Below are 103963 nucleotides of genomic sequence, written 5' to 3'. Positions count from 1 at the left end.
TAAAAAATAAACAAGGGATGGGCTTAGCAGCAGAGTATTTACCTAGCACACATGAAGCCCTGGGTTTGATTTCTCAGCACCATATAAACACTGAAGAAGCTGGAAGTACCATTGTGGCTCAAGTGGTAGAGTGTTAGCCTTGAGAAAAAGAAGCTCAAGGACAGTGCCCAGGCTGAGTTCAAGCCCCAGGACTGGGAATAACTAACTGAATAAATAAATAAATAAATAAAATGAAAGCTGGGTATGGTGGTATAAGCCTATAATTCCAGCACATAGAGAATAAGATCTGGGGCTGGGAAGGTGGCTCAGCAGTAGAGTGCTCACCTTGAATGCATGAGGCCCTGGGTTCAATTCTTCAACACCACATAAAAAAAGCCAGAGGTGGTGCTGTGGCTCAAGTGGTAGAGTGCTAGCCTTGAGCTGAAGAGCTGAAGGACAGCCAGCACCCAGGCCCAGAGTTCAGGCCCCACAATTGACAAAAAAAACAGCAACAAAAAAGGAAAGCCAAGTGTCAATGACTTATGCCTGTTATACCAGATGTTTAAGATGATCAACTTCCAGGCCAGCCCAGGCAAAAAGCAAGACTTCATTTCAAAACTTCATTTCAAAAATAACTAGAGCAAAAAGGGCTGGTGGTATGACGAAAGAGATAAAGCGCCTTCCTATTGAGTACAAAGCTCTGAGCTCAACCCCTAGTACCACCAAAAAATTAACTAAAAAAATTAAATGAACCCGGAAGTGGGCAAAAGGGGTAGACATAGTGGTGAATCCTCCAGATCCTAGCTGCAGTTGGAGGACTGCAGTTGGAGACCGCCCTGGCAAAGATTATCAATGATGGGAATCCTCTTTGTTCTCATAACTCCATGTTACTCCCCTCAGCCCAATTCATTTTACGTATCTTTTTATGTATATGAAGGACTTGCCTCTCCCCTCTTGGCGCAATCATTTTATGTCTCTAAAGATGGAATATGAAGGATTGACCCTCACCCTATTGTCCCAGGCCCATACAGATGCCAGGCACAATCCCAGGTGTGTGTGAACGCGTTTGAAGTGCAGGCAGGGCAATCCACCTGAGCCCAGCTGTAAACATCCCATTGTGGGCCCAACTGAAAAGCCCCCCACCTTCCTCGACTTAGTGGCTTTTTCATGAACCTCTGCCTCCTTGCTTGGACCTCCTATAAACCCCAGCAGTCCCAACTCTCGGGCACAACCTCCAAACCCGCGGGAAGGTCTGTGCCCTCGCTGTTCCTCAATAAACAGTCCTCCCCTGCTGACGATCGAGTCCAGCCTATTCCTTTTCCGTTCTCCTCCATTTTCCTAACAATCAAGACCCCCACTTCAACCAAAAACATGATTGGTACTTATCTGTAATCCCAGCTAGTAGGAGGAATGGGCAGGAGGATCATGGACTGAGGCTGGGCCAAAATGTGAGACTCTATTACAAAACAAAGCAAAAACTTGCAGTATAAAAAAGGTAGAGGCATGTAGGAAACGCTGAAGCTGAGCTATGAAGCCCGGAACAGGTTTGAGATGTTGGAATGCGACCTCAGGAGTACTCAGAACACTGAGAACTGGCCATGGAAGTTTAAAACAGCTCTGGAGAAGAGTGAGAGGCTGGAATGCCACCCCCTTCCTTAGTGCTGAAGGGTTCAGAGCTGGACCTTGAAAGCTAGAGAAAGTGGAATATATGTTTGATTTTTGCCTGGGTTGCAGTCTTCATCTCAAAACAATACGGGAGCCAGTTATTTACACAAGCTCTGTGCTATCTGATTGTAATAACAGTACAGATGCTTTGGTTTTTGCATGTACCCATGGTAACCTTCCCTGGGGCTCAAGGGCTGGTGAGCCTCAGGCCCCCTGAGCCCTACTGCTCTTTGTATGCTTTTCTTACTGCCTCAGGTTGCGGTTAGCTTAGCATGGCTCTAGTCGTAGAATGCCTGCCTAGCAAGCCATTGGGCCCTCAGTTGAAGAACCAGTACCACCAACCCCTTCCCACCCACCCCCAAAAAAGCCAGTAGTCCTAGGAAATTTTCTGAAAATACCCAGCAAAGATATATACAAATCAAACCCAAAAGTGATATATTACCTTACCTCAATTACAGTAGTTCTTATAAAACCGAAAAACAAAAAAATCAGAATCCAGGTGTAGATGTGAAGAAAACGCCAATACATCAGGAATATAAATGGGCACAGCCACAATGAAAACAGCAGGGATATTCCTCACAAAATTAGGAATACATAGGTGTGGTGGTACCTACCTGAAACCAAACCCTTGGGAGGCAGCAGCATAGGGATCTTCAGTTTGAAGCCAGCCTGAGCTAAATGGGAAGATCCTGTCTCAAAGAACCAAGGGCTAGAGATGGAGGTCATTGGTAGAAAGCTTTAACAGCCATGTGCAAGGCCTTGAGTTTGATCCCTAATACTGCAAAACAAAACACGTTAAAATAAACATTAAAAATTCTCACCAATCATAGAAAATAACTGGAAATGAGCTAAATACATAAAGGCAAGACTTGAAGCTACTAAAAGAAATAGAAAATGCTTAAAGACATTAGAATATACAAGTACTTCTTGGACAAGACCCACAAAACACAGGAAACAAAAGTACCAGTAAGATTATATGGAATTAAAAATATCCCACAGAATGGAAACTGTGTGCAAATAATTCCGAAGATATGAGAAATTTGTAAAACGTATTAACAAAACCCCAAATAACACTATTAAAAAGTGAGCAACAGAAGCTGGGTGCAGCGGCTCAAGCCTGTCGTACTAGCTACTTGAACGCAGAGATCTCATAATTGAGGTTCAAAGCCAGTCCACGCATAAAAATTCTCAAGATTCATTCTCACTCAATAGTTGGACATGGTTGTGTGCCCCTAACCCAGCTGCGGGGGAAGACTGCAGCCCAGGCCAGCCTGACATAAAAGCAAGACCCTACCTTGAAAATAACCAAAGCAAAAAAGCTGGAGGTGTGCCTCAAGTGGTAGGGTACCTGTGTAACAAATGTGAGGCACTGATTTCAATCCCCAGTACCACTCCAGCCAAAAGCATGACCCAGCTGTTTTTCACAAGTATACAAATGGCCAGCAAGCATATGAAAAAGATATAAGAGAAGCACAATGCAAAACCACATCAAGACTGGCCCAAATAAATGAGATAAATAATAAATCATTTATGACAACAGGTATGGGAATAAAGATCACCGTTATTTTGTATCAGGCAAGAAAGAGTACTGCATAGTCTCACTCCTATGTGGAATCTACAAAAGTTGGCCTAATAGAATTTAGATCTAGGGCTGGGAAGGTGGCTCAGTGGTAGAGCGCTTGCCTTGCATGCATGAGGCCCTGGGTTTGATTCCTCAGCACCACATAAGCAGAAAGAGCCTGAAGTGGCACTGTAGCTCAAATAGTAGAGTGCTAGCCTTGAGCTGAAGAGCTGAGGGGCAGCACCCAGGCCCAGAGTTCAAGCCCCAGGACCAAAAATAAATAAAAAACAATTTAGATCTAATAGCAATTGAGTCTACTATGGTAATTACCAGTGAGAACCTCTAGTGTGCTACGGCACAGTAAGATGACTATAGACAATAATGTAGTTTGTATTTACACATGCTAGAAGACAGGATTTTGAATGTTTCCATCATAAAGCAATAAACAATGGGGAGACTGATGATTTACTAAAACACTTAAAGGAACAACACTGTAACAAAACCTACCTTGTGAACACCAGCATGGATTCCAGTCAAAGTCTTGTGTAAAAAAGAAAAATATAATCCATCAGTGCTCCTACCTCCATACTTGAAAGAATGTGATTTTTTAAAGTCATCATCTTAAAGTTATCTATTTTATATAGATTGTTTAGATACCCTTGTGTAAAGACATGGAAGAAAACATTCCAATTTCAAACCTACTTTGCCAATGAAATATTGGAAACTTTATTTGATAAACAAAACACAACTTGCAAACCTTGTGAGACAACAAGAGCAGTCCTTTTAAGGGCATAATTTATTTACATCAAGCTTAACACTGTTAGCAGTTCACAGTCAGACAACAGAGAATTAAATTAGAAAAACAAAACAACTGAAAATATAATACAATAACAATTAAGAACAAACACCTGACAACACTGATAGTGTGACCCATGATTGACGTGTTTTCAGTTAAATCCCATGTTGTCTCACTGTGTTCTGTGTCCCCTTAGCAATGCACACAATGCCTGCTCCAGACTTCGCCTTCTGTGCCCCACATACACCTGCAGACTGGAACCTTTGGTATACACTTTAGATTTTTTTAAGTCTCAATTAGCGTATTTGAGGACAAAGTTCTTTCAACCACCATGAAATGATCAAAATTATAATTTTTTTTAAACCAAGCAAGCATTAAATTGGGGTTTCTGCAATGACAGTCAGTAGAGAAGGAGGATTAGAAAGAAGGGTAAGTACAGGGTCTGCAGGGGGATGAGTTTTTGTGTATGAAGAACTTATCAGCCTGTCATGCAGAACAGTAAACAAGCCACTGTTTCTGTCCACAAGCAAATAGGTAACTCCTCTTTTAACAACTCCCCCTCTTTAATAGGCATGAGTATGCATGCCCATCAACTTGTAGCCTCTACACAGATCTGAGAAATGGGGGCTTTCCAACACACACCCTAATGATTTTATGCAATGAGGCTTCTCACTGTTCTTTCCAGATTTCTGAATACTAATTTTCCTGAAGGACAATCTTCCTAATCAAGGAGATTGTCTAATTAGACAATTAGCCTACACAGGAGAATTCTCAAGGTCTCAGAAAATTCTTTCTATATAGTGGAGTGCATAGTGAAAACTAGATGTCAAAATGGAAGCAAGCTGGCTCATTTGGCCTCCATCTCTCAGAAGCAGCTGATGCTTGGCCTTCTTGCCACTTCCAATACACAGTATGATACTTAAGATACTAATTCAAATATACTAATGATGATCCTAAAATACTGCAAAATTCTGCAAAATATTCTATTTTGTTGTAAATGCTGAAAATCAGGTACCCATGTTAAGTTTTATTAGTCAAAAGTTCCATTCCTCAAGCAAGTAGTGCCTAAATATATGAAAAGCAAATCCAACGAACTCCAACTACCCAATTCTCTGCATTGCCTTTCATAAAGCTTGTTAGCATTTGACAGTTTGCCTCCACCATGATCTTAGGATTAAGTAGCATGCTCAAAGATACTAGGTGCTGTATACAACTGAATAGCTTGAAGTGACATGAAGGACCCAAGAACTTCCAACAAAGAATTTCACAAAACAGAGGACACGCATCACAGTTCCGCCCCAAAGGTGGTGTGTATGGTCTGATTGTGCCTAGCCTTTCAACTTATACTTTCCTATTAGTTGATCAGCAGGTTTCGAGAGGGCACATACCTCTGGCTGAGCTAAAATGGCCAATTAAAAGGTACAATTCTTCTAGAAGTTAATAATACATAGGTGCATGGAAGTACGTTCATGAGGAAGGAAGGGAGAACAATAAGGAGTAAGAAAGGGGAGGAGAAGAGGGAGGGGCAGGAGGGAGAGAAGGAAGGAAAGGAAGGAAGGACTGACCAATCAAAAGAGAGCCTCCTTCCCTCAGCTAAGTGGAATGGAGAACAATGTAGCCACTGGCCAGCTGGTATTCTATGGGGAACACCACAAGTGAGGGAGCCTCTTTGACTGGACTTTTAACTTCTAATGAAGCTCATGTTTCCCTGAAAAATCAATACAGCATTCTTTTCCTCTGCAAGGCTCATGAACCTGTATTTGATGGCCCCAATGTCTACTGCTGACCTCAGCACTCCAAATCTGCTTAGAATCATGACAACTTGGTACAGACCTCCTTCCTCAGAAGGAACACGGTATTTATCCTGTCCTAATTTCCTAACTTGTAGATCTAGGCTTAGAAGTCAGAAGGAAGGAATTATTTTCTCATATCCAAGAGAGACCATGCCATTCAGGAGGGAGGCATGGAAAACAACAGGCCCAAGTAGAAACTCGCCTGGACAGATATCATAATGAACCTTACAAAGGACAAAGTAGAGCTGATGATGTCACCTACAGGCTGCTCTAGAACAGGGAACAGCCCAATCCCCGGCACTGAAGCCTACCCACGCTTTCTCAGTAACAGTAGCTGCTATAAGCAGTCCTGACTTGTGGCCAGAAAGCCAGCTTTGAATTCATTTTTCAAAGTCTAGCAGTTGGAAAATGGAACTACTCATAAAGTAGAGATACCCTGACTGTTAGGAGTGGGCCAAGTTTTAAAAGCAGCCCAAGACCCAGCTCTCTGACTGGTGGGCCTATGGCTAGCAGCAGTTTCCTAGCTTGTCACATGAAGGTACTGGCACCTTTGGTCAACCTGTATCAGCAATGTATGACGAGCTCCTTTAAAGCTACTTTTTTCTAGCTCTCTTAATTAAATGTTCACCATTCCCCAGTGGAAGTTAAAATTTTCAAAGAATCCAGGCTACTGGAGTGAAGGAAGAAAAGGTTAAAGCTATCAGCCGCTGGTGTCTATCAATACATAAGAATAAACTCAAGGGCAGGAGACTTTTTACATATAAAGAACTGGCCATGAACAGTGCATAGTGCACAGAAACTGACACCAAATAGAGACAGCAAATCTATGCAAGATAATGAAACCTTAAAATCATCAAGGACAAAACAGCCCGATCTGAACTCCTGGAAGTGGGAGGTAAGAAGAGCCTAATAAAAACAATATCAACAGCAGAAGTGGAAAGGAGGGAGAGGTCAGGGAGAAGTGAAGCTAAAACTCAAAAATAGCCATTACTGGAATTTTCGGTGACACTTTTACCAATGGAATAAGTAAATTAAGTTCAGCTATTCCTCATAGAAAAAAAGATGACAAATGTGTCACTTATAACTAGTGGGAAACTAAGTAATTCCTCAAGGGCATCCCGCTCCCCACCACCACAAAAGAAAAGCAAACCCACAAGACCATGCAGGACATAGGTTAAAAATGACTGTCAACATGATAGGTAATGAATGTGCTCCTACCACACGGAAGATGCTAATAGCGGAACATGAAGTGTGAAAATATGCAGGATTAAGAAAAACTCCTTCTAAGGACCTCATTTCTTAGAACCCTGGACCCTCTGTATTTTACCAGTATACTTTATTTCCTTTTTTTTTTTTTTTTGTAATACATGGTCTATGTAGTACATGCTGGCCTCAAATTTATGATCCACTTGCCTCAACCTCCCAAGTGCCGTGATTACAGGTGTGTGACATCATTTATACTACTTTTAAAGAATTAAACCAACATATTCATTCCAAATTTTTCCAAGTTATTCAGCTTGGAGCTGTAACTTCAGTAAAACATTTGCTATACTTGCACATATTCATAGCACTTTCCTATTTACAAATAAATTATAGAGGTGATTCTTTATATATTCTGTATGTCCCCAACACATGAAAGCCTTTAAGTCAATCAGCATCTAATCAAATGTTTTATCTTCTACCAAGATATTCATAATACAATTTTATAGTTATATTACATTTGATACTTTCTCAAAGTGCTTTCATATATATTAATAGTCATTAAGATACCGAACTTTTTCATTTATGAAAAAGGAATGTAGAACTATAATTTTAAAACTAGGCAGTTGATCATCTTTACCACCACCATGCAGATTGCTGTTGCTGAGGACGGCTAAGAGAAAAAGCTCAGATGATCTTTAAATGACTGGGTTTGCTGGATGTTTGCATTGTTAATGTTACCATTACTCAATCAACATTTAAGCCCCTAGGGTCAGAGCATGCCAGGGAGCATATGTGCTTTAGATAGTGTGCACCACTGAGGGCTGATTGTCTATTTAACAAGAGTCACTTCTTAGCAGTGTCTCACAAGGTAGAAGATATGGTAGAAAGATCTTGTAACCCAAAATCAGGAGACTTAATACAAACCTTGTCTGCTACTATTTTGAGACCATGGACAAGTAACTTAACTATCCTCTTCTCTAGTTCCTTAGACTATATATAAAGCAAAGGGCATTGACGATTCTCAGTGATGGAGTCTGAAACTTATCAAGAGATTCTTGGACAACACAATGACTGAGACCTCACTCCACTGGGAATTCTGATGTGGAATGGGGCTAATTTATCTGTTTTTCTTCTAAACAAAACAAAAACAAAACCCTAAGGAATGATGCTGTTGCAGTCGTGGATTATGTGTTAATAACAGTAGTTAACATTTATGGAGTGCTCAGTGTTTGCCAGGCACTTGAGCTAAGCGTATTAAACACACTACACCATTTATCCCTTACAACAACCCTGAGGTAGTTACGATTATTATCCCTGTTTTGCACTGAGGAAATTGAGGCTTAGGAAGGTTATTACGATGTGCCTTCTAGACTGGCTTCAAAGCTCATATTCTAAACCATTGTCTATACTGCATCTTCAGACACAAAATCTCTGTGATTTTAGTTAAATAATTATGAACTGGGCCTTACCAAAAGCAGCATGTTGTATTAACTATGAACTGTTTTACTAACCAAATTTTTTAAAGTGTAAGAAAATTTCTATTTTAAACCTAGAAATGAGTAGGAAAGGGCCTGTACAAACTAGAATAACCTCTCTGCAGAAGTCATTAGAAAAGACAGAATGCATTTCTTGCATAATAGAGCTCACAACTTGGTACCATGTTCAATTCACTATAAGAACATGTGCAAAATAAACTGTTTATGAGACAGCAAATGTGTGCGTGCGTGTACGTGTGTGTGTGTGTGTGTGTGTGTGTACACTAAACTCAGGGCTTGTGCTCTCATTCAGCTTTTCCTACCTCTCTCCTATACTGGCATTCTACCACTTGAGCCTTACCATCACTTCCAACTTTTTCTAGTTAATCTCACACTTTCAACCTGGGCTGTCTGATCCACAGATCTCTCTCAACCTCTTTAATAACTAGGATTTCAGGCATGTGCCACCCGCTCCTGGCTGAGAGCAAAAAAATTTATGACTATCTCTAGAAATAATGATGGGAGGCTTCACTTAATATGAAATTGTAATTTTACACAAAGCCTTCAAGAGAGTAATTTGTGTAAAGCACAAACAAGAAGTACTCAAGATAAAACACTGGATTTTAAGGCAGGAGATCTAAACTGAAATCCTATTAAGAGTAGATGAAAGGAATCAAGCTGTAGCATCCAAAATGCGGGTATGCATATAACCAATTAGAAATTAGCTGATATGTTGTACAAGAACCTTTTCTCTTATTCTCTGTATTGCTTTTAGATAGATAAAATTAACTGAAAGTTCAGTTTCTAAAAGCAGTTTTCTCTGGCTTGAATTCAAACCTTTTAATTTACACGAGGCTTTTTTCTTTGAGCTGAGGCTCTGAACGTAGAAAAATGAACCACCTAAATGATACTTTTTTTTTTTTTTTTTTTTTTTGTCGGTCGTGGGGCTTGAACTCTGGGCCTGAGCGCTGTCCCTCAGCTCTTCAGCTCAAGGTGAGCGCTCTACCACTTGAGCTACAGCGCCACTTCCGGTTTTCTGGTGGTTTATTGGAGATAGGAGTCTCACGGTCTCTCCTTCCCCGGGCTGGCTTTGAACCGCGATCCTCAGATCTCAGCCTCCTGAGTAGCTAGGATTACAGGCGTGAGCCACCAGCGCCCGGCCCTAAATGATACTTTTATAACAAGTTGACAGCGTCTCTTTAACCTGAATCCCAAACCCTCAACCCCTGAAGTTAAAAAGTTCAAGCATTTCATGAATGGGGGGTGCTAGAATAGTTGATGGCAATCATGGCAGACTTATAGTTAAACTAAAAATTAAATTTATGAATTTACTGAGCACCGACTAGAAGCAAGAAACAATTAGGTGCTGCCCTGAGTAAGAAACAGCCCTGGCTGTTTCTCAGCTGTGGTGAGAAAACAAAGCGGCTCAAATATAGTAAGCAGTATTTCTCCAAGGCTTATTTCAGAACTCTTAAGGAAAAAACAGAGCCCTTGTTAAAAAAAAAAAAAAAAAAAATCCCCTGAAAATAATTATAATCCTGTAACTCACATCCCATAATGACAGGGATAAATGTAAAAAGCAGCATAATAATATTGTAAAATTTGAAATTCCTCCTGCCCACTATTAGAAGGTTGAAAACTGCTAAAATAAGTTCAAGTTTAAGGACACCGATGGGGATGAGGATGCCAAGGAAAAAGGTTAAGAGTTGGATTTTTAAATCCTAGGTCTTTCCGAACTACTATAAGAAAACTAAGCTACACACTAGCTGCTGTAGGTAATAAACCCACAGAGATCATCTGAAATCTATCGAGATGACCAGTCCTGCCTCTTTCTCCCCAGTTCTTCTGTTAATTGAAGCCTCTTCTGGAGCAGCAAAAAGAATCTTTCTAATGAAAATGAAAATTTCTTCCCTGGACAAAGTTGCCCAACTCTATCCAAGATAATTTTACCCTTAGCATTCTATTCTCAATATAAGCTCAACAGATCTAAATTCCATTAGTACCTGCTGCTCGGCCAAGAAAATAAAAAACAATCCACTATAACAGCACTGAACTATAGAGATTTTCAGAGATGCTCTCCATGGGGTAGCTAAATAATTATTTGCAAAACACCCTCGAGAATATGTATTATTACCTTCATTTAATAGATTAAAAGATGGGACTGTGGTTTGGCAGCAGAACAATAAAAAAGCCAGGAAGAAAACATGCTGTTCAATGTTGAATTCCTAACTTACATCTGAAATTATTTGGAAGAAAAAATAAAAATATTTTGCATTGGGTTCTCCTTGGGGAATACAGTGTTCATTAAAAAAAAAAAAAAAAAGCAGAAACTGGAGCAAAACCTGGTAAAAGAGCATTATTAATGTCTAACCCATTAAATTCAGTTCTACGCCATCCTACTTAGTGTCCATAATTTTAACTGTAGGGAAGAGAAATGACTATTTTTTTTAGGGCAAACACATTTGATGATTATGTTATTGGCTTCCCAGGGTCTAACTGATACTCCAAAACCCACAAATTCCTCCAAATCTGTACTCTGTAATTAAATTGAGGTGAATTACAAAATAATATTCCCATTATGAATGACACAAACAAGTATAATCATGGGGGTGGGACAAGTAGGTGGTCAGAGAAGAGCATGTGAAAATATGTAACTGAGAGAATACCTTTCCCTAGGTCCACTCAGATGGGTTTAAGGTGAGAAAGGAAAATAAAGGTACAGAGGAAAAAGCCATATTGATCAACCTAGTTTCTCCATTCAGTCGCAAGCTTCTTGGCTTAGCTGGATCTTAGCTAAATACTCAACGGCTCATGTCGTTGGCCAATTTATCAGTGTGCAAGGGTACTATGTAAGAAAAGGCTTCCCTGTGAAAACCTGTAGTGGCCACTATTTTCAAAATTAATGCTGGTTAATGCCCTGAATGCTACTAGAAATAAAGGAAGACAGCTTGCCTGGCAAGGGACAGAGAAGAACCATTAATAGACAGTTATATGTAAGGTTTACCGATAGTCACCAACAAAGCAGAAAGTCAATCCTGGTCCATAGTAAACAATATACTACAGACTGGGGGAAATGACTGCTTTTAATGTAAGATTTTTGGAGGAGATTTTAACCTCCCTCAGTAAATTTTTCAGCATTCTTTGTTCCTGTACCAACTAATGCAACAATGGAAATCAGGACAGGAACAGAAAGACAGGGCCATATTTCCTTGTTTTATACTCTTGTAATCTGATTTGCAGTTCTTACTACAGCAGCATTGACCTGTGGAAGCAAGGCCAAAAGCCACCTCCAACAATCTTGAATAGAACTTTTCATGTTACTTTTCTTCTGTTCTCCTAAACTGTTAAAGAGATTTGGAGCACAATTATACTACCAGAGCCCAGACCAATACCCAAGTGAGTGCAGCCAGACTAGCATGTTCACTCTTCCAGGCAGGAAAGGGCTACGTTTCTTATTTCTATGACAGACACAAGTTCCCTGATTTTCCAGTGCATTTTCCAACGCTTTCCACCACTGTCTTGCCTTCACTGACTTTACCACTCTCATACATATGTGGCTTGCCTTTTGTGATTTTTTTGAGATGAACCTGTAAACGTGAGAACCCAGGGATCTGAGGTACTTCACATAAACACACTCAAGTATCAGTCTCATTTTTTTTGAAAATAAGATCAAAGGGAAATAAAGTCCTTCTCCCTCAGAAATGTGTGCATCTCCTGTTAGGCTAACAGTGGCTACCTTTGCACCACATCACTAATTTCCTGTACACATGACAATAAGTTATTAAGGACAGGGTTTGCCCCAGGTACACCAGCAACTGCTGAAGAAACCTGCAGCTCCTGCAGACTGAGTTCCAGTTTGCTCACAGCCTCTCGGAAGGCAAATTTATTGCGAGTCTGGGGAATGCAGTCCACGTAGCCTGAGCAGTAGTCAAGCAGCTGGTGTCCAGTGTCTACCAGTTGGCTATTGGGTACAGGTTCCGTAATCGCACTGGACAGTAGGTCAGCACATTCTAGCAGGGCCTCTTTGCTGATTTTGTCTGCTGAGATTTTCTCAGAAGTCTGTTTGGTTTTTCTCAGAGCCACTTTAGTACCTGCTGTGCCATTGGCTATTTTGGCTGGCGAGATGGAAGGTGTGGGCAGAGGCACTTGAGGTGGAGGCATCGCTGGCCTCACAGGTTTCCCACTGCTAGGCACAGCTCCAGTAGCTGCCTTTTTCCCTCCTTCCTGGGTTTCTGAAGTGGGCTGTCCTACAGTCGGGGCAGTTGGCTCTTCTGCAGGGTCTGAGCATGCGGATGGATGCTGCAGTAGTCTCATCACCGGTGGTGGAGGTGGGGCACACTTTGGTTTTACCCGTCGGGGTCGGTCCTTGTCTCCAGAGGATGCGACCTGATGCTCAGACAAGAGCTTGAATTTATTCCCCTGAGAGTCTGTGCCAATGAGCTGCACGTCAGCTGGAGTGTGTTTCAGAGTGGGTGAAATCAGGACTGGCACTTTGTGGTTGTGAGTGGTTGGGAGGATAGTTGCAGCCTTAGCTGGAGAAGACCAACCCGGCTGCTCTGCATCCTCTGCGACTCCAGCCGCCCCAAGTCGTGTACCACCATTCTTCTCCTTACTCTTGGGGGCAGCTGCTATTCCAGGCACCCCCACCCCTGAAGAGTCCTTCTCTGTAATGGCTGGATCCCCAGAGGGAGCTCTCAGAGGAAGGGCTGTGGCTCCTCTGGGCAATAGTTTGGCTTTTGGTCTCTCCCTGGTTGGAGCAGCACTGTCCTCTGATTTTTTTGGAAGCATGTCACTGGCCCTGTCCACATTCTCTTCTGGCTGAGAAGAGGTGGACACTGTCCTTTCAAGCTGGAGTTTGGACCTCTGGCAGTTCCTGGGAAGGGTCATTGCCATCCTGTCCTGCTCTGGAAGCCCTGAGGACATGGAAGATGTAGAGTTTGACCTTGGAAAAGGCTTGGAAGTGTCATCACTGGCTGAGGGTTTACCTGCTCGTAAGCCAAGTGTCTTTTTGATTAAGCGAGGTGTAAAGAAGCCTGTGATGCCAGACCACCCACCCCCTCCACTGTCATCATTACTGAGGTTCCTCTGTGCAAAGCTCCCCCCATAGCATTTGGATGGCACTAGATTCGCCTCTTGCTGGGCAGGAGTGAAAGAGAACCCATCAGCATGCTGTAGAGAAGCAACAGATGAGAAGTTACCCGTGAGTTCGTATTTCTTGTGGGGCTGATTCTCCATTTCTCGAAAGGAACTGCTGCGTTTAGGGGGTGTGGGAGCATTTCTCTTCTTCATGAAGGAGCTGAAGAAACCCCCCTTCCTATCTCTGGTGAAGCAAGTCTCTTTGGCATCTTCCAAGAGGCTACTGGGTGATTTGTCTCTTTGCTTTCGAGGCAGTGCTGGGGACCCAGAGGAGGCCTGTGCACTTCTAATGAACCCTGATGAGAAACAGACAATCAACAATGTGAAAGACAAGAAGTGAAACTATTACCATGACTAAGGCTCCCTTATAAAAGATTTGTCAGTATTTATTGTCAGGTGCTGTCATTACTCAGAAGAAATTAAGTAACAGACTATCATTTCACAGTGATTAATGTTCCAAATGTGATGTAAATATAGATGGGGAGAAATAACCTGTTGGTTATCACCTCAATATTCATCCTTTTAAAGTGGCATTATCTATAAGGCTCAGTAAAAGACTCCTTCCTCCCCCCACCATCTCCCTTGCAAATTGGAAGCATGGGATCTATGTGGGAGCCAGGAGCTTAATGGAGTGGATGACAAAATTATAATCAGGCCTTAGAAAGGACTGCCAGCACTAGCAATAAAGGGCCAAAGACCAGAGTGTCTTGCTGTCCTTAGACAAAAAGTGCATGAAAACCGGTACAACAGCATCAAGCCATGAGGCTCTTTAAGGAAGTTTCTGTTTTGATTCTACCTGGTGCTGAACTGGAAGCAGGATCTTCTGTAGCATCTTGGGATCCTTCAATGTTCTCCTTGTCCTCCAGCTGTTTCTTCAGTGTTCTTGTCTTAGAAGGAAGTATAGGTAATCTGGGCAGGTATGGAACAACAGATGACGAGGAGGCAGCTCTCCCCAGCTCCTCGGCTACCTCTGTGAAAACCAGAGAAGAGAATTTTTCGCAGAGAAAGAGAATTTTTTTCTACATAAAAGATATACAACGGAAGAACAATGGAGAGTAGAATAGAGAAGTATATAAAAGCAGCCAGGTACAGTGGTACACGCATACAGTCCCAGCTAGCCAGGAGACAGGCTACAGAATTCTTTGAGTTGAGTAAATTTGAGACCAACTTGAAAAGCACAGTGAGACACCATCTCAAAAGTAAACAAAAATAAATAAAATGAAATGTATAAATGGAATCCTAGAGTATAGATTCTGGCTTATTTTGCTCAAGATATGCCTATAAATTCACATATTGTCACATAAGGTGAGGTTTCTTTCTCATGAATGGATAGTATTCCTATGTGTAAACATAGCTAAATTCATCTGAATTCCCTCTTGGTAAGATATTCAGATTATTTCCAACTTTTAGCAAGTAAGAACATGCTGCTAGGAAGAAGCTGCCATTTGACTTATGGTTCAGAGCTTTCTGCATATTATCTGTGAAACATAAGCACGGGAAACTCAGGAGGTCTCATAGGGTACATGTAATACAACTTTATGTAGTCCTGCCAAATTGTCCAAAAATAGCTATTATAACCTGGACTCATACAAGCAATATACAAAAAAATGTTGGTTACTCTGCGTTGTTTGCCAAATTAGATGCTGCTAGTGTTTTTTTGTGTGATCTTAATTTCTTATAGGCACACTGTGGTAGATGGTGGTTCACTTTATACTTCCTGTGGGGAATAATGTTAAACATGGTTTCAAATGCATATTGGTCATTTGGATATCTTTTTGTTTTTTGTACTGGCAACTAAACCCAAGGCTTCACGCATACTGGGCAAGCAAGCATTCTTCCTTTTGGGGCAAGTTCCCCAGCCTTTATTTTTCTTCCTTTTTAAAATTGTTATTATAGCTGGGTACTGGTGGTTCACGCCTATAATCCTAGCTACTCAGGAAGCTGAGATATGAGGATCACGGTCTCAAGCCAGCCCAGGCAGGAAAGTCTGTGAGACTCTTATCTCTAATTAACCAATAGAAAATGAAGTGATGCTCAAGAGGTAGAGCACTAGGTTTGAGCAAAAAGAGCTAAGAGAGCTAAGACCCAGGCCTCGAGGTCAAGCCTGACATCCAACAAAAAAAAATAATAATAATAGTTGTTATTATAAAAGTGATGTGCAGAGTGGTTAGAGTTCAATAAATCAGGTAAAGAGCACATTTCTTTTTGGACAATGTCACCCCTTCCCTCACTTTCTCCCAGTTGTTACCTCCCATCCCCACCCACAAGTTGAATATTTCATTTTCTACATAGTGTCTACTGATGCATTGTTCACCCTTGGTACCTCCATTTCTGTGCCCTCATCCTCCCAAAGACAGATAACAAGAAAAGAAGAAAAAACAAAGGAAAAGAAAACAAACCAACAACAAAGGAAAAAGCTCTTATATCCATTTCCTGAAGTTCACATTATGTTACATAATCAGTAAGCATTATGTTATATAATCAGATGCACACAGGTGTTGCACTTCTGTGTTTGTCTTTGAGACAAGAGTGTACCAGCAGTCCTCTGGCTCTCCAATAAAGTCTCATAATTTGGCCTTTTAAGCTTCTCTGTTTCTTATAACATAGGCATCACATATTTTGGATCCACTCATCTATTGTAGACATCTGGGATGTTCTTTTGTTTTGTATTTTGTTTCTAAGGTATGGTCTCAAAAATTTGCCCCAGCCGGGCGCTGGTGGCTCACGCCTGTAATCCTAGCTACTCAGGAGGCTGAGATCTGAGGATCACGGTTCAAAGCCAGCCTGGGCAGGAGAGACCGTGAGACTCCTATCTCCAATAAACCACCAGAAAACTGGAAGTGGCGCTGTAGCTCAAGTGGTAGAGCGCTTGCCTTGAGCTGAAGAGCTGAGGGACAGCGCCCAGGCCCGGAGTTCAAGCCCCATGACCGACAAAAAAAAAAAAAAAAAAAAAAAAATTTGCCCCAACTGGCCTTGAACTCAAGATCTGGGCACTGTTGGCTCTTGTCTGTAATGCTAGCTACTCAGTAGGTTCAGATCTGAGGGTTATGGTTCAAGGCCAGCCTTGAGACTGTGAGACTCTTATCTTCAATTGACCAGAAAAAAGGCAGAAGTGCAGCTTAGGCTGAAATAGTAGAACATTACCCTTGAGCAAAAAAGCTCAGGGACAGTAGTCATTCATTCCCTGAGTTCAACCATAGGACAATAACAATAACAACAACAACAATAACAACAACGAAACTTCCTGTCTCTACCTCCAAGCTAGGATTTCAGTCATATATCACCAAATCAAACCCTTTTCTTCCTTTTTCTCTTTCTTTCTTTCTTTCTTTCTTTCTTTCTTTCTTTCTTTCTTTCTTTCTTTCTTTCTTTCTTTCTTTCCTCTCTCTCTCTTTCTCTCTCTCTCTCTCTCCCTTCCTTTCTCCCTCTCTCTCTTTTTCTTTTGGTCAGTCCTGGGGCTTGAATTCAGGGCCTAGGGCACTGTCCCTGAGCTTCAAAGACTAGCACTCTTCCACTTGAGCTACAGCTTATTCCCAGCTCCAAACCCTTATTTTTCAATATAAGAAATTATGTTCTTGTTGCTAAATCTTATTTTTAATCTGACTTTCTTCAGATATATTTCTAGAAATGGGAATTCCCAGATACTGCTTTTATGACTATGTTCTGCTTTGGTATCTGTAGTTTAGAAAGCTGACTTTTATGTCTGGGAATGTGGTTTAGTGGTAGAGTACTTGAAGGCCTGGGTTCAATTCCTCAGTACCACATAAATAGAAAAGGCCAAAAGTGGCGCTGTGGCTCAAGTGGTAAAGTGCTAGCCTTGAGAAAAAGAAGCTCAGGGACAATGCCCAAGCTCTGAGTTCAAGCCCGAGGACTAGAAAAAGAAAAAAAAAAGGAAGAAGGAAAGAAAAAGAAAAACAGAAAGCTATTTTGGGGGAGTACTTAAGTATAGGTTTAGGATCTCACTCTTGATATGCAGGTAGTCTGCAACTTGAGCCATGCCGCCAACAATTTTTTTGTTTTTAAGTTATTTTTCAGATAGGATCTCGTTTTTGCCAATGATTGGCCTTGTATTGAGATATTTCTACTATAACTACCCAAGTATATGGAATTACAAACACCCAGCCAAAAGTTGGAGTATTTGAGAGGTGACTCAGTTGCAAAATGGAGAGTTTCCTCTGTACTGTAGTGTTAAAAGGTAGTGACCTAGTAAATGTATTCATTTTCCTTAGGGAGAGAGTGAACTAATTTCAAGTTAAAATATACTTTCAAGGGGCTGGGAAGGTGGTTCAGTGGTAGAACGCTTGCCTTGCATGCTCGACAAGGCCCTGGGTTTGATTCCTCAGCACCACATAGCAAAAAGAAAAAAGCCGGAAATGGCGCTGTGGCTCAAGTGGTAGAGTGCTAGCCTTGAGCTGAAGAGCTGAGGGACAGTGCCCAGGCCCAGAGTTCAGGCCCCACGACCAGACCCCCCCCCAAAAAAAAACTTTCAATAAGATATAATTGAAAAATTGAGATATAATTGAAAAATGCAAAAGAAGCAACAACACAATAAAGGGCAATAAATTCATTGCAAAAATAGTTAACTCATGATCTTCAAACAGAAAGTATAAGAACTATTTTTGCAAAAAAGTATTTGACATCATCTAGTACCATCCACCTAGCAGTCAATGGTAAATCTATTAGATTCTCACCTTCAGAAATGCTGGAGTCATGGAACATGGTTTCAAAAGCATGGTGAGTTTCAGCAAAAGAAGGTCTGTCAGCAGGGCTCCACTTCCAGCCTGTATGTCACAATACCACAATATCAATACTGTATCAGTCTACATATCCATGGCAGCCAAGAAAATGAAGTCAGCTCATCATGGAGTTAATGCATACTTGCTATGGTATTAATGAAGTTGCTTCTCAGTCCAGACATATAGGTTTAAGAGCCCACTCCCCAATGCTACACAGAGACCAATGGAAATTAGTGAGAAAAAAAATGACATTTTCTTAAGAAGTAGAAAGATGAAGCAAATGAATCCTGTCTTCAAATTTAATGTAACATAGAATCAAGTACAAATTTAATAGGAAATGAGAAAAGTACATATTTGTCAATACTTAATGAAAAATTATATATACAGGTTTATGTTCAAATAGCTGCAATTTACTATTTGCTGTCTTATTTATAATCTTCAGGCACATCTTTCTTTTTCCTTTTTTTTTTTTTGGTTGATCATGGGGCTTGAACTCTGGGCCTGGGCGCTGTCCTTCAGCTCTTCAGCAAGTTCTCTACCTACCACTTGAGCTCCAGTCAGGCACATATTTTTATTTACTCATTACTGAGGTTACTTTTATACATTATCTATACTCTTTAGCAAATATTTCATGTAGCTGAAAGCATTCCTTCCCTAACTTAATTTGTACACCCAATTTCTTACTAAAGATACAATTTTAAAAATAACTGGGCAATTATTTTGGACCACAGACAATTATTCTTAGGATTCCAATTAGACTCAACGGTGTATCAAATGTTGTGCAAGCTCTTTAAATATGAGTCTAGATTCAAACCTAGCAAAATGTTTCTGATTTTGGTAACCATACTGAATCACTGTTTCAAAATTAAACCATGCAAAAATACTCACATGCTCTCATAAGCTCATAAACCTTAGGAGGGCATCCCTCAGGTTGTTCCATTCGATATCCTTTTTCTAGCAGATCATAAACCTGAGATAGGTCAATTCCTGGATATGGTGACATCCCATAGGTAGCTATTTCCCACAACAATACACCAAAAGCTATAAGAAGGAATGAAAAAAAAAAGTTTATTTTTTCATCTGATGTATTATCTATTAAGCAACCACTCTTTAAAATTCTGAGTCATAGTCATAAATTGTTACAACAGTAGTGCATACTGTATCAGTTCTTACAATATGGACTGGTAAGGAATACTGAAGAAAAAATTATAAACTTCCCACTTTTATTTAGGTTTTCCTTACTACAATGTAGAATACTAAATTATGACCAATATAAAAAGTACGTGGCATAATCCAACTATTCATAGAACAGTCTTTTTTATCAAAGCCTTATACAATTCATTTGAAAGCAATTAAAAAATACAGTAGAGGAAAGCAATCACAGCTATTACCAATGGCTCATGCCTATAATCCTACTTGAGTCTGAAAGCTAAAGGATCTAAGTTGAAGGGCAGCCTAAGCAGAGAAGTCCATTAGACTTTCATCTCCAAAATACTCAGCAAAAACTCAGTTGTAGCTCAAGTGGTAGAGCTCCAGCTGAACAAGCAAGCTAAGAGTTCCAACTCTTAAGAGTTCCAACTCTAGTAGCATCCAAAAGAAAAAAGAAGAAAAGAGAGAGGAGAGAGAAAAGGAAAGAGGAGAGGAGAGGAGAGGGGAGGGGAGGGGAGGGGAGGAAAGGGGAAGGGAAGAGGAAGGGGAAGGGGAATGAGATGGGAGAGAAGGGGGAAGGACCTTATTTTCTTACAGCTTGATTGTGACAAAATTTCTTACAAGATTTTTAAATAAAAAATGACAGGCTGGGGGCTGGGAAGGTGGCTCAGTGGTAGAGCGCTTGCCTTGCATGCATGAGGCCCTGGGTTCGATTCCTCAGCACCACATAAGCAAAAAAGAAAAAAGCCGGAAGTGGTGCTGTGGCTCAAGTGGTAGAGCGCTAGCCTTGAGCTGAAGAGCTGAGGGACAGCACCCAGGCCCAGAGTTCAGGCCCCATGACTGGACCCCCCCCCCCCAAAAAAAAATGACAGGCTAGGTGGTGGCTCCTACTTATAATCATAGCTATTCAGGAGGCTGATATCTTAGAATCATGGCTTCAAGCTAGCTCAGCAAGGAAAGCCCTTGAGACTATTATCTCCAATTAACCTTAACCACCAAAAACAAGTTGGAGGTGCATCTATGGCTCAAGTGATAGAGCCTTGAGCAAAAAAGCTCAGGGACAGTGCCCAGGCCTGAGTTCTACCCAAAGGACCAACATACACATAAAACACATAAAACACATAAACACACACACACACACACACACACACACACACACACACACACTCTCTCTCTCACTCACTCACTCACTCACGTAAGTTGACTTAGAATCCTTTAACTATTTCTATGGCTCATAATCCAAATATCAGCTTGTTCAAACTATTAGGCCCTTACCAACTCATTCTATTCCTCATGGAGTAGAAACAAGGCAAAATTCTAGAAAAAAAAACAGCTTTATCATGACTTTTAACAAAGCACTATTAAAACTGCAAAGCAAGGTGAGAAATACATTATAATGCCTTTGAAGGCATTATTTTTCTTTTTCTTTTTTTGATAGGGAGAAAGGGAGGGGAGGCTCTCACAATGTTGCCCTAGTGGGTTTCAAACTCCAGGTTTAAGCAATCTTCCCAGTTCAGCTTATAAAATAGAAGTATAGACATGTAATACTGCATCTAGTTCTAGTACTTTCTCCTTTTTCTGGATTTAATCTAGGTCATTTTGTATGCTAGGCAAGTATGCTATTGCTGAACTGCACAGCTTAATTTTTTTGAGATAGTGTTTTGCTATGTAGCGTAGGCTGCCTTCAAACTTGAGATTCTCCTTCCTCAGCCTGCAAAATGCTAGAGTTATAGGAATGCAGTCATGCCCAGCATTATTTTTTTGAGGGGGGGGAAGAGGGAAAGAACTTCTGTTTTCAGTATCATATAAAAGAGAAGCTCTAATCCACATACTAATGGCTCATGTGAGTAAGCCTAGCAACACCGGAGGCTGAAATCAAAGGATTAAGGTTCAAAGCCAGCCTGGGCAGAAAAGTCCAAGACATTTTGTGTACAATTAACTAGCAAAATGTCAGACTGAAGACATGGCTCAAGTGGTAGAACATCAGCTGTGAGCAAGCAAGTCCACGAGGGCCTGACCCTGCAATCAAGACATGGTACAGGTAACACAAGAGGAGAGGAGAGGAGAGAAGTAACAGGGAGGGAGACAGAGGGAGGAAGGGAAAGAGAGGGAAGGAAGAAAGGAGAAAGGGAAAAAGGGAGAAAGGGAGACAGGCAGGCTCTCTAAAGAACTGAGATTAGTTGTGAGCAAAATAAAATAACATATCAAGAAAAACATGCCAACCTTACCCCAGACATCTGATTTAATTGAGAAGGTATTATAGGCAAGACTTTCTGGTGCTGTCCACTTAATTGGAAATTTGGCTCCGGCATGAGCAGTATAGGTATCTCCAGTCATCAGTCTACTTAAGCCAAAGTCAGCTACTTTAACCACATGGTTTTCTCCCACTAGGCAGTTTCGTGCTGCAAGATCTCTGTGAGAAACAGGACCCATTCAGATATGAGAAAAATGACCATGAATGCTTGCTTTGTTATTGGTTCTTTGTGCTATAATCAGAGTTGGTAAGAAAGGACTAAGTATTTTATGATGTTCACTAACATGATAGAAAGCCTAATTTATATCACTTGTATGGTATTTAGCAAAAAGGAGTTCGAAGACCAAATGAATTTGTCTTTATAAGCATATCAAGATAGGTTATAGTAGACTACAGATTTTTTTTCCCTATAAACTTTACTCTTCTAAGACAGTTGATGTTTTTAAAAACCAGCCACTAGATGGAGCAATTGGATCATGGATATAGTGCTGAACAAAGCCTGTTTTGACAATTTAAGGTTTACAAGTTGGAAATGACATAACAGGTTCTGTGAAAGAAAGAACAAATCAAACCATCTGCAACTTTTACTTTTATCATCGTACCAAGCAAAAATGCTGTCCTGATTAATCTCAGGCAATAGCCAGGTTTTACCTACCTATGGATGAAATTCTTCTTCTCTAAATACTCCATTGCAGAAGAAATCTGAGTGGCCATGTAAAGAAGTACAACTGCAGTCACTTCTTCTCGGTTGCATTCTCGAAGATAATCAAGCAGATTTCCATATGGCATGTATTCAGTCACTATGTAAAATGGTGGCTCCAAAGTGCACACACCTGACAGATGAAGGATAGAACTCATTTATGAGAAATATACTCAGGGCTGGGAATATGGCTTAGTGGTAGAGTGCTTGCCTAGCATACATGAGGGCTTAGGTTCAATTCCTTAGTCTCACATAAACAAAAATAAACTGACTTGTAGAATTTTTTTTTTTTTGGGGGGGGAGGGTGGAGTCAATCATGAGGCTTGAACTCTGGGCCTGAGCATTGTCCCTCAGCTCTTCAGCTCAAGGCTAGCGCTCTACCACTTGAGCCACAGAGCCACTTCCAGTTTTCTGGTGGTTTATTCGAGTTTCACAGCTTTTCCTGCCCAGCCTGGCTTTTAACTGGATCCTCAGATCGAAGCCTCCTGAGTAGCTAGGATTACAGGCATTAACCACCAGCACCGGCTGACTTTTCTTAAAAAAGGAAAGGAAGAAATATATTCAGCCACTCAGACCAACAGTCATTCAAAAATATTTTGGTCCACTTTGGCAGTAATCTTTCCTATTATTATCACCACATTTTCTGTAATTAACATAGCAAAATAAAAAAAGAAGTCTGTTAAGAAATTCATAATTCAAATGGGCTAAGAGGGCCAAATTTCAAGAGTTCTGTACAAGCACTGTGTTCTAATCTTTTGTAAAAATATTGTAATCAGTGAAATGATCTGATAAAGGCAGACTCCTTATTAAGAAAAACAAGAACTCATTTCCTTTGGGTAAATAGCTCAGTTTGAACCAAGATAATTCCCCAACTTGAAAAATGAAAAAGATTTATTCAAAAGTTTCTTTAGGTAAGCTGAAATATGTGATCCCAATGTTTAATCTGCTTCTTTTCAATAGCTTTTTATTTAATGCTTCTATTTTGTTAAAGTACTTGACAGTTATTACTACAATACCTTGTTAAATTGTTCTGAATTCAGAATCTGTGATACCCGTAAGGTGCACAGCTTTATACATATTGAAATCAATTCAAGCCATTATTATTTTGTTTTTTGTTTTGTTTTGTTTTGTTTTGGGGGGTCCAGTCGTGGGGCTTGAACTCTGGGCCTGGACGATGTACCTCACCTCTTCAGCTCAAGGCTAGCACTCTACCACTTGAGCCACAGCGCCACTTCTGGCTTTTTTCTTTTTGCTTATGTGGTGCTGAGGAATCGAACCCAGGGCCTCAGGCATTCAAGGCAAGCGCTCTACCACTGAGCCACCTTCAGCCCCTATTATTTTGTTTTAAACACAGAACCTACTGATGAAAACAATAGCTTTGATTGTATGGGGTTTTTTATGTGTGGTGCTAAGAGATGAACATAAGGACTCATACATGGTAACAAATACGTTACCACGGATCTATAGATCTGTATCTCCAGCTTATTATAATAATTTATAAAAGTAAATTCACACTTGGAGCTTTCAACATAGTGATTTAAAAAAATATTTGAAGGACTGGGATCATGGTTCAAGTGTTAGAGCATATCCCTAGATCTCAAATCCTAGTAATACCCAAAATAATTAAAGTTTGTTTTCTTTATTGCTTGCGTTCTCTCTCTCTCTCTCTCTCTCTCTCTCTCTCTCTCTCTCTCTCTCTCTCTCTCTCTCTCTGTCTCTCTCTCTGTCTCTCTCTGTCTCTCTCTCTCTCTCTCTCTCTCTCTCTCTCTCTCTCTCTCTCTCTCTCTCTCTCTCTCTCTCTCTCTCAATAGAAAAAGCAACTGAAGGGGATGGGGGACATAGCAAATATCTGAGGAAGGAAAGTTATGGTTTAGGCTTTCTCACCTAATAGTTGTACCAGATTAGGATGCTTGATTTCCTTCATCACTGCAGCTTCTTTTAGGAACTCTTCTACTTCCATGGTGTCTTCCTAAAAAGGGGGGAATGGGGAAAAAAAGGAGACAAATTTCCATCTAAATTGAGTCAACTCACACATCTTCAGTTTTAAAGATAAAAGGAATAGCTTTTGAAGATATTAATTTAAGAAAGCTTATTACAATCTAGTATGTTTTATAGAAACTCAAGTAAGAATAATGTACTTAAACTTATATAAGTAAAAATTAGTAGGGCTAGAAAACTTAACGATTCTGTCCTGCAATCAACTGAAGCATGGGAATCTTTAATTGGATAATTCAGTTTTCTGACAGTTGACTTCTGTAGATACTTCAATATTTGAATAAAGAGACAATGTAATTAGCTGTTTATAGTTTTTTTTGTTTTGTTTTTTTGGGGGGAGGGTCCGGTCGTGGGGCCTGAACTCTGGGCCTGGGCTCTGTCCCTCAGCTCTTCAGCTCAAGGCTAAGGCTAGTACTCTACCTTTTGAGCCACAGTGCCACTTCTGGCTTTTTTTGTTTTGCTTATATGGTGCTGAGGAATCAAACCCAGGGCCTCAGGCATGTAAGGCAAGTACTCTACCACTGAGCCACCTTCCCAGCCCAGCTGTTTCTTATGGAGCAATGAATGTTTGCAAGCATCACACATTGCTTGAAATGTAGGATATATTTAATAAACAGAACTGACCACTACTCAAAACTGAAGAATAGCCCGTGTGAGGGATATGCAGGGCTTCAGAAATGACAAATGCTAGATAACCCTGTAATTTTATACTGTAATATTTAAAGAGGAGAAAGGATAATACCTAGAAAAAGATTTCTGTGGATTTTAGAACAGAAGTGATCTAGCAATTCTGGAGGACAAAGCATATAAGTTAGGAATTCAAGTCTAGTCTGGGATTCTTAGTATAATGTCTCCAAAAACCATCACAACTCCTCCCAAAAAGGAGGGTTTGTGTGGGGATCTAATTGCATATAAGGGAGATAAAGAATAGAATAAGGAACCTCATGAGTCTTAGATAATGCATGAAGAATTCTGACTAGCAGGGGTCCTTCTTGAAATAGCCTGATTTGCTTTAATAACTTACAATTTTCTTCTAAACTCCTACTAAAATATACATCAACAGCTTCTAAAAACCAATCTCTCCCACATGTGGGTCTCACTGCACTGCAGTGAATAATCTGCCCCTGTATTGTCAGCAATGGTGCTACAGTTAATCACCACAATTTGTAGAAGTGTTTGGCACCAGTGGGTGGAAGAGTTCCAAAGTTAAAGAAGGGCATGCTGTTATTTCCAAGTGATTCACAGCACACACAAAAAAAGATGCCTGAAAACTAATTTTTAGCAACTCACCTTTAATGTTTTCACAGCAACTGTCAGACTATATTTCTTCCAGACACCAACGTAAACCTCTCCATACTGACCACCTCCAAGTTTGTGCTTCATAGTAATATCTGTCCGTTCCATTTCCCATTTGTCATGGATGGGGGACACGCCATAGACTGTTGGCTTATTACACTTGGGGGCTGGATAGTGTAATGTTGTCACTAGCCCATCAGCCACTGTGGAATGGTGATGAACAAGCTCTGCCAGGGTGCTAAAGCGGCTCTCAGCAGTCACATATACCTGAGGAAAAAAAGAACAAATAATTTAAAAAGAGACTAGTATTTTTTTTGGGGGGGAGGGGGGGAGTTGGGAGAAGTACAGGTCCTGAGGCTTGAACTCAGGGCCTAGGCAATGTTTCTCAGCTTTTTTGCTCAAAGCTAGCACTCTACCACTTGAGCCACAGCACTACTTCTGGCTTTTTTATTTTTCGATGGATAATTGGAGATTAAGAGTCTTATGGACTTTTCTGGCAGGGCTGGATTAAAACACCAATCCTCAGATTTCAGCCTCCTGAGTAGCTAGGTGTGAGTCATTGTCACTCATTGTCACCTACTTCACAGAAGCTACATTTTACAAAATTATTCATTTAATACCAACAACAATCTTTTAAGGTAGGATTTAATAACAGACAGGGAAATTGAGGTTTACGGAAGGCCAGAAATTTAATTTAATTGTGTACTTAAAAAGCAAACTGGGGTTGCTGGCTTTAAAACCCAGGCCCTCCCCCTACTATGCATATCATATGAAGAAGAAAAAATAGAAAGATTTTTAAAAAAAAAGGATTCAACCTAAATAGAAGACCTCACTTAAGCTCAGGCTTTATAATTTATAAAACACAGCAGTTTATTCCAATAATCCATCTCACATGCTTGGTCTTCCTAATATGCACACTGCTAGATAACAGAATTATCTAGAAGTCTAAATTCTTTCTCTGTGGACCTTCTAGCAGAGGTGATTCTAATTCTTAACAGTACACTTTATAAATTTTACATTATTGTATTGGTTATTTTTCTATTTTGGTTAGAGACCAGGACTCAAACTTGGTAGCTAACACTTTTGCTTCCTAGCTAGATCTTGAACAACTCAACTTAGCCATACCTCCAACCTTACATCAAAGTACTGAGTGTACATTTCTATGTTCATGATTGGGAGAACTTATACAACAGACTTCAATTTTCACCTTCAAATCTATCTTATCCACATAATCTTAATATACTAATTATTAATAAGTACTTCTAATTAGCATTAATAAACTGTTTTGAGAAGTGTAAGCTCTAACTCACAAAATTAGCAAATTATTTCATGTCAGACATAAAAAGTGCTTCCCACTTTAGTTATTCTGAGTATTTGTTCTACAAAGGAGCCAGGCCACATCTGGAGGTAGCTACTGGCAGCTCTTACCTTGCCATCTGTGGTGGTGTTGATCCTGTAGTGATACACACGCCCCTCATACCTGAGCGAGATGGACAGCTGCCCAGGGCTGCTCTCACTTTCTCGCACCAGGAAACTGCCATTGATGAGGCTGCTGAGAAGATACTCTGCTGCGCTGCGTGACACAGGTCCATGGTACCAGGAATGTTTTTCTAGGCTGTTCACGGGGGTAATATAGTTGCTTGGCACCCAACCCTGTCCATTCTTAGAGCGAACTTCACTCCACTCGCCATTCTGGTTGTAACCAAGGACTCGTAGCTTCTCACCTGGCCATCAATTTATCACAGAATGAAAGATGTTAAGACTATGTTTCAAATTGAAGAAATGTTTAAATTCATTGAGAAATGAATCACAAACATTTATGAAAATCTCATCAAGAAAAAAAAAATTGAAAACAAGCTGGGTGCCAGTCACATCTATAATTCTACCAACTCTGGAGGCTGAGGACCTGAGGATTATGGACTCATCTCCAATTAACCACCAGAAAACCTGAAGTGGTGCTGTGGCTCTAGTGGTAGAGCACTCACCTTGAGCTGAAGAGCTCAAGGACAGTGCCCAGGCCTAGAGTTCAAGCCCCATGACCACCACTCCCCCCACCCAAAAAAATTGAAAAACAAAGATGATAGCTATTCACATCCTAACTGCTGTTTTAGTTCGTAGCTACAACCACAGAAATAAAGTAAGAAATGGCTAATTTAGTATTGGCTATAGGTTTTAAAATAATTATATACAACCTTTAAAAAAAAGTCCTGATCAGGGGCTGGGAAGGTGGCTCAGTGGTAGAGCGCTTGCCTTGCATGCATGAGGCCCTGGGTTCGATTCCTCAGCACCACATAAGCAAAAAGAAAAAAGCTGGAAGTGGCGCTGTGGCTCAAGTGGTAGAGCGCTAGCCTTGAGCTGAAGAGCTGAGGGACAGTGCCCAGGCCCAGAGTTCAGGCCCCAAGACCGGACCCAAAACAACAACAACAAAAAAAAAGTCCTGATCAAATTATGTATTATCGTAGATGGCATACAAAGATAAAATGAAATCAAAATAGCAAGAAACAAATAGTGCTCAGTCTTCAAAAGAAAAATACATTAACTTAAAAAACTACACTGATTTTCACTGGGTTATGGCTCCAGTGATAGGATGCCTTAGCAAGTACAGGCAGGGTTCAATCCCTAGTACCAGCCAAAAACAAACCAATAATCCTATAGATATATGCTCCCAGTATTAATGGCAATAAGATTAGAAATAAGAAATGTGAAATACAAAGTTACTTCTAAACTTCTAATTTTTACTTGGCACCAAGGCAACAAACCACTGATATAAGTAAACAAACAAATAATTTACACCAAGAAAACTGCTAGGTAGAGCTGGAAGCATGCAAGTATGTCATAAGGACTCCCAAAGGACATGTTTCCAGGAATCAAGATTTAAAATTGTAATTGTTTCCCAGTTTCCCTGCTACTCCCCACAAAGAATGACTCACTGTTATCTATTCCTCTAAAATTAGCACATGGAAACGGAAGCAGACTCTTCAGTTGGAACCACAACCCTACTCACTTAACTGTATCTTTGCTAGCAACTTCAATGTCCTTAATTTCCCCATTAAAGTTGTTAGCATCAAGTTTAGACTCCAATAGTCTAAACTTGTGGCATAGATAGAAGATTTTTTTTTAGCAAAACACAGAAGGAAAGTGAGTTATCTATCATTAACAATATATGAATGTTAATCTAAAGAATATTTGCAGTGCCTTAGGGTCTTATCTTTTAATATATATGCCTTCAGAGGTATTTGAAACCTCCTCCCTCATATCAGACAGCAGAAGAAAGCCAAATCAATCTAAAACATAATGCTCAAACGTTACCAGGTCAGTGAAGACTCAAGGAACAATTCAAATAATTATTCTAATAATAATTATCTATTTTTGGAAGTGTGTGTGTGTTTGTGTGTGTGTTTGCCAGTCCTGGGGCTTGAACTCAGGGCCTGGGCACTGTCCCTGAGCTTCTTTTGCTCAAGGCTAGCATTCTACCACTTGAGCCACAGTGCCACTTCCAGCCTTTTCTGTTTATATGGTTCTAAGGAATCAAATCCATGGCCTCATGCATACTAGTCAAGCACTCTACCACTAAGCCATATTCCCAGATAGATTCCCATTTATCTTTTTCAATGGCCTAAGGAAATGTTTCTATCATGGGAACTTTCTCTTTGCCTCAACTATTTCATTTGAGATACATGAATATGAGAAAAACACATAGCAGGGCACCAGTCTCACTCCTGCAATCCTGCCTGCTTAGAAGGCTCAGATCTGACAACAGTGATTCAAAGCAAGCCTGGGTAGGACCATCCCTAAGACTTATCTCCAATTAACCAGTTTAAAACACAAACAAAAAACAAAAACAAAGGCAGATGTGGAGCTGTGGCTCAAATGGAAAGGCACAGCCTGAAAGAAACAAACCTTGAGTTCAAGCCCCAGTAGCAGCACAAAAGCAAACACAACCCCTACAAATATGTATATAACATATATTGCATACAGCTAGAAAGCCTAAAGAATAGTTGTTGCTCTTTAACTAAATCTATAAAAACTAAAGACAAAGTTGTATGTGGAGTTTTATACTATTGCTTCCTTAAAGAGAATTAGTAATTAATTACAGGCCATTGTAATTAGAATAGAGTCAAATATACTTGTTTTTTTTTTTATTTTCTTCTTTTTAGCAGGAGAATTTTCTACTCTGAAAGTCTTCATAACCAGAAAAACTATTAGGGGTATCAATACTGAGATTCCAGAAAGAAATTTCTTCTCTCCCTTCCTTTTTCTTGACCTTCCCACCCCTGCTTCCATCCTAACAACCCCTCCCCCACCCCCCATTCTCAGATGAGGTTGTTTGTAAGGACAGATCTTAAACTGCTAGGCTCAAACCATCCTCTTGCTCAGTTTCACTAGTGGTTACAACTACAGGCATAAATGCAGCACTGCCTTCTGCTAAACAGTTCTGAATTTAAACAATGCATCATAATATTAGCATGTCAAAATGGGACTAAAATTTGAGAAGGAACTAAAATTTTATATTCTCTCTAAAATATATTTCCTTAATCTTTTAAAATAAGCTATCTTTATTAGACATCACTTATAATAATAACAACCTAATAGAAAAACCTGGTATTTAAGGATGTTTAAAAATAAACTATTGTTGGCTAGGAGATAAAAGGAATCTTAAATCCTTGAACTTTAAGTCCTTGAGCAAAAGACCAGTTGTTGCTTTAACTGATGACCAAGAAATTACTAGACTTTATCAGCATCTTCTTGGTAACTAAATCATCTTAGAAAACACTATCAAGAATATTATACCTAGAAAAACATGAGTCATTGCTTTGCAAATTTCTCCTCTGAACTAACAGTAAATTAAAATAGAATGCACTGCCATCCAAGGAAACTGTCTTTGAATTCATATGTTGCATCCATTATCATTATGCAAAATTTTCCTTCAATTGCACAAGTCCAATAATCTGCCCCACTAATACATTTATTACCACTATCTTGTCCCCAATACTGCCCCAAAGATTTTGACACAGGAGAGGACACATACTATTTTGCCTATGTCTTTGAAAACTCCTGACATGCATGCAATCATACCCACTTTAACAGATACCTGTGCCTCAATCTGAGAAACACAGTTTTACAAATTTTTGCTATTGGTGAATCTGACTGAATGTTAAAATCTGATGCTCAGGATATGGGAGTACAGTCAGTAGTGGAGCCTTAACCTAAGATATATAAGTCCAAGCACCTCAAAAGGGAAAACAAAACAAAAACAACACCCCCCCCCCCCGCCCTAGTCCTGGGAAGTGAAAATGATAGAGGGGAATGAATGTGTGTATATACATATATATATGTATATACACACACACATATATACCCATACATATATAAAGAGCTCTATATATATAAATATGAATCTATACTTATATAACAACAAATGTATCTATACATATATACTTTTCAAAACAGTAAATAAACTAAAAGTACCAAATCAACAAGGCTAATTTTAATCAGAAGCTAGTAAAAGGCTTATTACTTCTTTTTTTAATAAATTATTTTTATTGTGAAAATACCATACAGAGGGGTTACAATTACATGGGCAAGATAATGAGTACATTTCTTATCAAGCATTGTAGCCTCCTCCTTTGTTTCCCCTTCCCATCCCTTCCCACCCTCCCCACTCCCCCACCCCCACCCCCCCACTCCCCCCCATCCCCTTTATTACTTCTTAACTACTAATGAAAACTGGAAAGTGAAAGGATGCTACTACACAGAAGGCTTACCTTTAGTAATGCTGAGTGTGTTATCACCACTGGCTACAAAATCATAAAGTGCAACAAAAAGATTAGGGTCACTCTCAGTAGCTCCGAGTAAGTTCTCCTTGGAGCTCCATCTGATGGCTTCATTCAGGGCCTGGGATTCAACATCACAACCATAGGGGCGGTGCAAAGCTTCTAAAAAACATGAAATGCCAAAACAACAACAACAAAAAATCACAATTAGTTCAACAGCTGAACATTCATTTAAATTCAGCATATACATACTATTTCAGATGCTGGTCCATAAGATTCCAAAGTGGGGACAGAACTGTACAGTTTACAGAATCATAATGAGCAAATACATAGTGTTCCCTGACTATGAAGTATCAATTTACTACCAGAAAATATAAAAAGGCAGCCAGAGGAAAGATCACAAAATGACACTTTAGCTGACTTACATGCATTCACTAAAATCAGGCTGAAATGAATAGTAAAAGTACAGTTTTCTTAAAATGAAAAACAGAAATGCAAAAAGAGATGCATATAGGATATATTATGATTATTTTAAATTACATTAAATTATTTTATATTTAAACTATTTAAATATGATTATTTTAAATTTTTAAGAAATGGTTATATATAAATAAGTCCTTCCAAACTATCTTTTTCTTATCCTTACACTTGCCATGGAAATTATAGAAAAGGGTGAGGTTTTTTCCAAAAATATATAAATCCTGACTGTTTCATATAGTTATAAAAAGTGTGTCTTTCAAAATGATCTTAAAATTATCTGTTTAGCATAAGAAACATGTTTTGCTTTCATATAAAGATTCCAAAATGTTTTAATATTAAAACATTTTATCTAGACAGTCTAAAATACCTTTTCACATTACAAGAATTTACAACTGTTCATTGTTTCGTTAATTTTTAAAATCTAGCTGCCTCTGGACACTGGGGATTCACACATGTAATCCTCCTTACTCAGAAGGCTAAGATCTAAGGATGAAATTTCAAAGCTAGCCCAGACCAAAGCAAAAACAAAAAAAATACCAAAACTCTGAGACTCTTATCACTAATTAACTATGCAAAACAACAACAACAACAAAACCTACAAGAGGAGCTGTGACTCCAGGGTTAGAGCACTAACCTTGAGCAAAAAAGCTAAGGCCCTGAGTTCAAGTCCCACTACAAAAACCAACCCAAGCCGGGCGCTGGTGGCTCAAGCCTGTAATCCTAGCTAATCAGGAGGCTGAGATCTGTGGATCACAGTTCAAAGCCAGCCAGGGCAGGAAAGTCCGTGAGACTCTTATCTCCAATAAACCACTAGAAAACCGGAAGTGGCACTGTGGCTCGCCTTGAGCTGAAGAGTGCAGGGACAGAGCCTAAGCCCAGAGTTCAAGCCCCATGACCAACCAAAAACAAAAAACAAAACAAAACAAAACCCAAAATAGCAAAAATTGAGTTGCTTTTCCTGTAAAAGTTCTAGAAAATGGAGGCTGGGAAGGTGGCTCAGTGGTAAAGTGCTTGCCTTGCATGCCTGAGGCCCTGGGTTCGATTCCTCAGCACCACATAAGCAAAAAAGAAAAAAGCCGGAAGTGACGCTGTGGCTCAAGTGGTAGAGCGCTAGCCTTGAGCTGAAGAGCTAAGGGACAGCGCCCAAGCCCAGAGTTCAGGCCCCATGACCGGACCCCCACCCCTCCAAAAAAAAAGTTCTAGAAAATATCAGCACCACTGGATATTTGAGTTTCTACCATATGCAGCAGCTGAAGCCTTGTAATACTTTCTTGCTCAAGGCTTTACAGTTTCAAAATCTGCCATACTACACAAACAGTTGATCCTTGTACTATACTACCTTAGTTACAGATTTCTCTCTCTCTCTCTCTCTCTCTCTCTCTCTCTCTCTCTCTCTCTCTCTCTCTCTCACTCTCTCTCTCTCTCTCTCTCTCTCTCTCTCACTCTCTCTCTCTCTCTCTGTAGTTCCAGTTATGGAATTTTATGGAATTTTAGATACCAGAGACTGTTTTTATGGCTGTCGACACAAAAGAGCCAGCTATAATTATTTTTATTATGTTTGCTCCCTTACCTCATTAATTTAAAACTTAAAAAAAATATATTTGAAAGGAGGGAACCCCCTTGAATCATCTGTGGATTTGTTTCAAGACCATTCCCTCTCCTTCACTTCTAGTTCCAAAGCCTTAGTGCAGATTACCAATGGATCTCACCTGGACTACCGCCTCCAGTCTTGTCTCCCTCAAATCCATCCTCCACACAGCTGGCAAAGTGATCTATGTAAGAAAAAAATTTAACCATATCACTCTTGTTAGACCTCTTAATGGTTCACATCAATCTGAAGACTCCTATTGCCTTCAAGATCATTCATGAGCAGCAGATGGAAACCTTCATCTCTAGTTTCATATCTCCCCACCTAAAATTGTGCTTTCCCACATTTTGACCTTTATTCTTGCAGTCAATGACACCTAGAATGGATTCTTATCCTACTCTTCTTTTTTTTTTTGGGGGGGGGGGTCCGGTCGTGGGGCCTGAACTCTGGGCCTGGGCGCTGTCCCTCAGCTCTTCAGCTCAAGGCTAGCGCTCTACCACTTGAGCCACAGCACCACTTCTGGCTTTTTTCTTTTTGCTTATGTGGTGCTGAGGAATCGAACCCAGGGCCTCAGGCATGCAAGGCAAGCGCTCTACCACTGAGTCACCTCCCAAGCCCCCCTACTATTCTTTTAATTTAACAACATTCAGCTCCCTGTACTTTCCCTTGAAAGAGTTCACATATGTCTCTTTCCTGTTTTTAAAACCTGACATGTTGCATGTTAGTTTCCTGAGGTTCAATATATTGCTTAGTCTTAAAAGCTATATTTTTCTGTCAAGAATTCTGAAAATATGTGTTAAGTAACAGCTGCTTGAATTCCCAACTTATATAAAAACATAAATGACAGAAAACAATGAGATGTATCTTAATCTCAACATCACATTAACCAATGTTTAAAAATTAGTTTCACAACTATCTACATGATACAGACAGAATTTCCCACTGCAAAGTAGATCTGTAACTCTCAGTTTCGAAGTTTTTTATTTTTTTCACTCTATCACATTCTTCCTTCTCTGAAAAGGAATGCATGTTTAAAATTCTAGAGGTAATTAAGTTTTGTTTTACATTAAGAATTGTTTGGAGCCAGGCACATGTGGCTCACCCCTGTAATCTTAGCTACTCAGGAAGCTGATATCTGTGAGGCTCTTATCTCCAATAAACTACTCAGAAGAAGCAGGAAGTGGGGCTGTAGCTCAAGGGGTAGATCACTAGCCTTGAGCACAAAGAGGCTCAGGGACTACACTCAGGCCCTGAGTTCAAGCCCAAGGCTGGCAAAAAAAAAAAAAAAAGAAAGAAAAAAAGAGCAGTTTGAGCAACTAAATGACTTTATCAAAATGAATGTAGAAATGTTTTGGGAATGGGCAAAGGGAATGTACAGAAATGGAAAGAGAAAAGGTGAGAAAATAGATTATATTCAAAGTGCTTGTGGCTCATGCCTATAAAACTCACTATTGGAGAGGGTGAAGTCTGAGAATCTCAGGTAGAAGTCAGCCTAGGAAAGGAAAGTCCATGAGACTCTAATCTCCAATTAGCCACCAAAAAGAGCTGGAAGTGGAACTGTGGCTCAAGTGGTATACCACTAGTCTTGAGTGAAAAAGTTCAGAGACAGCACCCAGTCCCTGAGTTCAAGTGCCAGGACAGGGCACAAGAAAGAAAAAGATAAAAAAGATAAAAAAAAAAGAAAAGAGAAAGAAAGGGGAGGGAAGAGAGGGGGAGAGGGGGAGAAGGGGAAGGGAGGGAGGGAGGGAGGAAGGGAGAGAGAGGAAGGAAGGAAGGAAGGAAGGAAGGAAGGAAGGAAGGAAGGAAGGAAGGAAGGAAGGAAGGAGGGAGGGAGGGAGAGAGGGAGAGATGGTGAGAGGGAGAGAGACAGACAGACAGACAGACAGACAGACAGACAGACAGACAGACAGACAGACAGACAGACAGACACTGTAACCTATGGGTATGGGAGAGAGACAATTTAGGAGAACAAAGGAAGAGGTTATACTGACCAAAAAGCATTGTACTCATAATCTAATTTAGGGAATTGTAACCCCTTTGCACAATTACTTAACAATAACAAAAACACCCAAAAACCAGTTTGTAAAGGGCATACATAGGGTTAGGGGGTATGAAACTGGCAAAACTGAGCCAATGGCTCAGCAAATAAGAGAAACTTGAGAAATAGGACTACACCCAACTATAAAGTTTCTGCACAGCAAAGGACAAAAAAAGAACAGTCAATAGATTGGGAGGACGTGGGGCTGGGAAGGTGGCTCAGTGGTAGAGCGCTTGCCTTGCATGCATGAGGCCCTGGGTTCAATTCCTCAGCACCACATAAGCACAAAGAAAAAAGCCGAAAGTGGTGCTGTGGCTCAAGTGGTAGAACGCTAGCCTTGAGCTGAAGAGCTGAGGGACAGTGCCTAGGCCCTGAGTTCAGGCCCACGACCGGACCCCCAAAAAAAAAAAAAAAAAGATTGGGAGGTGGTATTTACCAAATATACACCTGACAAAGCCTAATATCCAGAATATAAAAGAGGCTCAAGAAACTAAAGCCCTCTTCCTGCTTCCAATGAGTAACCTGGTCACTAAATGGGCAAAGGAGCTAGAGGCTTCAGAAGAACAGCCAATTCTCAACATCACTGGTTATAAAGGAAATAAATACAAATCAAAACAACATTAAGATTCAATCTCGCCCCAATAAGATTGGCAAGCATCAAGAACTGAATAATAATAAATGCTGACAAGGATTGGCGTGGGGACCTATTATACTGTTGGTGGAAATATAAGCTAGTATAACCATTCTGGAAAGTAGTTTGGAGATTACTCAAAAAACTAAACATAGAACCACCCTATGATCCAGCAATACCACACCTGGGAATCTACCTAGAGCATTACCAGTTGGAAGACAGGACAGACACTTGCATATCTATGTTTATTTCTGTTGTATTCACAAATAGCCAGATTATGAAAAGATCATGGTTGCCCTAAAACAAGTGAGTGGATCAAGAAAATGTGATACATATATGCAATGAATTTTATCGTGCAGTAGGAAATGGATGGACCCAGAAAGAAAAAAAAACATGTTAAGTAAAAGCCAGGCTCAGAGACACAAACACCATGATTTCTCTCATATGTGGAAACAAGAGCTAACATACAAACATGCATAACAACACATATAGGGCTATATGCATATAAACACAAACTGAAGTGGAACTATTTGGGGGAAAAGGACAAATGGGGCCACAGGAATGGAGGGAGGAAAGGTGAGAAAATACAGTAATTACTGCCAATGCACATTATATAAAAATTAAATTGCGTAACTTGGGGTTAGAAATGGGAGATGGAAAATGGGGAGACCAAGACTGACTTACAGAATTATAAATCCTTAATTGATATCTTTTTATTGGGGGGGGGGGGGGGAGGGTCAGTCATAGGGCTTGAACTCTGGGCCTGGGTGCTATCCCTCAGCTCTTCAGCTCAAGGCTAGTGCTCTACCACTTAAGCCACAGCACCACTTCTGGTTTTCTTGTGCTTTATTGGAGGGAGATAAGTGTCTCACAGACTTTCCTGCCTGTGCTGGCTTTGAACTGCAATCCTCAGATCTCAGCCTCCTGAGTAGCAAGGATTACAGAGTGAGCCACAGGTGCTGGGCTTGACCATCTTATAATGCATAAGTCAGACTGTGTTACTCTGCTTAAAACTCTGAAATGAAACAATAAAAACAGTTGAAATTGTTTTAAGGTGGGAGGAGGGGAGATAATAGAAACTAATAAGAGGTGGCAATGTTAATGGTTACATTATATCCAACTATGGAAATGGCAAAATGAATGCCTCTTGTATGCTAATTTTTTTTAATCTTTTAAAAATAAGGAAAACAAGTAAGGCTCAGGAGGCTCATGGCTGTGATCCAAGCTACTCAAAAGTCTGAGGTCTGAAGACCAAAGTTCAAAGCCAGCCCAAGCAGAAAAACCCTAGATATACATATCTCCAATTTATCATGCAATGCCAGAATTGGAGCTGTAGCTCAAGTAGTAAAGTGACAGCCTAGAGTGCAAAAGCTCAGGACAGCATCCAGGTCCTGACTTTAAGTCTAGTACCAGCATAAAAAAATAAATAAAAAGGAAAAAAAAAACAATTAGTCCCCCAATTTTATAGTAAAAGGCCAAAGTCATAAAAGCCTAAAAGGTATTCACATTTTCTTTTCCCAGTTCAGCTCAATGGACTACCTCGTGCTAAGCACCAGCTTTGCTGTTTATGTAGTTGGAATGTGAAGGCATACTCTTGCTTCAAGATCTTTGTAATGGTTTTACTTAATAGCGTTACATTCTGCTTAAAAGCCTGGTCCTCAGGACATTTCACTGAAGTATTATCCTATCAGTGTGACACTTTTTAACTAGAGTGTTTAAAAGTACACTGTTCCCAGTGAGACTTCCACAACCCCTAATTCCCTTTCCTCACTTACTTTATTACCATAGCATCTATTCCTGCCAACTATTTACTTATTATATTAATTGGTATAACCTAACTACGCCAATATAAGAACAGAAAATTTTCTATTTTGTTAACAGAATAGACTTTTAAAAAAGCTTTACTGAATGAATAAATCATATAGACTGCCATACTCATAGAGGATGCTGTGAGAGGACAGAATATAAAACTTTAAATTGGATAGCCATCTAAGTGAGATGAGCACAAATTCGGTACTGATGATTTTTTTAAAGGTTTTTTAGGTTCTTTTTTTTTGTAAAAATACTGTACAGAGGGGTTACATTATATGGGCAAGATAATGAGATAATGAGTACATTTCTTATCAAGCATTGTAGCCTCCTCCTTTTGTTTCCCCCTCCCATCCCTTCCCATTCCACCCCCCCCCCCCCCGCACCAAAGTTCGTTTTCAACATAATGACTTGTACATCTCATTGTTGCAATGGGTCCACCTGTATCCCTATTTAAACGATTTGTTGGCACTGATGATTGTTAATGTGAAAGGATATCTAGAACATGGGCTGCAGGGGAGGAATTCTAAGTGCAAAAAAGGAAATTTCCAAAATCAGATTTTTAAGAATCCTATTGTTTGACAAAAGAACCAAACAGACTCATACAACAATTTTGTGTAAATTAAGGGTCATATCCAACTTAAACAATACCATATATTCTTTAAACATATGAAGTAATAAGTAGAAGATAAAGGTTATATTTGAAGCAAAAGAACACAAACTATAACTTAGAAAACAATATTTTTCAGTCCCTATTTGTCTTCTTCCCATATCTGGGTCATTTTAGTTGAGTGCAAAGCTCTTCTTTCTCACTACTCACTCTTATGTTCTCATAGAACTAAGGGTCATTTTCCTGTCCAACCCATCTGTACAGGATATCAACCAGAAGGACATCCTCCCTTATTAAAACCAAACAAAAAGAAAATCACTTTCAGTGGGAAAAAAAATCCTAAACTTTCTGAGGCCAAGAAAGAACATGTACTGAATCAGGAAGAATTAAAGAACTAAATAGAAGAGAACAAGCTCAGAAACAAAGGCTAAACCAAAATGAAACAAAAGCTGTGGGAAGAACAAGCAAATGTCAAAGTGTTTTACAGAGAGTACTGGAGTCTAGTCTTTAACCACTTTCTTCATTTAAGAGAGTGGTATCTAGATGACTCAGATGTACTGAACCACAATAATTTAAGGGTGTAGGCTGGGAATGTTTTATTTTTGAACAATATAAATGACTACTGTGTATTAGGTTAACTTACATACCAACTTAACTAATTTCCATGAATCACTTCTACTGAGGTAGATCATGGATTTAAGAATGCAAGACCCTGACTTTAATATGTGTAAAGAACTTTGGCAATTATGTTATCTTCTTTTATTTATACACCTGAAGGACACAAGAAAAATAAAGCAAAATATCAGAAAGAGTTTGTACAAAGTAAAACTATCGTTATGTATCAAATTAAAATTAAATATAAAAGTGACGCACAAATTCAGACCTAATTTGGAACTTAATGTTTTAGCTTTATTGTAACCATCTTACCAATTAGTTTAATTAATAATCAGTCATACAATCATTGGAGAAATTAAAGTATCAAATTTTAGTATCATATAAAAATTTATCTTGCCTGAATTCAACTTTGCATATTTTCTAAGAAACTAGTATGTTTTAAACACTTGTTTTTAAAGTTGTGTTTGTTCTTAATAATTAGTTTTCACTATATCTTAAATTCTTCAATCAAGACATGCATATATTAACATCATAAAGTAATACATTTTACTTATATTCTATTTTTTTATTGTAATTCTACTAAAAAATACCAGAAAAAGCAGATAAAACTTTGCTGACCAAGAATGAAGTGGTAGTAAATTATTTTACTATTTCCACTGACACTTGATTATTGTAGCAGTCTATGGTTCCTCCAAGCTACCAATTCTAAAGAATGCATACCTGTATCTGTCAAGTCGGATAGAGGAGATTCTGGAACCTCATGGAAACAAAGTGCAGTGTTTTGATGTCTGTCATAACCACGAGATGGAAGCAGAACTGTCCCCAGAATCATAACTCTGACCAGACGCAAAAAAGTTAGTGTCCCAAGTAAAGAGAAAGTCTTTGAATTCCACTGTCTGACAAACCACACCAAGTGTATGTGCAGGAGCCAAAGGGAACCAATGAAATGCAAGCATTCACAACCCATGGGGTGGAGTAACTGAATGGAAAACATAGTAAACACCAAAAGACTGAGTCAGAAAGAGAACTATTTCAGGAGCTCTGGGAATATTTTATACATATATGTACTCACCATACTCAAGAGAAAGAAATAGCTTCGTAATAAAGTGAACTAAGGATTAGTACATACAAAGGCTTTTATCTTAAGGAAATGAGGTAAGATTGTACCAGAACGTTTCCCTGGAGAAAACCTGTACACAACAAAACACTGAGAACATTTTAAAAAATAAATAGGGGAGAAAAAATAAAACATAAAGACTTATCCTTTACAACAATCAAGTTAAAGAACCCGTGAATTTAAAGTCAGAGAAATAGTTTAATGTGACTCATAAGCACAGTCAGAAGTCTTCATAAACTTTTTGTCTATGTAATTAATACAGGTTAAAAAGATGCACAATAATGCTTGAAAATAACAACAACTTGGGGGTGAGGGTTTTTTGAGACTGAACTGGCCTCAAACTTGTAATCTTCGTTTTAACCTACCAAGTACTGTGATTTCAAGAGTGCTATCCAGGAATGTCCTGAAAAGCTGTAATATTAAAACTTAAAAAAAAAAGATTAGCATATATTAGTTCTACAGCCTTCCTGCTGGTACCACCACTGTGACATAGGTTGTTTTACTGTCATTCTTCTTTGTCAGTATATATTAATTATAAAAAGGACATTGTCTCAATCAACGGATTGAGTTAAGAGTAATTTCATTTATTGCTGTCATTTTCCAAGTTTCATTCCTCTATTTTTCAAAAGCATCCAGTGAGTTTCCTTTTTTGGTTCCAGTCCTAGAGCTTGAACTCTGGACCTGTGTTCTGTCCCTGAGTTTTTGTGCTCAAGACTATCACTCTACCACTTGAGCCACAGCTCCACTTCCAGTTTTTTGGTTTTTGGGGTTTTTTTTTGGTGGTTGGTTGGAGATGAGAGTGTCTCTTAGACTTTTCTGCTCAGAAGGGCTTTGATACTCCTATCTCTGCTTCCCGAGTAGCTAGGATTACCGGTATGAACCACTAGTGCCTAGCTCCAATTAAAACTAGAAAAAGTAATATGTTAATATGGATGAAAAAGAAGTAAAACTGAAGATAGTGGGGTTAGGTACAGTAATTCAAGCCTGTAATCCCAAATCCACTGGAAATGGAGATTGGGAGTAGAGAGGCTATTAGAGAGACTCTAGCTTAACAATCAAGACTTATATGGTGATATATGCCTGTAACCTCACCTTAATGGGGGAAATAAGTAGAAGGATCATAGTACTAGGCCAGCCTGGACAAAAATAAACCCAAAAATAAACTAAGACAAAAAAGGTCTGTGAGCATGGATTAAGTGATAAAGTATTTACCTAAGTATGAGGTGCTGATTCCAAACTCCAGGATTGCTAATAATAATAGTAAACAAATAAAGAAGACTAGAAAATAAGAGGTCCTTTATGAGAAACTTGTAAAATCCACAAGTAATATATGACTTTAGACAAAACATAAAACATGACATGTTGAATGTTGAACCCCAGAGTAGACCTTACTAGACTAAACCTTACTGAGAAAACCTATTTCCTTTTTGTCAATCACGGGGCTTGAACTCTGGGCCTAAGTGCTGTCCCTGAGCTCTTCAGCTCACGGAGAGCACTGATCCCTTAAGCCACAGAGCTACTTCTGGTTTTCTGGTGGTTAACTGAAGATAAGAGTCTTACAAATGTTCCTGCCTGGGCTGGCTTTGAGCCTCGATCCTCAGATCTCAGCTTCCTGAGTAGTTAGGATTACAGGTGGGAGCCACTGGCACCCAGCTCTATTCTCTATTTCTTAGAACAAACTATGTATTATTCAGTTTTATGCACTGTGACAAAAAATCAGACTTAAAGAGGGAAAGTTTATTTGGGAATCACCGTTCAGAGGTTCAGTGGATATTTTTGCTTGATCCTCCTGTCTGGGCAATGCCAACAGTGTATCACAATACAAGTTTGTGTGATACAGGTCTGTTGAATTCAAGCAGTTATTAAACCAAGAGGAGAGAAGAGGACTAGGGTCTCAATGTCTCCTCCAAGAGTATACTCCCTGTGTCCCAATTTCCCCGCACTAGGCCCTACACTTCCTTCAAGTGTCACCATTTCCTAACATTGACAACAGGAAACTAAACAAGCCTTTAAATACATGAGCCATTGTGACATTCAAGGTCAAACCTATAGTAATATAATACAATACAAAGAATTTGGAGTAGAAATTGAAATTCAGTCTGTAGCACTTACAAGTCTTTAAGTCTTAAGAGAATTAGTAACATAGTAGTGCAGAAGTGTATATGCCTTATTAAATATTTTTTTTCTGACAGGAATCAGGTTCTGTACACCAAGGGCCCCCACAACCAGCTGCACATTTAGCTTTTTACACTCAAGATACTAAAATTGACCTGTAACCTAAAAGCTAGAAATGCAAAGCTAAAACAGGGCCTTTTCAGAAAGGCACCAATGGTTCATACATCATATAATCTTGGCTAATTAGGAGCCTGATACCTGAGGATCTGAGTTTGAAACAAGCTGGGATAGAAACGGTCATGAGACCAAATAGGCCAAAATGGAGCTGTGGCTCATGCGGTAGAGCAGCATCCATCATCAGAAAGCTGAGTGTGAACATGATGCCCTGAGGTCAATCCCTGGTACCAAAACACACACACACACACACACACACACACACACACACAAAACACACACACACACACACACACACACACACACACACACACACACACACACACACACACACACACACACACACACACACACACACACACACACACACACACACACACACACACACACACACACACACACACACCCTTCTCTATGATGAGTGAGTGAATGGTGGACAATGGGTAAACTGAAACATAGTTATCAAGAAAAAGGAAACTATAGCTGGGCCAGTGGCTCATGCCTGTAATCCTAGCTACTCAAGAGTCTGAGACCTGAGGATCGCAGTTCAAAGCCAGCACAGGAAAGAAAGTCTGTGAGACTCTTATCTCCAATTAACCACCAGAAAACCGGAAGTGGTGCTGTGGCTCAAGTGGTAGAGTGCTAGCCTTGAGCTGAAGAGCTGAGGGGCAACACCCAGGCCCAGAGTTCAAGCCCCACAAATGACAGGAAGGATGGATGGAAGGAAGGAAGGAAGGAAGGAAGGAAGGAAGGAAGGAAGGAAGGAAGGAAGGAAGGAAGGAAGGAAGGAAGACTACAGACCAGTATCAGCAGTACTAGTTCAAAAACTGGTTCAAAAGTTACTAGCAAACTAATCTAGACACATTATTAAAAGAATTACACACTGTATGGAGTGAATGCAAGGCCAGTTGAACATATGAAAATGAATGTCAAACTCACTATAGGAATCAGAACAAAGAAAGGAAGGGAAAAACAGAGAAAGGGAGAAAAAGAGAGGAGGGGGGAGGAGGGAAAAGTAGAGGGAAGGGAATAAAGGGAACCACCTACTTTTGTTGGTATTTATTTAAAGAGGCAGAAGGGTACTGGTAGCTCACATTTGTAATTCTAGCTACTCAGAAGCTGATTTCAAAAATCAGGATTTGAAGCCAACTAGGACAGTAAAGTCCAGGAAGGAAAGTCCATGAGACTCAAATCTCTAACCACCAAAAAGCCACAAGCACCAGTGTTGGGTGAAAAAGCTAAGGGACATCACCCATGCCCTGAGTTTAAGATATGTTTATATCATTCCCCTCAAATTAAAAGCAATCTAAATGATGGACCAGAGGATAAAGTATATCCATATAATACTAGTGATGAAATTTTTTATAAAGTAATACACCACATGGATAGAATACGAACAAAAATGATCATCTCAAAATAACCTTTTTCAATATAATTCTTAACCCTTTTTATATCAGAACACATAATTTAAAAGCAAGCAATCTTGATTTTTTTTTGGGGGGGGGGTGGGTTGTAAGGCCTGAACTCTGGGCCTGGGTGCTGTCCCTCAGCTCTTCAGCTCAAGGCTAGTGCTCTACCACTTGAGCCATAACTCTACTTCCAGCCTTTTCTGTTTATGTGGTGCTGAGGAATTGAACCCAGGGCTTCATGCATGCAAGGCAAGCACTCTACCACTGAGCCACCTTCCCAGCCCTCTTGATTTAAATATGTATTGCAACTCTAGTTTTTTATTTATTTTTTTTTGGGGGGGTCCGGTCATGGGGCCTGAACTCTGGGCCTGCGCGCTGTCCCTCAGCTCTTCAGCTCAAGGCTAGTGCTCTACCACTTGAGCCACAGCACCACTTCCGGCTTTTTTCCTTTTTTGCTTATGTGGTGCTGAGGAATCGAACCCAGGGCCTCAGGCATGCAAGGCAAGCACTCTACCACTGAGCCAACTTCCCAACCCAGTAGTTTTTTAAAAGATGATATTTTGCTGTTATGTTTAACAATATTTAGTGATACTGGGGCTGGGAATGTGGCTTAGTGGTAGAATGCTTATCTAGTATGCATGAAGCCCTGGGTTTGATTCCTCAGTACCACATAAACAGAAAAAAAGCCAGAGGTGGCGCTGTGGCTCAAGTGGTAGAGCACTAGCCTTGAGCAAAAAGAAGCTCAGGTACAGTGCCCAGGCCCTGAGTTCAAGCCCCAAGACTAGCAAAAAAAAAAAAAAAAGTAGTATCTCTCTTTTATGAAAACCAAATATAAGTATGAGGTACAATGAGACTATTATAATGGCTACTATGAAAAAACAACAACAGTGTCAAGTGCTGATGAAGACATGAACAAATTGGAACACTAGTCATACATTACTGAGGATAATGAGCACTTCCACAAGCACTATAAATAGGCTATCCATTCCTGAGTACCTACCTACACAGGAAGTGTAAACTTAAATTTACACAGAAACCTGAACAGATATGTTTATATCATTCCCCTCAAATTAAAGGCAATCTAAATGATGGACCAGAGGATAAAGTATATCCACATAATACTATGAGTAACAAAAAGAAAAAATTTGATACATACAAGTTGGATGAATATCAATGGCAATATGGTGCATCTTCCTAAGAAACAATTTTCAAAAGATTATGTTATATGACTCCATTTGTGACAGCTGAGAAGCTAGAACTACACTGATGTAGAATGAAATAATGGTTGTGAGGAGGCAAGGCTAGGAGAAAAGGTTACTACAGAGGGATTTTGAAATATACTTGGGGATCCCATGTAATGTAATCATGCCTTAGGTCGATGTAATTATGCTGCTGATAGGGAGGTCATATGAATTTACAAAGAAACTGGCATGGTCCTACATGCTTGTAATTCTAGCACTTAGGAGGCCAAGGCAGGAGGATTAAAGAGTTCAAGGACAATCTGCAGTATACAGTGAGACACTCTCATAAACACAAAACAAAGAGAAATATACAACAAACCAGAAAAAAAAAAGAGAAGGGTTGTGTATGTATGTGTGTATGCGTGTGCCTCTGTACATACATGTGTGCCAGTACTGGGGCTTGGACTCAGAGCCTGGACACTTTTTCTGATCAAGGATAGTACTCTACCACCTGAGCTACACTTTCACTTTGGCTTTTTTGCTAGAAAATTGGAGATAAAGGTCTCATGGTCTTTTCCTGCCCAGGTTGGCTTCAAACTAGGATTCTTAGATATCTGCCTCCTAAGCAGTTACAATTCCATGTGTGAGCTACTAATGCTGCTCAATTGGCTAGGCGCCGGTGGCTCACGCCTGTAATCCTAGCTACTCAAGAGGCTGAGATCTGAGGATCCTAGTGCAAAGCCAGTCTGGGAAAGAAAGTCTATGAAACTCTTATTTCCATAAACCACTAGAAAACTGGAAGTGGCACTGTGGCTCAAGCGGTAGAGCGTTCGCCTTGAGCTGAAGAGCACAGAGACAGCGCCCAAATCCAGAGTTCAAGCCCCACGACCAACAAAATCTCAATTGGACAATGATTTTTAAATGAGAGGGAAAAAGTAATGAATGTATTAAAGCGTATTTTCATACAAATGTCATAATATAAAGGACACATCAAAGAGCTATAAATATTAGCAATCATTATAAGAATTTACAACCTACCCTGAATTTAAATATTTGAATTTCTAATACCTTCTGTTCATAATTGTGATACAGGGTTAAATAAAAGGTCTTTCCTAAACATATAAAATATATACAAGTCAGCAATCTAAGATCTTTTCCTCTAATTAGAAACACATCATTGCCTATGTTAATCCAAAAACAATGAAATACCTAGGGAATAAAAGGAATGTGCTAATACAGTTTCCCTCCTAGAATTCTCAGTCAATGCAGCTACCACCTGGTACAATGACTTCAATGCACATTCCTAGGGAGGGACTCTCAAATAAATCTCCATCATTCCTAAGAATCTATAAACAATCTTTTGTAATCTAAGCAGTCAGCTGTTTCACCAGGACTACGGAAGCATGCAACAACTGCTTTCACATACACATATGAATGGAATGTATCTGTGAACACACAAAAAAGTATCAATAATACTCCAATAAAGTCTTTCTTCCAAGTGGGCTTGTGCCTGTGTTATTGAGCTGGTAACACAAAGAAAAGGAACAGAAGCAATTATGGCAAAGTAGCATCAGAGGAAGAGAAGAAACTTCCCTAGCAGCAAAACAATAGCCATGTTGGTAAATGGTTCCCATAGCACCAAGAGCCACAGTAGCAATGATCCAGTGGAAGCATCACTGGGCTAATCAAGCTGGCTGGCCTGGAGAAAACTTAGAGAAGTGGAGTGGGAAGGGATGAGGTCCTGCCAAGGGCAAGCAGCAGAAAGGAGCAGAGAGAGAAGACCCTAGGTAAGTAATGGTGAAAGGGAAACTGTTGGCTGTTGATTGGGATTAGCTGATGGGGAGAACCCTCCTGCCACAGGTCTCTGTCCCATCATCAGAGCTCAACCCCCACAACTGACAAAAAAAAAAAAAAAAAGAAGGGCTGTCCGTTGTTACTGCTGCTTCCTACATTATCCAAAAACCCAAATAAATAACAACCCAAATTTAATTCATTCAGCAATACACTTAATAGCAATTAGTTCATTTAATTCAAAAAGAGACTGTTTAAATGGCTATCTCTTTTGTAAATGTGATCTCTCAAACCATTCTCTGGCAAACCAAAAGCACTAAAATCAACTTTTAAAACACACATTAAAGGTGGTCGGCCTATTCCCTGCAAACTTAAAGTAGACTATTAACAGACTATGTAACCATCTGTAAAGTGGCTTTTGGATCTTAACACATTTTGTAAGGACTATTCATAGTTTTCTCCCTATCTAGTCATCAGTAGTCAGGGGAATTTTTTCTATTAAAACTTCCAGCTAGATCACGTGTATGGTATATAACATATGAACACCGTTATATATTACAGACTGTGATAGACAATTTGCTCCAGGAAAGTTAGAATGAACGTGTGACTTTAAATGAGCATCATTATTCCACAATACTGTGAATTTCCAGAAATTAAGTAATCACTTAATCACAATCAAAAAAAAAAAAAAAAAAAAAAGAACCTTGGGGAAGGGAGGGAGGGAGGGGATGGTAGGGAGAAAACAATGGAGGGGGTAACAATGTTCAAGAGGAAGTGTACTCATTACCCCACTCATGTAACTGTAACCCTCTGTATAGAATCTTTACAATAAAAAAATTAAAAAAAAAAAAAAAAAAAAAAAACTTCCAGCTATTCAGGAAGATTTGATGCTAGGCAGAACAAAAAGTTAAGTAAGACCACACTGAAATCTTTAAGCTAGATACAGTGATGCATACCTATGATCTCAGCAATGCAGAAGGCCACAGTTGAGCATTCAAGGCTAAGGGCCAGCCTTGTGTAAAAACACCAAACCCTACCTAAAATAACTAAAGCCAAATGGGCTGTGGAGTATAGCTCAAGTGGCAGAGTGCCTCAGCAAGCGAAAGGCCTTCAAACCCATATTATTTAGCATCTTTAGGTATACTGGATTGGCCAACCATTCTGGGTTTTGTTGTTGTTGCTGTTGTTTTGTCAGTTGTGGGCTTGAACTCAGGGCCCAGGCCCAGCTCTTCAGCTCAAGGCAAGCACTCTTACCACTTGACGTACAGTGCCACTTTGTGGTTTCTTTTTGTTGTTGTTGAGTTTGTTTTTTTATATTAATATGCTTTTATTACTGTGAAAATACCGAACAGAGGGGTTACAATTACATGAGCAAGGTAATGAGTACATTTCTTATCAAGCATTGTTGCCTCCTCCTTAGTTTCCCCTTACCATCCCTGCCACTTCGTGTTTTCTGATGGTTAATTGGAGATAAGAGTCTCATAGACTTTCCTGCCTGGACTGGCTTTTAACCATTATCTTCAGATCTCAGCATCCTGAGTATCTAGGGTTACAGGCATGAGCCACCAGCACCCGGCTTGGATTCGCCAACCGTTCTAACAGTCTAACAGAATAGTCATAATGCAGATCCACAACTCTGATTTGCATGTTCATTATGCTTCGCAAATAAACTACTATATCTTCAGAGGTATAATTACACTGAATGGAATATAAAAGTTAAGCAATAACAACATGTCCTAACTCTACTAACAAAACCATTAAGAGGGGCTGGGAAGGTGGCTCAGTGGTAGAGTGCTAGCATGCATGAGGCCCTGGGTTCGATTCCTCAGCACCACATAAGCAAAAAAGCTGGAAGTGGTGCTATGGCTCAAGTGGTAGAGCACTAGCCTTGAGCTGAAGAGTTGAGGGACAGTGCCCAGGCCCAGAGTTCAGGCCCTACGACTGGCAAAAAAATAAAAATAAAAATAAATTAAATTAAAAATTAAAAAAACATTAAAATTTATAGTAAGCAGAGCAGTGGTGGCTCACACCTGTAACACTATGGACTCAGGAGGCTGAGATTTGAAGAGGTTTCAAGTCAGCCACCAGAAAAAACTCTGTGACACCCTTATCTTGAATTCATTACCCAAAAGTCAAAAGCAGAGATATGGCTCAACTAGCAGAGTACAAACCTTGAACAAAGAAACAAGAGTGAGAAGCCCTGAGTTCAATATCCCAGAAATGGGACTCAACAAAATCAAACTTTATAGTGACTTAAGTTCTTATTCTTATGCCAATTTTTCTTATGCAAGTTTTCTAATTTTTGTTACGAGTTTTCTATTTTTTGTTACGAGAAGTATTGTTTCAGATTTAAAATTTGCAAGGATTTTTGTTTTTTGTTTTTTTCTTCTAGTACTGAGGTTTGATCTTGACCAACAGCTTAGGTTTTGTTTTGTTTTTTTGCTTACAACTGGCAAATTCACATGATAGAAAACAGTCTGGAGGTAACAGGAAAGTGAGTAAAATCACTGCTTACTAGTGAGAGCTTCCAAGTTGGCTAATAAATAGCAGTAGTGCTGGAACAACATTGTGAAATTTTACCCAAAATAAAAGGTTTTATTTTGTACACATTTTATAATAATGTTGAGTGTTTTCAAGAGAGAATCTTATAGAGGCTGATCTATAAGCAACTATCTCTGTCATGGAAAAGCTGTCCTGTACCACAAAAAGTGATCACATGAAGCCACTCCTCCGACCCCCACCCCGTCATGGGGCTTAGTTCAGGGCCTAGGCACTATCCCTCAGCTTTTTTGCTCAGGGCTAGCACTCTACCACTTTGAAACACAGTGCCACTTCTGGGTTTTTGTTTGTTTTGCCAGTTCTGGGACTTGAACTCAGGTCCTGAGCATTGTCTTTGAGCTTCATGTGTTCAAGGCTAGCACTCTGCCACTTGAATCACAGCACCACTTCTGGCTTTATCTGTTTATGTGGTACTAAAGAATCAAACCCAGGGTTTCATGCCTGCTAGGCAAACAAACACTCTACCACTAAGCCACATTCCCAGCCCACCCACTTCTGGTTTTCTGGTGGTCAATTGGAGATAAGAGCATCACTAGACTTCCAACAGTGATCCTCAGCCTCCTCCACAGCACCCAGTATTCACATGATTTTTTTTTTCAAATTCGTTATTGTCAGTGATTACATAATTTCCCAAATTTCACAGTATTGTGGGATAGTGATGCTTAAAAGTCACAAACACATTCTAACTTTCATGTGGCAAATTGTCTGTCATGATCTGTAACATTTATGAGTTCTATGAGCTTTGCAATACAGTTACTTCTTCCACACTGAGTAATATGTACATTTCTTTGTTATGCATAACATCAGCTGTTCCCTCTTTCCCATTTGTTCCCTCCCTCCCATCACTGCCATTGAGTTGCTTAGTTCATTTTGATCCATGTCCAGTGCAGCTGATGGGTCCCGCTGTTGTATGTTTTTTCCTGATTCCCTCTAGTTCTGTGTTGTCCTCCTGGTTTCCCTCTGGTGTGCACATATAGACCATATATGTGATCAGCAGCATGGGGTTATTTAGTAGTGATTTGACCAGATGAGTGGAACTCCTTTGTTTCTTTTTTTTTTTTTGGGGTCCAGTCATGGGGCCTGAACTCTGGGCCTGGGCGCTGTCCCTCAGCTCTTCAGCTCAAGGCTAGCGCTCTACCACTTGAGCCACAGTGCCACTTCCGGCTTTTTTCTTTTTGCTTATGTGGTACTGAGGAATCAAACCCAGGGCCTCAGGCATGCAAGGCAAGCGCTGGACCACTGAGCCAACTTCCCAGCCCACTCCTTTGTTTCTTAAGTCTTGTTAATTTTGTCTTATCACCTTACATTTTGGATTTAACATCCACTTATCAGGGAGATCGCGTGATGTTATTAATCCCACAATTTAATTGTAAAAATTATCAAACATGCTAGGTGCTGGTGGCTCATGCCTGTAATCCTAGCTAAAGAAGAGGCTGAGATCTAAGGATGGCAGTTGAAAGCCAGCCCAGGTAGCAAAGTCCAAGAGACTTATTTCCAATAAACTACTCAAAAAAGGCTGGACATGGTACTGTAGCTCAAGTGGTAGCGCACTAGCCTTGAGCAAAAGAAGCTCAGGGACAGCGCCAAGTACTGGACTTCAAGCCCCAAGACCAGCAAAAATCAAACAAACAAACAAAAATCAAACATATACAACTTCTCAAATATTTATCATTCTTTAGGGTCACATAAATGAAGTCTTATAGAATGAAGAAGTAGAGGACAGATGTCTCAAATGTCACTAGGTCTCCCAAATAGAGCTGTGGAAGCCAGTCATCCACATTACATTTAAAATTCCTATTTAAAAAAAAAAAATGTAGCCAGGCACCAGTGGCTCATGCCTGTAATCCTAGCTACTTAGGAGGCTGAGATCTAAGAATCACAGTTCAAAGCCATCCTAGGCAGGAAAGTCCATGAGACTCTTATCTCCAATAAACCACCAGAAAACTGGAAGTGGAGCTGTGGTTCAAGTGGTAGGGCATTAGCCTTGAGTTGAAAGAGATGAGGGACAGTGCCCAGGCCCAGAGTTCAAGCTCTATAACTGACCAAAACAACAACAACAACAAAAAAACCACCCTCCTTGCAGGGTACTGTTGGTGCACACTGTAATGGGGGGGGGGGGGGGCGCCTGAGATTTGAGGATCTCAAGTCAAAGACAGTCCAAGCAGTAAAGTCCTTGAGACTCTTATCTCCAACACACACACACACACACACACACACACACACACACACACACACACACACACACACACACACACACACACACACACACACACACACACACACACACACACACACACACACACACAGCACACAGCTGTGGATCAAGTGGTAGAGAACTATCCTTGAGCAAAATAGCTGAGGGACAGCACACAGGCCCTGAGTTCAAGCACCAGGACCTGTACAAAAAACCAAAACCAAAATAAAAAGCTGGAGGTATGACTCAGCAGTAGAGCAGCCAGCCTAGCAGGCTAAGAGCCTAGATTCAAGCCCCAATACCACGAAAAAGACAGCAAAAGGCCTCTTAGGCCATAATGAAAACTAATATCTTTGAAACTGCAGATAACTTTTTAGAAAATTCTTTCATTAGGATTTATGAGCTGTATATTTGGAAGTAGACTTATTATGGCATTCCCATTGATATGAATAGTTTATATTACACACTAATCAAACCATATCTGTTTCACTGCTCTATATAAAGCACATACACACAAACTATGAGGACCATATTTGCTCTTTCCTTTGGCCATGCATTTTTCCATTAATACCCATCCTCCAACATAACCTATTTTATTTTCTTGCAATTCCTTCTTTTTTTTCTTTTTCCCTTTTTTTTTTTTTTTTTTTTGGTACCAGTCCTGGGCCTTGAACTCTGGGCACAGGCTTTTTTTTACTCAACGTTATCACTTTACTACTTGAGCCTCAGCTCCACTTCTGCATTTTTTGGTGGTTAACTGGAGGTAACAGTCTCACAGACTTCTCTACCTGGGCAGGCTTCAAACTGAGATCCTCAGATCTCAATCTCCTTAATAGCTAAGTAAAGGAAGGCATGAGCCACCAGCATCCAACTCTTGACATTCTTTTTTATGTGTAATTGGATAAAAGCTCTTTTACTCTGGTAGTTCACATGTGCATATGTAATAATTTAGTCAGATTGGGGCTGGGAAGGTAGGTCAGTGGTAGAGTGCTTGCCTTGCATGCATGAGGCCCTGGGTTCCATTCCTCAGCACCACAAAAGCAGAAAAAGCTGGAAGTGGCTCTGTGGCTCAAGTGGTAGAGTGCTAGCTAGCTTTGAGCTGAAGAGTTGAAGGACAGTGCCCATGCCCAGAGTTCAGGCCCCACAACCGACCAAAAATAAAAAAAAATTGAGGCAGATAAACATCTATTATTGTCTTTTTTCCTTATCCTCCTTAACCCCTTATTATTCAATAATATTCTACCATCTGCATATGGACACATGTATACCAATATTATTTGTTTTCCATCATTCTCTCTCTCTATCCCCAAACTCTTTCATTTCATAGTTCATAGTTTGTAGTTGACTTGAAATTAAAAATAAGGTCTTCTCCTATTCACATTCGGGTTCAGGTTTTCCTTCTTTCTCCCCCCACCTTTTCTTTTTTATATATTAGTTTTTCAAAGTAGGTTAAACGGTGACATTTCTATACATGTGCAGAATGTGTATAAAATGTATTCATGTATATACTCTCAGTCTCCCCCATCCCACTACCCATACAATCTTTAAAAATTTCAACAGATACTATTGTTTAATATATAAACTATACTGACTATTAAAATTATCTAAGTAAAGTTGGAATTTCATACAACTGAACATACAAAACTTTTTTTCTTTTTTAAAAATATTTTAGGGCTGGGATGTAGCTAGTGGCAAAGCGCTTGCTTAGCAAGTGCAACGTCCTGGGTTCGATCCCCAGTACCAAAAAAGAAAAGACAAAAAAAATACAGTTAAAAATATTTTCAGTGCTGGGAATAGAATCTACAGCCTTATCCATGCTAAACAAGAACCCTAAGAATGAGCTGACTGCATCTTCAATCATATACAGTAACTTTGAATTGTACTTAGATTCAGGCAAACAAAAAAATACCCAAGACAATTTTTAATTTAAAAGTTCCATCTGCTAGGTGCCATGGCTCACAACTTTTTAAAAAACTGGCCGTAGGCGAGCGTGCTGTCATGGCCGCCTCTGTCCTCGCGGGCGCGCGGAGAGCTGCTTCAGAGTGGCCCCTTTGGTTCCCAGTGTCCTGAAGATGCCAGTCAGAAATGTTACATACTGCAGTACACAAAAAGGCAAAAGAAAAACCGTAAAAGCCGTTATCTATCGGTTTCTTCGACTTCATTCTGGCCTTTGGCTAAGGAGAAAGGCTGGTTATAAGAAAAAATTATGGAAGAAGACAAGTGCAAGAAAAAAACGCTTGAGAGAAATAGTGTTCTGCAATAAAACCCAGAGTAAACTCTTAGATAAAATAACAACGTCTTTCTGGAAAAGGAGAAACTGGTATGCTGACGATCCTTATCAGAAGTATCATGATCGAACAAACCTAAAAGTGTAGATGTAAACTGTGTGAACTGACATGTAAACATAATATACCAATATTAAACTTATGAAGATTTTAAAACTTAAAAAAAAAAAAAACTGATCTTTGGCCTACATACTTAGGAGGCTGAGATCTAAGGATCTTAGTTCCAAACCAGCCAGGGCAGTAAAGTCAGTAAGACTCTTACCTCCAATTAACCACAAAAAAGCAGGAAGGAGAACTGTTAAGAGCACTAGCCTTGCGCAAAACAGCTCAAAAACAGCACCTAGGCCTTGAATTAAAGCCCCAAGACCAGCATAAAAAAAGAAAAACACCAGTTTCATTAACTAGTGTTTTACCTACTCTCATGTTGGACTTGCGACTTAGGTGGTAGAGTACTAGCCTTGAATAAAAAACCTAAGGGATACTATCCAGGCCCTGAGTTCAAGCCCAATTACTGTTTCACACACACAAAAAGTTTTACAGTAAAAGGATAAAAGTTCATTTAAGTTCTTTTAAAAATGGCAGAACTTAAAACATTTCTTGTGGGCAAAAAACATCACCAAGTCATGAATTCTAAGGATCCAGGTTACACAACCTTTGACATCAGAGTATAAAAGAAAAGCAGCACTGAAAAAGGCAGTATGAGATTCAGAAATAAAATTGTATTAACAATAGTTACATCTTAAGCAGAAATTGATTTAATGACTCACCAGTTTAAAATATGTGCAACTGAGGTGTATTTTATCTAAAAGGGTAAGGGCTTATATAATCTAGCCTCATTATTTAATGTGCTTAGATAATTCCTAAAAATGAAGGGGAACAATGTAATTCTTCCCAAACCACCACTACTGTAATAGGCAATCACGTATTACTAATTAAACCAAGATATATATATATATATATATGTGTGTGTGTGTGTGTGTGTGTGTATATATATATATATATATATATATATTCATTGGAATGCTTATTATTGTACAAGTCAAGTGCCAAGGCATTTTTCACCTTAAAAAGGCATAGAATGGGAGCTCAGGGGTAGAGTCCTGTTAAGCATACTGTAGGCATGGGAAAAGAAAAAGAAAAATCCAGGGCTTTTAAATTTGTGACATTACTATGATTATTAGGAAACAAGAGAAACAGCTATCTTACAGGTTTATTATTATTATTATTATTATTATTATTATTATTATTATTATTATCTTATTTTCTTTGTAATCCAAAGTGTCTATGGGGCAGGAAGGTTTATTAGACATGGTCTCTGGCACTTACATAAAAATGAGAGAAACAAAAATGTAAGTCACTCATTTTAAGAAAAGAGAGAGGTAACCTGAATGTTTTGGGGTATCTATCATACAGCAAGAGTGTCTACTAATACAGACAAAAAGAGAGGCCTTTTTAAAAGGTATTCTTGGCCCATGTTAAGAGTTAGTGACTAAACATAAGTTAACATGTAAAACAATACAACTGAAATGTCTCTGTGTGTGTTGTCACTTATTCATTTGAGAAATACTTACAGGCCACCTGTTGTGTGTCAGGTTCATGTATGTTTTATAAGACAACCTAGGGAGCGTGTATGGAACTAGCCCTGCACCAAACTGTGAAAGCCTTTGATGTTTTCCTAATGAATTTGGACTGTTTCCTAAAGATGGCAAGAAATCAGTGAAAGATGGTAAACAAGTAACAAAACCAAAATTTTATACACCATGACTCATGCTTTCCCATACAACCTCTCAGAAGCTCCAAGAAAGACTTCAGGGAAAGAGGAAGAAAGAAAGGGAAGGAAAAAGGGTGAGGCTCCTATGGTTCTGTTTACAGATTCTGTATTATTAAGGATCTCTTTCTAAAATCTACCACCTGTACACCCCATTGTATCATCAATGGGCTCTCCATTATAATGGAGTCAAATGTATCAGTATAGTAGCAGGAGTAAACAAACAGGATAACAGAGATTTCCTTTCACCAAAGTAGACAAGGGCCTGGTCCAGGGAACTATTCATATTTTTAAACAGGATATTATACAAAACATACTAAAACCCGAGACAAGATGGTAACTTTTATGTTATGAGAATTGTCACAATATAAAGTAAAAAAAAATTTAAGCAAATAATTATCTGAACCATAGGCATTTTATCTTTCCACTTTGGAAAACATTTAAAATGGAAAATGTTATTTCATATTGTATTTAATAATCTCCTCATTCTTCACATTTAAAGAACTGTTTAAAGGCCTTGACTCCATCACAAAGATAAATGTGCAAAACCACAAAGAAAAAGTACAACATACCAAATGCCAGTGACTCATGCCTATAATCCTAGCTACTCAGAAGGATGAGATCTTAGGATCTCCATTCAAAGCTAGCCAGGCAGAAAAGTCCCTGTGACCCTCTTATCTCCAATTAACCACTCAAAAACCAGAAATGGCACTGTGGCTCAAGTGGTAGAGCACTAGCCTTGAGCACAAAGAGGCTCAAGGACAGCATCCAGGACCTGAGTTCAAGTCCCACAACCCACAAAAAAAACATTTCTATAGAAAAAAGGGAGAAAATTTTCAAATAGGCAACATTCAGTTATAACTCACTATTGTTGAAACTTGTAATAACAGTACAAATTGCCACCAAAAAGAATGCATATGAACCTTGAAGACATTTTAACTGCACAGCTGTCTGCTCAGGCAAGCTGCTAACATTCCTTGCGAATCTGACCTCCTCCCACATTAAGCTCCTTGGTGAAAAAAGGGAATTTAAACAAAACTGTAGTAGTATTTTAACCTCTAGGTGAGGAGTGTTTTCAGTAATATCAAGGCAGGTAGTAATAGGAGCAGTAAATTCCTCTAACATCACCCCCTAGAGTCTGAAATGTCCTGAACAGGAAAATGATTTTGTTAAAACTAATTTCTAAAATCCTTTGGGCTGGAGCAGAGCACACAACTATTCAATCTCTAGTGTTGGAGTCCCAGGGGGTGGGAGGTGTAAGGAAAGAATCTTCATTTGGGTTGGCATAAAGGCAAGAAAGTTAATGTATAATAGTGGAAGAGTACCAGTAATCTTAATAGCCAATTTAATAGCTCTGTCTTTGAAATCCATCAAATGATCTTAGCTTCAGATTTTCATCTATAAAACAAATAATAATGCTTAGACCATCAATATATTGGGGATGCAATGAAACTCAAAGAACTGTATAGAACTCTACACTTCTGCATACATAAAATATATTCGCTCAGGGGCTGGGAAGGTGGCTCAGTAGTAGAGCGCTTGCCTTGCATGCATGAGGCCCTGGGTTCGATTCCTCAGCACCACATAAGCAAAAAGAAAAAAGCCGGAAGTGGTGCTGTGGCTCAAGTGGTAGAGCGCTAGCCTTGAGCTGAAGAGCTGAGGGACAGCGCTCAGGCCCAGAGTTCAGGCCCCATGACCGGAACCTCCTCCCCCCCCCAAATATATATATATATATGTATATATATATATATATATATATATATTCGCTCAATAACCTCTAGGTCTTGCAATCTTTTGGAATACTGTCCTTTTATTTCTTATAACATAAGGATCATTTGACTTGCAACAGAGTAATTAATCTACTAATATATCTTTCTTTTGGAATAAAAGTTGGTTAATATTTATTTTAAATTTTGAAAGACAAATCACCTTCCTAAAGTCTTAATAATTTTATTAAGAGTTCTCTTTTTTAAAAATTGTTATTGCAAAGTTGATACACAGAGGATTATAGTTGTATGAACCAGGTAATGAGTAATGAGTACAATTCTTTTTGAACCATGTCTCCCCTTCCTTCACTCTCTCCAGATTTTCCCTCTGTTCCCTACCCACAAGATATCCAGTTCATTTTCCACATAGCACCTGTATAGTATGACTGTTGTATTTGTTCACACTTGTTTCACTAACTTAACTTCTAACTATCCCTTACCTCAAAAGTGCTCGACTTTTCTCTCCTTTCTACCCTAAACGTCATGATCCATCATTCTGTATTATATGTTCCTCTTTAACTTGGACATTTTCTCTTTGTAAAATAGCATGCCTGATTTAAATTTAAACCCTCTGATCCTTCTCCCCCCAATCTCCTACTGTGATTCTACCTATATATATTATATTATATATAAAGGATATATTATACCTATATAGAATATATTTTAGGGCTGGGAAGGTGGCTCAGTGGTAGAGCACTTGCCTTGCATGCTCGAGGCCCTGGGTTCGATTCCTCAGCACCACATAAGCAAAAAGAAAAAAGCTGGAAGTGGCACTGTGGCTCAAGTGGTAGAGCGCTAGCCTTGAGCTGAAGAGCTGAGGGACAGTGCCCAGGCCCAGAGTTCAGGCCCACGACCGGACCCAAAAAAAAGAAGAATGGGGGGGGGGGGGAAGGAGAAGGATTGGGATTGGGGGGGAGGAGGGAGGCTGGGAAGGGATGTGAAGGGTAAACCAAAGGAGGAGGCTGCAATGCTTGGTAAGAAATGTACGCATTATCCTGCCCATGTAATTGTAACCCCTCTGTACAGTATGTTCACAAATAAAATAAATTAAAAAAAAAAAAAAAAAAGTTCAGTGCCCAGACTCGGAGTTCAAGCCTTAGGGCTACCACTACCATGAAATAAATAAATAAATAAATAAATAAATAAATAAATAAATAAATAAATAAATAAATAAAAGAAGAATATAGTTTAAAAGAATACTTAAATACTTAATACTTAAAAATACTTAATACATAAACACTTAAAATACCTAAATACTTATAACAGAATGTAACAGAGTAAGAATACTATAAAGAAGACACTGTACAAAAGGAAATGTACTCATACTTGACTCATGTAATTGTAATCCATCTGTACATCACCTCTATAATAACAATAAATTTTTAAAAAGTGATAACTATTCTTAACTACTGCATAAATCAGACATCTCAACCAAACTGATTCTTATTAAATTTAATAAGGTTCTATAAAAGCTTAAGAGTAAGGGTTTTAGTTACATTTTACATCCTTAAAATTCCTAGACAAATTTAGATACATAAAATTTTAATTCAAATCAATCAAATAACCCAACAAACCATAAAGCTGAAAATGTTAAAAAGGTTTACATATATAATATATTCTAAGAAATTATATGCTGAATTTCACTTGAGCTATTTATATAGACTTGCCTAAAAATTCAAACAAAAAAAATTATAATTCAAAACAAAACCGAAGGCAAATTGTTACAGAACACTGAACAGGAAAAATGACAAGTTCTAGTGTTTTCTCCACCATAACTACACAAAGCAATTTACCAATGTGTTTCCTTCCATTTCCCTTTGAGAGTGGAGATCACTCTCAAGATACCTTTAGTTCAACCTTTAGTTCAGTAAGTGTCATTGTAGCAATGAGATGTACAAGACACTATGTTGAAAACAAACTTCCCAACTTTTTTTTGGTGCAGGGAGTTGGGAAGAAAGGAATGGTAAGGGAAAACAAAAGAGAGGATAACAATGCTTGAAAGGAACTCATTAACTTGCTCATGTAACTGTATCCCCTCTTACAGTACCTTTACCAAAAAAAATATGTATTTAAAAAAAAAAAAAGAATGGAGCTGGGCACCCGTGGCTCACGCCTGTAATCCTAGCTACCCAGGAGGCTGAGATCTGAGGATTGCGGTTCAAAGCCAGCTCAGCAGGAAAGTCCATGAGACTCTTATCTCCAATAAAACCACTAGAAAACCGGAAGTGGTGCTGTGGCTCAAGCAGTAGAGTGCTCGCCTTGAGCTGAGGAGCACAAAGACAGCGCCCAAGCCCAGAGTTCAAGCCCCACGACTGACCAAAAAAAAAAGAATGGAGCTGCAAGTGTGAAAGAGTGGTAAAATGTCTGCCTTCTAAGAATACAACCCAGAGTTTAAACTCCAGTCCCACCTAAAAGGTAAAGACCTTTAGTAACAATGTCTCATGTCTAGAATCCTAGGCGCTCCAGAAGCTGAGATCTGAGGACCACAGTTTGAAGCAAAATAAATCCTTCAGATTCTGCCCTCCAATTAACCAGAAAACCAATGCTTGAACTAAATGGACTTATTTTCTACTTTATACAGAAATAAAACATGGCATTATACTATATTTCATTGAAACAGGCATTTGTACATAAGGATCATGGAAAAATAAAGATCCATGAATATAATAAAAAGAAAAAAAGTATTACTGCCGGGCGCCAGTGGCTCATGCCTGTAATCCTAGCTACTCAGGAGGCTGAGATCTGAGGATCGGTGGTTTAAAGGTAGCCCGGGCAGGAAAGTCCGAGAGACTCTAATCTCCAATAAACCACTAGAAAACCGCAAGTGGCGCTGTGGCTCAAGTGGTAGAGGGCTTGCCTTGAACTGAAGAGCGCAGGGACAGCGCCCAAGCCCAGAGTTCAAGCCCCACGACCAACCAAAAAAAAAAAAAAATTATTACTTAGAAACACTGTTCTATTTGGATAAAGTTCATTCTGTAAATGTCCACACACACACACCCGCCCCCCTGCAGGTGCAGGTAATATAACTAGAACTTGGCCTGGACACTACCCCTGAGTTTTTATTATCATGACTACTGCTCTACCACTTAAGCCACAGCTCCACCTTTGGCTTTTTGGTTGTTAACTGGAGCTAAGAGGGTCACTACACTGACCTACACAGATTGACTTTGAAACAAGATCCTCAAATTTCAGTTTCCATTACAGGTGTGAACCACTGATATCCTGATGTAAACATCTTTAAAAAGTTGTCTTATATCATCTTCTATATTCTCAACTTCAAAAACCTATTTTTGTAAAGCCAAGGTAAGCAAACCAAATTAAGAGAATCAAGAGCAGACAAAATTAGTGATGATAATCTTCATGAATAAATATAATACATATTATAATCTTAGAATTTATTTTCAGGGTTGTTTTGGCACATATAGGTACAGCATGGTAACAATTTCAATGACTTTCCCAAAGTTGACTATATCCAATAAGTCCTTGAGTTTTCTTGAATTCTAAATACAATGGACTTTGCCTTTAACTTCAACTTTCTACTTATTTTCTCTCTCCAAAACTATATTTTAACATGCTTCACAATGGCAACTTTGCATTTCTATACCCTATTTATTTGTTATCATATGTCTTCTGTCTCCTTTACTCATGATGTTACTAATGTAAAGTACTCCTTTTCACCCAGTTAAATATTAAGAGGCTTCAGATGCAGGTTTATTTTCTATGTTAAACTCCCTTTCTCATAATATCACATATAACAGGCTTGTCAGAAAATTCAAATATATTATTCAGACATTCTGAAGCTTAAACTTTACACGCTGACCTTTTTTATTTTCCATTTACTTTTATCACTAACAAACTGCTTAATTTGGCCTTTTAGATTTTTTTTAATTTTTATACACACTGGAGTTTAAAAAAGTAGTTTCAAATTACAAATGTCATAAAAATGTAGTAGAAATGAATACAACACAGTCCTCTGATTTCTTATGGCCTATAAAAAATGTTTCTCCCCCCACCTCTCCAAATCTTACCATATTTCTCTACAAGATACCTGGGGAAATCTATGCAATTTTAAATAATAACAGAATTTAAGTGTAAGTCCTAAAGCTGCCATTTACAAATATTATTTGAGTGTATGTTTTATTTTGTACAACAATCTTCAAAAGTAGAACACAAATCTAGGGAGAAAACATAACCTAAATAAATGTGATAAAGCTCATACTGTATTTAGCACAATGTTGTATCTAACATTACATGGAATTTTTCCTTCAATTATCCCAAGAATTTATTCTCCACATAACAGCCAGACTGAACCTTTTCCAATCTAAATCCTCCAGCAGATTGCTATCCCACTCAGAACAAAATCCAAATTCCTTCTGATGGTATACAACCCTATTTAAATGGCCATCATCAATTCCATTCAACTCATTTATCCTCTATCTCCTTTTACCTTTTATCCTCTTATCATTTATCCTCTATCTCCTTTTACATCTCCATCCAAAACTGAAGTCTGTCCTTCCCAGAAACCTAGCTGCTTCTACAATTATGGAAATACATAAATACACATATGCTTTTACTCAGCCTCAATAGAATTTTCCCTTCAAGTTTTTCCCATGTTTTTCTCTGGAAAGTCACGAGTCTGACATCTTCCGAGTAGAAATGTCACACCATCTGATGCTGTGTTTCAAACACACTATCTAGAATAACTTCATTTTATTTATATTTATTTTTATTTTTATTTTTATTTTGTCAGTCATGGGGCCTGAACGCTAGGCTTGGGTGCTGTCCCTCAGCTCTTCAGCTCAAGGCTAGCGCTCTACCACTTGAGCCACAGCACCACTTCCAGCTTTTTCTGCTTATGTGGTGCTGAGGAATCAAACCCAGGGCTTCATGAATGCGAGGCAAGCACTCTAACACTGAGCCATCTTCACAGCCCCTAACTTCATTTTATTGCTTTATTTTCATCTAAAGAATTTATCACCACATACTATAATAAAGGAATATTTATTTAATGCCGGTCTCCACCCAAGTCAATGTAACATCCAGAAAGGCAAGGACTATAGGACTTGTTCAGTGCTGTATTCTCAATGTCTTAAAAGTGCCTGATAGAGGCTCAATAATTGCTGAGTAAAGGAAAAATTTAAATGTCTGACTTCAGAATCCATGTTGTCAACTATTACTATTTATGCATGCCAAGTATATTTAGCATGGGACTGTGGCTTAGTGGTAGAGTGTTTGCCTAGCATGCATGAAGCCCTGGGTTTGATTCCTCAGCACCACATAAACAGAAAAAGCCAGAAGTGGCTGGCATTGTGACTCAAGTGGTAAAAGTGCTAGCCTTGAGCAGAAGAAGCTCAAGGATAGTGCCCAGATCCTGAGTTCAAGCCCTAGGCTAGCCTCTTCCTCCCCCCCCCCAAAAAAACGTATTTAGTGGGACAAAGGGTGAACAAATGCAGCAGTGGTGCTCAATAGATTTTTTTAAATTAACTTACTTTATTGTTATTACAGAGGTATTACAGAGGCACTGCAATTACATGAGTCAGGTAATGACTATATTTCCTTTCATAGTACGTCTTCCATTCCCTCATTCTCTCCCAGTGCCTCCTTCCCATCTACATGAGTTGTATAATTCACTTTCATCAGTGTCCAGTGAGCTTCACTGCTGTACTTTTTTTACCATTTTCCCAAGTTCTGGACCCTTCCCTGGACCTTTCATAAGATATACTCCCAACTATACCATACATAAAGACAGAGTCATCAAAAAAAATTTAAAAAGTTAAAAAAAAATTTTTAAGTAGATCCCATTTCCGTTATCTGGGAGTTTGCTTCAGTATGCATTTTATTTCATATAAATATGAAGAGGTACTTAGGCATTATGCCTTTGTGTTGCTCTCCTAATAGTATCCTCTTTGGTCTCACTATCTAGAATCCTGTATGATTTATCATATCTCAGGGCATTTTAGATCTGATTTCTGCATATCAGAACATAGGACATTTGTCTCTCTGATGTTTGCTTACCTCACTTAACATGAGTTGTTCTAGTTTTATTTATTTAATTCTTTCTAATGGCTATATAAAATTGCATTGTGTATATAGGTACCACAGTTTCTGGATCCACCCATTTATTGTGAGGCATCTGGGCTGTTTTCATACATTGGCTATTATGAATAAAGCAGCAATGAACAGGGATGTGCAGGTGTCTTTATAATGATGTTCAGGGTAGATGCCCCAAAGTGGTATGGCTGGGTATAGGGAAGGCCTACGTTTAGTTTTTTGAGGAAGTTCCAAACTGCTGTCCAGAGTGGTTATACTCGTTTGCATTCCCAACAACAATGCAGTAGGGCTCCTTTTTCCCCAATTCCTGCCCATATCTGTTTTTGTCTGAATTCAAAAAATTGGCCAATTTTACTGGGGTGAGATGGAATCACAGAGTTGTCCTTGATTTGCATTTCCTTTATGGCCTGGGATGATGAGCATTCCCTCATGTTTCTTTGCCATTCTTACCTCTTTTCCTGAGAAGCCTCTCCTTAACTCTCTTGCCCATTTAGTGATTGGTTTATTAGGTTTGAGAGGGGTTTCTTGAGCTCCCTGTATATATTGATTGTTAGGCTTTTGTCTGATGTATTGCTGGTAAACATCTTGCCTTATTGCTCCAGTAAGGAATCCTATAACTACACTGAAGGGAAGTGAATATCCTTGCTTTTAGTTTTTTCCTACTCAGTAATGATGTTGGTCTCTAGTCTGTCATACGTAGCCTTTAATATTTTAAGGAATGTTCCTTCTATTCCTAGCTTCTCAAAAGCCTTTAACACGAATGGATGTTGTATTTTGTTGAAGGATTTTTCTGCATCTATTGAGATGATCCTGTGGTTCTTGTATTTGGCTCTGCTGACATGGTAAATTAAATTTATTGATTTGTGTATGTTAAACCAACTCTGCATCTGTGGAATGAAGCCTATTTGGTCATAATGTATGAATTTTTGTTTTTGGATTCTGTTAGTATTTTATTGAAGAGCTTTGTGTCTGTATTCATCATAGAAATTGGTCTGCAGTTTACTGTTTTTGTTGGATTCTTATCTGGTAAGGGGATGAGTATGATACTGGCTTCATAGAGAGAGTTCAGAATTGTTCTCTGTGTTTCTATTTTACAGAAAAGCTTGAGAAGTACTGGCGTTAGTTCTAAAAGTCTTATAGAATTCAGCGGTGAATCCATATAGGCCTAGGTTTTTCCTAGCTGGAAGACTTCTGATTTCTTCCTCAATCTTGTTGACTGTTACTGGCTTGCTTAGCTGGTTTATATCTTCTTGGTTCAGTTTAGGCAGTTTGTATGTCTCTTAAAAAAAAAAAAAAATCAACCATTTTTGCTAGGTTTTCCTTTTTTCTAACAGGTTTTAAAAGTAGTCCTTTATAATCATTTGAATTTCTTGGATGATTGTACTGTGGCATCTCTAATTTTACTGTATTGAATTTCCTGTCTTCATCAATCTCACTAATCTGTCAATTTTATTATTTTTAATTCCTTTTTGTTTCATTGTATTCTTTATTTCTAGTTCATCCATTTCTCCCCTAATCTTTGCTCTCTCTCTCCATCTATTAGTTTGGGATTTGATTTGTTCTTGCTTGTGGCCATTTCAGTTGCATCATTAGGTATTTACTTGAGCTGTTTCTGTTTGCTTCAAGTGTATGCTTAGAGCTATAAATTTTCCCCTCAGAACTGCTTTTGATGTATCCCAGAGGTTCCACTGTGAAGTGTTTTAATTTCAATTTATTGTAAGAACTTTCTAATTCCTTCCTTAATTGCTTCTGTGACCCAGTGTTATTCAGTAGTGTTCTTCAGTCCCCATGTGTTTGAGTGATTTCTGCAATATGTTTCATTGTTGAGAACTTGATTCCATTGTGGTCAGACAGGATGCAAGGAATCATCTCGATCCTCTTGTTATTTGCTTAGGTTCTTATCATATTCTGTAAGTCCAAAAGTGTTGGTTTCATGTGTTGGTTTAATGTATTTAGGTGCTCCATTGTTTGGTGCAACTGTGATTTGGCTCTTCATGGACCATTCCCTTTACTAATGTGTAATGATCTTGTTTAATTAGATACCAATATGGCTGTTCCTGCCATCTTTCAGAATGCACTTGCATGAAAGATCTTTTTCCATCCCATCACTAGGAATTTGCTTAGATGGATCTCTTGGAGATAACAAATGGATAGATCTTGGTTTATGACCAATCTGCTACTCTCCTCTTGATTGGGGAATTGAGTCCATAAATGTATAATGTTATGGAGAAATGTGTCATGTTTCCTGCCATTTTCTTGATTTCCTGATTTCCTATTGCTTCCTGTGCTTACAAAATTAGTCTTCTAGTGATTTTTGTCTAATGTGTTTCCTTGACTTTTTTTTCTTCAGATTGTATGTTTCCATTTATTATTCTTTGTAATGCTCCTTTAGTGTTCATGAATTCCTTTTTGTTTGTCACGGAAGGTTTTGTTTTCACTGTCAATTGTAAATGAAAGCTTTGCTGGGTACACCAGTTTGAGTTGGTAGTTGTTGATCTTCAGGACTTGAATTATACCATTCCAGGCTCTCCTTGCATTGAGTTAGTGTGGAGAGATTTGCAGTGATTCTGATCTTCTTTCCATTGTAATCTACCTCCTTCCTTCTTTGTTTTTGCTGCATTTAAAAATAATTCTTTGGGTTTTTTCTTTTCTTTTTTTTTTTGTCAGTCGTGGGGTTTGAACTCTGGGTCTGGGCACTGTCTCTCAGCTCTTCAGCTCAAGGCAAGTGCTCTACCACTTGAATCACCGTGCCACTTCCAGGTTTCTGGTGATTTATTGAGATAGGAGTCTCACAGGGGCTGGGAAGGTGGCTCAGTGGTAGAGCGCTTGCCTTGCTAGCATGAGGCCCTGGGTTCGATTCCTCAGCACCATATTAGCAAAAAGAAAAAAAAGCCAGAAGTGGTGCTGTGGCTCAAGTGGTAGAGTGCTAGCCTTGAGCTGAAGAGCTGAGGGACAGCTCCCAGGCCCAGAGTTCAGGCCCCACGGACTGGACCCAAAAAAAAAAAAAAAAGAGTCTCACAGACTTTCCTGCCCAGGCTGTCTTTGAACCATGATCCTGAGATCTCAGCCTCCTGAGTAGCTAGGATTACAGGCATGAGCCACCGACGCCTGGCTAATTCCTTGTTGTTAAGTCCAGTGTTTCTTCTTAGATCCTGTCTACTCAGAGTTCTTTATGCCTCTGTCTGGTAGGTGAGATTTTTCTCTCTTAGGATTAGGGAAGTTTTCTATTATTTTATTGAATAGGTTTTCAATGCCTTTAATTTTGAATTCATCTCCCACATCAATCCTATGAGTGAATCTGATCTTTTGACTGCATCTGCCAATTCTTGGATTTCCCTTTGCTATGTTCTAAGTGTTTTTCCCATGCCTTTCATGTTTTATCTTCAAATCCCAATACTCTTGTTTTCCACTTCACTTATTCTGTTGGCATTCAATTGTGGTTTGCGATAGGGCAGCTGAACCTAGAATGCTTCCAAGCTCTTTATTGAGGTGAGTTTCACCTTTTAATGAGGTGTGTAGACTTTCTATTTTTTCTCTCCATGTTTTTGGGCGACTTTTGTTCTTTGTCATTTGTTCCTTGCATTCTTCAATTTATTTTTGGACCCTTCCATTTCATCAGCCAATTCTCTCATCAATTCTTTAATGGTTTCTTTTGTCTTCCATCTCTTCTCCTTCACTCTCACAAGGGTCCTTCCCTAGACTGTTGTTGGCTTTTCGATTTTTTTTTTGTCATGACTGTTCATGAATTTTGTAATATTTTGTTGTGGTTTGTGCACTTGGGTTCAGGTTGTGGTAAACAGTGTGGTGGTGGAGTGTGATTTGCCAGATAGATCTGTCAGATTTGGTGTCTGGCAACCTTCAACTCTGGGTGGTACAGATAGTGTAATGTGTCCTGGTCAGTTATTGGGGCTCTGTGGTGTGTCCAGTGTTCTGGCCTAGGTTTAGGACTGGTGGCGTGTTCCCATTATGTGGTTCACAGCAGTCTTGTGTCTTGGCCCCATTCTATGTCTAGGGTAGACGGATTCCCACTAGTCACAGAAGTTCTGGTAGAAGTCCTGGACTGGCACCTATTTCCAGAGGGGCTGGGAGCAGCATTCCAACACTAGAATCTCATTTGAGCCCTGAGGGCAGGGAGGGGAAATAGGAGAAAGGGAGCAGGTTCCCACTCTGCTTTTATAGAAGGTTGATCCTGACAGTGTCCTGAATTGGAACAGGCATGGGCCCTGGAGGGTGCAAACTCTCACAGGGCTGTGCAGGAAACTGTCCCCACGCAAATCGCAGGCTGGCACTTTCTTGGTCCCAGACTAGTGTCTACTTCTCACAGTGTGAAGGGCAGTGCCTGGTGTGCTGATATGTGCTTGGCCTCAGGCTGGTGTACTCTTGGCAGACTAGTGACACTAGTGACATTCAGTCTGATCTGGGATGGGGATTGGATGGGCTAGATCCAGGCCTCCAGGGTAGGCACTAGCTTCAGAAGAGGCAAGCTCCCACCAGGTGCCAGGACATCGTCCCTCGGACATCCACCTTGGCAGATCAGGTTTTTCTGCCAGCAGCCAAGGCTGAAGAGGATGTAGGGTCCTTAGCACCCAACCAGTAATGGTCTTGGTTGTCTATTGAGCTCCTGAGGTTGGTTCGGAGTTGACCAGCAGCTTTGTGAAAGTTTTCTGCCTCTGGATACTGCGGTCTCATGTTGCCAATCTACGCTGGTATCTGTGCTGGTTGGGGACCTGGCACTGGGAACGTTTTCTGTGTCTAGATTCTATGCTGAAAATGAACTATCCAACTTATGGATGGGGATGGGAGTGAAAAAACTAGGAGTGAGGGAAGTAGTAACATTTTCCAAAAAGAAATGTATTCTTTACCTTACTTATGTAATTGTAACCTGTTTGCACATCACCTTTATAATGACAATAAGAAATCAAATATAAAAATTTAGCTGGGCACCCACCACTCACGCCTGTAATCCTAGCTAGCTACTCAGGAGGCTGAGATCTGAGAATCATGGTTCAAAGCCAGACCAGGCAGGAAAGTCCACAAAACTCTTATCTCCAATTAACCACCAGAAAACCAGAAGTGGCTCAAGTGGTAGAGCACTCAACTTCAGCTGAAGAGCTCAGGGACAGCACCCAAGCCCAGAGTTCAAGCTGCATGACCAACAACAACAACAACAAAATTTAATCAGGGATATAGATTGCCTCCTAGAGAAAAATACTTAATAGCTAAAAAGAATGACAGATTAAATATATACTTCTTAAATCTTGAACTATATGTGTTAAGTTTTCAAATTAATAAAATGTATGATTTTAACTTAATAGCAATATGCTTAAATTGTATTATCTTTCCAATTAAATTCTGCATTCTTGAGATGTAGAAAATTACCGTTAAAAATAAAACACTTTTTTCATGTTGTATTCAGCTCATTTAATGAGATTCTTGAATTCTCCAAAGCCTAAGAGGTTAAATTAAATGCTTTCCTTCTCAAATGCTCCTTACACTTGTATCGTATTCTATCTTAATCACCACCCATCTTGTCACTAGGAAATCTTTAGCTACACCTGTTAGTTCAATTACCTGGGGTAAGACAGTCATCAAACTGCAAGTAGAAGGGGGAAAAATACAATAATACCCCAAAGAATCTTTGCACATACACAGTCAACACAATCCTTTGGTCATAGTTGTGATGGGTATTTCCCTACCAACCAACCAAGTCCACACTGGAGGAATGGCACTGAAGAACTAGTCCTTCCTAGAGTTCAACTCCATTCTAATACTACCTAGAAATCCCACAGAATGGACCTAATCTCAGAGAACTACTGCACATTTAAGATGACAGCTACAAGCACAAGCTTTGCCTATTCTTCCTTACCTGTTCTCCTAATTATCATCTGTAAATTAGGGCTTCTTTGGTGAGATGTGTTTTACTTTTATAGATTTAAATGTTCAGTATATATATATATATATATATATATTTTTTTTTTTTTTTTTTGTCCCGATGAACTCTATTTGGGGGGGGGGGGTCCGGTCCGTGGGGCCTGAACTCTGGGCCTGGGCACTGTCCCTCAGCTCTTCAGCTCAAGGCTAGCACTCTACCACTTGAGCCACAGCACCACTTCTGGCTTTTTTTTTTTCTGCTTATGCGGTGCTGAGGAATCGAACCCAGGACTTCATGCATGCAAGACAAGCACTCTACCACCGAGCCACCTTCCCAGCCCTGAACTCTATTTTTTTAAATGATAAGTTTTAAATCCCTGAAAGGATACTATATGATTTTTTTTTTTTCTGATTATGTGGTGCTGAGGAATTGAACCCAGGGCCTCAGGCATGCAAGGCTAGCGCTCTACCACTGAGCCATCTTCCCAGCCCCACTATATGATTTTTTAACATAACACATTCAGAAAAATTAAGAGTTCCCACAAAATATTTCAGTGTTTTAAATATACAACTCAATATTCTACACATTTTTATTTAAAGGATTAATCATGTTGCATTATATTTACTTATATTACTAGGAAGAAATCAAAATTACTGTTGGAGCTGGGCACCAGTAGCCCATAACTATAATCCTAGCAACTCAGAAATGGAGATCTAAGGATTGCAGTTTGAAGCCAGCCCAGGCCAAAAAGTTCATGATACTCTTTAACTACAATTAGTTATCAAAATGGTTGAAAATAGAGCTCAGTTATCAAAATGGTTGAAAACAGAGCTCAAGTGGTAGAGCTTTGAGCAAAAAGGCTAAGGGACAGCACCCACACTCTCTTAGATCAAACCCTAGCAATGGCACCAAAAAAAAAATAAAAATAAAATAAGCTGCTGGAAACCATTTATTTAGTGGAGTTTTCCAGCCCAGACTGGACTTGAACACACGATCTTCCTGTTTCATTGTCCCAAGTGCTGGAAATGCACCCAGCATACATAAATTATCTTCTGTGTTGTATGTTTTTAAGGTTATGTATTTCATACTTCATTAGGAGGATTTTTTTTCAAATTCTTTATTGTGATTAAGTGATTACATAATTTCCCAAATTTCACAGTATTGTGGGATAGTGATGCTTAATTAAAGTCACAAACATTCTAACTTTCATGGGGCAAATTGTCTGTAACATTTATGAGTTCTATAAGCTTTGCAATACAGTTATTTCTTCCACATGGGATGATACGTACATTTCTTTTGTTTTGCATAGCATCAGCTGTTCCCTCTTTCCCACTTGTTCTTCCCTCCCATCACTGCCGTTGAGTTGCTTAGTTTATTTTGATCAAAGAGGAGTATTGTAAAAATACATGTATCACAGGAATTAACAGACATAAACAGTATCAGACTTGTTGACCTTTCAAGACAAAAAACACAACTTAAAAAACAAAATTATATTATTTTGTAAATAGCATAATTACCAGTTTTTCTACGTGCTCAGGGAAGTCATTTAGAAGTAACACCACCAGAAACAAAACAAAGCAAACAAATCATACAATCATACTAGGAATTCCAAAATTTTTAAATCAAAGCAAAACCTCCATAAAAATTTATATTTCTCAAATTAATTTTCTAATCATGCTCCAAACAATATTTCTTCACATAAACAAAGGTAAGGGGGAGAGTGATTCTTATACTGAATGGGAGATAAATCTTAGGCTATTGCAATAAACAAGTTTTCTAAGTACTGCAGTATCCCCTAGTGGACTGGCAAGGAACAGTTATTTTCATCATCATAAATTTACTCACAATCCCAACTCAAAAGCATCTTTATCTCAGGATGAAGAAGTGTTCAGCTGGGTGCTGTGATAAGCAGATTGCAGTTCTGAGCCAGGTCAGGCAGGAAAGACCAAGAGACTCTAATCTCCAATTATCTACCAAAAAGCCAGAAGTGCAGCTTTGGCTCAAATGATAGAGTACTAGTCTTGAAGAAAAAAAGCTCAAGGACATCTCCTAGGCCCTGAGTTCAAACCTAGTTACTCAGAAGGCTGACATATAAGAATCAAGGTTTGAAGGCCAAATGCAGGCAGGAAAATAAATGAAAGTCTATCTCCAATAAACTACTAAAAAAGCCAAAAGTGTATCTGTAGCTCAAATGCTAGAATAACAGGAATAGTGCCCAGGCCCTGAGTTCTAGCCCCTAGACCAGTTTTTTTTTTTTGGCGGGGGGGAGGGGAAGGAGTGGAGAGGGTTGGGTTGGGGATGGAGGGGGTGGAATTCAGAAGTATTAACTGGTTTTTCTAAATTTTGTTATTTTTAATTTACTGTAGTGCCTATGCAGTATAAGTCCACTTGTTTTTCCAAAGATAATGTTTTCAATGCTTCTAATAAACTCTTCCAGGAATTTACCTGAAAGCATGAATTTAGAAATTTTAAATCAATCCACTTTGTTTCATAGTAACAATGTGAAGCAATATACTTAAAAGAAATTAAACTACTTCAGTGATCTGAATGACAACAATCAAGAGATGAGTATTAAGCAGAATACTTTGAGAAAGAAACTCATTCTTTTAATTTTACATGTTGTGTAACTTCTACTAATATGTGAATTAAGATTTAACTAAAAACATACTTATTTAATTAATTAATTTATGATGCCAGTACTGGGGTTTGAACTCAGAGCCTGAGAGATGTCCTTGAGCTTCTTTCTTCAAAACTAGTACTCTATCATTTAAGCCAAAGCTGAATTTCTGGCTTTTTGGTGGATAATTGGTGTTAAAGAGTCATGGTCTTTCCTGCCAGACCTGGCTTAGAACTGCAATCCGGATATCACAGCCTTCTGAAGAGCTAGTATTATAGGCATGAGCCACCTGTGCCTAGCTATAAAACATTTTTAAGACATTGACACTATACACAAAACAATGAATACTTCATACTTTTGGATATAAGGAAAATCTACTTTAGAATACCAAGAATACAAGGGATTTACATTCATGGTAGTATTCACTGAAAATAATACAACCATGAGTCCTCATCTACAGGGTCTTACACAATCTATTCCTTCTACTAAAACATTCTCTCTATCCCTATCCTTTGACCTAATTTTTATCTATTTTTCCCCTATAAACTGAACTAAATAAACCTCACTTAGTAAAACAGAACTCCACTATTAATATCTCACACAAAATGTTATGTATCCTACCTTGGCTTGATTTACTTACATAATTGCTAATAATGTTACGATCAGGCTATATAACGAGTTCTATTATTTTACATAGCTGTTAGGAGGAATAAGTGAAATATGTATAAGTCATCTACAAAAAAGCCATATACCATGTTATTATTATTTATATCAGACCAACCGAAACCTGTCAGATGATAAAGCATGCTTCCTTCACTTAAATTACTCTTCAAATTTGGTTTCATTTTGTAAAAGAACAATTTGATTATCAACCTCTACATTGTTTTGTATTGTGATAGTGTAGCAATCAAACCCAGAGACTCATGTAAGCAAGGCAAAATTCTCCTTCTAAGCTACATGCCTTCTGCCAGATTTTTAAACAAACAAACAAAAATCAATATTAATAAAGTTCAAGAGTTGTTCTTAGGTATTCCTGTCAAATTTTTTTGATAATACTCTATTCAAGAGAGTGAGTTTAATTCTCTACTCTCGCTTTCTTTCTTTCTTTTTTTTCTTTGCCAGTCTAGGGGCTTGAACTCTGGGCCTTGGCACTGTCCCTGAGCTTCTTTTTACTCAAGGTTAGTACTCTACCACAGCACCAATTCTGGCTTTTTCTGTGTGGTGCTGAGGAATCGAATCCAGGGCTTCATGCATGTGAGGCAAGCACTCTACCACTAAGTCACATTCCCAGCCCTAATTCTCCACTCTCTTGAGCAGAATTATTAAGTCACCCTTAACAATAACTAAATGGCAGGAAAGTTGTACAGCTCTGTGGAAAAGGTTATAAAAGACATGAAATTTTATTCTGTCTCTCTAAGATCATTTACTTCGGGGGAAAATAGCAACCATGTTGTGAAGATGCTCAGGAAACCCTATAAAGAGGAGATGGGACTCCACACAGTGAGCCAATCATCTTGGATTAGATCTTCCAGTCCCAGACAACACTTCAGTGAATAGGGTTCAACTAACAGCTTACCTGGAACATCTGAGACACTAAATTATAAGGCTAAGTTATTCTCAAATTTTTAGACTCAAAGATCATGTGCGATGAAAGAAAGAAAGAGAGAGAGAGAGAGAGAGAGAGAGAGAGAGAGAGGGAGAGAGAAGGAAGGAAGGAAGGAAGGAAAGAAAGAAGGAAGGAAGGAAGGAAGGAAGGAAGGAAGGAAGGAAGGAAGGAAGGAAGGAAGGAAGGAAAAGGAAAGGACTTTTCTGCCCAGGCTGACTTTGAATGGCAGTTCTTAGCTCTTAATGCCCTGAGTAAACTAAGATTACAGATGTGAGAGACTGATAACCATAAAAATCTATCTTATTGATGTCGTTTATAGAGCAATGAGGCAGCTACTGATACAGCAACTCACCAACATGAGGAATATATTTGCCAAACAAAACATTCCCTTAAAGCACAAACTAATCAGTAATCACTTACTTTCTTGTAGATGCCAACCACCAGTAATGACATTAATGTATGCAAATTAATATAAATACCCATAATTTCTCATTGCCCATTAAAATATTAGAAGTTCTCTAAAAAGATTTATTACATACATATAAGGACAATTTTATATATAACATATACATATATGTAAATCAACAATTAAATTTATTACATGTACTTTATGGAAAAGCTAGGGGACAAAGCATGTATTCATGAAAAAATACAGATGATCTCTCTCTGTCTCCTCTCAGCCAGATGACCTATATTGTTTCATAGTAAAGTGAATAAGATATAATAGTAACAGCTTAAAAACTTTTATAGAATAGGGGGCTGGGAAGTTGGCTCAGTGGTAGAGCGCTTGCCTTGCATGCATGAGGCCCTGGGTTCGATTCCTCAGCACCACATAAGCAAAAAGAAAAAAGCCAGAAGTGGCGCTGTGGCTCAAGTGGTAGAGCGCTAGCCTTGAGCTGAAGAGATGAGGGACAACGCCCAGGCCCAGAGTTCAGGCCCCACGACCGGACCCTCCCCCCCCAAAAAAAAAACTTTTATAGAATAATCGTCAAAGAAAAAGTTTAAAAAAAATAAAAATACTGGCAAAAAGTTACTATGACAGACAATAATATGACTGCCTACCTAGAAAGAGAATTAAGTGAAAAATTAATAGATATAGTAAGTACAGTAAGGCAACAAGACCCAAGATCAAGACAGAAAAATCACCAGTCTAAGTCAGAAACACAGAAACATCTGCAAGATGTTTCAACGCCAACACAGGCAAAAAAAAAATCCTTGAAATTACATCTCCAAATTTACCAGCCCAAAACTACAAACTGGACTCAAGTGGTAAAGCACCAGCTGACCAAACAAGCCAAGATAACTGAAGGCCCAGTGTTTAAATTGGGGGGGGGAGGGGCGCGTGAAAGGGCTAGGGCAAAAGGGAGGAAGAAGTCTGCCATATACTAGCAGTAACCAATTAGGAAATTCAATGCAAAAAAATATACTTAAAATAACTACAAGGACTAGAAGACATGGCAAAAAATAAGTAGACCAAATAAGTGCAAAAACAATTACTAAGAAAAGCGAAGTCTTTTACTGAAATTTGCCTGGACTAATAAAGGGTCGTCATTTTCTTAGTGATAACACAGTAAGAGCTAAATACTGGTGGCTCACTCCTATAATCCTACCTACTCAGGAGGCTAAAATCCAAGGATTCTAATTCAAAACTAGCCCAGGTAGAAAAGTTTGTGCGATCCTTATCTAAAAGTAACCACTAAAAAGTCTAAAGTGGAGCTGGAGCTCTCATGTGGTGAAGTGCTAGCCTTGAGCAAAAAAACTCATGGACAGCAACTAGGCCCTAAGATCAAGCTCCAGGATACGCACAATATAAATAAGTAAGGAATTAATGGCCTATTCTAGTCATAGTATAAGGCAAAACACATTAAAGTAATTCCAGCCTCAAAAATATAAATTTTGTATCAATTCAAATGAGAAATACAAAGAAAAAGACCATGGAAAGGGTATACGTAGCCCAGTGATAAAACGTGTATAATATTATATGAAGCTTGGGTAATTCCCCAGCAATGCCAAAGAAAAGAAAAAATATGTAAGAAAAACAGAGTTTTTAAAAAGTAATCTTAGGGCTGGGAAGGTGGCTCAGTGGTAGAGCGCTTGCCTTGCATGCCTGAGGCCGTGGGTTCGATTCCTCAGCACCACATAAGCAAAAAGAAAAAAGTGGCGCTGTGGCTCAAGTGGTAGAGTGCTAGCCTTGAGCTGAAGAGCTGAGGGACAGCGCCCAGGCCCAGAGTTCAAGCCCCACGACTGACAGAACAGAAAGAAAAGAAAAGGTTACTCACAAAGTATTACTGAGTAAAAATGTTACTAATCAGGCATACTATCAAATAAAATATTAAGTGACATCAACTATTAAATATATATAAAAGTATTATGTAGATTAAGAAAGACAATTGTTCCATAATTATGCAAGAATGCCTACTACTATGTAGCAGACACTATATAAAGGATGAGTTTGAGCATGTACCAATCAATGGCTTATGCTTGTAATACTAGTTATGTAAGAGAATGATAATCTGAGGATCAACATTCAAAGCAAGCCCTAGCCAATAAAGTCTGAGACAGTTATTTCTTACTACAAAAAAAAAAAAGGCCAGAGGGGCTGGGAAGGTGGCTCAGTGGTAGAGCGCTTGCCTTGCATGCATGAGGCCCTGGGTTCGATTCCTCAGCACCACATAAGCAAAAAGAAAAAAGCCGGAAGTGGCGCTGTGGCTCAAGTGGTAGAGCGCTAGCCTTGAGCTGAAGAGCTAAGGGACAGCACCCAGGCCCAGAGTTCAGGCCCCACGACAGGAGCCAAAAAAAAAAAAAGGCCAAAAGCAGAACTGTGCTTCAAGTGGTATGGAGCTATCCTGGTACAGAAAAGCTTAGGGACTGTGCCCTAGACCTGAGTTCAAGCCCCAGGAACAGCGCCAAAAAAACCCAACTTGGTGCAGTAGCTCAGGCTTCTAGTCCTAGCAACTTGGGAGGCAGAGATTGAGAAGTATCATGGGTCCAGACCAGCCTGGACATGAAAGTTCCTAAAGACCACTTTATCAATCAATGGCTTGGCCTTCACACATCAATAGCTTGATGTATCCATCATCCTAAGATATGTGAGTAAGCACAAGTAAGGTAACAGCCAAGCAAGTATCACATAAAGAGAGACCCTCCTCAAAAATAATGCAAGCTAGATGGGCGCCAGTGGCTTATGCCTAAAATCCTAGCTACTCAGGAGGCTGAGATCTGAGGATCGCTGTTCAAAGCCAGCCCAGGCAGGAAAGTCCATGAGACTTTTATGGCCAATTAAGTGGTGTTGTGGCTTAAGTGGCAGAGCACTTGCCTTGAGCTGAAGAGCGCCCAGAGTTCAAGCCCCATGACCGACCAAAAAACAAAACACAAGCTAAGTAGGAGGCAGCCTGCCTAACAAATGTGAGGCCCTACAAACTTCAATCCCATTAAAACAGAAACAAAAGATACTCAGTAACAAGTATCTGACATTATATTAGGTCCCTGTATCTTTTTAGAGTATTATTTTCAACTTATAAAAGACCTTTTTTTTGGGGGGGCGTCCAGTCGTGGGGCCTGAACTCTGGGCCTGGGCGCTGTCCCTCAGCTCTTCAGCTCAAGGCTAGTGCTCTACCACTTGAGCCACAGCGCCACTTCCGGCTTTTTTCTTTTTGCTTATGTGGTGCTGAGGAATCGAACCCAGGGCCTCAAGAATTCAAGGCAAGCGCTCTACCACTGAGCCACCTTCCCAGCCCCTTATAAAAGACCTTATCCTTCACTATGTTCATAACATGAGCTAAAGATCCAAAGGTTAGGGAAAAAAAAGTCAGATGATTTAAAATGTTGAGTTTGGAAGTGGAGATGTAGCTCAAGAAGTAGAGCAGCAGCCTTGAACAAAATAGGCATACACGAGTGTGAGGTCCCAAGTTTAAGCTCCAGAACTGAGACATACACACACATGTAGGGGTGGGATCGGTGGTGGTGGGGAGGTGGGTGTATATGTATAAAGTCATCATTAAAAAGAAAAAAATAAATGAGCTTGGGATGGGAATGTGGCATAATGGTAGAGTGCTTGCCTAGCATGCATGAAGTCCTGGATTCAATTCCTCAGTACCACACACACAAAAAAAGCCAGAGGTAGCATTGTAAAAGAAGCTCAGGGACAGAGCCCAGCCCCTGAGTTCAAGCCCAGAACTTGCAAAAATTAAAATAAAATAAATGAGCTAAAGGGAAATTTTATATTAGTTAAATCATCCTATTGTATATTTGTGTATTTGAGGGTGTATGTCTATGTGACAGTACTGGGACTTAAAATCAGGGTAGATGTTCCTTAGCATTTTTGCTAGCACTCTACAGGTAGGCTAGCATTCCAAGACTGAGCCACACCTTCACTGCTAGCTTTCTGGTGGGTAAATGGAGGTTAGCATCTCAAGGAATTTTTTTAAATTTTTTGTTACTATACAAGTGATATACAGTCAAGGAATTTCTTGTCCAGGTTGACTTCAAAATGTGATCCTCAGGTCTCAACCTCCTGAGTAGTAGACAGGATTATAGGCATGAGCCACTGATTTCTAACTCACATGGTTAATTTTTAATAGAATTTTCAGGAAATGAATAATAAAATTAAAATCATTTAGCTGTGAAAAGTATGCCAGATACTTAAAAAAGAAAAGTGTGTATTCAATCCTAGATTAATAGTGACAAAACATCAACTCACAAAAACCATCTATTACAAAGTTTACTGAAGTCAGACAGAACTCCTTTTACAACAAAAACCAACTTAGCCTTCCTCCATTACATTCACTAAAATACTTTGGCAGGGAAAACTACTCACATAGTATTAACAAAGAAAAAATATTATTTTGATTAAAGAGAAAACAAATCATTGACTCTAATAGTATACCATTTCAACCTACAAGTAAACTCAAGAACCTGTCAGACCTAAATTGCATATATGCAATTCCATACTAAAAACCTTAATATTATTAACTGAAGGCACTGATTTACAATGCTTCTAGAATCATGATTATTTTTCACATATGTCTAATGAGATGTCCAAGAAAAAGCACTCAATTTAATTTACTCATCTTTTCATTCAGAATCTATATTTCTAAACTGTAATTATTAACTAAGAGTAATTTTGCCCACCCTTTCCCTTCAAGGTGTTTACAAATCTGGAAAAAAGCTTTCATTGTACCTGAGGAGACAAATGTGAATTCTACTGGCATCTAGTGGGTAAAAGCCAGAGATGCTACTAAACATCCTCCACATACAGGCCCCCACATCAAGAATTACACAACCTGGGGCTGGGAAGGTGGCTCAGTGGTAGAGCACTTGCCTTGCATGCCTGAGGCCCTGGGTTTGATTCCTCAGCACCACATAAGCAAAAAGAAAAAAGCCGGAAGTGGCGCTGTGGCTCAAGTGGTAGAGTGCTAGCCTTGAGCTGAAGAGCTGAGGGACAGCGCCCAGGCCCAGAGTTCAGGCCCCACAACCGGACCCAAAAAAAAAAAAAAAAAAGAATTATACAACCTAAAATGTCAATACTGCCTAGGCTAAGACACTTTGAAGTACAAAACTATTAAATATCAATCTGTATTTTTTTAAGATTTTTGTCATGTTTGTTTCTTTATTATTTGCTAATTGTATGCATTATCAGAACCCAGGACAATAGTATTCAAAAAGAAAAGTTTGCTGAATAAACAAAATGCCCCTAAACTTACCCCTCAAATTCTTACAGTCTCCAAATCCACTGCCTTTGAGGGCAAGGGCAATCTTTCAGTATCTCATACAGGTCCTGCAAACTAGCTAATCAACTAAACTGATTAAAAAACTCTGCCACAAGTTTCTTAAATCCCAGTTTGATCCAATCTTTTCATTTTTCTTCCCAAAACTTCTCAGCGACTACAAAATTGTAATAAGGTATCTGTCATTTAAAGATAAAGAAACCAAAACACGGTAGCCAGGTATGTATGTCTACCTTGTGGGAGTCTAAAGTAGGAGGGTTTCTACTTTGCACTAACCTAGACTACATAAGGAGAAAAATCGAATGAAAAGAAATGCAAGGGAAAAAAGACAGCAGGCAACTCAAAGATGAACATGAGTCTAGCTCAGAACTTGACTCTCCCAACAATTTTTACTGTAAATTTATTTTCCCAAATCATAATTCTACTTCACTAATAGACACTTCCTCACTATGCCAGCAACAACCACATTTATTCCCATTCTACCTGCTCAAACTGTTTCTCCTATCAAGCTTTTTCTTTTTCTATCCCACAGATCCAAATCTTGTCTGTCCACCAAAATCTCTTCCTATCCCACTTTAATAACTTTCTTCTTGTCTATAAAATCTTATGTCTTGAATAAAATACCAGAGGAAGACAGTCATTATTGATACATGGACTAAGCTTAATGTATATTAACATTTCACATAAAGTAAAGCTATTTAGATTATTTCTTTCCTAAAAACCATTCATCCATTCTTTCCTGGTTTAGGAAGTGATTTCAATAAAAAATGAACTCATGTCTCATTTGCAGAAAATAGTCATATACCTGGAAGACATTCCCAAACACATTTCTAATAGCAGAAATGGAAAGCCAGAATGGCCCAAATCACCTGGGTCTTCTCCATTAAGAAACAATTACCAATGTAGGTGTTTCATAACTGTAATCTTTTTTTTTTTCTTTTTTGGGTCAGTCATGGGGCTTGAACTCTGGGAGTGCGCATTATCTCTGAGCTCTTCAGCTCAAGGCTAGCGCTCTACCACTTGAGCCACAGTGACACTCTGGTTTTCTGGTGGTTAACTAGAGATAAGAATCTCGGAATTTCCTGCCTGGGCTAGCTTTGAACCTCGCTGGCTTTGAACCAAGATCCTCAGATCTCAGCCTCCAGAGTAGCTAGGAATACATGAGCCACCAGCACCTGGTTCATACCTCTTATCTAAAGCTACTACAGAATGACTGCTGTTTGAGGACAGCCTAGGCAAAAAGCTCAAGAGATCCCATCTCAATAGCTAGAAGCAGTGTTCAGCTGTCATCCCAGCTACGTGGACAACTAAGATCAGGAAGATAATTCCATAACATCTCCTGAAAAAAAAAAAAAACAAAAAGCTTTCAAGGCCTCATCTCAAAAAAAAAAATGAAGCATACATATTGTCATCTCACCTATGATGGGAAGACCACAGGCCTAGCCAGACCTGACAAATAGATGAGGCAATATATCAAAATTAACTACAGAGTGATGGGAAAGGGTGGCTCATGCCTATAGTCCTTGCTACACAAGATGCTCAAGGATCACCACTTGAAGGCAGACGGTACAGGGAAGGTTTTCCAATTAAACACCCTCAAGCCAGAAGTGCAGCTGTGGCTCAAGAAGCAGAGTGCAAAGTCTGAGTTCAGAACCAGCACACTCACAAACACACACACATACATACCCTAAAGCAAAAGGTTGGTGACACGCCTCAAGCAGTAGAATGCCTGCCTAGCAAGCATGAAACACTGAGTTCAAATCCTAGGGACAGCAAACAAGAAAAACTGGGGGGAAAGATCATTTTACTCATAAGTCCAAGCACAGAACTCACCTCACAGTCACATCCTTAATTCATTTCACTTACATCTACCATTATGTCCTCCAAAATTCCATTTCTAATTAATAGTTTCCATATCTTTTGCTTTTTCTCTTTAACCAAATTATATAGAAAACCCACCAGCCTTTACACTTCATTCTTTTCTATACCAATTTTCAATAAAATGAAAAGTCCAATATTTCTTACCCAAGTTCAGTCTTTTTTTTCTGACACCAAAACTTGAACTCAGGATCTTACCTGTGCTAGACTATGTTTACTTCCTTAGTTACTGTTCTACCACTGGAGCCAGGCCTGTAACCTAGCTTTTTTGCTCCTGGTTATTTTAGAGATGGAATGTGTCAGTCTTTTTTTCTGATACCAAAACTTGAACTCAGGATCTTACCTGTGCTAGACTTGTTTACTTCCTTAGTTACTGTTCTACCACTAGAACCAGGCCTGTAACCTAGCTTTTTGCTCCTGGTTATTTTAGAGATGGAATGTAAATAAATTTTCTGCAATGTTGGCTTTGAACTGAGATTCTACATATTTCAACCTCCTAAATTTACAGGTTTAAACTGGCATTTAGCTCTTCAGTATTTTCTAAGTCTTAAAATATCAATCCCATGAAGTTTTATTTTCTTTTTTCTCCCTTTCTCCTTTTCATTCTTTGAGAATATTGGTCTAAAAAAAAAGTAATACAGTTCCTTGCTGAAGAAATGCAGAAGAATCCACAGGGCTGTGGTAAAGGAAAATCAGACCACTCTTATTGTATTTTTTCTTTTGAGTTTTTTTTTTTTTGGTGAGGTTGAGGTGAGTGCTGGGTATTTAAATTCTAGTGCTACCAAACTATAAACATGAGGTCAACCCATAACTATGATGTACTTGCCCAGTCCTTATGGTTTGTATTTATAAATTACATAGTACCTCAGTATAACACAAAATAAATATATAAATGATTAGAGTATATGCTGAAATTTTTCATAAGTGTATGACAACTCTGAAATATGAGGCCAAATGGAGGCCAAACTATATAGATATATATCCAAGGATGTATGCATATGTATGCGTGCTTACACACACAAAAGTGATACAAAGGAAAAACTCCTCTCTATATCCACACCAACAACCTACCTATACCAACCTTTAACCCCTGACAACCATACGAGAATCCTATGCCTTATTCCAAAGCCCAAATACGCTGGAGGGGCAAAGCCCCTATTTCTAGTTCAGGGGCAAATTACCCAAAATGATGGAGATTCTGCCCTTACCTTTCCAATAGAAGGCTAGGTACGGGCATTCTGGCACTGCATGGCATCGCCTGACTTACATATACGCCACACGCTCCCTAGCTTCAGTTCTGATTTTCCTATTCCTTGGGGGGCGGGGGGGAGGGGGGCAAAACTCAAAATTCTCTTCGCTAACAACCAGTTAATGCTCCCACCTCGTGGATCCGGCCCCACGCTTCCCTTCATCGTTCCCTCTCAGCGGAGACCATCCCAGGTCTTACAGATGCGCGGAGTCGCGTCCCAGCGTGGAGGCCAGCCTCCCACCCGAGCTCACCACGTCAAGAAGACCACCGCTCCCCCCTCCGCCCCCGTCGCTGCCAGCCGAGCCGGAGCCGGGAGCCGGGCGGGGGAGGGGTGGCACTCCGCCTCCCGTGACTGGCCCAGATGGCAGCAGATTCCGCCCCCACGCGCCGACAACCCTCCACGCCTCGGCCCCCCGAGGCTGCCCGTCCGCCCCGGGCTTCGAACCCCGCCCCAACTCCACCCCTGGTATCCCACGCGCCGTCCCGCGGGCTCCGGGACACACTTACCGTGCTGGGTGAAGATATTGAAGCCGGTCTCCGCGGTCCGCCCCGCAGGGTCCCGCCGGCGGCCCGAGGGCCTAGCCGCACTGCTGCCGCGGATCCCACGCGCCTGAGGCTGGAGGAGCCCGGGAGCCTCCCCGACGCGGCCCACCTGCTGCCCCATCCTGGCGCTCGCGTTCCGCCGCGCCACCGCCGACCCCCGGTCACATTCCTCCTGGGCTCCGGCCTCAGGCTCCCCGCCCGGCTTCGGCCTCTCCTTCCCTGCCCAAGCCCCTAGGACAGGGTTTCTGGCGGCTCAGCACCCGGAATCCTCACAGCAACCACCGCGCTACCTCTCGGCGATTCACACACTTTCCTTTTCCCTTCGCCTCCGGCCACTCCGCGCCCTCACCGCCGCCGCCGCTGCCTCCGCCGCCGCCGCCATCTTTAAACCGCCGAGCAACGAGACACCGTGGGGCAGAGCGTCCCCCGCTCCCCGCCCGCCCAGTCGCGACGCGGGGGCGTGGCCTGTGTGTGGACACGCCCCCGTCGCCCCGCCCACCCGAGAACGCACACCGGCAGGTTTTCTGTGTCTAGAAGAGAAAAAAAAGAAAGAAAGAACGAAGACAAACGGCTTTGGAATGGGCAAAGACACCCATCGACTGAATGGACCACGCCTTCCTGCTGGTCCTAGGGATAGATGAACTGTGCTTTCTCTGCAAGTTCGTTTTTCCCCGGCGAAGATAGATAGGCAACAGTGGCCCATCCTTTTTAAGAGAAAAAGCAAGAAAGAAATAGAAACACCTTGGGTTGGGCATAGGCACCCGTCCTGGCGAGAGGGTGCCCCCTTCTCCCACTCGTGGGAACCCCTTTGCTCCCACACACAGCACTGGCACAACCCAGCCAGACGGCGTCCCCAGCTCCCAGACAGGACAATATTTTTCCTTAGGCGTCCCCAGGAACTGAAGCAAACCAAGCTTTCTCCTAGGTTTCCTCCTAAGATGAATCAAGCCTTTTCGGGGCATCCCCAGAACAGTTTTTGATTCCCGAATAAGAGAGAAACAAAAGCAGGTTTAGACGGACGATGTCGTTGATGGTGATAGGAAAAAAAAAACTTTTATATTTAAATTTATGACACTTAGCCCAGATTTAACAGTGGAGGGAAATAGATCCAAAGTCCTCAAAAGGTTTACACTTTTGCTAAGCCAGCTAAGTATTAATGTTGATGTTGTATCTTAAATCACATATAAATCCAGTACAAGAAAATAGAAAACTCACATTTTGAGAGGTCAAATTTTGGAGTCCCTAGCAGTATTGCATGCAGGGAATTTTTACAAAGACCTGCAAGAACAGAACTAACACCAAGTTTTTAAGGACAACAGCCACGTGTCTGGGTGGGGATCAAGCCTCAGCTAAGCATAAATAAGGAGCAAGGCTCCCCTGGGCTAAACAACACAATGTATCTGCGTATTCCCCAAAGCAAGGCCTGCCTGGCTGTACCCATTGAACCAGATATCTGCAATCTGAAGGATGGCTTGTCTCCCCTCTAGGTGTTGGAGTTGGATGGAAAGCCCAACACCTGTCCAGACACTGGAAAGGCTGTGACATTATTTAGACTCAGTTTCCTCACTTTACTAACAGCTGCATGCATTAAAATACCAGATTGCCTTAAGTTTACACAGATACATGCGATCACATAAACACATACACAGTTATACACAAAAGTTGTAAGGTGCGCTTAGATTTTTGAAAAATGTGAAGATTGGACATCTAAGTTTTCTGAAATTCCAGCAGCAAAATGACATTCTTTTGCCCAACATGATGGAACCACATGGTCAGTTTGAAAAAATAAATTTTAAACCATCACTTTTGCCAACAAACAGACTCTCTCACACGTAACCAAGCATAGCCAGGAACGGAATATGTTTAACCAGGCATCTTTGTGAGCAAGACACTTTACTTAATTTGAATACTTTTCTCAAATACATTTGATACTATTAGGCAACTAAGCTATGAGAATAGAAAAACTATCTTAACAAGTCAGATCAACTCTAATGGGAAGCTGAAGTGGGATGCCATGGTGACAGTCAGGAAACTTGAGGCATGGTGCAAACGGGCAGCTGAGCTACTTTGGGTCTAAAAAGGGTCATGGTCAGGGGCAGAGTCACAGGGAACTCAAGTCTAAAGAGTCGCCTGATCTCAGGGTATAGGCCTGGCAAGTCCTGTAACCTACTGTTCAAGTCCCCGCCCCTGCCTCTAGGAATTTAGGCACGACCATTACCTGAGGGGTGGGAATCCACCTCCAAGAGTTTTTGGAAATTCCCTATGATATGTCACATTGTAAGGAGGGCACCTGTTAGACTCAATTCCCTATTATCCACCTAGTGCCCAAGATGGCTACAGTTAGACCCAGTATCTTTATTTTAACAAAGGATCTAGCAACCCCATTTTATATCAAGAGGATTGTTTAACAGGATTATTTATCCAGGAGTCCAAATTTGCTAACAATCAATCTTACGGTCTCTACCAAATTCCAAACTCCTTTCCCCTTCCTTTTTCATGCGGGCATGTGGCCTTGCGCAAGGCATGTGGCCTTAATCTGTTTTTCATCAATTTTGAAACCACAGCACTTTACATATCACTTTTTAACTTTCACCAAGTTCAAGAGAAAACAACTTCTATGTAAAAGCAGTCATATATCAAGCCTTTAGCACATAAACAATTGGACAGTATAGGGGCTGGGAAGGTGGCTCAGTGGTAGAGTGCTTGCCTTGCATGCCTGAGGCCCTGGGTTCGATTCCTCAGCACCACATAAGCAAAAAAAAAAAGCCAGAAGTGGCACTGTGGCTCAAGTGGTAGAGCGCTAGCCTTGAGCTGAAGAGCTGAGGGACAGCACCCAGGCCCAGAGTTCAAGCCCACTACCAGACCTCCCTCCCCCCCAAAAAAGACAAGGAAAATTTTAATATAGGAACAAGGTTTTTTGTGTTTTTGTTTGTTTGTTTTGCCAGTCCTGGGGCCTAAACTCAGAGCCTCAGCACTGTCCCTGAGCTTCTTTTGCTCAAGGTTAGAGCTCTAACCACTTTGAGCCACAGCAACATTCCTGGCTTTTTCTGAGAATGTGGTTCTGAGGAATCACACCCAGGGCTTCATGCATGCTAGGTAAGCACTCTACCACTAAGCCACATTCCCAGGCCATAGGTGCAGTTTTCTTACCACTTAAATAAAACCACAATGGAAAGCAATCTATATTAATCTGAACTGTATCTATATGGAAAATAGAAAAATTTACAATTAGTTTACCAAACCAATCCTGAAACAAAAATTGAAGGCAAATTTAAGAGTTTGCATGGGTTAGTATTGGCAAGTAGTCGCACCAAAAAAAAAAAAAAAAAGAAGAAAAAAGAAAATAATAAAACTCAAGCCAATTTTCTTACCTTTGTATGTTCACAAAGGCAATTAGAGAATTTCTACCTCCTGTGGTCCCTTTGTGTTGGCCATTTATGTCACCAGATGTAGGTGAGGTTTAGTGAAAAATTCCCTTTAAATGTAGGAACTCTTCGGGTCTTTGTCTTCTATCACAGAATAAGAATTTCTGGACAAGTCACAATGGTAGGAAAACTTGGCAGAGCTTTATTGAGTAAGTAAACAAGCAGGAAAGTAAACAGGCAAAAAAAAAAAAACTAGACAAATGCACAAAAGGATAGGGGCTCACTCTAGCAGAGTGTGGGTGCTCTCATGGGAAGAGACAGAGACAAAGACACAAGCACACACAGGAAGACACCCAGAGAAACACTGCTCCTTGGGCTGTTGGGATATTTATATCCCAAAGACAGGAGGTCTGGCTTCATAGTTATGCAGAAATAGGTGTTTTGTCTTTGCTCTAATCACACCTGGTATTACTTTCTGAGTTTCCAAGCAAGAATAAATCCTGCCATAAAACATCTTTATCCTTGAGACAAGGAGGTGCCTTCTATCTTTCTTTTGGCGCATGAGGTGGCTTAAGTTTGGGAAAGGGGTTTTTCTCAGACAAGTGTTCATTTTTGAGGTGAAGAATACATCCCTCAGGAAGGAATACATACTTTTGTCTCTCTTTGTAACAAGGATGACACTTCTATGTTTCTAAATACCATATTTCTGAGTTGCCTTCACCAGACCCGTTTCCTTAAATTATCCTGCTTCATTCCCTAAAATGACTTTTGTTCCCTTAATCTTAAGGGAAGTATTTGAAGGAATATCTCCTATATTTTCTGTAAGCTGACCATTCCTCATTCTTCCCAGCTTTAAATTCATCATCGTTAAAGTAATGACAAGGGCTGGGAATGTGGCTAAGTGGTAGAGTGCTTGCCTAGAGTGTACAAATCCCTGGGTTTGATTCCTCAGTACCACATAAACAGAAAAAGCTGGAAGTGGTGCTGTGGCTCAAGATAGCATGCTAGCCTTGAGCAAGAAAAAACTCAGGGAATATGTTCAGGCCCTGAGTTCAAGCCCCAGGACTAGCAAACAAACAAACAAACAAAACCCTAAAACAAATAAAGTAATGACTATATTTCAAGGTATTTCTAACAATTTGTTGACTTGTCTACAATCTTTCAAGTAACCAGAGAGGGGTCTTTGCAGCAGTCAGTGTAAACACAGGATCCCTCAAGTCTGGCAATGGATCTGAAATCAAAAGGTAACCTCTTGTAAGGGTCAAGTAAGGAAAATTGGGCTATAAATACTGCCTTAGTGATAGGATATTTTCAGGGGTTAAGTGTGTATTTGACAGAGATGTGTTCCAACTGTGGAAGGACAGCAGAGGTTCTATAAACAGGGAGGTATTTCTAGTTATATGAGAAACCTCCAGTAGAGAAGGTTGCATACAAAAGGGGTAAACAAGAAATCTCCAATGTGGGAGATGAATGCAAAGGAAAACACACACAGGGACCTGCTGAAAATAGGGAATAAAAATTCTAGCCCAGAGAAGTCAATTAAAGTGGAGCTAAGGAGGATCTCTTCGACATTTTTCAAATAGTCTGTTGGGGAGAATGTTGACAAAAGGTCTACCTGAGAGTGATCTAAATCAATAAAGTCTCTTTTCACTTTGAGCTCACTATTTTGTGTGTGCGTGCTAGTCCTGGGATTTGAACTCAGGGCCTGAACTTTTTTGGCACAGTGCTAGCTAGCACTCTAACCACTTGAGCCACAACTCCACTTCCAGCTTTTTTTTTTTTTTTTAATTGGTAGTTTCTTGGAGATAAGAGTCTCAAAACTCCTACCAGGGTTGGCTTTGAACCACAATGCTCAGATCTCAGCCTCCTGAAAAGCTAGGATTACAAGCAAGAGTCACCAGCACCAGGCTGATCTCACTTTTTTTTTTTTTTTTTTTGGTGGGGCTGGGGGCTTGAACTCTGGGCCTGGGTACAGTCCCTGAGCTCTTCAGCTCAAGGTGAGTGCTCTACCACTTGAGTCACCACACTACTTCCTGACCTCACTTTTTTTTTCTTTTTTTTTTTTTTGGGGGGGGGTCCAGTCATGGGGCCTGAACTCTGGGCCTGGGTGCTGTCCCTCAGCTCTTCAGTTCAAGGCTACTGCTCTACCACTTGAGCCACAGCGCCACTTCTGGCTTTTTTTTTTCTGTTTATGTGGTGCTGAGGAATCGAACATAGGGCCTCATGCATGCAAGGCAAGCGCTCTACCACTGAGCCACCTTCACAGCCCCTGACCTCACTTTTTATGTGTGCTTTAAGTATCTAAACTCAACTCATTGTATATATTGCATTTGTAAATGATCTATTGTTTAAAATAAGTTTTTATCACTTTAAAGGGTGGTTCTTATCTCAATCCTATCTATAGAAGTTCAGGCATTTAGGAATTAATTCTCACTCCAGCTGAAGGAAAAAATGAAGGAAAAAAAGAGCTGTTTTAAACTCGAATGGCAGTGAGGCCTTCAAATTTGGTTATTTACAGTGTATGGACCTGAACAACTGTGTTTAATTGTTCTTGCATAGAAAAACTTTAAGATGCATTTTGTTTCTGGGTATAATATTTTGTTATCTAAAATTCAAAAGTTTTATAAAATTTGATACTTAACACAAATTTTAAGAAAAGGAAAAATAATGGGGCTGGGAAGGTGGCTCAGTGGTAGAGTGCTTGCCTTGCATGCATGAGGCCCTGGGTTTGATTCCTCAGCACCACGTGAGCAGAAATAAAAAACCTGGAAGTTGCGCTGTGGCTCAGGTGGTAGAGTGTTAGCCTTGAGCTGAAGAGCTGAGGGACAGCGCCCAGGCCCAGAGTTCAGGCCCCACAACTGGACCCCCACACACACACAAAAAAAAAAAGAAAAGGAAAGGAAAAATAAACAAGTAGGAAGGAAATTAGAAGATTTAAAGAAACATCTTTGCAGTAAAGTAAGAAAGATACTAGTCAATATCATTCCTGAAAGACTGCTGGGTGAAGGCAAGGACTAAATAAAAGAATAATCTGGGCTTAATGTGGCTTAGTGATAGAGTGCTTGCCTAGCATGCATGATGCCCTAGGTTCCATTCCTCAGTACCACATACACAGAAAAAGCCAGAAGTGGTGCTGTGGATTAAGTAGTAGAGTGTTAGCCTTGAGCCAAAGAAGCTCAGGGACAGTGCCCAAACCCTGAGTTCAAGCCCCAGGACCGGTGGGAAAAAAAGGAATAATCTAATATCTAGAAAGTCTGTCTAAACCCAACACAATTATAAATGGGGAGTCGACTGTCAGAAGTTAATGTCTGACTGAACTGATTAGGTCAGATTAGACCTTCTGAGAAAATCTATTTTGAGTCATATGATAAAATATTTTGTGGATTGGTTTTTTTTCAGATACTAAAGAAAAACACAATAGATATTAATAGATAGGAACCATCTGGCAATTGTTGTCAGGCCAAATATTGATTTGAAATGAACCTTCAAGAAACTATGGCTAACCAGATTTCTTCTTAATTGGTCAGCTAAACCTGCCAACTATTAACTACTGAGTTTTGATCATCAGCAAAGGGAAAGATATTTTCCAATATGGGCTGTTCACTTAATTACTAAAAGTTTGCCTTAAAGACTAGGTACTGACTCAGAAGGCTGAGATCTGAGAATTGTAGTTCAAAGCAAGAAAGTCCATGAGACTTTTTTTTTTTTGGGGGGGGGGGGAGGAGTCCAGTAGTGGGGCCTGAACTCTGGGCCTGGGCGCTGTCCCTCAGCTCTTCAGCTCAAGGCTAGCATTCTACCACTTGAGACACAGCGCCACTTCCGGCTTTTTTCTTTTTGCTTATGTGGTGCTGAGGAATCCAACCCAGGGCCTCAGGCATGCAAGGCAAGTGCTCTACCACTGAGCCACCTTCCCAGCCCCTCCATGAGACTCTTATCTCCAATTAACCACCAGAAAACCAGAAGTGGCACTGTGGCTCAAAGTGGTAGAGCATTAGCCTTAAGCTGAAGAACTCAGGGACAGTGCCCAGGCCCAGAGTTTAAGCCCTACAACAGATAACAACAACAATTGGTACTGAGTTGTTTTTTTTTTTTTTTTTTTTTTTATCTATTTTTGTTTCTATAAGGTTGCTAGGCTTTTAAATCAAACTCCTCCTTCAGTTTCCACCTTACATTCATCTACCCAAAGAACGAAAAATCAGGAACAAAGAGAACCTCATTATACCTAGGAAGGTTATCAATTCCTAATCAAAACGGAGCCATCAGGGCTGGGAATGTGGCCTAGTGATAGAGTGCTTGCCTAGCGTGCATGAAGCCCTGGGTTCCATTCCTCAATACCACATAAACAGAAAAAGCCAGAAGTGGCGCTGTGGCTCAAGTGATAGAGTGGTAGCCTAGAGCAAAAAAGCAGCTCATAGACGGGCGCTGGTGGCTCACGCCTGTAATCCTAGCTACTCAGGAGGCTGAGATCTGAGGATCGCGGTTCAAAGCCAGCCCGGGCAGGAGAGACCCTGAGACTCCTATCTCCAATAAACCACCAGAAAAATCGGAAGTGGCGCTGTAGCTCAAGTGGTAGAGCGCTCGCCTTGAGCTGAAGAGCTGAGGGACAGCGCCCAGGTCCAGAGTTCAAGCCCCATGACCGACAAAAAAAAAAAAAAAGGGGGGGGGCTGGGGGTTTAGCCCAGCGGAAGGGCGCCCGCCTGGCGCGCCCAAGGCCCTGGGTTCGGTTCTCAGCCCTAGTTTAAAAAAAAAAAAAAAAGCAGCTCATGTACAGTGCCCAGGCCCTGCATTCAAGCTCCAGTACTGGCAAAAAACAAACAAACAAACAAACAAAAAACCCTGAACCATCTGTTCAAGAAATAGAGTGGGGGCTGGGAAGGTGGCTCAGTGGTAGAGCACTTGCCTTGCATGCTCGAGGCCCTGGGTTCGATTCCTCAGCACCACATAAGTAAAAAGCCGGAAGTGGCGCTGTGACTCAAGTGGTAGAGCGCTAGCCTTGAGCTGAAGAGCTGAGGGACAGCGCCCAGGCCCAGAGTTCAGGCCCCACGACCGGACCCAAAAAAAAAAAAAAAAAAAAAGAAAGAAAGAAAGAGAGTGATAATGGAATAATTAATAACTACATCAAAATTACCCCAGCTGTCTGTTAATGGGAACATAGATGGTAGTCCACATCATAACCTGGAAGCTTTTGGAGGGGTGGACATACTTAAACATCACCCAATCTCAAAATACCCATCTGATACTTTCCATTTGCTCCAAAGCCAAGACACACTATGACGATGCCAAGCATTTAGAGCCTCAGATCAGGATCCAATCCATGAATAGATTCAAAATAATAAGTTCTCAGGCTGCAAAAGTTTTTTGGGGTTTTTTTGGGTCCGGTCGTGGGGCCTGAACTCTGGGCCTGGGCACTGTCCTTGTGCTCTTCAGCTTAAGGCGAGCACTCTACCGATTGAGCCACAGCGCCACTTTCAGTTTTCTAGTGGTTTATTGGAGATAAGAGTCTCACGGTCTTTCCTGCCCAGGCTGGCTTTGAACCGCGATCCTCAGATCTTAGCTTCCTGAGTAGCTAGGATTACAGGCATGAGCCATCGGTGCCCAGCTGCAAAAGTTTTTATTATGAATATAATTCACACTTGATGGGAGAGGGAAATGAATATGGATATGGGTTTTTTCTCAAAAAAAAGTATATTTGGAGTAAACAGGAACAAATATTGCTTCATTTCTACCATATGTACTTTCTTCACCCTTGTAACCTAAGTCTTTTTTTTTTTTTTTGGGTCCAGTCGTGGGGCCTGAACTCTGGGTCTGGGTGCTGTCCCTCAGCTCTTCAGCTCAAGGCTAGCGTTCTACCACTTGAGCCACAGCGCCACTTCCGGCTTTTTTCTTTTTTCTTATGTGGTGCTGAGGAATCGAACCCAGGGCCTCAGGCATGCAAGGCAAGCACTTTACCACTGAGCCACCTTCCCAGCCCTCCTAAGTCTTTTTGTACAGGACACCTTACACCCATTCAAGCACTTATGATACTTACACTCTAGGCATGAAAAAGAAATCTTGAAGTACAATGATCAGCTCAATTGACAACAAAAACAAAAACAAAATAACTAAAGTAAGAGTTAAGCAAGGCCAAGAGGACTAGGAATGTGGTTCAGTAGTAGAGTGCTTCTCTAGCATGCATGAAGCCCTGAGTTCAATTCCTTAGTACCACATACAAAGAAAAAGCCAGAAGTGGCACTGTGGCTCAAGTAGTAGAGTTCTAGCCTTGAGCAAAAAGAAGCTCAGGGACAGTGCCCAGGTCCTGAGTTCAAACCCCATGACTGGCAAAGAAAAAAAAAAGCCAAGAAACAAAACATAATAATCATGAAGAGTCTGGAAATGGAGGTTGGTGAGGATAGCCAAACCCAACCAGGATAATGTAAAAGAGGACAGAGCTGATACAAAGAGCAAAATATAGTAAGTCAAAACATGCTAGAGCATCAAAAACCACAATGGAGATGGAATAAAAAATCCAGCATAGAGGAAAAACAAGAAAAGAAAAGGGTCAGCTGTGGGCAGCCGGTAGGTGGCTATGGTTTTTGTTTTGTTTTGTTTTGTTTTGTTTTGTTTTGTCCATCATGGGGCTGTGCTCTTCAGCTCAAGGCCAGGGCTCTATCGCTTGAGCCACAGCGCCACTTCTGGTTTTCTAGTGGTTTATTGGAGATAAGAATCTCACCAACTTTCCTGCCCAGGCTGGCTTTGAACCGCGATCCTCAGATCTCAGCCTCCTGAGTAGCTAGGATGACAGGCATGAGCCACCAGCACCTGGCGGTAGCTGTGGTTTTGAGGGGCATGGCCCTCTGTTCTCTGCCAGGGGGCCAGCAGCCAGGGAGTATGGCACCATGAAGCTGTATGGCCTCAGCTTCTTCTACAAAGGCCAGCCCAAGGTGACTCTGCTCAAAGCCATCTACAGTTGTCCTCCTTTAGCTGCTCCCAAAGGTCCAGTGTTCAAGAATTCAAAACCTTCTCAAGTCAACTGATTGTGGAGAGCTCAGCGAAAGACAGCAGAGCTTCTGTCAAAGAACAAGAGTATCTGTGCTGTGTCTACATTCAGAATGACAGTCTTGCAGGTGTGGTCATGGCTGACAGTGAATACTCCTCTAGAGTGGCCTTTACATTACTGGAGAAAATATTAGATGAGTTGTCCAAGCAGGTCCACAGGATAGTAAGATCTCCTACTATAATCCAGTACACAGCCCTGGATGATCATCTACCAGAACCCTCGAGAAGCTGACTCCATGAGTAAAGTGCAAACTGAACTAGATAAGACCAAAATCATTTTGCACAACACCATGGAGTTGTGTTCTCTCTTCACTAGAGAACGGAAAGAAACTCAATGACTCAGTGTCCAAATTGGAAATACTGGGAACGCAGTCTAAAGCCATCTATAAAACAGCCTGGAAACAAAACTCATGCTGTGCAATCATGTGACACAGCCCAGAAAGGCCAGCACTGATCATTACTATTTTTTGGGGGGTGGGGGGGGTCCGGTCATGGTGCCTGAACTCTGGGCCTGGGCGCTGTCCCTCAGCTCTTCAGCTCAAGGCTAGCGCTCTACCACTTGAGACACAGCGCCACTTCCGGCTTTTTTCTTTTTGCTTATGTGGTGCTGAGGAATCGAACCCAGGGCCTCAGGCACGCAAGGCAAGCGCTCTACCACTGAGCCACCTTCCCAGCCCCCTGATCATTACTATTACTCACATCAGAACTGCTGTTCCCAGAGAAGAGATGTCTAGAAGACCCGGAGTGGGGCAGCCATTTTTATTTTGAAACCCAAGGAGGAGCAGATATGTGGTAGAAGGGTGGGGCATGCTCAAGTTCTTATGTCTGGCTCTGACTCTGGGAAAGAACTTGATGTCCCCAAAGATGTATTTTAGGGAAAATGAAACCATAAACTCTGAAAAACCATCAACTCTGAAGGGAAGGGTGAAAAAATACCACCAAAAAAGCAAGGAAAGAAAAACAGAGGAAAATGCACAATATAGGATGGTCACCAAGAATATGGAGTGGAACCAGGTATTGAGAAGAAGGGCAAAATGTCAGCAAGAGATGGAACAGGAGGTGTAGCATCATATGGGGTAGCTCCAAAGGCAGGACAGAAGGTTCAAAGCATACGTTTGGACTATGGCAACTCAAGCCTTGAGGGACAACTCAAAGCCTTGAGCTATAAAACACAGTCCACTGAGGAAGGTTTCCAATGGCTTTCCTTGCCAGGAAAGTGGGTGGGAGAGTGCTCAGAAGAGGGACAAAAAAAGGGACCTAGAAAATGTCTAACTCAAGCCCTTTAGATGACCAGCCCACAGAGGGGCACAGGGGAGGATCTCAAGCCACCAGCCCCCTACAATGTCCCTTCAAATTAACGATGGACATTGAAAAGAGAAAAATATGAGAAGAATGGACAAGCACAAAGGAATGGTTAAGTCCCTGGAAAGGAGTTGGGGAGAGAATGCACAGAGGAGAGGGTGAAGGGGCAAGGATGCAGGGGAAGAGAAAGGGCATCAATGGAAATGAAAAGGACAACATGCACAGAGAGGGAGAGAAGCCACAAAATGAGGGGACGGCAAGGAGAATAGAGAGGGGGGGGAAGATGGAACAAAGGATGATTAGATAAAGGAGACCAGGCAAAAGAACAAAGCAAGCCATTAAGATCTGCTGGAGAGGTCTGGCCGAGGGCACCCTTTTGGGATGGGGTACTGGCCATCTATGGTGGGCATAGCACCAAAAGCATCCATCAGGGGAAGTGGACAGGCTCTGGGAAAGTTCCCGGGGACTGTGCTGGGTTGCTACAAGCCTGTAGAGAGGACACTTGGGCCATTGGGAACCCAGGTCAGGCCAAGAGCCAAGTCCAGGGCAGGACTGGAGCCACAGAGTCATAGGTCTGAGCCACGCCAGGAAGCTGTGCCCAGAGCGCCATACTTCATGGGCTTATGGGAGGGACCCAGCTGGGTCCAGGACAGTGAGCCAGGAAATCCCTGTGGCAGGTGACGACACAGGTGTGAGCCTGGACAAGAAGCCCAAGCTATTGTTAAGTGGACAAGACACAGGAGGGCACCACAGGGACTGTGCAAGGGCTGCAATGAGAAAAAGCAAGCCAGTGGGTGGGATCAGGACAGGGAGGCCAGGACAAGGGCCAGAAAAGAACACATCTAGAGAGAGAGAGAGAGAGAGAGAGAGAGAGAGAGAGAGAGAGAGAGAGAGAGAGAGAGAGAGAGAGAGAGAGAGAGATTGGCTACGAAGACCATAGGAGGGCAGAAGAAAGGCAGGACCAGAGGCCCACCAATAAGGTGGGCATCACCTTGATCAGTCAGGACATGGATCTCTTCTTATCCAAGGTGGACTCAGGAGCATTAGGGACAAGACCCATTCCAGGGGCCAGGTGAGGAATAACACCAAAGTCATCAGCAGGAAGGGGTCAGCCAAAAATAATAAGCCAGTACAGGATGACTCCGGTCAGAGTGAGCAAGGATTGGAGGGTAAAGCAGGACGAGGGGGGGATCTGGGGGGGGAAAAAGGGGGTAGGGGCTGGGGCACAAAGGCTGGGGCTGGGACAAGTCATTGAGGGCATAGGGTCCTGAGTTCCAACTCCCATATCACACAAAGTATGTATAATGCCACAAAAACCTATAGAACAAGAAAACTATAACTAATCTCATTGAAAGAGTTTACAATGGCTGCCTAGAGACAAAGCCAAAAATATCAACATTGGCTACCAGCATCTATTATTGACCTCACTGTCTCAGAATAAGGTGAATATCCACTCCTCCTGAAAAAGAGTTTATATATAGGGGCATCTCAATTCCACAGCCATTAACAAAGCCAGAAACACTGGAGGACCTGGCAAGAATTTTGCCATTGTTTTGAAGAATGTTAACACTACCTAATGGTATCTATACCAATTAGATAAGGTAAAAATGTGCCATTATAAAACCTATTCAATAGGCTGGGAATGTGGCTTAGTGGTAGAGTGCTTGCCTAGCATGCATGAAGCCCTGGGTTCCATTCCTCAGTACCACATAAACAGAAAAAGTCAGAAGTGGTGCTGCGGCTCAAGTGATAGAATGTTCAGGGACAGTGCCCAGGCCCTGAGTTCAAGTCACAGGACTGGCAAAAAGCAAAGCAAAACAAAATAAAACCTATTCAAACAATACAGTCCCTTTATATCAACAATAACATCATAGGCTTAAAGACATAAAACAGCCCAAAACAATCTTCTTTAAAAAAAAAATTAGTTGTTAGGTTTGAACTCTGGGCCTGGGTGCTGTATCCCTCAGCTCTTCAGCTCAAGGCAAGCACTCTACCATTTGGTAGTTATTTGGTGAAAACAGTCTCATGGACTTTCCTGCTCAGGCTGGCTTTGAACTGCAATCCTCAGATCTCAGCCTCCTAAGTAGCTAGGATTATAAGCATGAGCCACCAGCACCCAGCTTCAGATAACATTTTAAGTGATTTTACTCAATGCTTTTTCTAATTTTTTTGTGTGTGTTCACATTGGGGCTTGAACTTGAAATCCACAACTCTCCCATGGCTTTTGTTGTTGCTGTTTGTTGTGGTCATTGGGCTTGAACTCAAGTCCTGGATGCTGTCCCTGAGCATTTTGCTCAAGGCTAGTACTTTATCATTTTTAGCTACAGCACCACTTCTGGTTTTCTGGTGGTTAATTGGAGATACCTGCCCAGGCTGGCTTTGTTTTTGTTTTGTGTATGTGTGGTTTTTTGTTTTGTCTTTTTTAGTACTGAGGATGAACCCGGATGTTGCACTTGTTAGGCAAGCACCAGGCTGGCTTTGACCTGTGATCCCCAAATCTCAGCCTCCTGAGCAGCTAGGATTACAGGCATGAGCCACCAGTGCCTGGCTTTTCCTTGGCTTTTTCATTCATGGCTAATGCTCTGCCACTTGAGCCATACTTTCACATCTGGCTTTTTGCTTGTGAATTGGAGATAAGCATCTCACACGTTTCTTCCCAGTGTAGCTTCAAACCATGTTCCTCAGGTCTCAGTCTGAGGTTTGAGTAGGTAGAATTACAGGTGTGAGCCATTAAGTCCCAGCAATTTTTTTTAACTTCAAAAACACACCAAATCTGTATATAAAAATGGTAAGAACAAAATATAACTATTTGAGGCAATAAAAAGGAAAATATTTCAACTCAAAAAAATGGTAAGAACAACATATGAATAACCATATTGTACTCCACCTAGGTTTACCAACTGCCAAATATACCATACAAGCTTAATTTCTCTACATATGGGTATACATACATCCTGTCTCTTTTGCTGAAATTAAGTGGCAGACAACTATAGTATGCATCTCCAGATCAGAACAATCCCCTAACAACACCTAAAAAGGAAAAGCAAAATTGGGCCTTGTGTGGTGGTGAGCACCTGCAGTCCTAGCTACTTGGAAGGCTGAGGCAGAGGGTTGTTTCAACAACATAGCTAGATGCTATGACAAGGAGGAGGAGGAGGAGGAAGGGGAGGACCAACATTAAACTTCTTCCAAAATGCCCTAATTGTTGTCCCTACCCATCACATTTTAAAGTTCTCCTGTAATCTACTTCTACTGTGCTTAGAGATAAATGTAATCTCTCCAGGTATGTTTCTTCCATTAAATATTAGCTGTTGCCGGGTGCTCTGGCGCTGGTGGCTCATGTCTGTAATCCTAGCTATTCAGGAGGCTGAGATCTGAGGGTTGCAGTCTGAAGCCAGCCCGAGAAGGAAAGTCCATGAGACATGGCAGTGTGGTTCAAGATGTAGAGTGCTAGCCTTGAACACAAAGAGCTCAGGGAGAGTTCCCAAGCCTAGAGTTCAAGCCCCAGCAAAAAAAAAAAAAAAAAAAAAAAAAAAAAAAAAAAATATATATATATATATATATATATATATATAATATTTAAAAATTTACACTAGCATTTACTCTGATTGAGATTTGTGATTTGTGATTCATAATTAGATCTGTGGAGACAATTTGGAAAAGCCTTTTAGGATAAAAACTCCTCACCAGCAGCCTCTAGATGTCTCCCTTGGACAGAGGGATCTTGTCCAAGGGAGTTAGTAACTACTAAAGCTGCTGAGAGTCACTACAGAGAAAATACTCTTTCCTCTAGTCAACATAGATCAGAGTCTAATAAATGTCTCACAATTCTAAACTGAACATAAGCTTGACTTAGATGCTTCTCCAAGCATTTGATACACATAAACAAGTTTGGCAAGCTGGGCAAAGGTGAGCACAACAAATGAAGTAAGAGAGCAAAAATAGAGCAGTGTGAGAATTCACAGACTTGTTTCTGCCACCTATGGTCCCTTGAAAAGCAACCTTTTTATTGCTCATTACTGTGCCTTTATTATACTTAGTTATATAGAAAAGCGAAATGGGCCAAATCTAACAAGAATGCAAATGAGAGATGTCTGATAGAAGTATAAGAGGAAATAAGAAGAGACCCAGAAAGGATCAGAGTTACCAAAGACACAATGTGTGTGTGTGTGTGTGTGTGTGTGTGTGTGTGTGTGTGTGTGTGTGTGTGTGTTATGAACAAGACTTTGAGGAATGATTTTTATATCATTATAAGATAGTTTGCTATGTTATAATTCTACTTTAATGTCTTTCCTCATATTTCTACAAGTTAGAATAATTATTATTTATGGAATATTAATTACTGTGTATCACACTACTACATATCTCATGTAATCCTAATAACCAACCTGTGAGCTGTTATTATCTCCCTTTTACACACAGGAAAACTTACCCTTGGAGCAGTTAAGCAAGTCATTCAAGGTCACCCAATCAGTAAATAACAGAGCAAGGATTCTGGCCTTCCCTACTTCCAGAGCCTTTGTTCTTACGTGTCCTGCTATAATTCAGTCATGTGTCACAGTTATGCATGCTCTGACAGCATATAAAAAGCATGAAGTAGCCATGTAGCCCTCTTTCAGGTTCTGACTTGCTTGTCAAAATTATATTTGTCTTAAGAGTTGCTACTGTGACCTTGGAGTCATTGAGCTCTTACCATTGCAGCTTTCTTGTGTTGAGGATGGAACTGAAGGCTTCATGCATGTGATAAAGGGGTTACCACTTAAGTACTACCTCCCCCCTCTTCCTCAACCCCAACACTGCAGAATTTTGAATAGTCCTTATATGTTCTCAGAAAGCATTTGAGGTTTTTGTTGTTGTTTGTTTGGTGCTGGTTTGGGGGCTTGAACTCTGGGCTGGGAACTGCCCTTAAGCTTTATTTTATTTATTTTTGTCAGTTGTGGGGCTTGAACTCTGGGCCTGGGCGATGTCCCTGAGCTTTACAGCTCAAGGTGAGCACTCTACCACTTGAGCCACAGTGCCAACCTAGGAACAATTCTTCATGTAAAACAGACTGTGTACTTGTTTGTCTGTCTATGTCTCTCTCTTTTAGGTTGTCTGTTAAGAAAATTAAAGTAGGTAGTTTTAATTAGGTATCCGATAAAGAGACCGCCATCCGGTTTTCAGGCAGGAAGAGAACTGGCCTGCCTGCCATGCACGGTGGAGAAATGCATGGCCAAAGGGAGGGGCTGAGGTCCAGCCTGGGTGTAAGTAGGGAAGGGGCGGAGAGAAGGTGCGGCCAGGTAAGGGAAGGTATGGCGCCACCAGATTCCAGTGTGAACAATAGGAAATTTCACAACATTCATTTGCCAGACATGCCCCTAGTCCAGCTTTCTACGTTCCCCATTCCAGGACTTTGAGCTTCTTAAAATGTAGGAGAAGATAATTGGCTCACAACCCTTTTTGTTGTAATTTAACATCTTTTTTCATGTAAGTTAACAGCTGAAAGGAAGTAATGGGAGAGGGATTTGTTGATCTGGGATGTTTGTTTGTTTGTTTACTTCCTTGGTTTTAATTTCTCAATCTGACTCCTTTTAAAAATATTTTTTATTTTGAATTTCCTTGTCACCTTATTTATCTGTCTTGCTTCATCTCCCCCCACCCCCATAACCTTGGGCCCTTGAGTATAGAGGGGCCAGTGTTCTGTTTTCCTTGATTGCTTTGTTTTAAGAACAGGTTTATAGCCCTGCTTTAGAAATGGAACCTGAGTGTCATTTTCCTGTCTTAATTAAGAGGTGATATTGAGAAATTGAGTTGGCAGGAAATTAAATTGATCTCAGGATCAAGGCAAGGAGATATCAACTTATTTTTATCAAAGAACAAGAATTTTCAATCTTTAATATTTTGGCTGTTTCTGTTTTACTTTAAAGAGCCAAAGAAAAATTGGTTTTGTTCTTGAAATGTAAATCAAAGAAGCATACTCTTGGATATGACAGCATCTAAGAGTTTTGAAAAATAAGCCATAGGCCAAGGAATTTTCTTTGAATAGAACCTTTAATGTCATGTCCTGCCTTGTAGTTATATATAGCATGAAAGGCTTATCTAAATTTAGAATTCTCAGGGATAGGCAGATACCACTAAACCTTTAAGTTTTGAGAGGCTTTTTGTGATTTACTAGTTTACTCCAAGTGTTTACAATCAGGTCGTCTTTTGCCTCTAAGAAAGAACTTACATATCATCCCAAAGTCAGGAATCCAAAGCTATTTCCAGGCAAGTTTTGAACTATTTGGGAAAAGAAAGGTCCTAATTTTAATAAAACCTTTCTTTTTTCTGTGGCTAAAGTTAGTTCCCCTAGAGTTACAATGTATCCCAAATAGTTCACCTTTGTTTTTCTTCTTCATATCAATGTCTTTTGTGAAGAGACTAGTATCTCTTCTTTCCTTCCTTTACTCCCTTCCTCCTCTCCTTCTTTTATTTTTGTTGGTGGTACTGGACTTTGTGCTCAGGACCTTGTGCTTCGTCACAATGACTTGAGTCACACCACCAACCCTTAATTTTTTTTTTTTCTTTAGTTATTTTTTTCAGTCTCCTGTTTTTGCTAGTCCGGGGCCATGATGCTTCGTATATGGTCCAGGTAAGGATTTGTGAAATTTTCCTCTAAAAATTGGGACTGTTCTTTGTCCCTATATTTGTTTTCTTTCCTTTTTTGCCTTCTTTGTTCATTTATTTGTCTTTAGGAGGGCAAATGGGAGCATAGAAATGGATGGCAAAGCCAGGCGGGGGTGGCTCACGCCTGTAATCCTAGCTACTGAGGAGGCTGAGGATCTGAGGATCACGGTTCAAAGCCAGCCCAGGTAGAAAAGTCCGTGAGACTCTGATCTCCAATAAAGCACTAGAAAACTGGAAGTGGTGCTGTGGCTCAAGCGGTAGAGTGCTCCTCTTGAGCTGAAGAGCTGAAGGACAGCACCCAGGCCCAGAGTTCAAGCCCTACAACTGACACAAAAAAAAAAAAAAGGAAAGAAAAGAAAAGAAATGGATGAGAAAACTGGGAGAAAGTGGGGGAATGAGTGACATTGTCCCAAAAGAAATATATTCATTACTTGACTTATATTACTGTACGCCCTCTGTACATCACCTTTATAATACCAATTTTAAAAAAAGAAAGAAAGGGAAAAAAATCTCCAATGTTGTGGAGTTTGGCAAGATAATAGCCCAGAATGAGAGAGCAAAATGAAAAGGCCCTGTCCTCACCCCCAGTCAGGCTTTCCTGCAACAGTGGATTATAAAGTCACTTGCTCCTATGTAAGGTACCCTGGCTTGGCTCACTAAAATAAGTTACCAGATTTGGGTCACTGAATCCAGAGGCCATAAAATTCTGGCTTTTTTTTTTTAAACCAGATTGTGAACTCAGGGCCTCACATTTTTGCTGGCTTTCTTGCTCATAGCTACTACTTGAGCCTCTAGGCCAGCTTTTTATGCATGTGCCAGTCCTGGAGGCTTAAACTCAGGGCCTGGCCTGGGTCCCTGAGCTTTTTTCTTAAGGCTAGTGTTCTACAATTATCTTTGGTGATTAATTGGTGATGAGTCTCACAGACTTTTCTTGCTTGGGCTGACTTTGATCAGTTCTCAGATCTCAGCCTCCTGAGCAGCTATGATTACAGACATGAGCCACTGGCACCCAGCCCAGGCTAGCGTTTTTGCTAGTTAGCTGGAGATGGAATTTTGAAGACTTTTCTGCCAAAGCTGGCCTCAAACTGTGAAATTCTAGGTTTCAGCCTCCTTCATAGTTAGGATTACAGGCCTGAGCCATTGGGGCCTGGTTTTTAAAGTTTAATTGTCTGCTTTGTATGTAGTGTCCTGGTATCTTAAAAAAAATTCTACTCTGTTGTTATACTTAGAAGTTATACTTTCTTTGTGTATGTGTGTGTGCCCAACCAGAGGCTTGAACTCAGGGCCTGGGCACTGTCCTTGAGCTTTTGTACTCAAGGCTAGCACTGTACCATTGAAGCCACAGCTCCACTTCTAGTTTTTTTAGTAGTTAATTGGAGATAAGAGTCTCACAGGCTTTCCTGCCCAGGCTGGCTTTGAACCATAATCTCAGGCATGAACCATTGGTACTCAGCTAGAAGTAATACTTTTGCTAGAAATGTTGTCCATGAGTTTGATTGTTTAATGCCTTAGCGAAGAATCTACACTTTGGAGATTTAATGTCTGTATCTGACTTGCCGATCCTCTTTTACCAAACAAAAGTAGGAGGGTTCCTTCAACTTCTCAGTTTCCACGTAAAATCACAGGAACTTGAGATCCACAGTGAAATTTCAAGAGGACTCATGACAAGGAGAGTATCCCAAAGGGGAAGTTTTAGAAAAGATGTACTTTAGTGGTACCAGATAAAGGAAGAAGAAATGGACAGAAGGGGAGGAAAACATACCTCCTGCTTGAAATACAGTGGTAGGAGATAAGCTCTTTATTTTTATATCTGAGCTAAGGTTTCCTTCTGGTGCCTGAACCTAAGCAACACCACTCTCTCTGTCACCCTTCCAAGTTCTGGGACGGCAGGTGTGTGCTACCATGCCCAATTATCCAATATTTACAAGAAGCATACAATCATATAAACATTCTCATCCCATACTTAACATCATCAACGTTTTCATCCATTCACTCAACAAATATTTGTTTTATAATTACTATGGCAGCTGGGATATATCAGTAAACAAACCCTGCCTTGACAGAATCTATACTTTATTTCATAAATGTTGGTCATATTTCTGATCCTACCTGTTCAACTTCCTCTCATTGTTTCTTTAGCATATATATGACAAATGTTATTCCTTAATGCCTATGTCTAAGGTATGTCTTTAGCGAGATGGTATTAAATTGCGCTTGGTTTTATTTAATTAATTATTTTTAAATTATTATAAAGGTGATATTTAGAGGGATTACCATTATATAAGTCAAGTAAAGAGTACTTTTCTTTTTGGACAAATCATCCCTTCCCTCTCTCTCAGTTTTGGTTTTATTTTTACCTATGGTTTTAATAATTCACATCTAGCCTAGCTCTAATGTAGCATAACTGAGGGCAAAATTTGCCTTCCAGTTGG

General features: G+C 40.2%; 1 protein-coding gene and 2 pseudogenes across 4 annotated transcripts; 2 read left to right on the top strand and 1 right to left on the bottom strand.

Moving 5' to 3' along the window:
* Positions 1-3983: 3983 nt before the first annotated feature.
* Positions 3984-83532, bottom strand: Abl2 (ABL proto-oncogene 2, non-receptor tyrosine kinase). Of its 4 annotated transcripts, none has more exons than XM_070034368.1 (13): positions 83149-83532; positions 33702-33764; positions 31504-31674; positions 27167-27462; positions 25733-26005; positions 24332-24416; positions 22403-22580; positions 21722-21906; positions 19233-19385; positions 18300-18389; positions 14405-14578; positions 13671-13904; positions 3984-13385 (listed from the first exon to the last, which is right to left on the bottom strand). In XM_070034368.1, the coding sequence occupies exons 1-13, from the start codon at positions 83303-83305 to the stop codon at positions 12205-12207; spliced, it is 3240 nt and encodes a 1079-aa protein (XP_069890469.1). In that variant the 5' UTR covers positions 83306-83532; the 3' UTR covers positions 3984-12204. The 4 variants fall into 4 exon arrangements, with proteins under 4 accessions (XP_069890469.1, XP_069890472.1, XP_069890468.1 ...); XM_070034371.1 differs by lacking the exon at positions 83149-83532 and adding an exon at positions 40004-40132; XM_070034367.1 differs by having other exon boundaries at positions 3984-13904.
* LOC138835476 (large ribosomal subunit protein bL35m pseudogene) lies at positions 49533-54263 on the top strand (annotated as a pseudogene).
* Positions 83533-93424: 9892 nt separating the features above from the next.
* Positions 93425-94013, top strand: LOC138835652 (synaptobrevin homolog YKT6 pseudogene; annotated as a pseudogene).
* The last annotated feature ends 9950 nt before the right edge of the window (positions 94014-103963 follow it).

The sequence above is a fragment of the Dipodomys merriami genome, unplaced genomic scaffold, assembly GCF_024711535.1.
Source record: "Dipodomys merriami isolate MVZ:Mamm:240054 unplaced genomic scaffold, mDipMer1.0.p SCAF_24, whole genome shotgun sequence".
NCBI classification, from domain to species: domain Eukaryota; kingdom Metazoa; phylum Chordata; class Mammalia; order Rodentia; family Heteromyidae; genus Dipodomys; species Dipodomys merriami.
Note: the sequence above shows the minus strand (reverse complement) of the source record. Positions and strands in the feature narration are given on the sequence as shown.

What these genes read in the sequence shown, in the direction of transcription:
- Abl2 (XM_070034367.1), bottom strand. Translation starts at nt 83,305, where the DNA reads ATGGGGCAGCAGGTGGGCCGCGTCGGGGAGGCTCCCGGGCTCCTCCAG. An exon ending in TAATCTGGTACAACTATTAG is followed by an intron (nt 22,581 to 24,331) that starts GTGAGAAAGCCT and finishes TTCATCTGTCAG; the next exon opens with GTGTGTGCACTTTGGAGCCA. An exon ending in AATTAAATCAGATGTCTGGG is followed by an intron (nt 19,386 to 21,721) that starts GTAAGGTTGGCA and finishes TCCTTCTTATAG; the next exon opens with CTTTTGGTGTATTGTTGTGG.